The sequence below is a fragment of the Aphelocoma coerulescens genome, chromosome 18 (assembly GCF_041296385.1).
Source record: "Aphelocoma coerulescens isolate FSJ_1873_10779 chromosome 18, UR_Acoe_1.0, whole genome shotgun sequence".
In the NCBI taxonomy this organism is placed as follows: domain Eukaryota; kingdom Metazoa; phylum Chordata; class Aves; order Passeriformes; family Corvidae; genus Aphelocoma; species Aphelocoma coerulescens.
This window is the reverse complement of record NC_091031.1, coordinates 1,035,319-1,138,088: the sequence shown is the minus strand read 5'-3', so window position 1 is coordinate 1,138,088 and position 102,770 is coordinate 1,035,319. Positions and strand designations below refer to the sequence as shown.

The window sequence follows — 102,770 nt, the reverse complement described above, 5'->3', positions numbered from 1 at the left end:
GATGCTCCATATTCCCAACTGGAGCAGGGGCACGCAGTGCTCCGTGTTCCCAGCGGGAACTGGGGGACGCTGCTCCCCAGGGCCGTGCCGCCTGCACTCCATCACCGCGACGGGCCGGGGTGCTCCGCATTCCGGCCCGGCCCCTGTGTCCGGGCTGGTGTCCGCGGTCTGTTTGCAATCAGCCCCGGAGCCGCGTGCGGCCGGGCCCGGTGCCAGCCCCAGCCGGGAAAAGGGGGAGCGGGAGCCGCGGGAGCCAGAGCCGGGGAGCGCAGCCCGGGGAGCGGCCGCGGGAGAGGGAGCGGGGAGGCGGCTCGGTGCTGGGGGACGCGACAGCCCCGGGGGCGCGGGGACACGGCCCCGCCATGGCCCGGCTGCTCCCGCTCCTGCTCCTCGCCGCTCTGGGCTGCGCGGCCAAGCCGGGCCGGCGGCCGGCGGCGGGGGCCGATGGAGCAGACGGTAATTCCCGCTCTCGGGACCCCCTTCCCACCGGGGTGCGGGCACGGGCAAGGGCCTGACCGGGCAGCTGCCCTGGGTGTGGGGCCGGAGGGAGCCCCGGGGTTGGGGGGGAGGGTCCTGTCCGGGGCTGGAGGGCTCCCAGGTGAGGGGCTGGGCGAGGGTCTTGCCCTGGGTGAGGGTCCTGCTCCTGCGGACTGCTCGCCGTCCCACCGCGGCCCCTCCAGCCCAGAGAGCCTCGGCGAGGGGCTGCGCCAACCTGACGCTGGTCCTGGACAACTGGAAGTTCGCCATCACGTCCCAGCTGCGGAACCTGCTGCTGTCGGACCACCAGACCGTGCTGCCCGACTACGGCAGGTGAGGGGCCGGGGGTCCCTCGGGGGAATGTGGGGGTCCCTGGGGGGGTGGGGGGTGGATTTGGGGGTCCCTGCCCTCACGCCGCTGCGCCCGCAGGATCCCGGCGCTGTCGGGAGCCCTGGACGAGCTGTACCGGGATTTCCGCGCCCTGAAGGAGCAGCTGGGCCGGCTCTCGGATCGCTTCGCTCACCTCGAAGCCTCCGTGGAGCAGCTGAGCCGGGCCCGGAGTGCTGCAGCCCCGCCGCGCCGGGGAGGGGTCCTCCAGAGCCCCCGCAGGGTCCCCGGGACCCCGCAGTGAGCGATCCTCGCCCGGCACCGGGGCGGGGGCGGCGGCCGGGGCTCGGCCAGGCTGGGGGGGAGGGACAGGGGCAGCGCTTGGGGGGCTCAGACTGGGGGCGGCGGAGGCATCAGCTGGGGAGGTGTCAGAAAAACCGGGGGGAGACCACCTGGGGGGGCTCAGACAGTCTGGGGGGCGTAGGGATGTCATTTGGGGGGGGTCTCAAGCTGGAGGGGCTCAGGGCCATCACTTGGGGGACTTTTGGGGGGGGGTCTCTGCCCCCCTGGGGGTCCCACCCGGCCTCTCTCTCTCTCTCTCTCTCAATAAAGCCGCTGCCGCCAGCCCCGCCTCGCTCCTTTCTCCCCGCGTGCCGGGATGGGGAGGGGAGGGGTCACTTACGGGGCGGGGGTTCCTCCCCTCCCGGTACCGACCCCCGGGAGCCACCCCCCCGCCCATCGCCGCTTTACGGCCTGTCGTAAACTCCCCCCCGCCCATTGCGGCGGCCGCCGCGCAGCCGTAAAGCGGAGCCGCCCGCGCCCCCCGCCCGGTACCCGCGGCCCCTCCGGGAGGGATTTGGGGGGGCGGGATGGGGGGGCGAGGGACGGGGGTTTGGGCCGGGAGCTGTGGGCTGGGCAGGGCGGGCGACTGGGGTGGTGGGCTGCCAGTGGAGCTGGGTTTGGGGGGGTGTGGGGGTCTCAGCCAGGCGTGTGGGGGGCTGTGGGGCAGGGCCTTGGGGGCCTGGGGTACAAAGCCTGTGATGTGGGGGGCTCTGGGATAGGTCTGGAGAGTCTGGGGTACAAGGACTGTGATGTGGGGGAGTCTGGGGGCTGTGGAGGTGGGAATGGGGGGGCTGAGGTTGGTGCTTGGGAAGGGGCTGTTTGTGGGGCTGGGCCTGAGTGTCCCACTCGGAGGGGAAGGGGCTGTGGGGCTCAGGGCCGGGAGGACTGGGGGTCCGGACACGTGCTGTGGGGGGCTGGGGGGCTCCGACAGGGGCGCGGGGGTCTGCAGGGCTGTGTCACCACACACTGTCACAGCTCGGGGGTCCCGGCCCAGCCCCCTCACACCCTCGGTGTCCCCCCCGCCCCCTCCCCACGTGCCCAGGCCGGCACCATGGCACAGGTGGGGCACAGGGTGGATTACCTGGCCGGATTCTGCTGCCCGGTGGGGGGGCTGGTGGCAGGCAAGCCGCGGGTGCTGTGCCACGAGAACGAGATCTACCTCTCCAATGGCACCGAGTTCGTCTACGTGTACGACCAGGAGGGGAAAGTGCTCAAGGTGAGGGGCTTGGCGGGGTGGGGGTTCACCCTGTGTCCCCCATCCCATGGGGGCAGTGTCCCGTGACACAGTGGGGACACGCCCCAGTCATGTCCCCACTCCCTGTGGCTGGATTTCCTCCATCAGGATCCAACAGACAAACCCTACAAGCAGCACCCCTTGCTTTGGGGTTTCGGGGTGCTGCCAGCTGGCCCCTCTCCCAATCCTGTGGGACACACATTGGACCAGACTCCACGGGCTCGTTCCCCCCAGCACAAGGGCTTCTCTCCCCCCAGGCCTGGTCGCTGTCCCCGCTGTCACAGCACCCTGACTGACACGCTGCTGCCTTTGTTAATTTGTTCTGATTATCATTTCTAAGAAATCCACCGCTGTAAGAGCGGGATCTGCCTCCCACACTGCGCTCCCGCTCGGCAAAGTAGAGCACGTACCCTGCTCCCTGTTTTCCTTCCCCTCAGGGAGCGGGAATGACAGGCTGCCACAGCCCCTCTCCCAACCCCCACCCGGGAACACCCAGCTGGGTGCTGCCCAGGGATCCATTTATCCCTGGAAATCGCTTTGGATCCCCCTCTGCAGGGAGCCACCTTGTCCCTGCCGCCCCTCCGGGTGCCGTGGGAGGTGACATTTGGTTCTGTCCCCACTCCCAGGCCGTGTTCCGCTGCCCCGACCAGGTGTGGCACGTGGAGCTGCTGCCCCAGCCCCGGCAGCTCTACATCCTGTGCGCCCACAGCGGGATCTACTGCGTGTCCCTGGAGCAGCAGAGCAGGTGAGCCAGGGGTGACCCCCTGTCCCTGAGCTCCCAGGGCTGCCCTTCCTGCCATGGGAAGCGTGAGGCTCTGGATCCATGTCTCCCGGTGCTAAAAGCTCTCCTGCAGGAGTTCATTTCCCAGGGCCAGGCAAAGAGGCGGCCAAGGGACACGCTGGCTTCTCCCCACGGCTTGGCTCACAGCTCTTCCCTGTTTTCCCAAAGGTTAATGGAGCAGACGGACGGCGACGGCCAAGAAAGCAACGGCCCTTCCGGCGTCTTCCCGGTGGAAGCGGACGCCTGCATCTTCCCCGACGCCAGCCTGAGCATGTTCACCCTGCTCAGCACCTTCGTCATCACGCTGGCCCAGGACGAGGGCAAGTGGTGGATGCGGCTGCACGAGCTGCCACGCCCGGAGCAGGACGGGCCCCCGTACCGGCAGGTCAGCCAGGTGGAGTTCTGCCCCGGCACCGCGCCAGGGGACGCGGGGGATGCGCCGCCCTCCTGCTTCCTGCCCGTGCTGTGCTGCGCGGCCGCGCCCGGCGCCCAGGGGCTGTGGTGCTCTGGGGGCTTCGTGCTGGAGGAGCCCCTGTTCAGCCTCCTCTTCGGCATCGACGTGGCCATGCTGGAGTCGCCCATGATCCTGTGCGGCTTCCCGGACGGGCAGCTCTGCTCCGTGCCCCTCAAAGCCCTCAGCTCCTCGCCCGCCGCCGACGGCTGCCGCGACGTGTCCAACCCGGCCCCGCCCGTGAAGATCCTGCACCACCTGGAGGAGCCCATCGTGTTCATCGGGGCGCTGCGCACGGAGCGGCGCGCGGCCGACGACGCCGAGGACGAGCCGCCCGCGGGCGAGCCCGGCTGTGACTGCGTGGTGGCCGTGGGCCACTACGGGAAGATGGTGGCCGTGAAGGCGGATCAGCGGGAGGAGGCCACGGTGCCGGAGCTCAGGGAATATTACCTGCGGGGGCCCATCCTGTGCGCGGCCTGCGGCAGCGGCTCCCGCATGTACTACAGCACCCACTCGGACATCTCCGCCATCGACCTGGACTGGGCGGGCGACTCCTCGGACCCCGAGGACACAGAGAATGGCACCGGCGTGCTGCCCCCCGTGCTGTCCCCAGCCAGCCTGAGTATCTGTAGTGTCGTGGCTCTTTCCTTGTCCTCTCGGGCCTCGGAAGGTACTGGGGGCAGCGGGGTGGGATCCCGCCTCTCCTCCCTCTGCAGCTCCATGTGGGCTGGGTGGGGCTCCATCTTTCATCCTTGTTGGCTCCTCTTGGTTCTATAAGTCATTCCTGTCCATTGTGGTTCCTGCTCTTCCCTGCCCATTCCCAGTCCCTCAGCTCAGCATCGCAGGAAGGGGCTGGCCCTCACAGCCGGGGGCTCCCTGCACGGGACAGCCTGGGACAGTTCAATGTGCCTCTGGACTGGCTGCCCACAGCGCTGCGTGTGTCACCAGCAGGACCCCTGTGTGGCAGCTGGGTGCTGCTGGCTGTGGCTGGGCAGGCACAGGGTGGGGTCCCTTCTTGGGGGTCTGCGTGTGAATGGGGGGTGCTGTGGTGATCCATGTCTGTCTCCATCATATCCCACTGCCTTGGGGAGGCAGTGCCATCCTGCTTCCTGTCCCACCCACCTCAGCCATCCAGGAAGCCCCTGCTCCCTTCCTGGCCCCTTACCTGCCCCATCTGTGCCCGCAGGGGAGTCGGAGCTGTTGGCCCTGTCGGCCAAGGGCCGCCTCGTGTCCTGTGGCCTGTGCAGCCCCGAGGAGCCGGACGTGGAGCTGACCCCTGCTGAGATCGGCCGGAGGATCAAGGAGCTGCTCTCGGGGATAGGGGACACCTCGGAGAGGTAAAGGTGGCACCGAGCTGGGGTTTGTGCAGGTCCTTGCCAGTACTGAATTATGGAATCCCAGAATGGTTTGGGTAAGAGCGACCTTAAAGCTCATCCCATTCCACCCACACCTTCCACTATCCCAGGTTGATCCAAGCCCTGTCCAACCTGGCCTTGGACACTTCCAGGGATGGGGCAGCCACAGCTTCTCTGGGCACCCTGTGCCAAGGCCTCACCACCCTCACAGGGAAGAATTCCTTCCCAATATCCTATCTAGCCCTGCTCTCTGTCAGTGGGAAGCCATTCCTCTTTATACTTCACTCCAGGCCCTTCTCCAAAGTACCTCTCCGGCTCCCTTGGAGCCCCTTTAGGCACTGGAAGGGGCCCTAATGTCTCCCTGGAGCCTTCTTTTCTCCAGGCCGAACACCCCCATCTCTCCTCAAGCTTTTCTCTTGGAAAACTGCTCCAGCATTTACCTTTTGTGGTTGGGAAGCCCCCCCACCCTCGATAATATAAAACCAGTATTTGAGGGCAGCCCCCTCCCATGGCACAGCCACCCCCAGCGCTGTGGGCGGGCTGGCAGCGGCAGCCATGGCAGCAGAAGGTGGCACAGGCAGGGTGCCAGGCGCCTGCCACGCGTGCCAAGCCAGCAGTAACAGGCAGGGCAGGCACATGCCTCCATCCTCCATGGCTGGCTGTGTGTGGGGAGGGGCTGTGGCCGAGCCCCACCTCCATCCACAGGGGGATTCCTGAGGTCTGGCTGTCCAGAGCCGCTCCACAGGGTCAGCTCTGATGGGGATGTGGATCTGTGGCTGCCATGGCAGAGAAGCTGGGGGTTTCCTGTGGTGGAATCATGCCAGGAGCGGCTCAGCTGGGCAGCACAGCGCCATCCCGGCATCCCTCCCGCTGTTTCATCCCTGTCACATTGTCCTTGCAGAGTGTCCTTCCTGAAGAAGGCCGTGGACCAGAGGAACCGAGCCCTGGCCAGCCTGAACCAGGTGATGAACGTGAGCGCGGCGCTGCTCTCCAGCCACGAGGGCCACAAGCCCATCGCCTGCACCGTCACTGCCAACTGGAGCTGCCTCCTGCTCCAGGACACCGTCACCATCTCCTGCTTGCTGGAAAACTGCAGCGAGTACAGCCTGGAGGAGGGCTGGACCCTCTGTGTCCAGCTCCTGGCCAGCCCCTGTGCCTTAGAGGAGGAATCTGTGGATTCGGCCACCACCTTCACGTTCCCCATTGACCAGCTGCTCCCTGGGAACAAGCGGGAGCTGACGCTGCCCCTCGGCCCCACTGCGGACACCAAGCTGGACCTGCCTCTGACCATCTCCTGTGCCCTCTACTACAGTTTACGGGATATTTTGGGCAGCGGCTCCGACTCCTCCGAGGACCTGGATGACTTCCTGCCCGACGACTCGCCCCTGCTGTCCCCGGACAGAGAGGGGATCTGCCTGCCCCTCAGCCAATGCACCATTGACATGCTCCAGTGCCTCCGTTTCGGGAGCAGCCCCCCCGGGCCCGATGCCCCCCCTGCCCCCTCAGACCCTGTGGAGACCTTCCTCAAAGTGTCCCGGGAACAGACTGAACCCGAGGAGGGGAAAACCCCAGGAGAGGAGAACCTGCCTCCCTCGGCAGCGTCCATCCGGGTGTCCTCAGAGCTGCTGAAAAATGCTCTCAAAACCTCGGAAACAGGTGGGTCCCTGGAGAGGAGCATCCCAGGAGCACCAGGGAGTCTCCTGGGGCAGGGGCGCTGGCAGAGTGGCACTGTCACAGCCCCTCCCTTGGGCGAGGAGGGCTGTGTGACCCCACTGCCCCCACCACAACATTGGCACAACGTCTGGCAGTGGCAGTGGCGTGACTGAGCTCAGCGTGTCCCAACGGGGAGGGGTCCAGCCCATGCCACCCCTCAGGGGCTGCCTCGGGCACACGCTGTCAGCAGTGCCACATCTCTGCTTTGTCCTTTGGTCCCCAGATGTCCCACTTTGCTGTGCCACCCTGCGCTGGCTGCTGGCTGAGAACCCCGGGGCTGAGGCACTGAGCGGCACGGAGGTGGCATCGGCACGTGGCATGGCGCCCGATGGTGGCCACGTCCAGCTGCTCGTCCGAGAGGCAAGGAATGGGTTAGCCCTGAGCCGAGGAATGGGTCAGCCTGCAGGGAAGCTCTGTGTCCCACAAATCGAGCTCCTTCCTGGAGCCAGGGAGACGAGTGGCTGCATGGCCGTGCCGTTCTGACCCCCTCCTGTGGGGCTGGGGTTCAAGTGCTTGGCTGGACAGGCGGCATTCCCGGTCCATTCTCCCAGCCCTGGGCTTCCCAAAGGCTGTGGTCATTTCCCTCCCTCTCCAGATATTCCCGTTTCTCTGGCTCTAAAAAACGAGGGGAAAACATACTTGGATTTGGGTTGTAAATCCACCCCATGCAAAATTCCCCTCTAAAGGCACAGGGAAAACAGGGATTTCTGCCCAGCTCTCCTGCCTGACCCCACCTGAGGGGTCCCCAGATACCTGATGCAGGTGGATTTGCACCTGAGAGCTCGGATGTCCGTGGGATGATGAGTGACAGTGTTAATTCTGCCGGATTCAATCCTGCCAGGGCTCACCTGGTGGCACCGGGCTGGGGGCAACTGCTCCTGGGAGGGGCAGGAGGGTTTGGGGGTGTGTGGAGCCTTCTGGGGAGCCCGGTGCCTGTGGGGAGGGGTTCTGGCCCCCTGCTGCCCAGTGAGGGTGGCAGTGACACTGCTCTCGCTGTCCAGGTGACCATGAATGACCTGAGCCCAGCGGGTCCCATCCAGGCTGTGGAGATCCTGATGGAGAGCCCGTCCCTGGCCCACATGAGCAGGACACACCACGCCGTCATCCGGCGCATACAGGTACCCCCCCCGGGGGCAGGGGGGACCCCAAAGTGACCCCAAACCCCCTGGAATGGAGCCTGGGGTGCAGTGGGGGGCATTTCTGTGGCACCATGGTGTGACAGACCAGCACCACTGGAGCTGGCAGTCCCCAGATCTGGGGGCCCCCGGTTTGGGGCTTGGGTTGCCCTGAGATTGGGGCTCCCCAGGGCTCAGGGGGTTCCCCATGGCTGGGACTCGCCAGGGCTCAGACTCCCTGAGATTGGGGATTCCCAAGGTCGGGGCTCCCAGGATTTGGGGGCTGCTGGGGCTGGGTGCTGCCAGCTCCCCCAGCACCCTCCCTCCCTCCCTCCCCCAGGCACTGGTGCTGGAGCAGGCGGCACAGGGCTCAGGACCCCCCGACCTCCGCATGCAGTACCTGCGTCAGATCCAGGCCAACCACGAGGTGAGCCCCCCGACCCCTCGCCGTGGGGAGCACGCCATGGGACCCCCGCCACCACCCCCTGCCTCACCCCCCGGCCCCCTCCCGCAGATGCTGCTGAAGGAGGCGCAGACCCTCCGGGACCAGCCGCCCCTGGGCGAGGAGGGGGCTGAGGGCTCTGCCACGGCCGAGAAGCTCCTGGACATTTACCGGCAGCTGCGGAACCCCAGCCTGGTCCTGCTGTGAGCGGGGGGCGGCCAGCCCGCCCCAAACCCCGCCGGCCGGGGCGGGGCCCGCGGGAGAGCCCCCCACCCCACCCCCCGGGAGCAGGCGTGGGGCCGGCGGCGGTCTGGGCGGGGGGTGTGTCTGTGCGTGTTTCGTGGTCGTGTTGTCGGCAGCACCGGGGGGTCTCGGGGCTCCGGTGGCGGAGCGGGGGCTCCTGGGCTGGCCCAGCCCTGCCCCGCCGCCCCCCAGCCCGGCCAGGCCGGGGCAGCCCCCCGGGGCCGCGCTGTCTTGTGGATCCGTGGTAGTGTAGTGGCCGTGCCGAGCCGGGCCGGCCGCGGGCTGAGCCCCCCGAGCCGCCTTCAGGATCAGGACAAACAGGGTGCTGTGCCCGGGGGAGCCCCGTTTTCTGCTGGGCAGGGGAGGGGGTCTCCGCTCCCCCGTTGTTTCTATAAATGATCTCGTATCTCCGTGCTGGTGCGGCGTGGTCTGGCCCCGGCCCCTCCCGCACCTCTCCACTGTCTGTAACTCTGTCGTCTGCCATGAAAACGATCCTGTTGCTCACCCTGTGCCTGGCTCTGTTCCTTTCCATCCTCCCGGAGGGTCCTGGCAGCTCCCGGCGTGGGGGGGTTCCACTGTCACTCCCCTGCTCCCCCAGCGTGGCAGAGGGGCCACCGGCTCCCCAACCCCCTCGGGGTCCTGCCTGCAGTGGCTTTACTTTGCTGACCACCCCCATCCCATGTGGCACCCCTGGGGGTCCCTGCATCCCACTGTCCCCGGATCAGCCCTTTCCGTGGGGTCTGGCGCTCCTGGGAGGGAAACAGGGCTGGATCTCGATGAGAAGGAGGATGCAGCGCTGCCCCGGTGTGATCCAGGTGACTTTAATGCCATGAGTCGCGGGGGCACAGCTGCCACGAGCGGTGTCACCGCTGCCACCACCCCCCTTTGCCAGGGACAGGCTGGTGCCCGTGGGCGGGAGTGGCCGTGGTGGGGGCTCTGGGGGTCAGTACTCCCACAGCGTGGCCCGCAGCACGGACTCGCTGTCGGCGCGCAGTGTCCCCGCGGGGTCCCCACGCAGGTACCGCCCGTTCTTCCCTTTGATGGCCACACGGCCCCGCTCCCGGAACTCGAAGAAGAAATCCTCGGAGAGGTCCCCGTCGCTGCACACCGACCCGCTGCTCGCCACGTACCAGTACTTGCCCCCCTGGCCTGCGGGGAGCCCCGGGGGGGGTGGTCAGTGCAGGCTGGACAGACCCCCAGGGCCACCCCCCCCATAGCCCCCCACCCACCTTGGATCTGGTAGGCGCCGTCGCTGAAGGTGATGTGGAAGACGTCGTAGACGGAGCGGTTGGAGTCGAGCAGGTTGGAGCCCCGGTGGTAGCAGACGAAGCCGTGCTCCCCTCGCAGCACCAGCATCGGGCGGTTGATCAGCTTCAGAGTGAACTCCTCGTCCTCCCCTGCGTAGCACGCGGCCCTCAGCACCCCAGGGACCCCCCGGCCCCCCCGGCCCCCCAGCACTTACCCACGGCGTCGCTGACGGCCGCCAGCTGCCCGTTCCTCTTGGTGCAGACGTAGCGGCCGTTGCTGGCGCGCAGGGCCACGCGCCGCCCGCGCCACTCGATGTCGAACATGGTGTTGGCAGCGCTGGTGACAGAGGGACAGCGTGAGTTGGAGGTGTGTGTGTGTCCCCAGACCGTCTCTCCAGCCCACACTGCACCCCACACTCACATTTCGGTGGCCACAGCCTGGATGCCCCCATGGGCCACCAGGGTCCAGTAGCTGCCAGTGTTGGTGTGGAGGCTGCACTTGTTGGTGTCGCGGTCGATCTGCATCTGGAAGGTCTCGTGGTTCAGCTCCTCGTCCTGGTTTGCTGAGACATTCACACCTGGGGGGAGAGTGGATGTTGGTGCTGGTCCTGCTCCGGCCACTGGTTCCTCTCTGACTGCCCGCACTGGTCCTGTCCTGGCCCTGGGCACCACTCTCAGTCTGGCCATGGTCACCGATCCCACTTTAGCACTAGTTGGCACTAGTCCCACTCCAGTCATCATCAGTGACCCCGCTCTGGCCACTGTCAGCAATCCCAATCCAGCCACAGGCACTGATCACACTCCAGCTGCTGTCACCAGTCCCACTCAGGCCATCAGGACCAATGCCAGTCCAGCCATTGTCACTGTCCCATTCCAGCCATTGGCACCCATCCTATTGCAGCCATGGGTATCGGTTCCACTCTGTTGGCTATTGTCACCAATCCCACTCCGTCCATGGTCACTGATCCTGCTCTGGCCATTGGCAGCGATCCTGCTCTGGCCATCAGGGCCAATCCCATTCCAGCCATTGTCCCACCCCAACCATCACCACTGCTGCCCCACGGCCACCCTCCCCCTCCCCCCCAAATCCTCCTGCGAACAATTGTGCTAATTGGGCTGGTTAATCAGCTTGTCACCACCGTGTCCATCTGGTCACAAACTCCCTATTTATAGCTGGTCCCCCCCGTCACCCGGCACTAAGCTGCTTGGCACGGGGGTGGCACCGTCCCCGGGGGGCACCTGGGGGCGAGCAGGGTCCCTTGGGACTCAAAGAACTCATGGAGGTCCCGAGGGGCTCTGCTCACCTGTGGTCATGTCCAGTGGCTCTACACACATGTGTGCACAGGGCATCGTGTGCGGTGTGCACAGGCAAACGTGTGAAGCTGCGGACGCTGCACGAAGCATTGCACACCTGTGCATGTGTGTGTGTACACACCTGTGCGCACCCACAGCCTGCCTGTGCACACACGTGTTCACACACAGCCCTGCACGTGCACACACGTGTGTACGCACACACCCACGCATTCCCCCGCAACACTTCCCACCCCACAGCTGCTCCCACTCCATCCTCACTGACCCCAGCCCCCCCCCCAGGCAGACAGGACCCTCCCATGTCCCCCTCCAGCAGCCAGGCTGGGGTCCCCCACATCCCCAGGACGTGGCTGTAGGGTTCCCCCGAGGCAGGCACAGTGCTGTGGGGCTGTTACTGTGGGGTCTCCCCCGGTGTGGGGGTCCCTGGGTGGGCAGGGAGCAGATAGGGGGGTGTGGGGAGCTCTTACCCTGCCGGATGGAGACGTATCTGCCATTGGCCGCCGTGAACACCACCTGCGGGTGACTCTCCTCCAGGTCAAAGAGTTCATCTTTGCCCGGCTTGGAGCTGCGGCCGGATTTGAGGGTGCCGGTGGGTCCGGTGGGCGCCAGGTATTTCCCGTCGCAGTCCTTGAACGCCAACTTGCCGGCCTTGAACTCGAGGGTGTAGCCGGTGCCGGCGCCGGGCTCGGGCACCAAGGTGCCATCGCAGCGCAGGTAGCGCTCGTCGGCCGTGCGCAGGCTGTACTTCTTGTCCTGGAAGCAGAGGGTGATGAGCGCGTCCACCCCCCAGGGCAGGTTGCTGTCGGTGGCGATCTCGTCCTCGTGGGCGCTCAGGTGGGCGTAGCGGCGGCGGCTGACGCTCAGCAGGTTGGCCTGGGGGTGCATGGCCAGGTGCACGGTCCAGAGCTCGCCCTCCGTCACGCTGGGGGCGAAGCAGGACAGCCGGTCCTCGCGGCCCCCGAAGAAGCGCCGGTGCGGGGCCGACTGCAGCGCCCAGCGCCCGTCCGACTGAGTGATGATGCTGAAGCCTTCGTCCCGGCCCGGCTGCTCCGCCTCGCAGCGCACCTTCCCGTCCTTGTCGGCGCCCAGGTACCGGCCCAGGTGGCTCTTGAGGAAGACGATGGAGCTGTCGGCTTCATCCTGCTCCAGCGTCCAGATCTGCTTGCGCTTGAGGCTGGGCGCCGAGGCGTTCACCTTGTAGCCGAAGCTCTCCGCCGTCAGGTACCGGCTCTCGCAGTTGATCAACCCGAACTGGATCTTCAGCACCTGGTGGATCCCATTCGTTGGCATCTTCCGCCGAGGCGGGGCGGCCCCCGGGGGCCGGCGGGGGCTCCCCGGCGCTGCCGAGCCCGGGCGTCGCGGCGGGGCCGGACGGAGCGCCCGCGGCGGGGGCGGCTGCGCTGCCCCGGACCCACGGAGCGGGACGGAGGCCCGGGGGGCTGCGACCCGTTCGATTACCCGCAGGTGGGATTAGAGACCGGCCGGGTTGCGATGGGCACCGGGGGCGCCCGGGCGAGGGGGCACCGCGGCAGCCCCCGGCCACGCCACCGTCCCTCGCCGCGGCCCCGTCCGGCTGTGGCGGAGCCGCGGGTGGAAAACTTGGGTGGGAACTCGATCCGGGCCGGCGTATCCGTTCCGATCCCGGCGGGTTAAGGTTACCGGCCCCTCTGATTCAGCAGCGGGTCACCTCCAGCCGCGCCGCCTCCCGGCCAGCCCCTAAGCGCCTTTTCCAATTAGCCAGGCATTTTGATTAGTGTAAACCTTTTATCCTGCTTTGGGGCCCTTGGCCTCCATCTGTCCTGTGGCCCCAAATCCCTCCTGCAGCTGTGGATCGGGGTCACGGACACCCCCAACCCCCCCGGAGCCAACCCCCGGGGCGTGGGGTCCTTCGGGGCTGAGACCGCCTGGAACTCATGACAGAGATGAGGGCCCGGCCCCTCGGCGAGGACAGGACAAGGATGGGGGCGTGGGGGACGGGAGGGGACAGCGGTGTAGGGGACAGTCCCCACTCCAACCCTGTAGGCGCCGTCCCCCAGCCCTGCTGGGACCCCCCAGCCGGAGCAGGAGCAGCCACAGGGACCCCCGGCCTCGGCCACACTCCGCCGGGGGCACCTGGGGACGGGCGGGGACGGGCTCTGCCACCACCTGGGTCCCCCGAAAGTGCCCCGATCCCCCGTGCCGCCGTCTGGCCGCGCCGTGGCGGTGCCGCGCTGGCTCCCGCCGCCTTTCCCCGGCCCTGCGGCTCCGGTGTCAGCCCGGTGCCCGGTTATTGTTCCCGCAAACAGCCCCAGCTTTGGTTGCTCATGACTTTTTCATGCCGGGCTGGCTCTGCCCGCGCCGGGGGGTGCCGTGGCCCCCCAAGCCGCGACACCCGAGCCGCGGCCGCCCGGCCGCTGTAACTGACCCCCGAAACGGAGCCGGGTCGGCTTTCGGGCCACGGCGCGGGGCGAATAAGTGGGTCAGGGTCCTGGGGGGCCCGGGGGGGCCGTGGGTGGCAGGGTGGCCGCGTGGCTCTCGGTGGGTGCCCGCCGGCACCTGCCAGGCAGGGTAGCCGGGAGCGGCATTTATACATCCCGGCACCCCCCGGCCCCCCCGGCGGGATCAGGTTCCCCTCGGGGGGGCCCTGAGCGCTGTCCCACAGCCACAGCGCGTCCCCGAGTCCCCCCGGCCTGGTGACAGCGAGACCCCTCCCCACTGAGGGCTGCTGAGACCGGACAAGCTCGTGACAACCCCTCCGGCCGGGGCATCGCAGGGGGCTGGGGTGGGTGACCCCTCCGGGTGGGTCCCGATTTTCACCCAACACCCTTCCCAGGCGGAAAATGGGGGTTCTGGGCTCCCGGGGGGGTCCCCATTCCACAGCTCTGGTGGGGGGCTGGCAGAGGGGAAGAGGGGGGAGCTCAACTGTGCCACACACCCCCGGGGGGGTCAGGCAGTGTCTTGGGGTGGGGGTCGTGCTCGGGGTCAGAAGTGGTGTCGGGGTGCTGGGTGGTGGGAGCCGCTCCTGGTTTCCATCCAGGGAGGAATATTGGAGTCTTGGGCTAGCCGGGGGCCCCAATCCCTGGCAGGAGGCTGGCGGAGGGATGGGGGGGCCTTCAACCGTGCCCCAGCAGCCCGGGGGTGTCAGGACAGGGGCTCGGGGGGTCGCGGTGGGGATCAGGAGGGATATCGGAGACCTGCGAGGTGGGACCAGCCCCCATCACCACCCCATCACTCCTCCCCTGCGCGCGGGCAGCGGGGACGGACGGACGGACGGACGGACACCGGGCGGCGGGGCGGGGCGGGGGTGGTGCCTTCCTCCTCCTCTTCCTCCTCCTTTTCCTCCTCCTCCTTCTCGTCCTCCCGCCCCTGCCCCTCCCTGCCCGGCCCTGCCCGCCCTGAGTCACGGGTGGGGGCGGCCCAGGCGGGGCGGCCCCAGGGCCGTGTCCGGGCGGGGAGTGCGGCCGGGATGTCCCCCGGGGACCCGCGGGATGCGGGTGTCACCTGCGCAGCCCCCCGAGCCAGACCCCTCGGGGCCCTCCATGTCCCACCACGGCCCCGCGGGACACGGCGCTGGCGCGGGGACACGAGACCCCTCGAGCCGTGCCGGGACCCTCCGGGACCCCCGTCACCCCCCCGGGGCCATCCCGAATCGCCGCCGTCTCTGCACCCCGACAGCCCCCGTGTCACCCGTGCCGGTGGCGCCGGGAGCTGCTGGGAAGGGCTGGGCAGGGGTGGGAATCCCGTGGGACATGGGGACGGCGACGCCAGTGGCCACCACTGCCGTGGGCCTGAGTGGCACCGGGAGCTGGAATGGGTGGCTGGTGCGTGGGCCTCTGGCACGGCATGTGGCTACCTGGCACGGTACGTGGCTACCTGTCATGATAGGTGGATACTTGTCATGGTACATAGCTAATGTGACATGGGATGTGGCTACCTGGCACAGTATGTGGCTACCTGGCATGACGTATGGCTACTCGACATGGGGTGTGGCTACTTGACTTGGTACATGGTCCTTGGCTACCTGGTGGTACGTGGCTACCTGGTGTGGTGCCTGGGCCTCTGGCCCGGCGTGTGACTACCTGACAGTGTGTGCCTACCTGACAGTGTGTGCCTACCTGACATGGTACGTGGCTACCTGAGATGGTACAAGGCTACCTGACATGATATGTGGCACCTGACACAGTGCATGGCTACCTGACACGGGGCGTGGCTACCTGGTCCCACTGCAGGGCCACCCAAGGCCCCTGGCACACACCCGTCTGACACTGCACATGACCGTGACCCCCCCATGGCAGGGGGGGCACAGGGCCCGGGGCAGCCCCCGAGGGAGAGGGGCTGGGACACGAGGAGCCCCCAGGCTGGGGCAGTGCGGGGGTGCCGGAGCTGGGGTGCCAGTGGGGCTGGGGTGGCTCAAACTGGGGTGTCACTGGGGTCACTGGGATGGCAGCACTGGTGTGGGGTGCCTGTGGAGTGCGGGGGCAGCACAGCTGGGCCTGTGGGGCTGGGGGGAGCGCGGGGGGTCGGGGGGTGCCCGTAGCCCCCTGGAGCACCCGCCAGTGAGAGGTGTCACCTGTGGGACACACAGCGTCACCTGTGGGGTGCAGGGCAGGGTCTGGAGCGCAGCTGGGGGCGAGTCGGGGGGCACCAAGGGTCCCCAGCCCGGTGCTGGGGGGGGGGGGCACGGCTGGGGGGTCCCGGGTGCTGTGGGTGGGGGATGGGGCTCCTGGGTGAGGTGTGCATGACCCACGGGTGGGGGGCCCGGGGGCCCTGAGCTGGGGTGCAGGTGGGTAGGGGGGTCCCAGTGCCGTGGGTGGGGGGGTCCCGGTGCCCGGGGGGGGGTGCACGTGCTGCCCGGTGCTGCCCGGGGTGGGGGGCGCGGTCCCGACTTGGGGGTGCGGGGCCAGGCCCAGCCGGGCCCGCGGCGGCCCGGCACTCCCAGAGGCGCTTCCGGGAGGGGTCCCGGAGCCGCCCAGGGTGGGGGCACGGCCGGGGGGTCCCGCCGGGATCAGGGGGTCCCGCCGGAGCCGGGGGTCGCCCCCCCCGCACCCCCCCGCCCCATGCAGGTTCCGGGGTGCTGCGGGGCGGGGCCAGCGCGGCAGCCGCCCCACGTGGCCTGGGCCGCGCCAGCCAATGAGAGCGCCTGTTTCTGAAAGATCTCCATATATGGCGATGTTCTCGGCCGAGGGGGCGGGGCTCTCGGCCCCCGGGTATAAAAGCGCGGGGCTGGGAGCCGGGCGGTCTCACTCAGCCGGCGGCAGCGGATCAGGCGGCACCGTTACCGCAGCGCCCACAGAAGCGACCTCCGCGCAGCAGGTACCGCACGGCCCCGCACCGCGCCCCCTGCACCCCTTCCTCCCCATTCTCCGGGGGCGGGGTGGGCGGTTTTCACCGCGTTCGCTTCCACCCGCCACTGCCGCGGGCTGCGGCCGAGTAGCGCGTGTTTTCCCCCCCCCCTTTCCTTCCCCCCCCCCCCCCCGCGCCGCGTTGGGATGGTGTCGGCCGTGGGTACAGGCTGGTGGGGGTGTGAGGGGGGCTGCGTCGCGATTGGTGGAGGCGGCGGGTGACGTCAGTGCGCGGGAGATTCAAACGGGCTATTCAAACGGGAGGAACCACTGGGGCGCGGTGGCGGGGGGGGCCGGGCATGGCCCGGCGCCAGCGGCTCCTCCCGGGGCCGCGGCGGGCGCTGACCCGGCCTTTCCCGTGCTCCTTCCCGCCGCAGCCTCCGCCATGGAAGAGGAAATCGCCGCCCTCGTCATCGACAATGGCTCCGGCATGTGCAAGGCCGGGTTCGCCGGGGACGATGCTCCCCGCGCCGTGTTCCCCTCGATCGTCGGCCGCCCCCGGCACCAGGTGAGGCGGACGAGAGACGCGGGCCGGGCCCGGGGCTGGGGCCGGGGCGCGGCGCGGGCGGCGCTGACTCACCCGTTCGGTTCCGCAGGGCGTCATGGTGGGCATGGGGCAGAAGGACAGCTACGTGGGGGACGAGGCGCAGAGCAAGAGGGGCATCCTGACCCTGAAGTACCCGATCGAGCACGGCATTGTCACCAACTGGGATGACATGGAGAAGATCTGGCACCACACCTTCTACAACGAGCTGCGTGTGGCCCCCGAGGAGCACCCGGTGCTGCTCACAGAGGCCCCCCTGAACCCTAAGGCCAACAGAGAGAAGATGACGCAGGTACCGTGTTCCCCCTGCCCGCTTGCCCCCCTCACTCATCTCCTTCACAAATCTTCTTCGTTACATCTAAAACCTGAATTTTTTGTTCTTTTTTTTTTTTTGTTTTGTTTCTCCCGACATTTTCAGGGTTCTGTTCTCCTGGCATTTCTCCCCTGACGCCTCAGGTTCTTTCATTTGTGTTTCTGCCTGCATCCTTTGGCTTTCCCTTCACACACCGGGGTTGCTCTGCATGCAGCATGTGTGTTCTAACACGAGTGCGCACACCCAGCTCGGGGCTCGCTGCTCACTGGCTCTTCTCCTCCTTTGCAGATCATGTTTGAGACCTTCAACACCCCGGCCATGTACGTGGCCATCCAGGCCGTGCTGTCCCTCTACGCCTCCGGCCGTACCACAGGGATTGTAATGGACTCCGGGGACGGTGTCACCCACACCGTGCCCATCTACGAGGGTTACGCTCTGCCCCACGCCATCCTGCGTCTGGACCTGGCCGGCCGCGACCTCACCGACTACCTCATGAAGATCCTGACAGAGAGGGGCTACAGCTTCACCACCACGGCCGAGCGGGAGATCGTGCGGGACATCAAGGAGAAGCTGTGCTACGTGGCGCTGGACTTCGAGCAGGAGATGGCCACGGCCGCCTCCTCCTCCTCGCTGGAGAAGAGCTACGAGCTGCCCGACGGGCAGGTCATCACCATCGGCAACGAGCGGTTCCGGTGTCCAGAGGCGCTTTTCCAGCCTTCCTTCCTGGGTAGGTGTGGGGTGGGGTTTGCTCTGCGAGGGGTGGGGCTGGAGAGGAGGGGAGGGGGTCGTTAAGGGGTCCTGAGTGGCACTGAAAGGACGGTGGGTGGCAGTAAGGGGTCCTGGGTGCATGTTAATGAGGCTGATGAGGCACTGATGAGGCTGCCTCCCTCCTCCCCCAGGCATGGAATCCTGTGGCATCCACGAGACCACTTTCAACTCCATCATGAAGTGCGACGTGGACATCAGGAAGGACCTGTACGCCAACACGGTGCTGTCCGGGGGCACCACCATGTACCCCGGCATCGCCGACCGCATGCAGAAGGAGATCACGGCGCTGGCCCCCAGCACCATGAAGATCAAGGTGGGTAGGGCTCCGTGGGGAGGGCGGGGGTGGACAAAGGGGAGGCTGGAACGCTCTGACCCCGCTCTCTGGTCCCGCAGATCATCGCCCCGCCCGAGCGCAAGTACTCCGTGTGGATCGGCGGCTCCATCCTGGCGTCCCTCTCCACCTTCCAGCAGATGTGGATCAGCAAGCAGGAGTACGACGAGTCCGGCCCCTCCATCGTGCACCGTAAATGCTTCTAAACGGACTGCGGGCCCCGCCGCCGCGTCACGCCCGGGAGGTGTGCCCAGGCATCCATACACCTCATGCCAGCCTCCTGCAACTGGAATAAGCCTTCTTCCAAAAGAATCCTGCCCTTGGGAAGTCTGTACCTGATGTTAGACACGTGGATGGGTGCACTGTCACTTGATTTGACCTTGTTGTAGCTGAGTTTAGCCCGGGCCCTGAGCTCATACCCTGTACGGATCGGCTCCCCGGGGCTCCCCAATCCCGGGATTCCCGCATCCCAGGGGCCCCCCACACTGACAGCGGCCCCGGGACCGCTCTGTACAGGGTATTTGGAGCCAGACTTTGCCGTACATCCCGTGTGGAATATTCCAGGTTTCCTGTAGAGGCTGGTAGGAGTCCATCGAGAATTTTTTTCACCGTTTCTAGCAAGGTTGGGAAAAAAAAACAAAAACATATCGCATCCGAGCCTTACACCCCTCATCCTCCTCCTCCCCCTGATCCCACCACGGGGCTCGAGTTCCTCAACTCCGAGTTGCTGAAACTCTGCATTTACACCTGTAAATTTCTGCATTGTTTTAATTTATGTCAGATTTTTTTTTCTTTTGTTTTTCTTTTTTTTTTTTTTTTTGTACGTTGCCTTAATGTTCTCACGTGACGGTAGGAAAACAAACAAAAGAACCAAAATTTGTTTAAAAATCATCCGAAAAGTTGAGAAATTGTAACGCCCAACAACACTTCATTGTGTAAGGAAAATAAAATGGTAAAAAGCTGCAGTAACTCCAGCTGGCTTTGTGTGTGGTGAGCGAGGGGAGGGGGATCGGGTGGGAGCTTCCCCAGGAAGCTGGGGTGGGGTTTTTAGGCTTAAAATGGGCGTTTTTGGGGGCAAAGAGCAACGTTCCATGGGCTGGATGTTCTCCAGGGGCCTGTTCTAGGGAGCGCCGGGGTGCTGCCCACCAGCCCAGCCCCTGCCTGGGGGTCTCCAGCTCTTCCTCTCCCCACCCCTCCTGCAGTGCTTGGATACCAAAGAGCCCCCTGCCCATGGTTTGGGTGTTGGGAGGGGTGGGATTCGCTCCAGGGGCCCCCAGGGTGAGTGGGATTTCCCTTAGGGCCACCTCAAGTCCCTGGGAGCGCTGTCCCTGTGCCAGTGGGTGCCAGGGGCCCGTGGGAACGAGGGGGGGGCTGCAGGGGCTGTGGCGCCTCAGCAGGGGCAAGGGGTCCCTCGGTGGCGTGGTCCCCTCTGTGCCAGGGCCAGCCCTGGGCTGCAGGGTCCCCCCGGGCACGGCGGGGCTGTGGCCTGGGCCAGGGTCAGGCCCAGTGTGGGTGGGGGGTCCCTGGGGGTCCCCAGCCCTGGGGGTGCCCCCAGCTGTGCTGGGTGGGTGTGGGGTGTCCTGCAGCACCTACACTCAGCCGCAGCTGCCCCTCTGTCCGTCCCTGTGCGCCCACCTGTCCATCCCACCCCGCACCTGTCCGTCTGTCCAGCCATCCCCCCGTCCTTCTGTCTGTGCCCCCTGACTGTTCTGCTCCTGCCATCCCTGCATCCGTCTGTCCAGCCGCCTTCCATCCATCTGTCCATCCAGCTGTCCATTCCTTGCTGCATCCATCTGTCCATCTGTCTGTCCACTCAGCTCTGCACTTGCCTGGCTCACCATCCATCCCTCCCTGCATCCGTCTGTCCATCCAGCTGTCCATCCCTCCCTGCATCCATCTGTCCATCGCCCCCTGTGCCCGTCTGCCTGTCCATCTGTCCCTTTCTCTGTCCATCCATCTGTCCGGCCACCCTTCCATCCCTTTGCCAACTTGTCCAGTCTCTCTCCAGCCCCGTCCCTGTCCGTCTGTCCGTCCTTCCCAGCACGCAGCTCTGTCCCTCCACTTGCCCATCCGTCCTTCCGTTTTGCTGGGCCCGTGTCCGTCTGTCCATGCCCTTCCCTGTCCCCCCCGTACTCCACCATCCCGTGTCCCTCCGCCCCCGCCGTGTCCCTCTGTCCCCCCTCCCGTGCCCGTCTGTCCCCCCCGTGTCCCTCTGCTCCCCCGTGTCCCTCTGTCCCCCCCGTGACTCTCTATCCCGTGTCCCGTGTCCCTCTGTCCCCCTGTGTCCCCGTCCCCCCGTGTCCCTCTGTCCCGTGTCCCTCTGTCCCCCCGTGCCCCTCTGCTCCCCCGTGTCCCCCTGTGTCCCCTGTCCCGTGTCCCCCCGTGTCCCCCTGTCCCTCTGTCCCCCCGTGTCCCTCTGTCCCCCCGTGTCCCCCGTGTCCCTCTGTCCCCCCGTGTCCCTCTGTCCCCCGTGTCCCTCTGTCCCCCTGTCCCCCGTGTCCCTCTGTCCCCCCGTGTCCCCCGTGTCCCTCTGTCCCCCCGTGTCCCTCTGTCCCCCCGTGTCCCCCGTGTCCCTCTGTCCCCCCGTGTCCCTCTGTCCCCCGTGTCCCTCTGTCCCCCTGTCCCCCGTGTCCCTCTGTCCCCCCGTGTCCCCCGTGTCCCTCTGTCCCCCGTGTCCCTCTGTCCCCCTGTCCCCCGTGTCCCTCTGTCCCCCCGTGTCCCTCTGCCCCCCCGTCCCCCCGTGTCCTCCCTCTGTCCCCCGTGTCCCCCGTGTCCCTCTGTCCCCCCGTGCCCCTCTGCTCCCCCGTGTCCCCCTGTCCCCCCGTGTCCCTCTGTCCCCCGTGTCCCGTGTCCCTCTGTCCCCCGTGTCCCCCCTGTCCCTCTGTCCCCCCCCGGTGTCTGTCGCTCTGTCGCGACGCGGCCGCCAGGGGGCAGCACGGTCCCGCGCGCGGGCTCGGCCCCGCCCGCAGCGCCCCCTGGCGGACTGAGGAGGTTTGGGGCGCGCGCCGGTGCCGAGAACAAAAGCGCGCCCCGACAGCCAATGGGAGCCCGGCTCCCGGCCCGGCCCCCGCTGATTGGTGGAGGCTCGACCAATGGCGAGGGAGCGCTGCCCGTCCGTCTGAGCCCACGTGGGGAGGGGGGAGCGCGGGGCCTGCGGGATCCATCCCTGATCCATCCCTGATCCATCCCTGATCCATCCCTGCATCCCTGATCCATCCCTGATCCAGCCCTGCATCCCTGCTCCATCCCTGATCCATCCCTGATCCATCCCTGCATCCCTGATCCATCCCTGATCCATCCCTGATCCATCCCTACACCCTTGTTCCATCCCTGATCCATCCCTTATCCAGCCTTGTTCCACCCCTGACCCAGCCCTGCTCCATCCCTGCATCCCTGATCCATCCCTACCCCATCCCTGCATCCCTGATCCATCCCTGCCCCATCCCTGCCCCATCCCTGCATCCCTGATCCATCCTTGATCCAGCCTTGTTCCATCCCTGACCCATCCCTACACCCCTGTTCCATCCCTGATCCATCCCTGCTCCCTCCCTGCATCCCTGATCCATCCCTGATCCATCCCTGATCCAGCCCTGATCCATCCCTGATCCAGCCTTGTTCCAACCCTGACCCATTCCTGCTCCATCCCTGCTCCATCCCTGATCCATAACTGGGGGTTCCAGGGGTGATCACAGCACGAGGGAAACTGAGGCAGAGCCGAGGGCGGAGCCGGCGCCAGCAACGGTTCATATATTTATTCATAAGCCAAGTTATCCATAAAAAAGTTCCATAGTAAAAGGCCTTTACAGGAGTGGCGGCTCATAAAACCTTTGTTTAACCCTTTGCTCCTTTTTTTTTTTGTTTTTTTTTTTTGTCCGTTTGGGTTATTTTTTTTTTTTTAATCCTGTTTTGTGGGATTTTTTTTTTTTGCTTTTTTTGGTTTTTTTTTGTTTTTTTTTTTTTTTAGTGTTTACACTGGAAAAGCCCCTGTACATATTTTCCAGGCAGCGGCGGCGGGACGGGCCAGCGTCCGCCGGCCCCGCGGGGTCCCCGTGGTCCCCCCGGGGTGTCCCCCCCGCGGTCACCCCGCTATTGCACTGGGGACGGCGGCGCTGGGCCCCCCGCCCGGGGCCGAGCCCCCCGCCCTGGCCCCCTCTGTACAGCGCTCCCCGCTGTCCCCGTCCCCCCGGGCTGGGGGACACAGTGCACTGAAACGACCCCACCCCCACCCCCTTCCCCGAGGATTATTATTATTTTTTTGTGATTTTTTTTTTCCATCATTTTTTGTCTTTTTTTTTTTGTTTGTTTGTTTGTTTGTTTTTTCCTTTCTCGCTTTTCCATAAAACTTCCCGGAAGAAATACAATATTTACAGGCAAAATAAATAGAACAACACACCTGATTTCTGCTTCACCTGCTGGCAAACAGTCAGAGGTACTAGGGAAAGTTATGGCTTGTAGGGGAGCCCCCCCCCGCGCCCCCCGATGTGCCCCCCGTGTCCCCACGCCACCCTTTGCATAAGAGCCGGGCGGGGTCAGCACAGGGCGGGCACCCCGGGGGTCAGCAGGGGCCGGGCACCCCGGGGGTCAGCACAGGATGGGCACCCCGTCGGCGGTCACCAGGCGGCCCGTGGTGGGGTCGTAGGTGCCCGCCAGGTAATAGAGGTCCTGGCGGTCCTGGCAGCGGCGGCCGCGCGTCAGCTGCTCGTAGTGCTCCCGGCCCACCACCTGGCACTTGTGCGAGATGGTCTGCACGTCGTTCTCGTCCTCGTGGCACGACTGGTACAGCGCGTTCTGCGGGGACAAGGCGCCGTCACTGCCGCTGCCTGGGCTGCCACGTGGCTACCTGCTGTGGGACATGGCTACCTGGTGTGGGACATGGCTACCTGCTGTGGGACATGGCTACCTGCTATGGGATATGGCTACCTGGTGTGGGACATGGCTACCTGCTATGGGATATGGCTACCTGGTGTGGGACATGGCTACCTGGTGTGGGATATGGCTACCTGCTATGGGATATGGCTACCTGCTGTGGGATATGGCTACCTGCTATGGGATATGGCTACCTGGTGTGGGACATGGCTACCTGGTGTGGGATATGGCTACCTGCTATGGGATATGGCTACCTGCTGTGGGACATGGCTACCTGGTGTGGGACATGGCTACCTGCTATGGGATATGGCTACCTGGTGTGGGACATGGCCACCTGCTGTGGGACATGGCTACCTGCTGTGGGACATGGCTACCTGCTATGGGATATGGCTACCTGCTATGGGATATGGCTACCTGGTGTGGGACATGGCTACCTGCTGTGGGACGTGGCTACCTGCTGTGGGATATGGCTACCTGGTGTGGGACATGGCTGCCTGTTGTGGGATATGGCTGCCTGGTGTGGGATATGGCTACCTGGTGTGGGATATGGCTACCTGCTATGGGATATGGCTACCTGGTGTGGGACATGGCTACCTGCTGTGGGATATGGCTACCTGCTGTGGGACATGGCCACCTGGCATGGTGCACAATGCCACCTACATGGCTATCTGAGGTAGGTAATGTGGCTACTTGACACTGTATGTGGCTACCTGATGTGGTGCATGGCCACATGTGGCTACATGACATGGGATGTGGCTACCTGGCACGGTATGTGGCTACCTGACATGACACGTGTGTACCAGACATGGTACATGGCTACTTGCCCTGGTACGTGGCTACCCCATGTGGTGCATGGCTCCTTGGCATGACACATGGCTTGACATGATGTGTGGCTACCTGAGATGATGTGTGGCCACATGACATGGCACATGGCTACCTGACCTGGCACGTGGCTACCTGACCTGGCACGTGGCTACCTGTCCCCGGAGCCCTGCCCTCACCTTGCCGTCACTCTGGCGCTTGCCCAGCTTGGTCTCCTCGGGGTGGTAGAACCACTTGACCTTGACCACCATGTTGCTGGCCCAGGACTCCCACATGCTCTCGATGCGGCCGATGTAGGGCAGGTTGGGCCGCCCGGCCGACAGGAACACGGCGCAGTCGCCCACGCGCAGCGTCTCCTTGCCGCGCACGATGGCCTTGTAGAACAGCTTCCGCGCCTTGCCCTTCATGCCGCGCCGCTGGGGAGGGGACGCGGGCTCAGGGCTGGCACGGGGACTCCCCGGGCTGGCACGGGGACAGCCCAGGGCGACGCGGAGAGCAGCGCCAGGGCGGGGCTCCGAGAGCCGAGCAGCGCCCTGGCCGCGGGGGACACAGCGGTGCCGCAGCACCCCGAGCGTCCAAGGCTCTGCCGTGAGCACGTGGCACCCGCGTGTCCCTGCGCACCTGCACCAAGCTGGGCTTGCTCCTTCCCTCCCAAACCGTGCCGAGGTGGGTGCCCACGGTGGGCACTGCCCGCGCCAAGAGCCGGGTGCCGGCTGTGCCATGGCAGCTGCCCGTGGGGTTCCTTACCTGCGTGGGGTTCCCCGACCACCTCCAGAGCTGGCGTGCGGGCAGGAAGGCGGAGATCTTTGGCCGGTTTTCCACCGAGGGCAGGCGCTGCCGCCGGGAGAACTCTTTGGCTTTGGCGAAGCTGAGGGGGTCCTTGCGCTTGAGCTTGGCCTTGGGGCCGGCGGCGGCCGCCTTGGACAGGAAGCAGCGCTGGGGCGCGGTGCCCTTGGGCCGCAGCGCGTCCGGCTGTGCCAGCAGCGCCGGCACCGGGTGCGACAGGCAGGTCTGGAGCAGCAGCGCCGAGTCCTCGTCCTCCGAGCTGTAGGAGGAATCCTCATTGTCCGAGGAGCAGAGGCTGGAGGTGGAGATGGAGCCGGAGCTGGACGAGGTGGAGGAACCCGAGGAAGAGGAGGACACGGAGAGGCGCGTCATGAAGCGCGAGGGGACGTCGGCGCCGAGCCCACCCGCGTCCTCGTCCTCGTCCATGTCCGAGTAGGAGCTGTGGCAGTCGCTGTCGCAGTTCAGGGCGAAGTCCCCGTGCCCCGAGTACTTGCGCAGCGCCAGCCCCACGGGCAGCGGGTGTGCGGCCGCGCGGCCCCTGCGCTCCCGGCCGCCCAGGCCGGCGTGTCCGTAGCCGTGGCTGCCCAGCGGCCGCTCCAGCCTGGCCCCAAAGTCCTTCTCGGCCAACAGCAGCGCCTTGCACGTCTTGTTCTTGGGGGACGTCACCCCTTCGTGGTCCAGCTTGACCAGGAACTCGCTGCCCGCCGCCTTCCTGCGCCCGCTCCTGCCCACCTCGGCCTCCAGCCGCTCGGCTTTCTTGGAGCGCAGGAGCTTCTGGGCCGCCGGCAGCACCAGCCCGGTGCCGGCGCCGAAGGAGCCATAGGAGCTGGCGATGCGGCCGAAGGAGTCGGCGCCAAAGGCGTTGCCGAAGACAGGGGCAGCGAGGTGGTGGTGGTGGTGGTGCAGAGGGAACAGGGTCTCCTTGGCCCGCAGCTTCTTGGCGCTGCCGTTGACCTGGAAGAGGTTCTGGAGCACGGCCGAGCCCTTGTTCGCCGCCTTCCGCTTGGTCTGTGCCACGGTGGCCCAGCTGAGCAGGGACCCTCCGCGCCGCCCGGCCGCGGCATCGCCCAGCGCCGGCCCCCGGCCCCCCGACAGCCCCTCCACGGCTTTGCCTGCAGAACACGGGGGTCAGGCGTCCGGAGGCCACAGGAGGAGGGAGGGAGGGATGATCTGGGGCTGATCTCCATCCCCCATCGTGCCACCCCTTCCTCCAACCCCAGCTCCTCACCCTTCTCTGCACCCAATATTCCCAGCCCCCTTAACCCCATCTCTGCATCCCAGCACCCCTCCATACATCCCTGCCTTCTTCCATGAATCTGCTCCCCTGCCTACATGCCAGCACCTTTCCCCCCATCCCAACAGCCTTCCCCACAACCCAGCACTGTTCCCTGCATCCCAGCATCCTTCTCCCATCCCAAAAACTCCTTCTCGCATCCCAGCGCCTTTCCTCATCCCAACACCATTTCCCTCATCCCAGCCCAGCAGGGTATCCTGTTCCTTTCCCCCCATACCACTTTTCTCCTTGCCGGCCGCCTTCCTGCCGGAATTCCGGGGGGGCTGGGGGCCGTGGTCGGGGCAGAGCGTGGGGGGCAGCGCCCCAGGGGTGCCCACGTCGCCGCACGCCCGCTTCGCCCGCCGGCAGGAGCTGGACACCAGCAGGGCCGGGGAGGGCTCGGTGCCTGCGGGGAGCAGGGGGGTCAGGGTGGCCCCGTGCTCCCCACACAGCGCCCCAAATCCCGTGATCCCACCCCGGCCCCTCACATTGGATCTTGAAGTCGGGGGGCAGCAGGCGGATGTTGGACACAGCGATGTGTCCCGTGTCCCCATCATCGAACTCCACCAGCACGGCCTCGGCGTCCTCCTCCTCCTCGTCGCTGGAGGAGCCTGCGGCACAGGGGGGCTGTTGGGATGGGCACGGGATCCCCGGCACCGCCCACCCCACCGGCTGACCCCCCCGCCTCACCTCGCACCACATTCCCCGGATAGAGGCACCGGGATTTCTGGCTCCAGTAGGCGCAGACGCGGGTGCCGGGCGGGAGGCTCCGGCGCGACTGCGGCCGGACATCGAGGACCTGCAGGAAGCACCGTGTCAGGGTCTGTGGGGTGCGGGACCCTCGCGCTGACCCCTCACCCTGGTCCCCAGCCCGACCTCCCTCCGCTCACCGCCTCCTGCAGCAGCTGCTCCTGCGAGTAGATGCGCTGCCGGTTCCCCCGCTCACCCTCGATGATGATGCTGTAGCTGGGGAGGGGGCACAGAAGGGGCTCAGCACCCACCGCAGTGCCCCCCCCAAATGGCTGCGACCCCCCCCAAATGTCTGGGAGCCCTGGAGCCCCCACTCACATGTCGGGGGGCTGGATGGTGCGCACGCTGCCGGCGTAGAGCAGGCTGTCCTCCTTGGGGATCAGGATGTGCAGCCCATCCCGCAGATCCTCCTTCTGGATGGCGCAGGCGTGGGGCACCCCCCCGCGCGCCCCCCCCGCCAGGCAGCCCCCCAGCTCCTCCTCCTCCTCCGAGAAGCTGCTGTTGTCGTCGAAGTCGAAGTCGTCCTCCACAGTGAAGCTCTCCAGGAGTTTGCTGACGGCCCGGCCCTTGCACTGCGGGAGGGGCTCGGGGTGGGTGGGGGGCAAAGGGGGCCGTGCCGGGGTGTGGGGCAGTCCCCCCGGGTCTCACCTGTTTGGTGGCCACTTTGCTCTTGACCTTGGCCAGCTTCTTGCCCTTGCTCAGGATGGTCTTGGCGCTCCGGGGGGAGAGGGCCAGCGAGAGCGCCCCGTTCTTGCGCTGCAGGGGGAGGTCAGGGCCGGCCAATGACCCCTCTGTGTGACCCCAGCCCCCCCAGGGCTCACCAGTGCCTCCCACCACCCCAGTCCCTGCACTGGTGCTCCCTCAGCTCCACCAGAACCCACAGCCTGTGCAAAAACGTGCCCCCATCCCTCTGCACCCCACAGTTCCATCAGTGCCCCACAACCGCTCCCAAAAACCTGCACCCCCATCTCACCGGGACCCCCCAACACCCCCAGCCCCTGCATGCCCTGGTCCCACCGGTGCCCCCAGCACATCCACACCCCACACCTCCCTGCCCCCCAGCCCAGGGGTGCCCCCACCCCAGCCCCTGCTCACCCTGAGGGCCGCCTGCAGCCCTTTGCTCTTGCGGGTGCCCTTCTTGCCCCTCTCTCCCAGCCGAGCCCCCTCGTCCCGCGGCCCCAACAGCCGGGGGTCGGTGCCCCCAAAGAGGCTGCCGGGGGCTCCCGGGGGGCTGGGGCCGCCGGGGGCTGGGGGCCGCAGGCTCTCCTTGGCCTTGGCTTTCAGCTTCTTCTTGCTGCCCTCGGGGCAGCCCCCTGCCTTCCGCCGGCCCGGCACCTTCTCCAGCTTCCCAGCTCCCCCCGGCTTCACTGGCCGCCGCTTGATCTTCACCTCCCCCTCGGGGCTGCCCAGGCGGCAGGGACCTGGGGGGAGCAAGGGTCAGGGCACCCCACGGGGTGACAGGGCTCGGGGGACCCCAGGGAGGTCCAGGCTCAGAGCACCTCACGGTTGCCCACCCAGTCCCAGCACGTGCCCCCAGGGGTCCTCGCCCCTGTGCCCGCCGACATTCCCGGGGGGAATCCCGTTACCTAGCAGCCCCTGCCTCTCTTTCTTCTTCTTGGCCTTCTCGTTGGCCTCCATCTTCACCACGGAGGATGGGGAGGGCCCCAGCACAGCCACCGGCCCTGCGGGCAATGACAGCCCCGGCTCCTCGTCCCCCTCCTCACTGTCCGTGTCCCCCTCGGGCTCGTCTGTGAGGGGAGGGGACATTGGTGAGGGACCCTGCACCCAGGGGTAGTCCCTGCCCCCCCAGTGAAGGATGGGGTGAGCTGGGGCCATGTGTGACCCCCTGGCATGAGCCAACCCCCCCACACCTGTCCTGGACACCCAGCATCCGCTCCACAGCCCCACGCTGGACTCAGCCCCCATCCCTGTGCTGAATCCTGCCCCCCCAGACCCATGGCTGGACCCTGCACCCCCAGCTTCGACCCTGAATCCCCAGTCCCACACCAGACCCCAGAACCCCAACCCTGACCTCACATCGCTGTCCCCATGCCAGATCCCACATCCCCGTCCTCAGCCCCACACCGCCTCCCAACCACATCCCCATCCTGACCCTGTATCCCATCCTGGATCTCACCCCATCACTCCCACCCCAGACCCCTCACCCCCACCCCAATCCCGCACCCCATCCCTGTTCCCGCCTTGCCTCTGAAGTGGGGGGGCTGCCGGGGACCGGGGTCCTGCCCCTGGTACTTGGAGCCCTTGGAGCCCTTGGGCCGGTTCAGCTTCTTCTGGATGCGGGCGCCAGGGTTGGGGTCCCTCCGGCGGAAGGGGCTGAGCCCGGGGGGCAGCCCCTTGCCCTTCACCTTCTGCTTCAGCTGTGACACCCCATGAGTCACCACACAGGGCAGAGGACCCCACACTGGGGGGACTCAGGGGGCTTTGGGGACAGAACAGACCCCCCCCAGACCCTGCGGGACTCACCGGGGAGCCCTGGAGGCTGCCGAAGGTCCCCCCCGCCAGTTTGCTCCTCTTCTTCTGGGGCTCGGGGTCCCCCCGCAGCTCAGCACACAGCAGGGACAGGCTGGTCTTCACCGCCCTGGGGGGACACGGTGTGGGCACGGTGCCCGTGGGGCTGCTGGGGGGACCCTGCACCCCTCAGCCTCATCCTGCATCCCCCAGAAGGATCCTGCACCGCATCCCAGATGGATCCAGACCCCACCCTGGCTGGCTCCTGCACGCCCCAGCTGCCGTCTCCCCCTCCCCCCTCCCTCCCCTCTCTCACTAACGTCTTGTGACATAAAACCTGAAGATTAATTTTTTCCCCTGGGCCAAGGGGGGACACGCGGCACCGGTCACTCACTTGACCTTGCGGCTCTCGGCCCTGCCCAGGGCACTGGAGTGTTTCCGCTTCCTCGGCCGCCCCGGCCCGCGCCGCGCCGGGCTCCGGGAGCTCTCGTCACGCCTGGAAAACGGGGGCGCGGTCAGCAGAGCCCCCGCCGCCACCCAAGGACAGGCCCAACTCATTGCACAGATGGCTGTCAGCGCTGCCCCTGTTCCCCAGGCTCAGGATGAGGACGGGGATGGGACGTACTCGTGGTCGTGGCGCCGCTGCAGCCTCACCAGCTCCCGCTGCTTCTCCTTGTAGCGGCGCTGGAGCTCGGCCAGGCGCATCCGCACCTCCACCTCCTGCGTGTTCAGCTGCTCCATGGCCGCCTTCAGCGGGCACACCTGGGGGGCCGGGGGGGTTTGGGCACAGCTGGCAGCGCCAGCAGCCTCAACACCAGGGCTGAGACCTGCACAGCTCATCCCCGCTCCCGCCCCCTCCGGGAGAGACACTCACGGCCTTGGTTTTGGGGGTCCACGTGTACTTGCGCCGGGGGACGCGGGCGCGGGGCGGGGGGGACACGGGCAGGGGGCTGAGTGCGGGGGGGCTGCCCTCCCGCCCCGCCGCCTCCACCAGCGACCAGGCAGCCGCCACCGTGGCCAGGTTCTGCAGGTTGAAGGCCAGCAGCTCCTCATCCTCACCTGTGGGGACGGCACGGGGTCAGCAAGGATGGACATCCCGGACCCCTGCGCTGGCTCTTGGGGGGCTGGGGGGGCACAGGAGCAGACCCCCAGCTGCGAGGGCCATGGTGATGTGCCCCATCGAGCCACGGCCGACCCCGTGCCCATCCCACCACCCCAAGCATGGGAAGTGGGACCCCACAGCCACCCCGTCAGCCCACAGTGTCCCCACTGAACCCAGCACAGGGTCCCCCCTCCACGCTCCCTCCCTCCCACCCGCGAGGCTGGGGATGTGCCAGGCTGTGCGGCCATCCCCGCTGGGGCCTCCGGGATTCCCTGGGGAAGCCGAGCTGGGAGGGAATCCCGGCGCCTGCCTGGAGCCAGCGCTGGAGCCGAGCACTGGCTTCGAGCGGGGCACAGCACGGCACGGCATGGCACGGCATGCAGCCCCCCAGCCCCACAGGACAAGGGGTACTGGAGGGTCCTGGAAGCACCAATGGTGCTGGGAGTCACCAGGGCATGCTGGGGACAACTGGGGCACCGGGCGTCACCCACCTTCCCTGGCCAGGTCACAGCGGCGCCGGCGCAGCTCCAGGTCGGCGAGTTCGCTGAGCAGGGCGATGCCGGGGATCCCTGAGGGGTGGGGGGCGGGCGAAGGGGGGGCCGGGGGGGGCTCCTCGGGTTCCTCCAGCGCCGGCAGCTCCCCCAGGTCGATGCCGGCGGCGATCAGCGCCTCCAGCCCGCCCGAGCAGCCCTGGCGCCCAGCGGGGACGTCACCATCCTCCTCCTCGTCGCAGCTGCCCTCTGGCTCCGAGCCATCGCTGTCGCCTTCTTCCTCCTCCTCGTCCTCATCCTCCTCCTCTTCCTCCTCCTCCGCAGTGGGGGGCAGCGGGGAGCCCCCCCCCTCGGGCACGGGGTGCTGCTGCTCCGGCTGCTCCGGCGCTCCCTGAGCCCCCTCCCGGTGCCCCCCGAAGGGCTCCTCGGTGCCGCCGCCGGCCGGCGCTGCGCCCCGCTCCCCGCAGAGCGGCCCCGGGGGGAGCAGCAGGTGGTGCCGGTGCAGCAGCGTCCCGGGACCCTCGGCCGGGGGGTCCCGCGGGGGGCCCGGCTCCCGCAGCGCCTCGGCCGTGGGGCTGAAGGTCCGGGACTGCTCGGGCTCGGCGGGCGGGGAGCCGGCGTGCACGGGGTCGGGGTCCGCCGGCTCGGCCGAGTGCGCCGCGGGGTAGCCCATGGCGGCGGCGGGGTAGCCATACCCGGGGGGCAGGTCTGCGGGGAGCGGGCGGTGATCAGCGGGGACGCCCCGGTTTCCCCCGCCCGCCCTCCTCCCGTGCCCCGTCCCCGCGGTCCTACCTGGCTCCAGGGGTTTGGGATAGCGGCGGGGGGGCTGCCCCTCGCCCCGCGCGTCCTCGCCGTCGCCGCCCTTGCTGGGGGCGGGCAGGGGGCTGGCGGCCGGCGAGCGGGGGGCCACGGCGGGGCTGGCGGCGGGGCAGGCGGGTAAAGTGCAGGGGGCCGTGGGCAGGGTCACGGGGCACTTGGCCGGGTGCCGCAGGGCCGGCGAGTGGCAGCACGGGGACAGCTTGGGGGGCGCGGGGGCCGCCGAGGTCAGGCCCTTGGCCGGGGGGTTTAAGGCAACTGCTTTGTGGGAGGGTTTGAGGGGCTTCTCGGGACCCCCCTCCTCCAGCTCCAGGGGCTGCTCCTCCGGCTTCCGCTGTGGGGTACAACGGGGTGACGCGTGTCAGTGCCTGCCCCACAGCCTGGTTCCTGCATCCCACATCTCAGCCCTGCACCCCACATCCCCATCCAGCCCCATGGTCCAGTCTGTGCCCCACCGCCTGTCCCCAGGCCCCCCAGTCCTTCCCTATATCCCATATACCCACCCCAGTCCCATAACCCACCCTCCACCCCAACCTCCATCCCACCTTGCATCCTCCAGCCAGCCCCACATCCCATCCCATCCCATCCCATCCCATCCCATCCCATCCCATCCCATCCCATCCCATCCCATCCCATCCCATCCCATCCCATCCCCCTGGCACCTGGCCGTGCACCTGGCGCTGGATCTCGAGGGCCTGGGCCGCCCGTTGCTGCTGCTGCTGCTGCTGCTGTTGCTGCTGCTGCTGCTGCTGCAGGGCATAGAGCTCCTGCTGCCGCAGGAACTGCGACCGTGGGTACACGGGGAGCTGCCCCGTGTGCTGCAGGTGGGCACCGGGACCCCGGCCCGGGTACATGGGGGGCCACAGCGACGCCTGGTCCATCACGTCGGCTGCCGGCAGCAGGGGGGTCAATCGGGCACCCTCTTCAGGGTCACCCCACAGACCTCAGCAGTGCCCAACCCCAGCCCTGCGACCCTGGCAGCACCCCCAGAGACATCCATCTCCCACCCCTGAACCCCAAAAGCACCTGCAAGGACCCCATCCCCCTCCCCTGCAGCCCCAAAAGTGCCCCAGAGACCCATCTCCCACTCCTGCATCCCCCAGCAGTACCCCCAGGGACCGAATCACCCATGAACCCCCAAAAGTGCCTCCAGTGACCCCTCATCTCCCAGCCTGCACCCCCAAGGACCCCCTCTCCTCTCTCTCAGCCCCCCAGCCTCCAGGACCCCCATCCCTAGCACAAGCCGGGTGTCTCAGGCTCACCCAGCGTGTGGGGGGTGCCATGGGTGGGGGGCTCCGTGGGGAGGATGACGAGCTGCGTAGGGGGGTCCTGGGCGAGGGGGAACACGGGCTGCATGGCGCTGGGCATGGAGGCGGGGAAGGCAGGGGGCAGGTTCTGGTGCAGGGCAGGGTGCCCGATGCCTGTGGGGATGGGGGGTCTGTCAGCACCCCATTGCTGGGGTTCAGCACCCACCCAACTTCCCCCAAAGCCGGCACTGACCATAGGAGTGTCCCCCCATCCAGATGGAGGGGCTGCGGGTGCGGGGCAGCCAGTGCGTGTGTGCAGGGTGGGCGTGGGCAGCGGGGTCCCCCCCGAGCTGCCCCGCCGGCAGCGATGAGCCCCCCGCCATCATCAGGTGGGGGGTCAGCTCCCCAGGACACCCCCCCGATGGGTGCATCCGGGCGAACTCCACCAGGTCCTTGTTGTCCCTGCAGGAACAGGGGATACACAGAGTGTGGGGGCAGCACTGGCACCACCCACCCCTGCACCCCCAGGGACCCCCATCTCCCACCCCTGCACCCCCAGCAGCACCCCAGGACCGCAGCATCCTTCCCTGCACCCCTAAAGAGGACCCATCTCCCATCCCTGCATAACCAACACCCACAGGGACCCCCATCTCCCAAATGCACCCCCATAGCCATCCATTGGGATCCCATCTCCCATCCCTGCACCCCAAAAAGTACATACAGCACATTTCTGCCCTTCACACCAGGGTCCCCCCTCTCCCCCAGCAGCACCCCATCACTCACTGGAGCAGGATGTCCCTCCCGGGCAGCCCCAGGCGCTCCTCGCACAGCCGGCCTCGCTCCTCCTCCGCCTCCAGCTCCATCAGGTGCACGGGGCGCGCGGTGCCCGCTGCCACAGGGACACCACGGTGGCATCAGCACGGCACCGGCAGCCCCCCACCACCCCGGCCCCCTCCCCAGCCCTTACCTTTCACTCCCGCAGCCGCCCGCTGCCGCCCGGTGCTGCCGGTGCCGCCGGTGCCGTAGGGCTCGTGGCGGCCCAGCGTGTCCTTCTGCCGCGCCACGGCCACCGCGATGCCCACGGGCGGCTGCCGCACCTCGCCCTCGGTGCCGCCGGGGCCCAACGCCTCGTGCTCCCGGCCGCGGGCGCAGTCCGGCCGCTCCAGCTCCGGCTGACCCTTTCCCGATGGGAATTTGGCATCCTGGTGGGCGCAGCTGCCCTTGGCGCTGCCCAGCCCCACGAAGGGGGGGCCCTTCTGCCCCCCCAGCAGTGCCCCGTTGCTGTACTTGAGCAGGTTCTTCATGGCCGACACCTCGTCAGGGGCGTTGGGCACCTCCTGCGCCCGCACCAGCCCCGCGCCGAAGGGGTCCAGGTAGGGCCCCCCCTTCCGCTCCTCCGCCACAGCCAGGGGGGGCCCCTGGCCCTGCACCCCCCAGGGGGGCAGGGGGTGCCCGCCGTACCCCAGGGCACCCAACTCCAGGGGCTTGCGCTTGCCCTCGGCCGCCTCCGCCTCGGGGTGCTGCTGGTGCCGGATCCGAGCCACCTTCTGGGCCGGGAGGTCCTTGGGGGGGCCCTTCTCTAAAGTGCAGCAGGAGGGGCCGACGCGGACGCCCAGGGGGTCGGGCCGGGGGGCGCGGGAGCAGTCAGGGGCCGGCGGCACCTCGAAGTAGCCCTTCTCCAGACCTGCCTTGGGCGCCGGGCACCGGCCGGAGAAGGGGGGTCCTTCGGCTGCGCCCCCCCCCAGGTACTCCAGCCCCTTCAGCCGGGTGCCCGGAGCCCCCCACTCCAGCCGCCGCTCCGCTGGCCCCTCGGCCTTCAGCGGGTGGTGGAAGGGGGCACCGTAGGGCTCAGTGCCCGCCTCGGAGTGCCGCTCCTTGCCGTCCCCGCGCTCCATCCCGCCGGACTCCGCCTGGAAGGAGCGGCTCTTGTCCGTCGGGGGCCCCACCGAGGGCACCAGCGTAGCCCCGCTGAGCTTCAGCTCGCGGGTGGGGGGCTCGGGCAGCGGGCACAGCACCTCGGGGCCGGCGTGGAGCGGGAGGCAGGGGAAGGAGCCGGCGGCGGGCACGGCGTAGGACACGGCGTGGTGCAGCATCTGCCGCCGCTCCACCGCCTCGCCGTAGGGCTGGGGGGCCTCGGGGACCCCCGGCTCCCGCTCCTTGGGGGCGCAGCGGGCGGCGCGGGGCAGGGCGCTCCCGGCACAGCTGGGCAGCGCGGCGCGGGCACCGTCCCCGTCCAGCCCCTTGGCCCCCAGCAGGCACGAGGCCAGGGGCTTGGGGCGCCCGTCGCCGGACCCCCGCGGCGGCACCCCCTCCTTGCAGTGCCCCTCGGGCGGCACCGGCAGCACCGCCTTGTGCCGCTCCTTCGGGTCCTCCTCGGGCAGCCGCTCCTTGGGGTCCCCCTTGCCCCCCTTCTCCTTGCCCGCCAGGAAGCGCTCGTAGTCCTTGGGGGTCTTGGGGAGGGGGCCGGCGTCCCGCTCCCGGCTGCAGGAGCCGGCGGGGGGCCCGGGGGCGGCGCGGGCGATGCCGGGGAAGCCGTGGCTGGCGGGGAGCAGGGGGGGCTGCGCCGGAAGGTTCCGCAGGTAGAAGTTATCTGGAGGAGAGGGCGATGGGTGAGACCCCCGCGCACCCCCCACCCAACCGGCGGCCGCACCAGTGAGGGGAGGAGCGGGATGAAGGGTCGGGCTCCTTGGGTCCGTGTCCCACCCAAACAACGGCCCCATTACCGCCTGCCACAACACAGTGAACAGCAGGAGCGGGGCTGGGACCGGCACCCACCACCCCACCCGCTGCTCTGGTACCACCTGCTCCGGCACCGAGCCCCCCACCCCTGCTCGGCTGGGGACACGCACCCCCATGGGGGTCCCTGGTGGCCCCGGTACCCCGGTACCTGCCTTTCTGGCTCTCGTAGAAACGGTGCTGGCCATAGAGCACGTTGCCATTGCCGTGGTGGTCCAGGTGGCCCATGGGCAGGAAGGTGGAGGCCAAGCTCCCGGAGAAGCGGGGGTACCCCGGGGCTGGGGACACCGAGTCAGCAGGGCTGGGGTGGCACCTGTCCCCAGCACCCCAACTTGCACCGCTCCAGCTGGGAACTCCCTGCAGAGCCTGCGATCCCCTCCAGGCTGAGACCCCTCCCACCCTCTGGGAGCCGGGGGGGGGGGAGGGACTGAGGACCCCCCCCCCCCCCAAACTCGTGTCAGCAGTGGCCGTACTTGGCTCGGCTCGGCACGGCTCGGGCGGGCTGTCCATCAGCCGCGTGCGCTGCCCGTCCCCGTCCCCCCGTGCCCCCCCGGAACGCCGGGAGCCAGCTGGCAGCCGGTCAAACTACCAGCCGGGCCGGCTGCCAGGGCCCCGCGCCAGCACCGCCGCCCCGCTCCCGCTCCTCCGGCGGGACGGAGACGCCAGCACATGGGGGGGCATAGGGACTCGGTTTAACCAGGGCTGCCCCGGGGGTCCCCACACTGTCACCTGCCCCAACACGGGCATCCCTGTCCAGGTTCATCATCACCAGTGACACGAGGTGGCCCAGACTCAGCCCGGCAGGAGCCTCTCCAGCCACCCTCAACCCCAACTGTGGGGTCTGAGCCTTGTCCCCGTGGATGCCCAAGGGTTTTGGGGCATGATGGTGGCTGTACCCACCCCCATCACCCAGCAGCCACTGACCCAGGGGGTCTGGATCCCATGCATGTGGGCACTGGTAGGACGTGACCACTGGCACTGGGCAGAGCCATGACTGCCTCCAGCCACCCTGGACCCACAGCCCATCCCCACCCCGCTGCCCACTCACCTTCGTGGGAGTGGGAGAACCAGATCTGGGAGGTGCCGGAGTGGGGCCCACAGAAGGCCGGTTCTGGGGGGGAGGCGGTGGGGCCGGCAGGGTGGCTGGGCCCCCCAGAGCCCAGGCTGCCACTCAGGAAGCCCCCCATGAAGGAGGAGGGGGGGGCACTCCCCATCAGGCTGCTGCCGGCTGCAGGGAGAGGGCACAGTCAGGGGTGCAGCCCCTGGGCGCACACAGCCCTCGTGCACACACAGCGCTCGTGCCACGTGTCCCTCGTGTGACTGTGTCCCTTGTGCACACACAGCCCCTGGGCACACACAGCCCTCGTGCTCACACCCCTCGCGTTACCACATCCCTCACGTCACCCTGACCCTCGTGCACATCCCCTGTGAGCACCCGCGTCCCCTGTGTGGTCACACCCCTCGTGCACGCACGTCCCTCACACCCCCAGCCCCACGGGGCTCAGATGTGCTCCAGAGTGTGCGAGGCACAGCAGAGCCGCGCAAGGGGCACCAGAGCCCTGCCCTGTGCGTGCCCTAAGCACGCACACGTGTGCCAGCACACGGGAGGCTTTGCACATGCGTGTGGCTCCCCATGCTGCTGCTCCCCCGAGGGGACACCGGCTGCTCCCAGTGCCAGGACAATCCCAAGATCCAGGGACGTGGGCTGTGCCGTGCCATGTTTGTGCGTGTGCGCACGTGTGTGTGAGTGCAAGGAGGGGGGACAGCCCTGACCCTGACCCTGCTGCCTCCTGCGCAGCCCGGGGGGGCCCCCAGCACCCTTGGGGAGGCCCATGGCCAGTGCTCCCCATCCCGCCCCCCATCCCGGCCAAGCTGTGAGATCATGGTGGAAACTTTGGAGCTGGTGGCCAGCGGCTGGGCGGGGGGAGCCGGAATGGGGGGAGCCGGATGGGGGGAGCCGGATGGGGGGAGCCAGCATGGGGGAGCAGCTGCCCCTCACCGTGTGGCCCCGCTCCCCATTTCCGTGTGTGCCGGAGCGGCCGTGGCACGGCTCAGCACGGCTCAGCACAGCTCGGCACGCGTGGCGTGGCGCGGAGCGCGGGCTGGCTGCCCGCCCGGCCGGGGCAGGAAGCGATGCTTTGCTCTCTAAGCCGGCCCACGCTCCCCGGCTAATCCCACCGGGATGCCTCTGGGATGAGTGTCGGGATGTGGTTTCAGGCAGCTTCACTCCTTCCTCCGTGGCGAGGCCGAGCCGGGCAGGGCCGCGTGGGCCGGGGGCACGGCCGCATCCCACCCGCAGCTCTGGGAACCGGACATGCACCGGGATGGGTGGGCACATCCCGCTGTGCCAACGCGTCCCGGGGGATCCCTGTTCAGCCCTGCCCGTGGCAAACCCACCCTGTGCACCACAGCCCCGGCCGTGCCGGGGGACCCCGCGCAGGCGTGGAGCCGGCAGCGTGCCGGGCGGCTGTGCCGGGCGGGAAGCCGAGGTTTCCAGAATGAGACTTTTCTGGAAGCTGTGAAACGGGCTGGAAAAAAATAACCCCTCACCCCGCCCCGATGGCGGCGGGGCCGGAGTGTCCCGGGGGGGCTGTGGGGCCGCCGCTCCCCACCGCCCACCCGCTGACTCACGGGTCCCCCGGTGCGCGCTGGGCCCGTGGCCGGCACCGCCGGTCCCCATTCCCACTCACCACGGCCCCCTGCATGCTCACGATCTGCCACGCGCAGCACTGAGCAGGGGCACGGAGCAGCCCCCTGGTTCTGCCCCTCCAGCCACGGTGATGGCGAGGACACGACAGGGACGGGTCACTGAGGACGTGCACAGCTCGTGTCACTGATAAGCCACCAGTGTTGGAGCAGCCCGTGCTGCCAGTCCCAGAGACCGGGCACAACTCGTGTCACCGATGAGCCGGCAGTGCCGGCGGAGCCCCGCGCCAGGACGGGCACAGCACCGTGGGGCCGGCTGCCAGCACGGGACAGATGGGCTGCGGGGTCCCAGCCCGGCCCCCCCCGCCGCCCCCCGGCAGCGTCACCCTGGGAATTCCCTGGCTGGGCTCCCCGAGGCCGGTGCCGTGACTCAGCCCCGCCGGCATCGCTCCCGGCTCCGGCGCGAAATTTCCCTTGGCCCCGAATCTGCAGAAGGTCACACGTGTGACAAGTGTGCCAGGTCTCAGCATAGCCACACTGACAGCGCCGGGGGGGGTGGGGGCACCGGGGGGACTCAGGAGGGGGCAACAAGAGGTGTTCCCTTCTCTCCAGCTGCTCCTCGCCCCCACTCCAAGTGCAGCACAGATGGGAATGTGTTGGGAAAGCAGAAAGTCTCAGGGCCAGCGTGTGGAGGGGGGGCCGTGGTCCTGGGAGGGTTCAGCCCACGGCTCCTCTGGGATCCCCAAGGCGGTGACAGACCCAGGGCTGTGCGGTGGCGGGGGGGACGTGCGCAGGGTTGGGTTTCTCCCTCGGCTATTTTGGGGCTGGAACATTCCTAATGGAGCTGGGGCCGCAGGCGGAGGGCTGGGAGCTGGCAGGGACCCTGGCAGGGGCAACCCAGGCCCCCCCAAATCGGGAAGGGGGTGGTGGGCAGCCCCCAAACCCCCCCCCCCCCCACGTGCTTCACAACCCACACGGCCCCTTTAAAAATTTGGCAAACAGGGAATAAATGGGCTCTGGCTCCCTCGGTGCTGTAACTCCAACTGAATCCATATTGTTACGGCACTACATGAACGCTGCAGTGGTGAAACACTGCTGGAATGTGCCCGACAGGGCCAGGAGGGCCATCCCAGTGTTATCCAACGGGTTATCCCCTCCGGAATGCCACCGGCAGCTGCACTGGCCACAGCCACTGCACACTCTGCTTGCACACTCACTGAGGCTCACGAGGGTGATGCACACGGCTGGAAAACACTGCTGGCACAGCTGGGAAAAGCTGCTGGCACGGCTGGCACGCGCGTGTGCTCAGTGGATGCTCCCTGCACGCGTGACTTTCACACCCAGAGCACGATTTGCACACCCAGAGCACAACCGGACACACACGTGCCTTGCAAGACCATTTCTGGAGCACAGGGAAGCCAGGGAGGGTCCGGTCCCGGCGGTCCTGATGTCCCACCCCAATCCTGATGTCACATGGATGCCATGCACAGGGACCCTTCCCAGGAACCCCCCAAAATGTGGGCCCATGGGCACCCTGTGCAGCTCCTGTGAATGTCACACACGTGGGTCCTGGTGAGGGGAGGACTCATCTACCCCCGCTTCCCCCAGGGCTGGGGGACCCCAGCACCCAGCAGGGTCAGACCCTGCCCTGGGGTGATGCTGTGGGGCAGTCAGGGCACAGGCAGGGCTGGGGGTCCCAAGGAGCCAGGGGTACGCAGAGTGGCCCCCAAATTCTCCGTGGAGCCCATCCACTCCCCATTGTTCCCCGGGCAGTGCCAGGGGCTGGTGGCAGCTGCCTGTCCCCCAGAGCCTGGCACGTGGCAACATCTCCGCCTAGATCCAGCTCATGACTAAGGAACAGTGGAACCACTCGGGGATGACTCTGCGAGAGCCGGGGTAATTCCAGAGGATCCAGGGTTCTGCACATCCCGCTGCTCCCACCGGCCACGCGCGGCCCCCGGCGCCTCGTGGCTACCAAGGAGCAGCCCAGTTAATCTCCAAATCGGGTTTAACTTTGACACTTACTTTTGGCAATGCGCCGCACGAGGGGTGGGGGGAGCAGGGACCCCCTGCACCGGAGCTGTGCTGGAGCCGTGCTGCGGCCTCCAGCCCCTCGTCAGATCCCGTCTCCAGGGAAGCAGCGATGCGGAGCGGCTGCAGCGCTGGCACCCGGCCCTGTGTCACCACCCAGCCAAGGGCACCGTCCCCACCTGCCTCCCACCATCACCACCCAAATCCCCCTTCAAAACCATGCCAGGACCTGCACAGCACCCAGCCTGCGGCGTAATCCGGGGAGGGGACAGGTGCGGGAGCACAACCAGCTGCCGACTCACTGCCACCGGGATACACCCTGGGATGCACCGGGATGTGCACCGGGACCTGCACTGTCATGGCCAGGCTGCGTGCCAGCACCAGGACGCACACCAGCATTGCCAAGGCCAGGCTGCAGGTCAGCACTGGGATGCACACTGGGATGCACACTGGGATTCACACTGGGATGCACACCCCCACGGGCAGGCTGCACACCCGCACTGGGATGCACATGCACACCCCCCTGGCCAAGCCACACACCGGCACGGCCACGCTGCTCCCGGCCGAGAGCTTGGCCACGGTGACAATCAGCCCGGCGCAGTCACAACTCTCCACTAGTCCACAAAAACATCCGAAGGGCAAAAATTGCGGCCAGGCCCCAGCGTGGCTCAGCCGGGCCTCTGCCAGAGCTTCCCACCTCCCGCTTGTGGCGGAGGCACTGGGACCCCCGGCCCTGCTCAGCACGGGGTGTGCTGTGGCAGTGGGACCCACTACAATTGGGGTGCAGAGGCTGCACCCCGCCTGGGTGGGCTCTGGTAGCTCCTGGGGTCTCCATCCTCCCCTCCCCGGGCACTGCCATCACCCATCCGGTGCCGGTGCCAAACCCGACGCCATCCGGAGCTTTCGGTTCCAACAACGCGCGGCCCTGAGTTACGGCTTTAATAAAATCAAGGAAAACAGTTTTATCTCCCATTCCCAGGGCGGCCGCCGGGCCCGGCAAAGGCTCCTGGGAGGTGTAGTCCGGCCCCACGCCGGGAGCCATTTGGGGGAGCGCGGCCGGAGCCCCCCCAGCCCCGCCGTGCCCCCCGGGTGCCGCGTGCCGCACCGGCATCGCCCCGCCACGGCCAACCGCGGGCTGGCTCCGTGCGCTGGGTGGGGTAATTATCAATCATCGGCGGTAATTACCGCGCCACGCTGCCACGGCTGCCGGCACCGCGGCTGGGCCGTGCCGGGGGGACACGGGGTGCTGGGGATGGGGACCCCCGTCCCACCGGCACCGTGCCGGCCACTCAATTCTCCGGTTTATCCGCCCCAGCAGCGTTCCGGCCGCGCGGAGCCTCGGAGCGCAGCTCGCTGGGAAGCGCTCCGGCTGCGCCGGCCCTGCCAAAGCCGGAATATTTTTAGCTCGTTCTGTTGTTGGGTTTGGCTTCTCTGTTTTTTTTTTTTTTTTTTTTCAATTTTTTTTTTCGGCGCGTTTCTGCCGGGGTATTTTTAGCCGGATCCATGTTATTTTAACAACCTCCGGTGCGTTCGGGCTCCCATGTGTCGCCCAGGCCCCGGCGGGTGTGAGGGTCCTGCACGGAGACGCCGCCGCGGCGGGAAGCCGGAGGGAAGCCAGCAGCACCCCGGCGTCCCTCCGGGATCCCCCGCGCGGTCACCGCGAGCCGGAGAGCGGCCGAGCCCCCCCACCCGTATCCCCCATCCCGGGGCCAGGCTCCAAGCCCCCGTCCGCACTCCTCACCCAACAAAGCTGGGGGAAGCCAGGGTGGCCCCCCGAGCCCGGCGGTGGTCCCGGCAGCGGGGGCCGCCGGCACAAAGCGAAACCGCCCCGGCCGCGGGCCCGATCCGGCGCCGCCTCCCCGGCACCCCCCGGTGCCCCCCGCTTTCCACCTCCTTCCAAGAGCCCCCACGGCTGCCACCCCCCCGCGCCGGCCCGGCCGTGCCCCCCGCCCTAATCCACGCACTAATTGTAATCCCATTAAAGCAGATATAATTTTATTAGTATTCACAGCTCATCAAGGCGGCGACAATAACCGGCGCTGCCGCCGTGCCGCGGCCAGACAACCGCCTGCGCCGGCGGGAAGCGAGGGGCCCCGGGGCTGCGCCGCGCCGAGCCGGCACACGGCTCCCGCTCCGGCCCTGCTCCCGCTCCGGCCCCACCGCGGAGCTCAGCAGCGGCAGGGTGCTCCCCGCCGGCTGCGCCCTCAAAGCCCCCGCGCAGCGAACCCCGGGTTAGGCGCTGTGCACCCCGGTTCAGCCGTGCCCGGCTGCAGCCGAGCACATGCCGCAGACAAAGCCGCGCGGGCAGCTCGCCGCGGACGCCGGATCCGGTGACCCCGCGCCGGTGCTGGTTGGCCGTGCCGAGCTCGGCCGTGTGCCGCGCTTTGTCCAGCTCCGGCAGCGGCCGCGGCGAACACGCGCCGCGAACCCCTTCGCACCCTGACACTTCGGCGCCGAACATCGAGCCCGGGCTCGGTGACCTTCCACCGCCGCCCCACGGCCCCGCGCATAACGGCCTCCTTGTTCACCCCGAACGCGCCTCCTTGTCCCGGCACCGGGATCTCGCCGGCGGAGCCCGGGGTCACGCTCCTCCCGCGCCGGCGGAGCGGCCGGGTGGGGGGATGTCCCCCGTGCGTGCGAGTCCTTACCCCAAAACCACCGGACGCGGTGACAGCGAGGTCAGCACAAAGGGAGGCCGAGCTCCCGGGGCCGTGCCGAGCTCCCGGGGCCGCGCCGAGCCTCCCAACCCCTCCCGGCCCCCCACACCGCGGCCGCCCCGACCCCTCTGACCTGTGTGCGTGGCCATGGAGATGGGCGCCGGGAAGTACTTGGTGGGCTGGAAGTGTCCGGGGGGCTGCACGGCCCCGTGTGCCGACCCCGCCACGCGCCCCGTGCCGTGCCGGTGGCCCAGGCTGCCCCGCTCCGACAGCAGCCGCGGCGGGGGCGCGAAGTCACGGCCGTCCATGCCGGGGGCACCCACCCGCGGGGGGCTCGGCGGGAACCCGACACGGCTCGTGGGCGATGCTCAGCGCCGCGCCGGGCCGGCTCGGCGGGCGTCGTGCCGCGCTCCGCGCCGGGGCTGTCGGCTCATCCTCCGCTCCTGGCACAGGGAGAGAAAGGAGAGAGTGAGAGCACAACCGGGGTGGGGGTACGGCCATTCCTGCACCCCAGAGCCCCCGCGCCCCAGCACGCCACTCCCCGCTTCCCCGGTACACAGCCCCCTTTCTCTGCGGTTCGCAGGGCCCCGGGTTCCCTGGTACCCGCGGCGCACGGTCCCTGTTCCCTGCCATCCCCGGAACACGGCCCCCCCTTCCCCCAGTTACTCCCAGTTCATGATCCCCAGTTTCCTCAGCGCACAGCCCCCTCCACTCCATGTTCCCGGTGCTCCCGAAGGGCAGCCCCCCCTTTATCCAGTACTCCCGGTTCTCAATCCCGGTTGCCCGGAGCCCGGGCACGGCTGTCCCCGCTCCCGGGGCCCGGTTCCCGCTGCTCCGACCCTTTCTGGCCGCTGCTCGGGTTCCGGTTTCCCGGCGCTCGCTTCTTTTATCTCTCCCGGTTCACCGACCGTATCTCCCTGGGGCTCGGCCCCGCTCGCCCTTGCTTTCCCCGCTTCCCGTTGTCTCTCCGGTGCTCGGCGCCTCCCTCGCCGCGGTTCCCCGGTTTCCTTCCTTCCCCAGCCCCGGTTCCTCGGTGTTTCCCCGTCTTCCCTCCAGCCTGGTTCCCCCAGCCCCGCTTCCGCGATATTTCCCGCTGTCCTGACCCTCCTCGCCCCGGTTCCCTGGTCCGTCCCCGGCGCCCTGCCCCGGTTTCCCGGTATTTGCCCGGTCTCCCGGCGGCGGTTCCCGGTCTCTGCCGGTGCCCGGCCGCGGCTCCCGCCCGCCGGGTCATTGTTCTGGCAGCGCCGGGGCCGGGGGGCCCAATCCGGCGGGGGGAGCCGGGCACGGGCCGGGCGGCGGCGAACAAAGGGGCGCGGGGCGGCGAGCGCGGCCGGGGGGCGCGAGGGGCCGGGCCGGGGCCGCGGGGACCGGGGGGAACGCCGGGGCGAGCCCCGGGGGGAGAAACACGGGCCGGGAACAAAACATGTGTATTTCCTTAAATAAAGCTGAGGCAAATATGTGAAAGAGGTTGGTTTGTTTTGGGATTTTTTTTTTTTAATTGAGATTAAAAAAAAAAAACAAGTGTAAAGCGAAAAAAATAATGGGAAAAAATGGAAAGGGAAAAATATTTAAAGCAAAAAATTTAAGGCAAAAAGGGCTCGATGCGAAAATGTTTGAAGGCGCAAACGGTTTAGTGAAGCAGCGTTTGATGAGCAAATGATTTAATGAACAAATGTTTTCACGCACAAAATTTTAATGAACAAAATTTTAAGGCGAAGCGTTTTAAAGCGACGGGTTTTCAGGGAAAAATGTTTTAATATAAAGAGATGAAAGGGAAAAAATGTTTTAATTGGAAAAGATGAAGGGGAAAATATTTTGGTGGGAAGAGATACAGGGGAAAAATATTTTGGGGGAAAAAAGATGAAGAGAAAAAATATTTTTGTAGGAAAAAGACGAACGTAGAAAATATTTTGATGCCGGAAAGATGCAAAGAAATATTAAGGGGCAAAAAAATAAAGCGAAAAAATAAATTATAAGGTAAAAATGCAAAAAAAAAAAAAGAAAAGAAAAGGAAATTTGCAAAAAATAAATTGAAAAAAATTTAAAAATGCTAAATAATGAACGCCCAAGAATTTAAAATGTAATAAATCCAAGTAGGCGAAGAAAAAAAAACCATAATGCCCAAAACACAAATAAAAATAATGCCCAAAACGCAATTAAAAAAAAAAAAATTAACGCCCAAAAAACCAAAATAAATAACGCCAAAAAAATTGTTAAGGCGTAAAAAAAAAACAAAAACAACAAAACCAAAAAGAAAAAAAACCAACAAACAATAACCCCGGAGCGCCCGAAATTAAAATAACCCCCAAACAACAACAACAACAACAACAAAAAAAACCCACCCGCGGATCGCAGTTACTTACCGGAGGGGCGTTCCGCGCGCGGGGCGAGTGCGGTCCCGTGGCGGGGGTGCGCAGCGTGCTCCTGCCGGTGCCCGTGCACTGCCCATGCACCGGCTGCTCCTGCAGCAAAGGGAACCGGGGGTGTGTGGTTGGGGGGGGTGGGGGGGGGGAGGGAAGGGGGGGGTGGGAAAAGGCGGGGGGGGGTGGGGGGACCCCGCCGCGCCTCCCGCTCACGCCGCGCGTTCTCCGCCGGGGCGGGCGCGCCCCGCATGCTAATGAGCGCGTGCCCCGCGCGCGCGCCCCCTCGCTGATTGGCCGCCGCGCGGCGCTCGCGCCCCGCCGGCCATTGATCCCCCCCCCGCGCCCTCCCCCCGGCTCCATTCTTCCTCCGGCGCGCGCGCCGCGCGTCAAGCGAGCGGCGCTCCCGATTGGCTGGCGGGCCGCCAGCGCTCCTGCCAATCAGCGCGCGGCGAGCGGCGCGGAACGGCGGCGCCTAATTCAAGCCCGGCGGATGAATGGGGAGGAGGGAGCGGCGCGCAGGCGCGGTGCGCGCGCGGGGCGGGGGGGGGGTGGGGGAATTGCATTGCCGCGCGCCCCCCGCCGCAGCGCGCGGGGCCCCCCCCGCGCTCTGATTGGCTGGCGCCGCGCCAGCGCGCTGTCAATCACGCAGTGTAAACAAGGCGCTGATTGGCCGGTGCCGCGGGCGGTTTCAAGGCGCCCCCCCCGGGGGGGGGGGGGGAACACGCGCGGCGGGGGCGGTTTCGAGGCCCCCCCGCGCACACCCCGGAGCGCCCCGGGCCGGAGCGAGCGGGATCAAAGAGCGGCGGGACGGGAACGGGCCGCGGGCAGCAGGTCCGGAACGGGCGGCGGCGGGGGGGCTGCCGGGAACCGCGGGGCCGCAGTGGCTGGGGACCCTGCCGGGGCGGTGAAGTGTTGGGGGGCTTGCGATGGACGGGGGGAGTGTGCAGTAAGGGGGTAATCGGGAGCTGTGCAGTATGGGGGGCTGTGCAGTATGGGGGGGCTGTGCGATGTTGGGGGAGCTGTGATGTGGGGGGACAGTATGGGGGGCTGTGCGATGTTAGGGGAGCTGTGATGTGGGGGGACAGTATGGAGGGGCTGTGCGATGTTGGGGGAGCTGTGATGTGGGGGGACAGTATGGGGGGGCTGTGCGATGTTGGAGGGACTGTGCAGTGTGAGGGGGGGCAGTATGGGGGGGCTGTGCGGTGTTGGGGGAGCTGTGATGTGGGGGGGCTGTGCAATGTGAGGGGATACAATATGGGGGGCCGTGCAGAGCAAGGGGGGGCTGTGCAAGGCTGGGGGGCTGTGCAGTGAGGGGTTACAATGTGGGGGGGCCATGCAGAGCAGGGTGGGGGGTGTGCAGTGTTGGGGGGCTGCAGTGGGGGCGTTGGAATGGTTGGGGGCCCTGCGAGGAGGGTGTAAGTGTTGGGGGATGTGCAGTGAAGTGTTGGGGGCCTGTGCATGGTTGGGGGGCTGTACAATGTGGGGGGGCCGTGCAGAGAAACGTGTGGGGTACTGGGGACCAAGCACACAGTGGGAACGGGAGCAGGAGCAGCACTGGGAGGTACCGGGAGCAGAGGCCTGGCAACGGCTGCCATCAGGGTCTCTGTCGGGGCGCCGCGGGGTTTTGGGTTTTACTCCTTTTTTGCAATAAGAGGCTGTAATTGATTGACAACGCTGAAATAAATCCCAATCACTCGTAACCACGATTAGATTACGGCGGGCGATTCATTACGCGGGACGGCAATCGAGTTAGGAGGGAGCGGCCGGGGGCCGCGGGGACCCTCTGGCGCCGCGTGGACAGAGCTGCGCGTGCCGGGACGCACGGACACGGCACGGGGACAGACAGACAAGGACAGCCGGGAACAGGCGGCCGCACCGCGGGGCACAGCCCGGCACAGGCGCTGGTGCAGCGGGACGTGCGGCCGCGGCACAGAGCCACGCTCGGGGACACGCCGAGGGACACACGGACACAGAAGGACACGGGATGGCACCAGCAGCACGGAGGCACCGCACACCCAGCCTCCGCATTCACCTCCGTGGCTGCCGTTCGACGGCCCGTTGGATCCCTCTCCACATGGGAAGGGGCAGGAAAAGGCCATTGTGGATTATCCCAGCTCATGGATTCGGTGCCGAACGGGAGCGCGGTGCAGATCCCGGTGTGGGGGGACACGATGTGCAGCCACCGGTGGTCTGGGAGCGCTGGGAAAGAGTTTTGTGACTGAAAAAGAAAACCAAAAAAACCTCAAAAAAAGTGTCTCTCAGGCTCTTCCTTCCCACAGTGACGCCGGTGGGAATGGGAAGGGGCCGGGGGATCCCCTGGTGCTGGGTGGGAAGGGGTTGAGTGCAGGGCTTGTGGAGCACCAGGGCTGTGTCCCCGGGCACAGTGAGCAGATCCCCAGTGGGTAAACATCAAACCTGGGCAAGCCTCTGCTGTGGGCAACCCCCTCCCTCGGCTGACTGCCCCTCGTGAGTTGGCATCCCCTGCGGACAGAAGCCCCACCTTACGCAGACCCCCTCCTCTGGGCAGCCCCCCCAGTGGGCAGACAGACCCCCACTGTGCGTGTCTAAACCCTGTGGGCAGCCCCCCTGCCCCGTGGGGATAACTCTGCTTTGTGAGGTTGATCAATGAAGTGAGGCCAAATAAGCACAATTAAAGTCAATTTAATGAGGATCCCCCCACATCCACCCCCCAGCCCCGCAGCTGCCATTGTCCACTGCTGCTCTCACAGTGCCTGCCCCCCTCCCAGCGGGGGCTGCGCCACCACAGAGCCCCCTGAGCATGGTGTGCCCCTTGGGGGGGCAAGAGGGGACCTCGAGGACGGGGTGTGGTGGCAGAGGGCACGGCCTGTCCCTGCACAGGGGACATGTTTGGGGGTGCAGTGAAGGGGCTGTAACCTCTATGGTGTCCCCCCTCCTCAGCCGTTTTCCTGAGCTTTATCCTCCTGGGAGCTGCTGAACCCCCACAGAAGGGAAAGGAGGCAGGAGGGTCCCCTGACACCCTGACACTCCTGGGATGGGAGCTGGGAACAACCTCTGGCTCTCCCTGGACCTCCAGCAGCTCTGTGTTGGGACCCCCTGGCTCGTGTGTCCCCTCTGCTGTCCTTCATGGCTCGTCCTAGGGCTCCCCACGGCACAGAACGGCACGGAATGGCACAGCACAGCACGGCTCCGAGGACAGGCGGTTTTCCAGCTGGCCACGGCATTCCCGGTGCGTCTCAAGGCCGTCTGCGTCCAAGGGTCGTGTTTGCCAGCACGGAGGGACGAGGTGGCTCCGCACCACTGTCCCCTCTGCTCCCAGCTCAGGGACCGCGCTCCCCGCGGGTGGGGGCAGTGGGGGGCACGGAGCGGCAGCCGCTCGGGGGTCCGAGGAAAAAGGCAGGAACTTAACTCCCATTAACCATCCCATTGTACCGGCCGTGGGAATAATCGGGTTTGCTAATGCAATTGCTGCCGCGATGCGAAAATCCGACTGGAAAATGTATTAGAGCAATTATCCGCCTCCCTCCGCAGCCGGCGGAGCATTAATATTCAATTTTGATGTGGAAGCCCTATTATGTTAATGACTTTGGTGACAAAAGTCGTTAATGTAAGTCGGTTCCTTCATGGCGCGGCATTAGCCGGGGTGAGCGCGGCCGCGGCCACGGGGCGGAATGGAACGGGGGGCACGACGCGAGGATCCGGGATGGGGCTGCGTGGGGAGCCGGGATGAGCCCCCTCCCCATCCCCGCACAGCCCTCACGCCGCGGCCCGAGCGGCCGCTCCCCGCGCCCGGAGCCGCCGGTGCGCCGGGGGCTGTGCCGGGGCGGATTATCCGCGCTGCAGCGCATCCGGCAGCGCCGCTCCCTCCGCTGCAGCTGCCCTCCTTTGTTCTCTCCCCGGGCCCCGGGAGATGCACCGGTGCTTCCCCGCCTGCCGGAGAGCGCGGCGGGGCCGGCCCGGGCTGGCCGCTGTCCCGGCCATCAGGTGCCACCGGGGCTGTGCCCCTGCCCGGGTGCTCGGTGCTGCTGCCGTGGTTTGGGCAGCGTCGAAGGCAGGCCTGGCTGGATGGGGGGATGGAGCCGGAGCTGTGGGCTGGCGATGGGAGACGTGGGGAGGGGGATGAGGAGCAAACCTGCAGCGGAGTCAGCACCTCCTGGCCTGGCCATCAGCAGCCCCCACCACCACGGCTCCCAGTCGGGAATGTCGGTGCCACGGCCGGTGCGACACTCAGCTGTGATGGTGTCCTGGAGCACTGGAGGGATGGGAACAGACAGACATGGAGCCGGGAGCTGCCTGTGACGGAGAAAATGACCGTGACCTTCACCTTTCCAGCAAAGAGCTCGTCCTCCTGCCGCTGGGCTGGCAGTGCCCCGGCTTTGCCATGACTGTGGCCATGGCACGGGCGTGGGGCTGGCCTGGCGCTGGGGCCGGTTGGGAGCCAGGAAATTTCTCACAGCCAAGGAGGGGACAGCAGATCCCAGACAGAACCTGGGCACGGGATGGGATTTACGGGTGCTCCTTTCCAGGCCCCCCCGGGAGGAGGCTCCTGCCCAGCGCGGTCCCCTCCGTGTAGTCGGTGTTTGGCACAACCCCGTCCCAGCACACAGTTCCACACGTGTCCCTGTCCCAGCCCTGTGGGATTTGCTGCCCAGAGCCCCCTCCCCAGTCCTGGCTATAACGGGTGAGTGGGGCCACAAGCATCCAAGCACAAAATAACCCTGCTGCCACCTCTGGCCAGCCCTGACCCACAGCACACCCGGGAGAGCGTCCTAGGGATGCAGCAAGGGCTGGGGCCTCTCCACCGTGGCCCCCCGGGGTCTACCGGGACAGGAAGGTGCCGAGCCGTCGGAGGCACCGGGGTTCGGCATTGATAGGGCATGGCCAGGCACGTGCCCTTGGGCTTGCTGGGGACGGGGCAGCCGCTCGGGACACAGCCCGGTGACATGGGGCCCCGCACGGCCGCACCGGGGTCCCGCCGGTCCCGTCGCTCTTCCCGGTCCCCGCGGAGGCGGCTCCGCGCGCACGTGGCCAGACCGGGCCGTGCCGCGCGCCCCGCCCCGCGCCCCCCCCGCGCTCCCATTGGCCCAGCGGCCCCCGGCCCGCGCTCCCATTGGCCCAGCGCCCCCCGGCCCGCGCTCCCATTGGCCCCGGTGCCCTCCACAAACAAAGGCCGGAGCCCGGCGAGCGGCCCGGTGCGCCGCTCTGATTGGCGGGCCCGGGGGGCGGGGCGGGCCCGGCCAGGCCCCGCCCCCCGAGCCGCGCCGGGTGCCCTTATAGGGAGCGGGGCGGGGCGCGCCCATTCATGCGCGCGGGGAGGGGCGGGGCCAGCGCGGGGCTGCGCTTCCCGCCCGCGGCGCGCGCGGCTCGTTCCCACGGCGCGGGCGGGTGAATGAATGGGCGCGCGCGGGGGCACCGCGCCGGACCCGTGCGGCCCGGTAAGGTCCGGTAAGGCTCCGCACGGCCCGGTAAGGTCCGGTAAGGCGCCGTGTGGCTCGGAACGGCTCGGCACAGCTCGGTGCCTGCGCTAGGCGCGGGTAGGTGCAGGTGGGGAGCGTGTCCACGCGCGGGGGGGGGGGCGCGGTGCGTGTCCAGCGAGTGCGCGGCTCCGCGCGGATCCCCCGTGGCTGTGTCCGCGGTGCTGCGTCCACCCGCACGCCCCTCTGCGCCTTGCACACCCACGCGTGTTCTGTTCTGGGGGGCGAAGGGGGCTGCCCGCGGTCCCCCACGGCCTTGGCTCTGCATCGCTCCTGCACAGCTCTTGGGCAGCACCAGCGTCCCAAAGGCTTGGGGACCCCCATCCCAAAATCCGTCCCATGGTGAGCATCCACTGTCGAGCCCCACGGCTGACACTGGGGTGACACCGTGGCGGGGACACCACGGCCTCCCGCCCCCCCCCCAGCACAGGCTGTGCTGTTTGTCCCACGCTGCTTTAATCCCCCCACATGGGTTGGGCCCCTTGCCTCCATCCTCCTCCTCATGGCCATAAATTCATTCCCAATACCATTCCCAACCTGCCAGGCCCTCGCGGGACATGCGGCAGCTCCCAGCCCGTGCTGGAGATACGGACTGAACTTTGGTCCCTGAGCAATTAAGGTGCCTGAAACTGCACTTCATTAATGGTTGTTCCGCAATAAAACCCATCAAACTGCCCGTATTTGCAATATAAAACTGCAATTTGTTTTAATTTATGTTTTCCAATCCCTGCCGGGTGGTTCCTGGGATCTGCCAGGCATCTGTCACCGGAACCAGCCGTCAGGAGCAGGGTGGCCCTGGGTGCTGGGTGCCGGTCCCTGGGTGAAGGGGGGATGTGGGGTGGGGTGTGGGTGGGCTTGCCCCGGGTCTGGAGAGGTGGTTCCCATTCCTTCCCATTCCCGCTGGACCCTGCGCTGTGTCCCTCAAGAGGGAGGGCGGGGATGCTCCCAGGGAGCTCGTGGTTCCTGGGAAGAGCATCCCTGTGCCATGGGAGGTTCATGGGAGTCTCTTGGCATGGAGCTGCCGCTGAGGTGAATTCCTGAACAAGGGTGGGATGGGGTGGGAGCAGAGACGGGCTCAGCTGTTTTCCTGGGACAGCATCACCCGTGGGAGCTGGGAGTCTGGCTCAGCTCAGCACAGCGTGTGTGCCAGCACACGTGTGCACATGCCTGCGGAGCAGCATCGGACGCAGCAGCGGACCCCGGACCTCCCGAGCGATTTGTACTTCCACAAAGCAGTGCAGGGTCCCAGTGGGATCAGCCAGCCCTGAGCCCCCATTTCTAATTACAGTAATTGTGGCTCTGGCATCCTCCGGGGCTGGTTGCTCTCCGTGGCTCCAAATCCAGCGGGAGGAATCTGGGCCATGGGGCAGGACTGGGAAGGGCTCTGAGCCACCTGGGATTCCCAGTGGATCCTGTGGTGGGGCTGCTGCCGCTGGCTCCCAAACCCAGCAGGGCCCTTTGCTGGCTCGTGCCCGGCTGTTCAGAGTGTTTGGGGCTTTCCAGGGAATTCTCCCTTGCTCTCAGCAGGTCCATGATGGGAAACTGCCCTGGTGCTGCTGGGACAGAGCCCAGCTCCTGCTGGAGGCAGAATTTGGGATGTTCGGAGCTGCAGAGCAGCTGACGGTACCTGAGGAGCTGGAGAAAACCCCATTCCCCGGGGATGGGTACGGACAGGCCCCGGGCTTGTGGCACAGGAGGATGGCAGAGCGGGGGCTGCTCCCCTGCTATTCCCATCCCGTGTCACGGGGACTCCTGGCTGGCTCTGGACAGTTCCCAAGCCCTCGGCTCCCACTCGGACATGGAGAAGCCACCAGAGGCCTTTTCCTGACCATGGCTCGGCTCCCCCAAAGCAGCTGCGTGACATTCCCGAGGGGATCCCTCATCCCACCCCGAGGACGCGCACGGACCCAGCCACCGCTCCGGCACAGGAGCCAGGAAAACGCAGCCGGAGCTACCGATCCCACGCAGCACCTGGAGGGAATTAGGCCGCCTGTTCACCTCCCTGCAAACCTTTTGTAGAGCGAATTCCTGCGGTTTCCCATCGCAATTGCTGCAAATTATACGAGCGCCTCGTTTCGTTCCGACGGGAACGTGCCCTTGGCGTGTGCCACTCCGAGCTGCCGCCACTCCTGGCCTCGGGGGACCTTTCCAGAGCCCCCCCACATCTTTCCTTCTTTTTGCCGTGTCCTGTGGGATGTGGGGGGTACGTCCGCGGCAGAGCTGGGGATGGCTCTGGTTGGGATGGGGAGCAGATGTGTGTGCACAGCTGGACGCGTGCCCAGATGTGCAGGCGGGAGGCGATGCCGGGGGTGATGGGCTGCCCTCGAGGGGCCTTTCAGGGGCCCCCATCACGCCGGGAACCCCCGCCCAGGTGCCAGCGCTGCTGCAAGATGTGTGGTCATGCGTGTATACGCACACACACGCATGTAAAGGCAGGCACGCATCCATGTTCGTGCCTTTCCGCGCATGGATCTGAACGGATGTGTGTCCTTGTGCAATCCCGCACCTCCCTGGCCGTGCTCAGCTCTCCGGGGGTGCCCCCAACCACGAAGACCCCCCCGTTTACTCTCCCAGCACCAGCGAGTCCAGGCCTCCAAGGCGGCTGGAGCGTCCCCGCTCCGCCGCGCGGACCACGTGACTTCCTGCGGCGGCGGCGGAAGCCGGAAGTGCCGCTGTGGCCGGTGCCGGGTCGGGGCGGGCCCGGTGGGGCCATGGCGGGCACGGGCGGCTGAGGGGCACCGGGGGCACCGGACGCTCCGAGCCGGCCGTGGGGCGCGGGGAGCGGCCACAAACCGGGTCCCCCGCCGTGGGGACCTTCCGCCGCGAGCCATGGCGGCGGCGGCGGCGGCGGGTTCCAACTGGGGCCTGATCATGAACGTGGTGAACAGCATCGTGGGCGTGAGCGTGCTCACCGTGCCCTTCTGCTTCCGACAGGTGAGGGACCGCCCGGCCGGGCGCTGCGTCCGAGCGGGGAGCGGGGTCCTGCCGGTGTCCCCGGGCTGGGGCGGGGGTGTCGGTCCGGGCCCTTGGAAGCCTAAAGCCCCGGCGAGCTCCTCCAGGCCCGGGCACTCTGGGGGAAGGCGGGCAGAGGCCGCCTCTGCCCTTCTGGCCCGAGTTTGGGGGTGGTTCCCTGGCTGGAAAGGAAAGTCAGCAAAGGAAACGCTCAAGACCCAGATCGGGCACCTCGTGTGCCAAACGCTGCGTTTTCCGTAGTCGTGAATTCTCCAGCTCAAAACTTCTGCACCAAACTCTGGGTTTCCCCCTGTCCTGTTGTCTCCAACTGATCGTTTCTGCCTGTCTTGTAAGGAGAAGGGAAAAACAGAATCTAAGGATTTACCCCTGTGATAAACGTGAGCTGGCTTGGAGGCTTTTCCAATCCCCGGCTGTGCCCCCACACCCCTGCCCGGGATCTGCCCCCATGCCCACGGCCTCGCCGGGCTCAGACAGCAGGGAAAGGGCAGCTGGGATCGGGATCGGGGCCTGCTCCAAGTCACCTGCTTGGTGCCCCGTGGTCCCCACCTCTGCGAACAGAGAAGGCAGCGAGGCAGGAGCTGCGTGAGGAGTTTGTGTTGTTGGTAAATAAGTTTGCAGCAGAGGTGGCACCTCGGGGTCTGTCTGTGCTCCCTGAACCCTCTGGGAGCTGTGGAGGGCGCTGGGGGAAGAGCCAGGGTGGAAGTTCTACTCCACAGCCTGCTCCCAGTTCACTCCTCGGTGCTTGGACTGGTGCAGCTGGGAGCTGTGGGAAGCAGGCGTGTGTTCCACGTGTCCTTGTGCTGTGGAGAGAGTGATACGGAGCTGGTACCTCCCTCCCAGCTGGTAGGAAGGGGACAGAACTTCCTGAAAGAGGGAAAAATGGGGCTGAAATACATGGGGAAACCTGAGGGTGGGAAGGCCGTGGAGGGGGCCTGACCCCCCATCTCCTGCTGGTCTCTTCCGCCTCTGCTCCGTTGCAGTGTGGGATCATCCTGGGAGCTGTGCTGCTGATCTTCTGCTCGTGGATGACTCACCAGTCCTGCATGTTCCTGGTGAAGTCGGCCAACCTCAGCAAGCGCAGGACCTACCCCGGCCTCGGTGAGATCCCAGCTCCGGGGCTGCTTCCCAGCCCTGCTCCTCCTCTCTTAACTGCAGTGTGACCTTGGCCTCCGAATTTACGTTTCCTCGGTGGTGCTGTTGGAACAGCAGATGTTTTCTTGCTGCAGTTCCCAGCTTCCCTCGTTCTCCTGCCTCAGCCTCTCCCCTGGGGCAGCGCCGGGGTTGGATCCTGCTCCCGACCGCCCAGTTAATGGGTGCTGAGTTGTTTTGACTCCGCGGGGCAGGGGAGGAGGTGATCCAAACCCCAGCTCCCAGGAGCCATCTGGGATGAATTGTGGGTCTGGGATGAATTAATTATGGGTCTGGGCACGAGTTCCCCACCCAGCGCTGCCGGGACAGCGGGTCCTGCCAGCCTGGCACAGAGCTGGGCTGCCTGGATCCGAGCTGGGAGCTCCTTTATGGCTCAGCAGAAAGGAAACAGAGCGAGGTTCCAAAGGGCTGAGAAAATAAAAACATCTGGAAGATCCCTGGGTGGGTTTTGGCAGAGCCCGGCCACCCTCGGAGCTCAGCACTGGCGCCGGGATTGGCCTCTGCTCATGGCCTCTCTTGGGATTCTGACTGACTTGGGGAGCAGGAGGAGGTGTTTGTGTTCCAGTCCTTGCCGTTGGCGTATGAAGCAGCAGGAAAAGTTGCCTTTTCCTTGTTCTCCCTTTCTTTTCTGTGCAAGGAGGGAACTGGTTGGCGCTGCCCCGGCACACGGGCTCCCACCAGCTGCTGACAGATGGGTTTGCTCCTCCCTCAGAGTGCCCGAGGTGCTGCTCCCAGGAAGCACATCTCGGCTTCTGCCGACTTGTATCTGCTAGAAACGGAAAAGATGGAGAAGCTCCGTGGTCTGGGAGGTTGTTTTGGTGCCAGAGGGAAGGGGGAGCCCCCGGAGCACCCGGCCCAGCTGCCGGTGCCGCCGCTCCCTGCCCCTCACAAGACGCCTTTGTGTGCTGCTTCCCGGAGGACAGAGAGTCCCCTCCACCTTGGAGCGTGTCCCGGGAAGAAGGGATCCTCTGCACGCCCCAAAGCCAAGGGGCTGGAATACAGAGAGGGCCAGTAATGCTTCCCAGCTTCCTCCTGGCAGGCAGAGGCTGGCAGCAGCGCCTGTGCCCGCTCCCGGTGCCCTGGGAGAGCTGCCATGGGCCGGGAGCGCTCCCACGCCGCATCCCAATGCTCCGAGGTCGGGCAGCTCCACACAGACCCCCTTTGTCCCCGCAGGCTGGGCCCGGGGACATCTGCGGGCACTCCTGGGAGGCTTTGGCAGCGCTGAGGCGCGGAGGAAGGTTGTGCACATTCCCTGCAGGCAGGCAGTGCCTTCCGGAGGAGCACCGGCAGCGACCGCTCCGGCACAAAGGGGGTCCCAGGCTGGGCTGGCGGTGGCTCGTCACCACTGCGTGAAGGGGAAGGGCTGCAGGGAGATATGTGGGTGAGGAGGGAAGTGGGATGCAGTTCCCAGATGGATTTCTACCAGGAGATGAGTGAATCCCTCCCCTTCCAGCAGCACTCGGGATGTGCAGGAGCTGTGCTGGGCAGCTCCTGGGGGCGTAGCTCAGCCCCGCAGGGCAAGGGGCTGAAGCTCTGTCCCGGGAACCACACTGGGTTTAAAAGACTTCTCCAGGTACCAAGCAAGCTCTGCCCAGTTTGGGGGCTTTCCAAGATCCCATTCCAAGGATTTGACTGGACTGTTTATTTTACAGTCGTCACCTCCTGGAGAAGATAAAGGATCCCATTTTTCCATTGTCCCCGGATGGGGACGCCTGCCCACAGTGTTTGGAGGCTTGTTCTCATTGAACATCAAGGTGAACAGCCGGGGACACGGGCTGCTTCCAGCATCACCTGTGGCTGTGTCCGTATCCAGAGGCTGCAGTGTGCCCTGGAAGGATCAGCAGCACCATTCCTCCATTCCCCCCGAGCTCAGCCTGTTAATAACCCATTCCAGGAGGGATGTTTTCCTCTTGCTGGCTCCTTTTTCTCTTCCCAGACCCTTCATCTGTGGGCCTGACCCCCCCCCAGGGCTGTTGCCTTTTCCCTCATGGTTGTGAATTCCCAAAGGAGGCTGGAGAGGAGCGGCCACTCCTCATGCCCGGGCACGGCGCCTGGTGGTGGCTGTCCCACTGCCCTGTCACTGATCCAGCAGCTATTTTAGGTGCTCCCCCACATCCCTGCTCTGGGCTGTGGGTCCCTGCTGTGCCTTTTGCTCATTCTGTGGGAGAACATCTCGTTTCCTGAATTTTTAGCTCGAGTAGAGTCCAAGGAAATCAAGAGTTGAAGTTAATATTTAAAATAGCAGAAGAAGCTTCCAGAAAGGATTTGAGTTTGTTTTCTGGCGGGCGCTGGGAATGTTGGGCTGTGCCTTGAGGGAAGGCAGAGGGGACTCCAGGGTGGTGGGTTCATGCTGGACCTCACGGGCAGGTTTGGGCACTGTGGTCTGGGTTTGGCACTGGAGCTCCCCATTCCCGTTCTGCCCAGTAAGAGCTAAAAATAGAAGTAAAAGTTTTCTTGGCATTGTCTTTTTAAGAGAAAACCCAGTGATTTTAGTACTACTGAGCATTTTCTGCTCCAACCCAAGGATGGGAGGGGGGGGAGAGCAAAGCCTTGGCAGCAGCCCTTTGGTGTGGGTTGGGAGCACTGGGTATTCTGGGAATGGGATTGAACGTTCTGGGCACCAGCTCAGCTCTCCCAGCCAGCGATGCCGGGCGGCCCAGTTCGAGGGGGAAGATAAAAATAAAAAGGGGACTTGGACTGGAATTCTGCACCACTTTAACTTTCGCCACACACAATCTTGTACAGGAATATTTTCTCTCCCATTGCCTTTAATGGCTGCCATGTGTGGCTGCTGCTTCACACCACTTCTGGTTTTAAATAGAAAAAAAAGAACCTGCTTGCTGGCTTTCCCTCATCCCTGTTCCTGTCTTATGTGGTTTTCAGTTTCCAGAGGGAAAGGCTGAAAAAGAAAGTGGGAGGGTGAGGGAAAGAGCCCCAAAATACCAGTGGTGGGTTCCTGCTGCACTGCCCTGTGTCATTGTTGGAGTTTAATTGTGAACTGACATCTTGCCCTGTTCTGGACCTTTCTTTGACTAACTTCCACTCTTTTTTCCTTTTTATGCCAGCATTTCATGCCTATGGAAAAGCAGGAAAAATGTTGGTGGAAACAAGGTAAATCTGCTGCTTATTCAAAGTGTGAACAGTTTGGGTGTCTTTGGTGAAAACTTTTCTGAGCCTTGCTGTGCTCTCCTTCCTTCCCCTCCTGCCTTCTGGAATTCCACAGGAGCCTGAGTGAGATCCCCTGAGCACGGCTCACAGGTGTCACCTCCATCCCACCCGTTCCAGAGCTCCCGGAGACGGGAGCGCTTCCCAGGCACTGGGAGCACAGAAGGTGGGGATGAGCTCGTCTCCTGCTCTGCTGTGAAATCACAGGCGTGTCACTCATGGCAGCTTTCCAGGGGTGACATCCCTGCTGCTGAGTTAGTGGGAGGGAGTGTTTGCTTCCTTGGATCCCGGGATCTGCTCTGGTCCTGCCCTCTGTGCTCCCTTCCCTGCAAGATGCCTTGAGGGGGAATCCTGCCCCCATCTCAGGGCAGACTCTGCTGCCTCCCATGACCCCAGTGCAGAACTCAGGTGATGGCACAATCCTCACTGCCCTGCTTTTTCCAGCAGGGATTCTTTTCCAGGCATGTTGAGCCCAGGGCAGGCAGTGGTGCCGGCTCCTTCACTCTCCCCAGCTGCAAACTTCTGCACAGCACTAAAAATACACAGAATATTCCTCAGATGTTACTTGTCCATGCAAGCAGAGGCTGTAATTGCCACAGGGATGTTCTATAATTGGAACTGGGAAGGAAAGTGGTCCAGGAGTGGGAGGAGAAGCAGTTCATGGACAATCTTTTCATTAAAGTGTGGTCCATTGTGTGGAGAGACGTTGGAGAGCCCATTGGATACTGAGACTCTCATGGCAGGGCCCTGCTGTGGGTGTGGGGCTCTGAGAGCCTCGTGCTGCTTCTTCTGAATTTTTCCAGGAGTTGAAGGAGTTCTTGTCATCTCCAAGATTAGTTTTCCTTGGTTTTTAACCCGTGCACGGGTTGTGGGCAGAGAGCTGCGTCTCCCACAAGCGTTTGGTGTGGATGGAGGGTCTCTGGTGGGATGGAGTGCAGAAGGGGTGTCCTGCTCTTCCCAAGGTTGAGGGTGGAAGCGTGGCCCTCCTAACCCGTCCCCATTTGTGTTTGCAGCATGATTGGGCTGATGTTGGGCACTTGCATCGCTTTCTACGTCGTCATCGGCGATTTGGGCTCCAACTTCTTTGCCCAGATGCTCGGATTCCAGGTGAACAAATCACTCCCGTGGTGCTCCCAGACCTTGCACTGAGCCCTGTGTTCCCTGGATACAGCAGAGCTCCTGCCTCGGAGTGTGCTCAGCACCCTGTGGGGTCCCAAGGGGGCTTTGTGGGGTCCCCTCACGGAGAGGTGCTCGTGCACGGAGCCTTCAGCTCTGGGAAGTCTGGGAAGCTCAGACATATGGCAAACAATCAGCTGTGTAAAACTCCAATAAGGCATTTCCATCAAAGGAATTCTTTTTAACTTGGTCCCTTATTAATTCTGGAGCAGATTCCTGGGGGAGATAATGCTTCCTGCCTTAATTCCTGCCCCAGTGGGTAGTGACAGGCAGTTCCTCTGCCTGAGCTCTCCTCGCTGTAGTTCAGGAGGGATTTTTGTCCTGTCCCTGGCTGTTTTTGTGGCCAAAGTCTCTGTGTTCCTGCCTCCTCAGCCGTGTGATGAGCCCGCTGCTGGCTCAGGGTGCTCGGAGGCAAGAGGTGCTCCTCAGAGCCGGCACGAGGGCCGTACAGGGAAGCAAAAGGATTTTTGGTTGAGTGTTATCTGTGCTGCCTGATGCTCCTAAGCTCAGATTAAGGGACTGTGAAGTTAAAAAAGATGCGTTGAGGCTGCAGCCAAATTAGGTATTAAATATTTCCAAGCATTCCAGAGTGTTCTGCCATAATAAATACCAGTGCGAGGCTTTGATTAATTTTCTGGATCGGAGTTTTCAACACTTTCAATCTCTCGTCTCCCCAAGTAAATTTAGGTTTTATTTAATTGCATGAAAGTACCTAAACAGCTTGTGCTGGATTAGCATTTAACCCCCCCCAAGCCACCCCCCAAATTCTTCCAGCTTGGACCTGTCACACAGTGCAGAGCAACAGTGGCACCCAGTGACTGTCTGAGCTCAGCACAGACGGAGCCCACAGAGCGCCGAGCTTGCAGCATCTTCAAACACCCCCAGACACAGAATGTCACTGCTTAAAGTTGCTTTTCACTCTGGAAAGATGAACCACGCCAGGGTTTGCTCATTGGGTGGATGTGTTGAGTATCCTCCCTGCTCCGGGTGTTGATGCAGGTCCCTTTTCCAGGTGTCGGGCAGTTTCCGGATTGTCCTGCTCTTCGCTGTCTCCCTGTGCATTGTCCTTCCCCTGAGCCTCCAGAGGAACATGATGGCCTCCATCCAGTCCTTCAGTGCCATGGCTCTCATCTTCTATACAGTGTTCATGTTCGTGGTGGGTACGGACACTGGGAATCCTGTTTTAATGACCAGTTTCACCTCCCGGGTGATCCTGTGGTTCCCTCGTGGAGCCCCAGCCCTGTCTCCCCCAGATTTCAGGACTGGAAGGAGAGGAAGGTGTGGGAATTCTTCCCATGTAACTTTTCTAGTAGGCTGTGCAGGGTCCCACCTCAGAGCTGCCTCCTTAGGGAGGTGTGGAGCCTCCCAGGGGCTGTGCCTTTAAGAAACCACAACATTCATAAGAGTTGGCTGCACTGAAACATCTCTGGGGATTAGAAACCCCATCCAAGGATATTATAAACAGACATTCAGACATATTTACCTTCTGCTTCCTGTGCAACCCAACTCCTGCCAGTTCCCGTGTCCATGGCAGGGGAGCTCCCTGGCCTCGGCTCCTCCCCCTTTCCATAAAGTTTTTCCTTCTCTTTGGTGAGCTGGTGTCGTTAAATGGCCCTGGAGCAGCAGGTGGGATCCTGTTTTAGGACCCTTTGTCTCTCTCTGCTTAACAGGATTCTCTAAGGCCAACGGTGCTTCCTGTTTGGATTTAAAACCACATTTTAAAAAGCACGTTTAAAAAAGTGCAAAAGAGGTTGCTTTGAGCAATAATTCTCGCAGTTCATGTGTCCGTGGAAATCACCCCACCCTGGTGTGTGCTGTGATGTCTGATGGCATCAAACAAGCGGGGAGTGTCATAGATCCCTTAAAGTTCTCCCTGGGATCCTTGGTGGCCCTGGCAGCTGTGCGGGTGGGATGGGGAGCTGGCGGATTGGGATGGGGCTCCCGGCAGAGCTGTCACACGCTGCCTCTTATCCCAGCCTGGCATTGCTGCTGCCATGGAGCTGTGTGGGGCTGGATCCTCACCCCTGCTCTCTGTCCTGGCTGCAGGTTGTGGTGTCCTCCTTCAATCATGGGCTCTTCAGCGGGCAGTGGCTGCAGCGAGTGAGTTACGTACGCTGGGAGGGCATTTTCCGCTGCATCCCCATCTTTGGAATGTCTTTTGCCTGTCAGTCGTAAGTACCTGCCATTCCTAGCCCTGGCAGTTGTTCCTGCAGTGAGTTTGTGTGAGGGCAGAGGGTCAGGAGGATCTGCAAGGGATAGATACCATCTGCTTTGGTGGTTTATTTTCATCAGGGTATTTTACAGCTCGCTGAAGTTCAACCTCTCATTCAGTCGTGACCCTTTTGTTACCCAGACCCTCTTGTTACTCCATTTCACCTGGGAATTCTTGTAGCGGAGCAACACGAGACCACTGGAGCCAAACAGCTCCTCGGGAGCTTCTGCTGCAGCTGCACGAGGGATGAAATTCCTCTGGTTCTTGAAGGGAATGCTGGAGCACCAGGGAAGGCACCGGGGCTGTGTCACCCCGCTGTGTGACCCCCACAGGGCCTCCCCCGAGTAGTGAATGCTGGGGACTGCTCTGCTTCCCCAAATTTCTTGGAGAACGCTCCAAAGATCGCACAGTTGTTGGCTTTGGAGGGTTGTTCCCGCATTTCCAGTTCCCTGGGTTTAGTGGCACATGGAAAGAGGTGAGAGCACACCAGGCTATTTCCACCTTTCCCGTTCCCTGTTTTTAATGAGGGTTTCCGCTGACATGTGGAAGGAGGTGAGAGCACACCAGGCTATTTCCACGTTTCCAGTTCCCTGTTTTTAGTGGCACATGGAAGGAGGTGAGAGCAGACCAGGCTATTTCCACCTTTCCCGTTCCCTGTTTTTGTGAGGGTTTCTGCTGACAAGTGGAAGAAGGTGAGGGCAGACCAGGCTGTTCCAGGTTTCCAGCAGCATTTCCTGCAGCACCAGAGCAGCACGTGAGCACTACATGCCTGGCCAGAACCGTGACAGCTCTAACCAGTGTAAATCCAGCCCTGGACACGGGAAGGACTGGCCTCCTCTGGAAGGACCATCCTCCTCTGGAAGTCTGGCAGAGCCGGGCTTCCCCCCTGTAGTTCCAGCAAACGGGTCTCGTGCCAACAGTAAATGAATGTGACAGATAAAATTTGCTCAGACTGCTGTGTTTACACCCACTCCAAGATCCAAATCATCATTTCCCACTTACTGGCTCTCTTGGCAGCTCAGATCCTACCCCGGCACGCTCCAGGCTTGCTGTTTAATGTCTCCATTACAACTGGCGAAGGGAATTGTGTTCTCTTGCAGCTTTACCTTGTTAACAGATCCCTTTTAGGGTTTTTTTTCCTTATGGAAGCCACACAATACCCAGCACAATTTTCCTGGGAGTTGGAAGTGCAGGGAAATGGTTTGGTCTGGACCTGTGTGTATGGACCTAAATATGGGCTCCATGGCAGCGCTTCTGTGGCAAAGCCAATCTAAAGCTGTGTGTTTTTTCCAAACGTCAGGAAAATACACTGTCCCCAGCCCAGGCAATGTTTATATACATTTTTTATTTCTTTCCATCTATGTATTCTCTCTCTCTCTCTCTCTTCCCTCTCTATCTATTCTATTTCTCTCTTTATATGTTTTTTGTCTATATAGTCTCAGCTGGGTAGGTTTAATTTTGCTAACCTCTGAATCACCTTTTTAATCATCCCACACACTGCAGAGCCTCCCTCTTTCCCTCTTTTTTCCTTCCCAAGCCTGGATGTTTGGCTGGACCCTTCTCTTGGAGGCTGAAGGCTGGAATGTGGCTGGTTAATCTAATGGAGGTGGCTGTGGAGAGGGCAGGGAGGAATCCCAAATGAAGAGATTCCCAGGGAAGCCAGTCTCCTCACTCCCAGGGAGGAATCCCAAATGAAGAGATTCCCAGGGAAGCCAGTCTCCTCACTCCCAGGGAGGAATCCCAAATGGAGAGGCTCCCAGGGAAGCCAGCCTTGCTCCCTGCTGGTACCTCCAGCCCCGGCGCGTGTCCCGGAGCCGACGTGCTCGGCCTCCTTTGACGTTCAGGGATTAAGGGTTAAGGATCTTCCTGCTCAGCCTCAGCCTGACACACTTCCTGGGAATGGCTTTGTGCCCACTGGAGCTGGGGATACCCCTTCCCATCTCTCTGCACGCTCCCCCCCTTCTCCTCAGAGTTTCTCCCGTAACACGATCCTGGGATGGAGCCGCTAGAATTAAAGTAACAAGAGGTTAATGAATTGCTAAAATATGCACCTGATGTCAAAAAGGACATTCCCCACGCTTTCCAAGGCTGTAAATACCCCAAATCCTGGGGAGTTGGCGCTCCCGGCTTTCTATGAAGCGAACTGAAGTGGGACAGGCGCTGCGCTCCGATTTGTTTGTTTAACTTTCCCTTCAGACAGTGGGATGCTCCAACCTTCTTCCCGCTTTTCCTCTGTAAACACTGTGTTGCTTTAATTATCAGCACGGAGAGCTCCAAGAACAATAATCTCCGGCACTGGGGCTGGCCCGGAGCCACCCGCAGCCCCGGGAACAAACGGTCATTCATTTTGCAACCCTTTCTGAACCCGAATGTTTACATCACACGTTTTGCTCCACGTGGTGGGGTGGGGAGAGCAGGAATATTTTTGCAACACTTAAAAGTTATGAGTGTTCTGAAATCTCTTGGCATTAGCAGTATAAATTGTGGAATAGCAGCGGGTGTTTATGCTCCAGAGGGGGAAGGTGTCAGGGATTCGTTGCTGCTGGGCTGAGGCAGAGAACGGGCTGGGATTGGGGGTTTTCTCCCTTTTTCTGCAGGTTTCCTTAAATATTTTACCTTTTTTACAGTCAGGTCTTGCCTACTTACGACAGCTTGGATGAGCCGTCTGTCAAAATCATGAGCTCCATATTTGCTTCTTCCCTAAACGTGGTCACCACCTTTTACATCATGGTAGGAACTTCCCCTTCTCTTCCCTTGCCAGAAATCTGGAGGGGCCACAGGGATGAGGATTTATCTACAGCTGGGGCTGCTTTCTGCTTATCTGTATTTATTCTGACAGATAAGCCGTCGTGCTGAAAGCAGAGTTAGGTGGGAGGTGATGAACCCAAGAGCACAGGGGGCATTGGGAGAGTCCAGATTTTCAGAGCAGCACATTTCCTTGGATGGAGGCAGAGTGGAGGCCCAGCCTGGAGCTGGGGCTGCTGCCCAGAGTTTGGGAGAGCTTTTTCTAGCCTGTTGTGAAGGAAGTTATGCCTCGTAAGGCAGCAGTTAATAAAACTGGGTTAATAATTCCTGGGGAGAGCCGTGGCCCATGAGCCAGGCTGCTGCAGGGAATTGTGACAGCTCCTCTGTTGGAGAGGGACAATCCATGGTCCTGGCAAAGTGTGTCCCTCCAGGAAAAGCCCTGGATTTGGTGAGAAGCTTGCCTTTAGGCAGCTCCCACTCTTGATTAACAACCTGTCCCAGGTCTCGGGGTGCTGGGGCTGCTGGCAGGTTGCCTGTGGAAGTGACCTCACGCTCCCACTTGGCTGCTCCAGCGGGAGGGCACCGTGCTGCCCCTCTGTGAGGAGCAGCTGGGAGGTGCTTTGGAGTCCAACCCCGCTCCCCTCCCCAGGTGGGCTTCTTTGGCTACGTGAGTTACACCGAAGCCATTGCTGGGAACGTCCTAATGAACTTCCCTTCCAACGTGGTGACGGAGATGATCCGAGTGGGATTCATGATGTCGGTGGCGGTGGGGTTCCCCATGATGATCCTGCCGTGCAGACAGGCACTGAACACCCTGCTCTTTGAGCAGCAGGTAAGATCCCAGGGCTGCCTTGGTGTGAAACTTGATTTTTGAAGGGTTTTTGTGACTCTTTGGTCTCTGACTGGGCCCCAAACCTGCCTTGGCTCCGTGAGACTCTGGTGATAATGGCACGTGGCAGGTACTTGCTATCCAGAGGGACAAAGCCTCAACTCTCATAAAATCCTCAGTGCCAGGATGTGGTGACAGTGCAGCAGGGGCCTGTGGCCATCTCTAAATCCTGCTCTGCACAGTGGTTAATCCCTGGCATTTGGAGGTTCGTGTCCTCTCTGTGGAGGAGTTCCATGGGCCGAAGGGCTGGAGTTCCCAGTGTAAAGCCTGTGTCCTGTGGCTGCTACTCCCTGCTCTGCTGGGGATTCCAGCTCTGGCACAGACACGTTACACAGCTCGGAGCCAAGGTGGTTCTTCCCCTCAGAAAGAGGGAGAAATGTGCTTTTGGAAGCAGCGGAGCCTCCTCATTTCCTGCTGCTCCAGCTGCCGTCCTTTTGCTGGCCAACTCATTGAGCTCAAGCTCCTGTTCCCGGCCTCGGAGCCCAGCTCAGCCCCGTTTCTTTTTGCTTCCTTGAGTGCCTGCTCATTCCTGCTCCATTATTCTCACCCAGCACCTTTGTCAGCAGCCCTGGAACAGCCCTTTCCCCTCTGGGTTCAGATGTCCCCTTCCTCCAGCCCCTCCCAGGCTGCAGTGCCGGCCCGGTGCAGAGGCGGGCGGTGGGATATGGGATACAGCCCTCTCCCACACGTTCCACCTTTCCCAGGGCCAGCTCCTCAGCCAGCCTTTGTGACTGAAGCTGGTCTGTCTGCTGGAGACTGTGAGTCCCTTGTGGCAGTGGCGTGTTCTCCTCTGTGCATTGTGCGCACGGAGCGCGCCGATGGGATTCAGCAAATAACAGTAAGAGATTGTGGGAATGTTCTGAGGCCTTTGTGTATCCGCATAAATAGAAACCTCCTAGGCAGGAAATAAAACTTGAGCAATTTATAGCTCTAAATCCTGCCACTTCTGCCTGTGAGAAGCCCCTGGCTCTTTTCTCACGTTGGGAGGGCCTGAGGATGGGGGCAGACAGTCGGTGAGAGCCAGCGGGTGCAGAGGAGGAAGCGCTGGAAACACTTGGGAACACTTTGGATCTCGCCTGGGCTCAGCTCGTGGCTGGCTGGGCTCTGAAGGTGTCGCTTTGCCTTCCTCTCCCATCTGTGCAGCAGCAGAGCTGGGACCCGCCGGGTCTGCAGGGCACACTGGGGCCTCTGCCTTCCACACCTCCGACTCGAGGGGTGGGATGGGGTGGGGTGGGAAGCAGAGGGCGTCTGGAATTCCTCCAGCAGCTGCCCAGCAGCACCCATCCTCCCCTGCCATCTCCCTGGGGTGTCCCCCCAGTCGGAGGAGCAGCTCCTGTGGCCTAGCTCCACAAAGATGGCCCTGCTCCCAGAGCTGCTGGGGAGCACCTCCCTAGCAAAGCCAGAGCTCTTCGCCTGTGACTGCTCCCTCCTGCTGCACCCCTGTGCTCCTTCCTCCTGCCCTTGGCCTTGGGCTGCTCTCTGAGTCCCTGCACAGGGAGTGGGGCGCAGCTGAGGGGATCACGTTCGGGATGGGCTGGAGCTGCAGGGAGCATTGCTGAGGCAATTGCTGGGGGGCTGAGGGAATTGCTGAGGGGCTGGGGACTGTGATACAGGAGCTAAACTCTCCTCCTCCACCCTTCCCCTCCCAGCAGAAGGACGGCACCTTCGCTGCCGGGGGCTACATGCCCCCACTGCGGTTCAAAGCCCTGACTTTGGCTGTTGTGTTTGGAACCATGGTCGGAGGCATCATGATCCCGAATGGTGAGTGAGGAGCTGGGAACAAGGGCTGGCTGCTTTCTCTGGTCTCTGTTACTTGTTTTCCTGGCTGGGGTGACCAGACTCACACCCCATCCTGCCCAGGGGCTCTGGCAGCCGTCCCGTGCTGCTGCTCTGGCACTCCTGGAAAAGACCTTTGCTGACTTTTCCTCTTCTTCCCCAGTGGAAACAGTCCTGGGCCTGACAGGTGCGACCATGGGAAGCCTCATTTGTTTCATCTGCCCAGCTCTTATTTACAAGAAGATCCACAAGAATGCGCTTTGTTCACAGGTCAGTGCTGATGCTGCTTGACATCCCCCTAAGCCCTCTGCAGAGCCTGGGAACGTGCTCCATTTGGCTGCAGCAGAGAAACTGCTCAGCACCTCCTCCAGCCTCCCCCTCCAGTCTGCCCAGTACAGGTGGGAGCTGTTCTGGGTGGGTGTTCATCTTAGGGATGCACAGACAGTGGCAGAGGTGCTGGCCCAAGTTGGAACACCAGCTCTTTCCGTCTCTCCAGCAGCAAGTGAAACAGTCATTTTGTGCATAAAATGCTGCTTCCAGTCCTCCTCCTGGTGGGATTCAGGTTTTGGATCCTCAGAACAGGAAATCCAGGCAGCCTGTAAAACCTTAAAGCCTCACATCCCGACCTGCCCGGGCTGGGTAAAACAAACAGGGCTCCACGATGTGGTTTGTGCTGCCGACCCTCAGCCTTCTGCTTTCAACCAAAATAATAGTAAAAAGGAACACACACATAGAGGTGTTGCTTCAGGAGTTGATTTTCTGAGGGACTGGGGTCGTTCAGAGGCTGTTAGAAGTTTAACTTTTCCTTTTGCTCCAGTTTGAATTGGCCTCCTCGGGGACTGAAACAAAGTGGCTCTTTGCTGGGCTTGATCTCTCTGCTCCTGCAAATACCGTGGGCTGAAATTAACAGGTTTGGGGTTTTTTTTCTAACAATAATTTAATCCACTGCCTTTTTCACAGGCCTCTGTCCCAGTCAGGACAGTGCTGGGCTGGGAATAAGGTTTTGGGCACAGTGCGGAGTCAGCAGGGGAGAGCAGCACGTTTTTGTGGGGCCCACAGAACTGGTGGCTTGTTCTGTGCTTAATGACTTGTGGCTTTGCAAACCTACGTGAATTTTTTAAGCAGGGTGTGGTTTTTTTTCTTCCCTGTGCTTTCCCTGACGCAAGGAAATAGTCCAACTTTCCAGCTTTCACTCTGAATTCTGACACTTAGCTCCGAACTTCTTTGAGTGAAACCCCGAGCAGGAGTCTGAATGCCAGCCTGGGTTTTTCAGGGAAACAAAGAGCACTTTCAAGAATTGCTTTCTATTCCGGCTGAGCCGGAGTGTTTCCCTGCAGTGCCTCGAGGCTGCACTCAGGACAGGCTGAGCTCTCAGCCCGGCTGCTCGGGGTGGGACACTGGGGCCCTCACAATGCCTGACCCCAAACCCGGTCACGAGGCTGAGGGAGATGTTTGTCCTGCAGAAATCCCCACAAAGGAGGAAGGGCTTATCTAAAGCATCAGCCCCTCGAGGGGCTGGCAGCAAGCTGTCCAGCCTTCCCTGAGTGATCCATTGCCTGTCAGGTTTGCATTCCTGCTCGGAGCGAGGACACACCTGCCTTCCCGAGCCGGGCTGCTCAGCACCTCCCCACCTCCACAGCCCAACTCAGAGCCCACCCTCTCCTCCTCCCTCCAGGTCTTTGCAAAGGCTCATTTATTCTTTCCCTGGAGCACTGTCTTTGGTCTCCTCCTTCATTCCTGCTCTCCTTTGATCAGGTGCTCCACTCCATCAAAGTCAGCTCCTGAGGAAGGTGGCAGGCGGGGGGAGAGGAGACAGCCCTGGGCTCAGCTGTCCTTCCCTTCCTGTCCCTGTCCAAACAGCGTACATGGACGTTCTCCCTCCTTCCCTCCTTCAACTTTAGCCTCCTTCAGAGCAGCAAACCTCAGCGCCAGCTTTTACACTTCTCTGGGTTATCTTGGCTCTTGTGCTGCTGAGAACTGGCTGCTTTTATCGGGCCACTTCTGGCACCCAGCAGCATCCAGTGTCGGGCAGGTGGTGACATGGAAGGTCAGGTTTTTACAGGAGATGGTGCAAACAGAGCCTACGAATCAGGGATTTTGCACTAGAAGTAGTGAAGAGGATTTCAGGGCAGGGAGGGAAGTAGGCCAGCAAAGGGCTTCTGCTGGGGAACTGGGAATGATTGGAGCTGCTGCTCAGCCAGGCTGGGCTGGGAGTGCCCTGGTTGGAAGGGTTGGGTTGGAAAGGCAGGTCCCAGAGCAGTTCAAAAGGCTGGAGTCAGGCACACAGTGCTGTGAGTGAAGCAGGGAGAGTGTTCCCTTTCTTGTGGTTAAGCATCTGTTCCTGTAAAGGTCCGCGTCCCGCTGCTCCCGGCAGCCCCGGGTTTGGCAGAGCTGCCGAAGGGCGTGTGGGGGTCTGTGAACAGAGTGTGTAACTGCCAACAGGAAGGTGTTGCCTTCCCAGTGTTGACACAAGCTTGTCCGAGAGGCCCCTCCTAGGGAGGCCGGAGTTGCTGTTGTCCCAGTTGGGGAAGAGGAGCTGCCGGAGGTCAGGAAGTGACCCCTTGGCTCGCTCCTATGCGGGTGGAAAAGAGGTTCCCTCTGCCCTTCCCTGGCAGCGCAGGGGCCAGCACACCTTCCCCAGCAGCACGTCCAGGGGTACAGCTCCCCAAACACAGCATCTCCGAGGAGGGACCCGGCGGTGACCGGGGCTCTGCATTCCTTCGCCATGACTCCGTCCCTCGGAACGCTCCGTGTCCAGGAGGACGGCGATGGCGTCACGCCACACAAATGCAGCGTGTTTGCTTCCCGTGGCTGCAGGAGAAGGGCTGAGCTAATGGCTCTGCTGTGCAGAGTTGGAGTCATCTTCTGGGAGGAAGGAGGGCCGAGGGAGCGCGGCCGGCCGAGGAAACGGCCGCGTAAACTTCCTCTCCTGAATTCCCGTCCGCGCTCGGAGCGTGGCTCCCAGGAGACAGGCCCTGGCCGTGCTGACCTGCCCCAGGGCTTTCCACAGCCTCTCACCATGTCCGTGCTGAGAGGGGCTTCTGCGGAAGGGTCTCGGCTCTCGGTGGGATTGCTGGCTCTGGGGGAGATCGTTCCCATGGCACCAGACCTTGGCTCAGAAGTGCCCTGCAGTGCTGAGCCTCCCCTCGCTCCAGGATCTCTGGATGCTGTGGGGATTGGTGGCTCCTCTGCCTGGATGGGTTCCTTGAGCCCCCGAGTCCTTGCAGCCCTCACTCCCATCCCTTCAATTGCCTTGGTGGTCCCCTGAGCACAGTCCGCCTGCTTTTCCATGTCATAAGCATCTCCATGGAATTAAGCCAAATCATGGACCTCTTTATTCTGGTCTTCAGCTGGGGAGGGGGTAGGTGAGGAGGGGCGTGCCGGGGGGAGCTGGGTGAGGGCGGCTCAGGGCCAGCCCGGCCTGTGTGCGCCTGCCACGTGTGCCCGTACCCGCTGCTCCGGGAGCTCGCAGCTGAACTCCAAATGTGCAACAATCAAAGGGGTTTCAATCTGAGGCATTTGAGCCCCTGGTTCCCCACTAAGATAAGAAACAACAAAAATCCTTTTAAAGCATTTAATGTTTTCAGCCGTTTCCTACAGTTCCCTCCTCTCCCACGTTGCTCCTGGTTCCTGTGGCACCAGAATAGATCCTCTTTGTGGAAACGCTCTTCCTCTCCGCTGTTGTTTCTGGAAGGTGCCAGAACAGCCTCCCAGGCACAAAATGCATTTGTGCCGGGGCCGTGGATTGTGGGAGGGGAGGAAGTGGAGCAGCTCGAGCCCAGGGCAGCAGTGCAGGACCTGCTGACTCGGCGTTTGCCCGGGGGGGTGGATGGCAGGATATCTGCTCTTTGTGCACCCCGGGCAAGGCAGGCAGCACATTCTGCTCCTGTTTCCTCTGCAGCAGCTCTAAGGTCTGGCCTCTGCTCCCTGGCCACGCTGCCCTTGATCCAGAGCTGCTCCATGTCCCGCTAGCCTTTTCCTTCCGGAGGCGTCGGGCTGTCTGCGGGGTGTGCTGGGAATGGACCCTCCGGGGTCTCCTGGGCCCAGCTCTGACCATGCTGCTCCATGTTTCTGGGCAACCTCCCTCAGCACAAGGCGGGTGAGGAAAGCATCAGCCCCTCCTCCCCCTCTGGAAGAGCCAGTGTTTTAATTCCTCCTTCCAATTTCACCTCTCCCCTTGATTTGCAGTTTTCTGGCAGCTTCCAGTGGTAGAAGTGCTCCCTGTGGCCATTCCTGGTTTTACCCACGCTGAGAAGCATCTTTTTGTTGTGCTTTTTGTGGAATGGGATGTAAATCTGCACAGTGAGGATTGGGGGAAGCAGATGAGTCATGGAATCATGGAATGGTTTGGGCTGGGAGGGACCTTAAAGCTCGTCCAGTTCCACCTCCTGCCATGGGCAGGGACACCTTCCACTAGCCCAGGTTGTCCAAGTGCCATCCAGCAGTTCCCATGACTCATGTGGAATTCGATCCTTTTAGATCCGTTTGTCATCACATAACAAGCTGTAAAAATTCTTTTGCTGCTCATCACTTTCTCCTTTTTGAGGTAGAGAAATTCCAAGAGCCCTTCCCTCTATGGGATCCAGATTCCATCCTTCTATTTTTATCCTGTTTGATCCTAGCTTTCTAGAAATCAGGGAGTCACTTCTCAGTAGCTTGTTGAGCCCTGGGACCAGGTCTGGTGTGTGGACATGCTACCCTTGCTTTCAAAACCAAGGATTTTTGAGCAGCTCCTTGGAATCGCTGGGGGCTGTAACCAGGCCAGGCTCCTCTGTGCTCAGCCAGACCCGGTTTCATGGAGTTCTCATGCTGGGAATACCAGGGAATGAGTCTTTGCAGCAGGACTTGTGTCTGCCATATGCATTTTCCTATCCCTGTGTCCTGTCCACTCACTTTTGAGCCCTTCCAATGCAGGAGCCGCCTTTCCAACAGCTTCCAGCCTCTGACATTCCCATTCCCATGGCTCTGCACCCAAACAGGAACCTCAGCCAGGAGCAACTGCTTTTCCTGTTCTCCTCTCCTCTCCTCTCCTCTCCTCTCCTCTCCTCTCCTCTCCTCTCCTCTCCTCTCCTCTCCTCTCCTCTCCTCTCCTCTCCTCTCCTCTCCTCTCCTCTCCTCTCCTCTCCTCTCCTCTCCTCTCCTCTCCTCTCCTCTCCTCTCCTCTCCTCTCCTCTCCTCTCCTCTCCTCTCCTCTCCTCTCCTCTCCTCTCCTCTCCTCTCCTCTCCTCTCCTCTCCTCTCCTCTCCTCTCCTCTCCTCTCCTCTCCCTGACGCATGTCACTGCGCTGAGGTCGGAATTGTGTGGAGGCACTGTGGGAATGCCATGGGGAGCAGTCCCCTTGGTTTTCCTGTGCTAACTGTCCTCTGGCACTCTGTGCAGATTATCCTGTGGATTGGGCTGGGAATGCTGGTGATCAGCACGTACACCACTCTGTCTGCCACTGAGGACACCCCTGTGAGGATGGAAGCAGTGGGCTTGGAGCACCTGGACAGAGAGGAGAACAGAATTGACCAGGATTCGGTCAAACTTCCAGGTATGTGCTTGCTGGAGTTGGGTTTCCCAGCCCTGTTCCCAGCTTCACCTCTTGAAAAGAAGGAGAAGGGTTTTGGTTTTTTTTAAGTGTGGCGGAAGCAGGGTAATTTCCAGGCAGCTCCGTACATCTTCCCAGATTCCTGGGGCCTTTTCCAAAGAAAAGCTGCACTTTTGTCTGCTGGAAAAGCCCGCTGTGGCCTCCAGTGGTACCTTGTGACAGTGGTTCTTTTGGGAAGGGAAAGGTGGGGTGCAGGCCTGGGATCCCCTGGAGGGACAGAGCAGGGATCCCCATTTGGGATGAACACAGTGCCTGCCTGGCCCAGCGGGACTGTTCTCCCCCTGTGCCACCCCAAGGACCAGCCATCCATCACCCTCAAAGGTACAGGAATTTATGGGAACTGCCTCTTTTTTTGGTGCTGAGGATATAAATTTGGACTCGGCTTTCGCTCTGACAAAGCCTGTGATTATGCCTCAGCTTTGTTTACTGGTTCCTGTTATTTATTATTTGTTTGCTGGGGCTGCTGATGGAATTACGGCCGCTCCTCCCTTTCCCAGCTGCTCCAGAGCGAGGCCGGGGCGCGCAGGTGCCGCCTGACCCCGCGCTGCCCCTCGGCCCTGCCGCGTCCTGTTCCTTCGGTTCAGTTTTGTTTCCTTCTGCTCCTGTGGGGTTTTTTTTGTTCTTTGGAGGCCTTGAAATATCCTCGCGGAGATTGAGAGCGGAAGGGAGAAAGGGGCTGGCTCTTCTGGAGATTATCCTCCCTCCTCGTTCTTGGCCGGGTTCCTGCCCGGCAGCTTGGAGCGTCTCCCACACCGGTGCTGCTGCCGATAACATTCACTCTGGGGTTGCTCCGTGGTGGAGTTTACTTGTGGTTTACTGGTGGCTTACTCAAGGCTGTGTGTGCCTTCCCGGGCATGTGCATGCCGGTGAACTCCGAGCAAAAGATGCTCCCAATCCCTTAATGGAGCCCTCAGCAGGGCCGGGAGGAGGGATGCGATTGAATTCTTCCGTCTTGGTTAATTTTGGAGCAGTAATGGCCAAAGAACAGCTGCTCCTTTCAGGAGGAATCGCTAATGACACGTGTTCTGACTGGGAAAATAAAAAATCCCATAAAACACGGTGTCCGCTGGAGTTTGCTGAATCTTCTCCCCTTCTCGGTGTGAGCCGGGCCGGCGGAGCGGGATGCCAGGCTCTGATCATCCGAGCGATCCCGGAGCCCGCCAGCAGCAGCTCTGAGTGCTGCTGGATTGAATAATCCCACCCGGGAGGAAGGCGGGTTTAGTGCTCCCGGGTCATAAACTTCCCAGGGAGGAGCCGTGCGGCTCCGAGGGAAAGCTCAGCTGTCCCCCGAGGTCCCTTTGGCAGTGGGGGCTCCATCCCCGGGGAGGAGGAAGACGGGGAAGATGGAGCCGGGCAGAGAAGGGGGACAGGGACCTGCAGGGTGGACGTGGGGCTGCCCCGGCAGAGCCGCCGCTGTGATTCCTTGGATCTGTGCCTCCCTGTGCCTCTGCAGGATGACGGCTTGACTAGCAATGAGAGGCGTTAAATGGTGCCCTTCATCCCCCGCCGTGGCTCCCCCTCGTCCTCACCCGCCTTGTTTTGCAGAGCAGGAGCTGCCGCCTGGAACGCGCCGCAGCAGCTGCATCCTGTCCTTCCAGGGGCGCAGGATGCGGGCTGGGCCGCCCCCGGCACCTGGGTGCCCTCCGGATGGGCCGTATTCTGCACTCGGGGCTGCAGCAGCATCTCACGGCTTCTCCCTGGGCTGGTGGGTGCTCAGCCCCTTCCCCAGGGCACGGGCTGCCTTGTGCCCCTTCCCTGGCTGCAGGGTGGTGCTGCACGCTCCTTTCCTGGCTGGAGGGTGCTGCTCCCAGCCCTTTTCTTGGCTGGAGGGTTCTTCCAGACCCCTTCTCCCAGGTTCAAGGTGCCTCCGTGCCTCTGGGACAGGGTGCTCAGCCCGTTCCCTGGGCACAGGGGTTGCTCCGTGCCCTTTCCTGGGCTGCCCCATCCAAGGCAAACCGCAGGGCCTTTCCCCAGCGCTGCCTTCCCCGCCTGCCTCCCGCCTGTCAGCGTGTGAGAGGAGTTTTATTGGCCTCTTTGATGTTGTGGAGCCCAGAACTGGAGAGACTTTCATTAAAGCCCTGCCCCGTGGGCCCGGGGATTATGAATATTAGAACATTGGCCTTTTATGTGAACACGTATTGACCAGCAGCCTCGGAATCGTGTTTTTCCTAACGACACCCAAGTGCCCATTACAGCCCCAGCCTGTGGTGCTGGAGGTTTTACTGTCAGCAGCTCTTCGGGAAAGGGATAAAACCCCTTCCAGCCCCGTCCTGCCGCTCTGCGCCGCGGCTGCGCCTCTCTTAAAAGGTTGCTAAGCTGCCTCTGAAAGCTCAGGAAGGCAATTATCCATTTAAAAAAAAAAAAAAAAAAAAGCTAATTAGGCAATTTCTCTCCGTATTTAAAGCACCCTCGAGGGTCTCGGGGGGGATTAAGATTTTGTAATATTTTTCAGCTCCTTACTTGATCGTTGCTGCTTCATCTTCTCCCTGGCGTTGTGCAATGTTGGGTAACAAAGCCCTGATTCAGGCTCCTTGTGCAAGAGCCCTTTTCCCGGTGTGCCGGGCACCGTGCTCCGGCCATCCCGGTGTCCTGTGGGATGGGATGGGCTGTGTTACATGGATCGGGGCAAAATTGGGGGTTGCATTTGGCACGCGGCATCCCTGCATCCTCCATCCCCACATCCGTGTGCTTGCCCCCCAAAAGCGACCTGCCCGAGCCAGGCTGGGTTCCTGCCGGCACTCCCGGCCGGAGCAGTCCTGGAGATGTGTGGAACGTGGCTCCTGCATCCTGCTTAGCTGCAGGAACAGCTTGGCTCCGCGGCGGCTCTCCCTGGTGCTTTGTGCGAGCGAGCTTTTAATAGTGCCTGTGACACAGAAAAGGAACCAGCAGCCTCTGGTAATTTGGGTTGGTTTTTACTGCTGGTGCGTCAGGAGACAACTGTGAACTAATTTCAGGGATGCCATTCCATAACCTTGTGAAATCTGGACCCGTTTCGGGGGGAGCGAGGGCTCCTGGAGGCGCAGCTGGGCCGGGGGCTCCCTGGGGAGGGCCTGTCCCTGCCCTGCTCCGGGTGCTCGGCACGTCCGAGGGCAGCGTTTGCCCCCGGCCCTCTGCCCCGCTTGTTCGGCTCCGTTTTCCTTGGCACGAGCTCCAGGATCTTGCTCCATATCATGCGATGAAGGAATTTGAGCAGATCTGGAGCTGCACTGGCACGAGCAGGTCCTGGACCCCGCGTCCCTGGTCAGCCCTGGGGTGACTTTCTGGAGTGGGTGGTGTGTCCCAGAGCTCCCTGTGCTGTCCCTAAGGTTCCCCTGGATTGGGGGTGAGCCCAGCAGGGCCCATCCTGCTACCTCTGCCCAGGGCAGGGGCTGTGGAGGCACATTTTGGCTCCGAGAGGCTGGAAAAGCGTGTGAGGAGGGATTTAGTGCCTGCCTGGGACCATTGCAACGATCCGAACCAGGAGTGGGGGGAGAAGGGAAGCTTTTAGGTTGCTAATCATGAAATTTTATGGCAGCCTAGAGAGGCTGTTGGCAAACCACAACACACCCAGGCACGCACACACACAAATCAGCTGCAGGACGCCCCGGCTTCCCCTCATGTGAGCGGAGCTGCCGGAGAGCCGGGGGGTCAGAGCGAACCCTCCTGGTGCTGCCTCACACCCCGGCCTCTCCTTGGGAGCCAAAAAGCTTTTACAGCCTCTCAGGCCTTGCCTGTAAAGTCCAAGGCCGCTCATAAAACATGACGAGGCGCAGCGTTGCTGGAAGATGCTCCAAAGGGACCTGGAGGGCAACAAGACAGGCAGAGCCTGAGCAAAACTGTTCCCTGCAAAGCACCCGGAGCCCTGGATGGATTTCCAGGCAGCCCAAGAGGTTGTTAATTCACGCCCTGATGATGAACTTAATTTTGTCTCCCGCTGAGCAAATGACGGCTTAGAGGCAGCTTGGCCTTATTGCGGTGTGGAGACTTTTGGGTTTGTGTTTTGTTTGTGTTTTGGGCTTTTCCTGCATTGTTTGCAGAGTGGGGAACGTGCCTCTGCCTGATTTATGATGGAAGCTGCCAGGGACACTCCCGGAGCAGAGCGGGGCCTCCCCCGGCCCCTCGGGCTGCCCTGGGCCCGCAGGGGGTTCACCTGCTGCTCTGGGCAGGGGAACTGCTGGGTTTAACTCCTCCTGTTCCTGCTTGCAAGGAAACCTTCCCCCCTTCTTCCTTCTTATTTCCTCCCCTCTTCCTTTTTATTTCCCCCTCTTTCCTTTTTCTTTCCCCTTGAACATCATCTCGCTGCCTCGGCTCGTCGTTCCCATCTGCTGTGGGAACAGCCCTGTCTGTGTTGGGGTTCTCTGGATCTCCGATCCTCTCTGACCAGAGCCGTCTCCCGCCTCCATGAACCAATTAATGACAAACTTTCCTCCAATAGAGTAAATAATTTCTTGCATTGGGGCCAGGATTGAGCTGGGAACATCCGCAGCCGTGCCGAGCGTTCCCCTCCCCGGCCTCGGCCTCCCGCTTCCCAGGGCCCCCGGCCAGGGCTGGGCACTGGTTCCTGCAGCCCAGTTTTTCCTGAAAAGGAGGAGTGTCCTGCCCTGACTTGCTGAACCCTGGGAAGTCCCTCAATGGAGAGGGGGACCCTTGGGTACTAGACTTGAATTTCTCAGAAAATCCAAGTCCTTTTCACCTCCCACCATCATTCCTGAAGCAAAGGAACGTGGAAAGCCGGCCAGCCCCACACACATCCCTCCTCTGGGCGTGGAGCTCCGGGCTGGAGTCTGGGTTTCTGGAGAGGCTCAAGGTCCTGCTGGCACAGATCCCTCTGGGCCAGGAGTTAGTACTTAATTTTTTGTGAATTTTTGTTGTTCTCCCCCCGCCCCCAGCTCGGGCAAGGCCCACGCAGCTGAAGTTGTGGCAATCCCTTCTTTCCCATGAGTTCATCTCGTAATAAATCGCACCAGCCCTGCGGAGGGGGAGGAGAAAATGGAAAGATGTTTATAGAATTAATTCCCCAAAGGAAATCACACGGGGGAGGGCGAAGGGGGAAGAGTTGGGAATTTTTTTTTCAGAGGATAGAATTTTTTTTTTTTTTTTTAAGTTTGTTGGATGGAAAAAAATCTGCAGAACAACTTCACTGCTGGGAAACAATTCGATTTCCTTCTCTGCTGCTCTCCACAGGAAGAGTTCACTCCCTGTGTGGGTTTTCTGCCACACTGTGGGTGGAAGGGACCCTTCCCATCCCATGGAATGTGCAAAAGATTCCATGTGGAATACGCTGGTCATACCAGTGCTGAACACAGTGACTGGTTTGACTGGGATGTGTCTTCCAAAACATTCTATCTCTTTGAGGGCAAGGTGGGGGGAAACTCCCCCATCTCCCTCAGGAGTTTCTCCTAATTAATGCCTGTTTAATCCCCCTCTTCAAAACTTCTGCGGGAAAAGGAAACCTCCCCACCCCTCCTCCGAGAGGCGTCTGAAGGGCTGTGGGAACTCTCGGGCACTAAAAGGGGGGAAAAATCAAAATAAGAGAGGTTTTAAGATGTTTCACAGCATACAGCAGCGGGGGAGCGGGGACTGGGCTGGACCCCAGCTCGGGTTCTGGTGTTGGGGGGTTCGGGGCTGGATCCCAGCTCTGTCTCTTCCAATGCCGGAGGATCCGGGTCTGGATTCCGGCTCGGTCTCTCCTGGAGCCGGGGGTCCGGGGCAGGGAGCCGGGGGGATGCTACCATCTGGTGGCACTGGCTCGCAGCAGCAGCCGGCTCTATCCCGGCTCCATCCCAGCCACGCTTCCCTGCCGGCAGCTCCATGAAAACCCACTACATGGAAAACACCAGCTGACCCTGGAACAAAAGCTCCCCCAGCCCCACCGTGCTAAGGCTGGAGGGAAACCAGGGGCTGGGACAGACACGGAGACTCCCAGATCCCAGACCTCATCCCTGTCCCCATCCTGTGTTTGCAGAGCAGAACCCGGTGGTGGAGGAGCCCGAGGATGACCGTGATAAACCCAAAGTGCCCGAGGAGAAGGAGGAGATGGAGCAGCCACAGATCAAGGTGCCCGTGCAGGTCGCCAAGAGGGAGGAGGAGAGAGGAAAGGTGGAAGAGAAAGTGCAGCTGGACCGTCCTGATCAAGGTAAAGGTAATCCTGGGAAAGGGGGCTGGGTTGGGAGCTGGGGGTGTGAGCTGTGGGACTGTTTCAGATACAGATCCTGAACTCTGCTCCTTACCCTCCTCCCCTCAGTCCACTTTCGTGGTGGTATTGGTGGATTGAAGGTGATTTAGTGTCTGATGCTCTGGAGGCTTGTTGGGAATGTGGCCTCCAGATGAGGGAGAGAAGGCAGGGCTGGACAAGGGCAGCATGGAGCTGGGTGTACTGGGTGTACTGGGTGTACTGGGTGTACTGGGTGTACTGGGAACCTGCTGCCTCTGACCCTGCCTGTCCACCCAGGGATTGCCCTGCCTGTGGGGGAAGCTCATCGCCACGAACCCCCAGTCCCACATGATGAGGTGGTCGTGGACATGGGGCGGGAGCGGGAGGAATCCAATGAGAACAAGGTGGCTCCCGGAGGAGCCAAGGACCGTCTGCTGGAGGAGCCAGCCAGGCTGAAGCCCCAGAAGGAGGCACCGGGCCCAAAACAAGGGAAGGAAGTGGTTGCCGAGAACCAGCAGTGGGGAGGGACTGCCGTGCCCGTCCCAAATCTGGAGAAGGTCCCGGAGGCAGCGGTGCAGCAGGGTGGAAGGCCGCCCTACAAGGATCTGGAGCCAGGGAAAGCCAAGCTGGAAGGCAAGGCACAGGTGGCCGTGCCAGACGGTGACACTGCCAAGGCTGCTGACCTGGACAAGTCACAGCTCCAGCTCCCCAGGAAAGCAGAGGAGGCTGAAAAGTCCATGGAGAAGGAGGCGGACCCTGGTAAGCTCCTTCCACGTCAGCTCATCTGAGCAAGCTCTTCTGGGCCTGTAATCCCCCTGGAGACAGGACAATTTGGTCATTCCCATCTCCATCCCGGTGCTTCCTTTTAACTCCACGAGTGGAGCACGTGAGTGTGCACAGCCCCTCTGGCAGCTGCTCGGGAAAGGAGGAATCTGGTGGCTTTGACAGCTACTGCAAGAGCTGTCAAACAGTTGTTCGCTACCCGCCAAAATGTCAGGTGCCGTGCTGTTCCTGCATGGCTCCCAAATCACCGGGGACACGGAGCCGGGGGATCTTGACAGGGAACACATTGCCAAGTGCCCATCTAAAAGCCAGTTAGAGCTGTTCTTGCATGTTAATTGGCCGAGGTAGTTAGTGCTGGCTCGCTGCCACCAGGCATGGGATTGTTAAATATTGGGTTTATTACTTCCCTCGCAGCCGTCGGGTTGGATACAAATGGTGCCGGGACGACGCGGAGGCGTTTTAGGGAACATCTGCACTGACAGCAAAGCTCTGTCGTCCTTTGCAGGTGAAAAGCAGGAGCTGCCCCTCCCAGAGAGAGCAGAACCGCTGGAGAACCGGAACACTGAGGAGAAACAGGAGAAGGCGGAGACCAAGCTGGGGGGTGAGCGTGTGTCCCAGAGCCTGCGGGGATGGGGGCACCTGGATCCCCCTGGATCCCTCTCTGTGGCTGGACGGTGTCTTGAGGCCACAGTCCCTGCTACAGTGGCAGCAGGTGGTGCCTGTCCCATCTCTGGCACACCTGGCAGGGCCACTCGGGGACCTGAATCATGCTGGCACCTGGGCCCGGCTGCTCCCTGGTGTCAGAGCCCTGGGAAGAGGGAGACAGGAGTGAAACTGCTCCGGCAGCACGGTGGGAAGGGCGTGGGCAGGGGCACATGGGGATACCTGAGCACATCACAGGGAAAAGCCCAGTCTGCTCCTTCCCCTCAAGGCTCTGGCTGCTCTGTCCCTGGGGCGTCAGAGCTGGAGCTGCAAAGCCCTTCCTCAGGCTGAGCTCCTCCCTCCAACCTCTGCCTGGCAAGAGGGGGTTGGAGCCTGAGCTTGGACCTGTATGCAAGTCCCTTGCTCTCATGCCATCCTCTTCCAGCTTCCTTCTCTGTCTCCTGGCAGGGTTTGTGGAGTCAGATCTTCCTGCCAAGGAGAGCCCCTGCAGCCCATCCAGAGCTGACATGATTTCTGAGGGCTTTGGGTCACAGAGGTTTTATTTCCTCTCTCTTTTTCCCCTTTTCCAGAAGCAGGGCCAGCAAAACTGCTGGACCACAACATGCTGCTGCAGGTGATCAAGGAGCAGCAGGTGCAGCACAAGCAGCTCCTGGACCAGCAGGCAAAGCTGCTGGCGGTGATCGAGGAGCAGCACAAGGAGATCCACCAGCAGCGGCAGGAGGAGGGGGCAGAGGAGAAGCCAAAGCCAGGTAAGGACATGGCTGGGGAGCAGGACCCCTCTGTGGGATGCTCAGGGCTCAGAGTGGCTCTAAAATCAGGCTGGGAGAGATCTGTGTTCCTTTGGCACACGGCAAAGTCCACTGCACAGCCATTTCTGGCTTTGGAGGTGGGGATGCAGCCCCGAGCATAGGGATAACGCCCCACAGCTCTGCTCGTCCTCCCGTGTGGCCTCATCTCGTGTTGCACAGAATGTGGTGGCAGGAGAAGGGAATGTCCTGAGCAAACCCTTCTCCATGTTGGTTTTGTCCCGCAGCGGAAGCGCAGCCGGAGCCTGCCGTGCCCCTGTCCCGGAGCAGGGAGGACGAGGGGCTCGGAGCCAAGGGAGACACGGCCGGGAAGCCGCTGAGCAAGGAGCAGCCAGAGCAGCACCCGGGCCAGCAGCCCCCCGATTCCACCAAGCAGCAGAGGGACATCGTGGGGAGGCTGGAAGAGGCTGGGCACAGGCGTGACATTCCCGTGGTGCCTCCCAAGGAGTGGAAGGTGCCGCTGCAGGAGAATGACAGAGCCGTTAAGAATCCTGCGGAGAACCGGGATCCCCTCCACGGGGATGCCCAGCGTGTTCCAGCAGCCAGAAACCACCTGGAGAAAAAGCCCTTGGCAGAGGATTTGGGAGGAGAACATGAAGCCAAAGCTGGAAAAGATGTCCACGAGAAGAAGAATTTCCTGAAAGCCGTGGATGCAGCTACAGCTCCCATCCAAAGAGAACAGCCGGGGGCTGCCAAAGTTCAGGGAGTAGCAGGAAAGAGTTTGGAAAGAGACTCAGGAATAGACCTTAAAGCCAAAGCTCTGAGTCAGGTGGAGCCCAAGGACCTGGCAGTGGTGCCGGACTCTTCCAGTAACAGGAATGTGGCAGTGAGGGAGCAGCACCCCCGGGAGCGGGAGCGGCGGAGAGGGGCGGAGGCCGAGGGAGCGGGCGGGCTGCAGCGGGGCCCGCCTGGCCACGGGCACAGGCAGGAGGAGGATCCCCGGGAGGAGCTGCGGGGCCGGCAGGGCCGTGGGGATGGGGGTCCCTCCAACGGCGCCGACAGGAAACCCGGCCCTCAGGATGCTCCAGCGCCGAAATCTGAGAACAGAGCGGCCGCCCCCGGGGATCCGCAGCAGCCGGAGCGCGACGTCAAACCCAACCGGGACCTGAAGCTGCAGGGGGGCCTGGACCTGCGCCGCAGGAGACGGGACCTGCTGCCTCCCGACCAGGAGGAGGAGGAGGAGGCGGCGGCGGCTGCACCGGGAGCCGGGGGGGTCCTGATCGGCCTGAACCCCCTCCCCGATGTGAAGGTGAACGACCTGCGGAGCGCGCTGGAGACGCGGCTGAGCCGGGTGGCCGAGGGCGCGCAGCACCTGGTGCGCAGCCGCCACATCCAGCAGGTGACACAGGACAGGAGCCCGTGACGTGGCTGTGGCCGTGCTCCACAGGGAAGGCTCAGGCTCACCAGTGGATTTTGGGCTGTTGCTCAGGCATGGAGAGATCTAAGCCAGCAGCACTTTGCTGGACGCAGCGCTCGGATCCACAGGATCTCCTTGGATCCCTGAGCACCATCCTGGGGGCTTCCACAGCGGCACCCCCAGCGTGTGCCTGCAGGCGGCCGAGGGGATGGCGACACTGGAAGCGACATTCCTGCTGTCCCCTGCCTTCCAGAGCTGCCATCCATCTCGGCTCCCTGCCAGGCCGCTGCTCCAAGGACCTTTTCCAGCATCTCCTTCATTCTGGTTGCCTTCTCCAACCATCTCCCAACTCCTCTCAGAACCGGGAAGGGGCTCCATCGCCCCGGCTGTGCCGAGGGGACCTGGGATCCACACCTCGGGAAGGACTTTACCCCAGAGAGCCGTGAGCTGAGGACCAGCGGAGCCAATGCTCCAGTGTTGCATCGGGAGCAGAGCCTCAACGTGTCTGGGACACAGTGGTGGTTCAGGAACCTCATTTAGTAGAAACGCTGCCTTAACCGGGCACAACTCCTGCTGTTGTGCTGCCTCTCTCCCAGGGATGGGATTTCTTGGCCACGCACTGGAATCACACGGAGCTCTGCTCCCACTGCCCTCCCCGGGTGCTCCTCTCCGTGCTCTCCAGCTCCACTTCCCCTCTCCAAAGTGCTTTAAGAAGCTCAACTTCCCTCCGACCCTTCCCAACCCAGCTTGATTCTTCTGCTGGAGGTGAGTAGTTTGGGAACAAACGTGGCAGAGCCAGGTGGATCCAGGGGCTCGGCTCATGCACACCTACCTCTTCCTGTGTTCCGTGTGCTCTTCCCAGCCTCCCCCCACCCTGTTCTGCATCCAGACAAGTCCCTGCTCCACCTCTGGAAATTTGTTTGGTGAGTGAGGAAGGGAAGAGCTTCCCCAAGAGCTTTGTGTTGTTTCAGGCTCCCAGCGATTCATCCCGTGGGTTTTCTTGGGTTTTGTGTTTTTACATCCTGACCTGCGAATGTACGGAATCCAATCCCAAAGCTCTCCCTAGACGGGCTGAGAATTTCCAGCCTGGAGCCCTCAGACCTCATCACTGTGGTGGGTTTTATATCCCGACCTCCAAATGTCTTTGGCGACCTCGAGTCTGTGTCCAGTGGGACCCTGCAGAGCTGGGACGGGGTGGGACTGTCCCTGCCGGGTGCTCCCAGGATGTCACAACCCAGAGCCACAGGGAAGCAGCCTCGGGAGTCCTTTGGGAAGAACCCTCGGAACACTGTGGCCTTAAACCCCCTGAACATCCCAACGAGCTTCTCCATTAACGCTGTCGTCAAGCACAAGCACCACGGCCGAGAGCCCCGGAGCCGCTCCGAGAGGCAGGGATGGGCTCTGGAGCTCGGCTCCAGGTCTGCCCTGGGGAGATGGATCCGGGCTGTGGCACCAAGCAGCCTTCCTGAAGTGAGAGGGAGCCAGAGCCCGATCGGCTCCTTCATCCCCTTTGCCGCCGGCTCCTGCCCCGCGGGGTCAGACCCGCCTGTTTGTTGTTCTCCATGTGAACATAAGGGACCAAAGATGCTCCTGACATTCCTGCTCCTGGGAATGGCGTGGGCACCCCGAGCTGGGCTGGAAGCTGGCGGGAGCTGCCTTGTCCCGCCGGGAACGGCTCCCCCGGGGCGGGTGGGACGCTGGGAGGGAAAGCCCGGAGCGCGGGCTGAGCCCATCAATAAAATAAGCTGAAGCATCCTGATCTGAATTCCTCTTTATTAATAAATAAAAATCGATCTGTGACCCTCACCCAGCCCGGGGCTGGGGCCGGGGAGCGGGTGGCAGCCGGGGAGGCCGCGGGGGCTCCGTCATTTCAGGACAAACCGGTGGGTTTGAGGGTTTTATTACCCCCGAACGTCTCCAGGCGGGGGCGGCTCCGGGGTCACTTCGGTGTCGCCTTTGCCTGCAAAGAGCCGCGGTCAGGACGGGCCGAGGCCGCCCCCCTCCGCCGGCAGCGGGATCGGATCTGGGACTGGGACAGAGACGTACCGCCCGGGCGAAGCATTCCCGCAGCGCCTGGAACTCCTCCAGGCACGCGTCCCGCCGCAGCTCCGCCGGCCCGGCCGCCGCCGCCGCCACGCACCGCCCGTAGGCCGCGGCCTGCGGGAATCACACGGGACGGGAGCGGGGGCCGCCGGGGGCCGCCGACCCCGCAGCCGACCCCAGAGCCGACCCCAGAGCCGACCCCTGCAGCCGCCCTGCGCCCCCCGGCCCCACCTGGTCCCCGCAGGCCGCCAGCGCCGCCGGGAAGCGCCGCAGCCGCGCCCGCGCCCGCAGCCACACACCGCGCCCCGACATCGCCTACCGCACGGGCGCCGCCATGCCCGGGCGGCCGCGATTGGCTGCCCGCCCCGCTCGTCACACGCCGCGCTCTTCTATTGGGCGGTAGCTCCTCGAGCCGAGCCGCTTCTGATTGGCCGCTCGGCACGGGCGGCTCTGATTGGCGGAAATGCCGGTTGTTTACTTCCCGCCTCCTTCGGGCGTCAACCCCGTGGGGCCCTTCCGGCTGGATCCCCGCCCCCTCTCGCCGATGATTGGTTAAACGGCAGAACTTCGCCTTCTCATTGGTGCAAAACAACTTCCGGGGGGCGGTTCCCTGACGCCCTGAGGGGCCGGGCAGGGCCGGTGCCGGCAGTGTCATGGCGGCGCCGCTGCGGGACCGGCTGAGTTTCCTGAGCCGGGTACGGACGGGGGGTCTTGGGGGGTGGGAGGGGGCCGCAGGGGGCGTGACGTCACTGCCCACCCGCGACGTCATCGCTGCACCCCCCCACGGGCTCCTACAGCGGCCTCACACAGCCCTGACGGGGCCGGGCCTGCCTCTGGGCCTCGGTCCAGTCCCCGCCACCGGGGTCCGGGTCGGGTCCGCCCCCTCTCACGCCGCCCCCTCCTCCTCCAGCTGCCGGTGTTGCTGAGGGGCACAGCCGACGACGACACCCCCTGCCCGGGGTACCTGTTCGAGGAGATTGCCAGTATCCTTCGGGGAGCCGGGAGGGCTTTCCCCGGGCAGGGAGGGGGTCTCGGGGCAGGGGGAGTTCCCCGGGGCTGCTCCAGGCCGTGGTGGGCGTTGGTGGTCTGCGGGGCTGGTTGTGGGCAGCCGTGGTACTATGGGCCCTGGCTGGGACCCTGTGGAGGGGCTGAATTCCTGGCACTCGGGGTGCTGCTGGTGCCCTCCAGTCCCGGCTGGATCCCTAACCCGTCCCTAGAGATCTCCCACGAGTCCCCCGGGAGCAGCCAGTGCCTGCTGGAGCATCTCCTCACACGGCTGCAGAGCAGCTCCTGCCACGTCAAGTTGAAGGTGGGTGCGTGCTGGGAGCACTGGGCGGGTGATGGGATGGAACCCCCCCCGCTCCAGGGAGGGCAGCTGTGACTTGTCCTTGTCCCCCGAGCCAGGTGCTGAAGATCCTGCTGCACACCTGCTCCCAGGGCTCCCCCCAGTTCGTCCTACAGCTGAAGAGGAACGCCAACTTCATCCGGGAGGCCGCGGGTAACGGGCTGGGGGGACTTGGGAGAGCAGGAACAGCCCCATGGAGGGCTGGAGACCTCAGAAGGGCTCCTGCTGAGGGGGCTGTGCCAGGAGCAGGGTCCTACCCCACCTGGGAGCATCCCCCATGCTCCCCTCTGTGTGTCTGCAGTGTTCTCCGGGCCCCCAGACCCCCTCCACGGCAACAGCTTGAACCAGAAGGTGCGGGCTGCCGCACAGGTGGGTGCTGGAGGGACAGGGCAGCCCCCAGCCCCCTCCTCTGGGGACTCCGGGGTTCCCAGCGCTGCCCACGCTCCTCTCTCTCTCAATCCCGCAGGATTTGGCCACCATTCTGTTCTCGGATGCGCCGCTGCCGCAGCCCCTGGCGCTGCCCACCCGGCCCCCGGCCCCTGCCGGTGAGCGCAGCCCCCCTCGGTCAGGGGGGCAGGGAAACAGCAGGAAAGGGGAACCCTGAGTGCCTGTGCTCCCTCTGACATTCCCTGTTTCTCCCCCAGGGATGGGCTCCAGCCCCAGCCCCTGTGGCTCCCTGCAGGGATTCGGCTTCAGCAGTGACAAAAGCGGCTCCGGTGAGTCCTGGCCGGGCCCTCACTGAGTCCTTCCCCACTGGGAGCTGGGGCAGGGCCATGGGCGTCACTCTGTGCCTCGTCCTCTGAGCTCCCAGAGTTCCCTCACCCCCCTTTCCCAGCCCGGAGCCCAGTGTTGGGGTGATCCCCGCGGGGCTGGGCTCCCGGGGTTCTCCCAACATCCCAGCCCCTCGCAGCTTCCACAGGGGAGGCCCTGCTGAGCAGCCTCCAGCGAGCGGCCGAGGCCGTGGCCCAGGCCGTGCTCCCGGCGCCAGGGGGGCCCCAGCGGCTCCGTGGGGACCTCCCCGAGGACACCTACGAGCCCGTCCGAGCCCCATCCCCGGCCAGCAGCCCGGCCATGCCACCCCCGGCTCCTCCCACGCCACGCGGATCCCGAGGTGGGTACTGCCGGAGCAGCCAGGGCAATCTGGAGGGGTCCCCACCCGTCCTGGGGGGTTTCAGCTCAGCACCACTGTCCCTGCAGTGAGCCACCAGCCAGGGCTGGCCGGGGGTGGCTGGGAGGAGGCGGACAGCGGGCACAGCTCCCGGGAATCCTCGCAGGGCAACGAGCGGAGCCGCACCTCGGACTCCGGCAGCAAATCCGGCAGCGACAGCCGCTCTGGGGCCAGCCGGGAGCTGAGCCACGGGGCTGACAGGTGAGAGGGGCTCGGGGGGCTCCCCTGCCCTGGGACTGTCCCAGGTGCATCCCCAGGAGCGCTGCCCTCGTTTCCACACCGCTAATCCAGAGTGTGTGCCTCCCGGGATGTTCGTCCTGCCAGGCATGGGCGGGCAGAGCTGCTCCGGGTGGGGGTCCCTGTCTGTCGGGGGCTGTGCAGGGCCCCCAGGAGGAGTAAGCAAGTGGCCCCTGCCCCCACGAGGTGTGTCCCCAGCAGGGTGGACGCTGACAGCCCGGGTGACTGCCGGCGGGAGCTGAGCCTGGTGTCGGGACTGATGCGCGGGGCCAGGGTCTTCCTCACCAGGGAGGAAGCTCAGCACTTCCTCAAGGAGTAAGTGACGGAGGCAGGTGCTCTTTGGGGCTGTGGGGGCTTCTGTGGGCAGCCTGAGTCCTTCCCTGGCTACCTGGGCCTGCACCCCCAGGATGGGAAGGGGCTGCAGTGACCCCCATCCCTGTGCAGGTGTGGGCTCCTGAACTGTGAGGTGGTGCTGGAGCTGCTGGGCCGGGCGCTGGAGGATCCCAGTGACAGCGTCCGCATGGTGAGCGCAGGGGGCTCCCCTGGGAGGGCTGGGGGAGGTTTGGGGGCCTGCCCGGCTCAGCCACGCTCCCTGTTCCCACAGAGGTCCATGTGTGCCATCTCTGCCCTCGGCTGTTCCGACCTGCTCTCCCCAGAGCAGATCTTCACCGTGACCCGGCAGCGCCTGCAGCACCTCAGCCAAGGCAGCCCTGGGCCTGTGGCCAACCGAGCAACAAAGGTGACTCTGGGGACAGCCCTGTGCCCAGTCCCCAGGGTGGGGGCTCCTGGGATGGGTTTGACAGCCCTTGGGGGACACACGGCCCTTGGGAATGGCTGCGTGTATGTCCCAGAGGGGTGGGATCTTTCGCAGGAGTGGGGAGCCTGGGTGGGGCGATACTCCCTCTGAGCCCTGGGAGGGGACACTGGGGACAGTCCCTCTGCCTGGGAAAAGGTGCCAGGGCCAAGCCCCTTTCCCAAGCTGCCCTCACTCCGCCCATCCCCTGTCCCAGATGCTGCGGCAGTTCGAGGCCCTGTGCCGGGCCCAGCCCTCCCCGAGGGCCCCACGCCCACCCTCAGCCCCCTCGGTGGGCTCGGCCGAGGACCTGCTCGTGGACATCCCGGCCCTGGCACACGAGAGCTTCCTGACCCCCCTGAGCCCAGCCCCGACCCCTGCGGCCCCCACGGCCCCCGCTGAGGAGCCGGGGGTGGGATCGGAGCCCCCCGGGCAGCCCGGGGCCGCGGTGCCGGCCTGTCCCTGCGAGCAGGACGGGGGGAGCAGGCTGGCAGGGCACACGGCGGCCCCCAGCCTGTCCCTGTTCGCCGGCATGGAGCTGGTGGCCCGTCCCGGTGCCGTGCTCCGGCCACACTCGCCGCCCGTGGAGCCACAGACGCCGTCCCAGCCCCAAGATGGGGGGACGGACATGGAGGGCGCCCGGCAGCCATCGGCCTTCGCCTTCCTCAACATGTAGCTGCTGTCGGGCCCCGGGGGCTGGGGGGCTGTGCCCCCCTCCCTGCGGGGCCTGCGCTGTCCTGGTGCCTCAGGGGGACACGGGCTGTGAAATGGCCGCAAGGGCCAGGGCTTCCATCAGGGGACAGTGCCCCTCTTGCTGTCTGTGGTGTTCCAGGGCAGGCAGAGGGGTACGACCTCTTGCTCCTCTGAGCCGGACGGGGGTGTGGGACCCGCTGGGACTGAGCTGGGGGTGCTTTGGGGACCCCAGCACGGCCATGAGTGCTCTTGGGTGGCCCCCAGCTCCAGCCTGGGCTCTGTGGGGGTGGGGTGGGAGAAGGCACCGTCCCCATGGGGCCGGGACCCACCAATAAACCCCCACTCGGGTCTGGGAACGTGTGACTTCTTCCTGCGCCGCTGATGGAGCCTGGCCCATGGCTCCTCCTGGCCCGCAGCCCCACATTTTCCTATAGCCCCATGGCCACCCAACAGCCCCACAGCTTTCCCCCTGCCCCACTGTTTTCCCCCACCCCACGGCCCCTCTAGTAGCCCCATGGGTCCCCCTCTTCCTCCCAGCTCTCCCCTTACCTCAGAACCCCCTAACAGCTCCACTTTTTCCCATGGCCCCCCAATACTCCCATGACCCCCCCTGCCCCATAGTTTCCCCTCTCCAACCCACCTCCCTCAACAGCCCTATGACTCCCCCATCTTCCACGGCTCCCCCCTCCCCATAGCTCCCCACTAGCCCCAGTCCCCCTCTCAGCTCCCCAGTATTTCCATTTTCCCCATTTTCCCCCCAAAAACCCCATGACGCCCCCCGCCCACGTGGGCCAAGCCCCGCCCATTCCCCGCCTTCCAAAGCCACGCCCCTCTCCTTCCTCTCACCCCATTGGCTCACTCCCGCTAAGCCCCGCCCCCACAGCAAACCGCGCCTCCATCCCTCCTTGTTCCCGCCCCCTTTTTCCGCCTCAGCCAATCGCGTCTCTTCCCCCGCCCTTTCCTCCCTTCCCATTGGTCGCTCGCCGCCGGCCCCGCCCAGTGGCTGTGGCCGGAGCGCGGCCGTAGGTGAGGGGCTGGGGGCGTTTAATGGCGGCCGAGCGGGGGCCGGGGGAGCGCAGGGAGCTCCAGGGGAAGCCGAGACAGGGCCAGGGCCTCGCTCTCGGCATCGCCCCCGGAGCGAGGGGGGTCTCACCCGCGTGTGGGTGCGTGGGGCCCAGTACCGTGGTCGTGAGGGGTTGGGATCTGGGGATTTGGGGTTTGGGAGGGCTTGGAGGGTTTGGGGTGTGGGCTGGGGGTCTGCGGGGATTGAGAGTTGGGGGGTTTTGAAAGAATCTGGGTCATGAGGGGCTTGGGGCCTGGGGATATGGGCTGGGGTCATGGGGTGCTTGGGCCTGGGTGTTCTGGGGGTCCTGGGGAGGGGTCTGGGGCTTGGGGGGCTTGGGGGGCTTGGGGCCTGGGGATGGGTGTCCTAGGAGGTCCTGGGGGTATCTATGCACTGGGAGCTTGGGCTTGCACATGTCGCTGGGCTTCTGGACCTTGTCAGTGGGGGAATTTTTGGGGTCTGGGTTTTGGGAGCTTAGAGGAATAGGTGTGCGACCTGGGTGATCCTGAGGGGCTCAGGGATTTGGGAGCTTAGGGGCCAGGGCTTGCCTCTGGGTCATAGGGGGGCTTGGGGCCGTGGGGGCCTGGGGCTTCAGAGCTAGGGAGTCTGAGCTTCAGGGATTTGAGGGGCTCGGGGTGCTGTGCTGGGCCTGGGCTCCTGAGCCCTGCTTTCCTGCCGTGAGCCCAGTGGTTTCCATGAGAGCCTTTTGTTTCCCCAGGCTGTGGAGCCAGAGGCATTGCCAAGGGCTTTGGTGGAGCCCTGAGAGGGGAAGCCAGGGCTGCCAGGGGAGCGGGTTTAGGGGCAGTGTGGGTAATAAATGTAAAGAAAAAAGTGATGTGGTCTTTTCCTGGCTCAGCAATGGGGCTGGGGGAATGCAGAGGGGAAAAGGTGGGAATGTGCTGCCCCGAGCTGGGAGGGGGCCCAGCCCTCCCTGTGCCCCCTGAGAGGGCAGGGACACTTCCAAACAAACCCTCGGCAGGGATTGGGAGCTGGGTGGGCGGAGGATCCCCTGGGAGCTGCCCAGGTGGTTCTTCAGCATCCCAGCCTGATGTGGGGTGAGCTGAACCTCCAGCCTGCACAGATAAGGCCGTTCCGGGGCCGTGTGATCCTCTGGCAGCCATGGGCTGTGTGGAGTGAAGGAGCCCGGGATGGGGAGCGGGGCTTTTCCCTGCCTTTAGTCCTCTGCTGGAATCCCGGCCCATAAATGGGACAGCAGCTCATGGGCAGCCAGAGTGTTGGGTGAAAGCAGTGAGGAGTTCACCCGGAGCCTCTCCCGGGCTGTGCTTGGGGTTATTTGCCATGTGGCAATTTGGAGGAAGGCGTTTCGTCCTGTTGGAACAGTTCCAGCACCGTGTGCCGGTGTTTGCAGGAGCCAGAGCGCCTGGTTCCGAGGCTGGATGCTCCATGCCTTCCCCTCTCTCTGCGCTGTGCTTCCAGGGCTCCTTCCTTCTGCTCCAGCATGAAGAGCACCCGGAGCTGCTGCTCCGTCCAGAGCTCCGATGTCGCTGACCTGATCCTGACGGGGCTCCCGGCGCCGGTGTCGCGCCGCCCCGGCAGCGCCTCTCCTGCCAAGCTCATGGCGCGCTCCGTGTCCGTGGCTGCCGACAGCAAAGCCAAGAGGAACGCCCCGGTGAGCCCGTGTCCTTCCCCCCGCCTGTGCCGGGGGCAGGGAGTGCGTGCCTGGGATTTGGGATGGCTCCGTGCATGCCGTGGTTCCCCCAGCACCAGCCCGGCTTTGTTCTGGCACCGCCCTCGGCGATCACTGCTCGTGGTTCTCTGCTCGAAGCAGAACAGCAAGTAGGGAGTGTCAGGATTCCCTCTTTTCCCTTCCTTGCCCTTCAGCTCCCTGCACCAGTTTCCGTCTGGAAACTGCCGATTTCCTGGTGTCTCCTGCTGGGATGTCAGGCCCAGCCTGCCCCTCATCGAGCACCCCCTGTTCCTGCCACACCGGGGGCTCCTGAGTGGGGGTTCCCCAGAGAATGAGCCCCAGGTGCTTTCTGGGCTCCGTCAGGATCCAGCAGCAGACAGTCTGTGCTCCATGCTGAGTAATCCCTTGGCAGCATTCCCGTGCCCTTGTTCCCGGGAGCTTGTGCTGAGGAACGTGTTCCTGCTGGCTCAGCAGCGCCCGAGCGAGGTGTCATTGCCCGCTGCCTCAAGGAGAGCTTGGCAGCCCTGGGGCAGCGAGAACTCCGTGTCCCACTGGGTGAGGGGGTGGGGGAGCCTGCCTGTGCTCCTCCTGAACGTGGCTGCTGGATTTATCCCTGCTCTCCGCAGGAGGATGCGGGATCCCGGGCCATGAACAATCTGCGCCGGTCCAACAGCACCACGCAGGTGAACCAGCGGGTGAACAGCTCACACAGGTACAGCTCCAGCCACGGACGTGTGTCCATCCACCCTGGGGGTGCCACTGGGGGACACCCCACCCATGTGTCCAACCTCCCTGGTCCTGTGGGGGAACAGGAGCCGTTCCAAAATGTACCCTGAGCTCTGTTGTGCACATCAGGAGTTAAAAAAACCAAGGTCTGGGGCTTTGGTTATTTTTTTGAAGAGGAGGTCCCTTGTTTAGGGTTTCATAGGATCACAGAATGGCCTGGGTTGGAAGGGACCTTAAAGTCCCATGCAGGGACACCTTCCACTAGACCACATTGCTCCAAGCCCTGTCCAATCTGGCCTGGGACACTTCTCTGCCAGAGAAGTGCCCAGCTTCTGTGGGCAACCTGTGCCAGGGCCTCAGTGCCATCACAGGGAAGAATTTCTATTCAGGGAAATGGAGTGTATTTCTGTGGCTGTCACAAAAACCATTCCATTTAATTCCAACAGCCCTCATGGACCCACCAGGCCGTAACTGGGCTGTGTGAGGAGACAAAAGCTCTCTGTTCCCAATGCCTTCTGAGTTGGGATTTTCTGTTCTCCTGTTGGTCTGTGCCCATCCCTATCACCACACACCACCCTCGAACCCAAAGCTCTGTGTAAAAAGGAGTCATTTGTGGATTTTGTGGCCGTGTAACAATTCTCCAGCCCCTTTGTCTCCTGTGTCACACTGGAGTATCCAAGTGCCCTGCATGGCCAGAGCGTGTCCTGTGGCTGTGAGTTATCCCAGAACCCCTGTTCTCTCCTCTCTGCCTTCCCTGGGTCTGGCTAAAGCTCGGAGCAGACAGGAGACTTCCTGGCCTTCTTTGAGAGCGATCCAGGAGGAAGGAAGAAACTGGCAACTCTGAGCAAGACTTCCCCAGAAAAGAAAACCACGTGGAACATCCTGGTGAGGACAGCAGGCTCTGCGAGTGGGTGGGCCAGGCCGGCTCTGTGCTCCTGGTGGTGTTTGAGGAGGTGGGTTTGGTGCCCTTATCCCTGCTGACTCTGTGGCAGGATGACCAGCCCCGGGCATTCCCGGGCCCCTCCAGCTCCCACGGCCTCGAGCCGCCCGCGGGCATGAGGAGGAAGGAAGCCACCGTGCTCCTGGCTGCCAACTTCACCGCCAACAACAGGTAGGACAGGGGGTCCTGAGGGGGGGGTGGGCGGAACTGCGTGGAGAAAACACCCGGAGAGGGGAAGGTGCTGCTCCTGACGCTCCTGTTCTCGCCACACAAGGAGCAACAAGGGCGCGATGGGCAACTGCGTCACCACCATGGTGCACAACAACTACTCCATGGCTGAGAAGGGCCCTGCTCCCAAGAGCTCCAACCAGGCTCCCAGTTCCCTCAAGTGAGTGTGGGGGCTCTGCAGCTGGGCTGGCCACGGGGTCGTCTGTGGCACAGGACAGGGCTGAGTGGCTTCACCTTCTGTCCCAGCAATGTCGTCAAAGCGACCTCGAACGAGGACGGGGAAGGCAGCAGCAGCTTCGTCAAGTCTCAGAAGAATTTCTCCAGCAACAACATCATGACTCGTAACAACAACAGCAGCAGCAGCAGCAGCAGCAGCAGCAGCATTCCCCGGAGGAGGGAGGTGACCGAGGAGGAGGCCGAGAGGTGAGGGAAGGGGCAGGAGGACGGCGCCAGGAGGAGTGAGGAGCTCCAGGGGAGCTTGTTCTTGTCCTCTGGGATTTCACACTGGGGAAGGACCACTCTTAGTGCATCTGCAGGTCCCGGTGCTGTGGGGAAGCCGCCTGTGCTCTGCTGCCCCCGGGGCCGTGCTGACCCTCCCTCCCTGTCCCCACAGGTTCATCCAGCAGGTGAACCTGGCTGCTGTCACCATCCAGCGCTGGTACCGGCGGCACTCGCAGCGGCACAGGACGGCGGCTGCGGCTCTGGGGCGCCTCATGGCTGCCAAAAGGGAGGTTGGTCCTGTGCCCTGCTCGGTAGCCCAGACCCTCTGACACGCCTGTCCCGCTGGCCACGCTGGGGACGCAGTTCGGTCCCTTTAGTCACCAGACCTGGGCTGTGAGAGTCGAGGGGGTTCTGGCTTTGCATCCAACCAGCCCCTCCATGGTCCAGAGAGCCGGGGAGGGTCCTGTTCCCTCCGAGCACTGCTGGCTGTGTCCTGGGATTAGCCTGGGCTGGGTTCCAGCTGGAGCTGAGGTCCAAGGGCTCAGCACCACACGGCTCCAGTTCCCCCAGCCCCCTGCCTGAGAGCAGGCAGACACTGGCAGTAGCAGCACAAGCCTCCTGTAATTGCCATTGTCTGGGCCACACTGGTGGCCAGAGAAGGGATGCCCCATCTCGGCTCATCCTAATGAATCCCTAATGAGGTGGCTTGTTAGAGTGAGGACGTTTCACAGCTATTTGTGTTTCTTTGTGTTCAATTATTTATCCCAGTAATGAAAAGCTCCGTTGCTCTTGCATGTGAGTCTATTTTTAAGCCTTGTCTCCTTGGTGGTTGCAGACCCAGATGATGACATAGTAATAATAATAATAATAATAATAATAATAATAATAATAATAATAATAATAATTGCATTGAGGATCTAAAGAAAATGAGCTGCTCCAAAGTGGAGCTGTGCCAAGGGCTCCTCACCTGCACAGAGGGGAGGATGGAAAGCCTGGATATGGGGTGACCCAGGTGTGGGTGCCCCTCACACTTCTCAGTGGTGGGTGCTGGAGAACTCTCAGTAACACTTGTGATCCTCCTCTCTGGAAGGAAAGGCAGCAGCGGATGGAGGAGGGGAACATCCTGAATTTGCAGGAGAGGAAGGACGAGGAACGTCGGAAGATCCGAGAGGAGAAGGCGCGCCTGGCCCGGCACGCTGCCATCCAGGTAGGGCCTGGGCCAGGCTGTCGTGGCCTGTGTGACACCATTTGTTGGCATCATCTGGCGAGGCAGCAAGAGGCCTCTCTGCATCTCCAAGGGCTTGGCATGGGGCAGGATCAGAGCCAGCCTTGGAAATGGAGCGCTCCCTCTGGAGATGGAGGTGCCACAGAGCGGTTTCCTGCTGTGCTCCTGCCAAGCCTTGGCAGCTCATTCTGAGCTTGTGAAGACAGTGCTGGTTTCCGTGTAGTGCTCAGGAAAATGGTGCTGTTGAGGCAGGGAGACTCCAGGCTCCTTGGAATGGCCGAGGATGTGCGTGCCCTGGGAATGGGACCCTCCTCAGGAGCAGGGTTCCTCCAGAGAGGGCTGAGTACCGCTCCGTGTCCCTTGGCAGGAAGCAACACGTCATTGTCACCCTGCTCTTGCAGCTGGTGGTGCAGATGGGCTTGGCACAGGCTGCAGGAGTTGGCAGTAAAGCTGGAGATGTTTTAAACCCCAAATTTTCTTTGCTCTAATTGGAATCATGTTCCATCGGGGGGGGATTGGGGGAGACACAGCAGTGAGCAGCTGGAGGATGCAAAAACGCTGCCACAGCCTTGCAAACACAGGCTTGTGCCTTCCCAAAACTTCAGGGCATCGATGGCTCCTCTGTCCCTGCAGGAGCTGCACCAGAAAAGAGCCCAAAAGGCCTCGGAGATGCAGCACTCAGCAGAAGAGCTGGTGCTGGTGAAGGAGAGCAGGAGGGTGCCCAAGAAGAAGCCTGGTGCCAAACCTGCCTCAGCCAGGAATGTCAGCCCGGCCGGCAGCCTCACCAAAGCCAACAACACTGGTGAGTCCCTCTGGCGTGCCCCAGAGTTCTGGGAGTGAGGGGAAGGAGGGGACAAGGAGCTGTTTGCTCTGAGGAGCTGCTTCCCAGGGGCTGGCTGGGGCGAGTGCCTGACAGCAGTCTGGTTCCTGTAGAGGCCAATTCCCCCTCGGCAGCCGCGGAGCCGGAAGGAAGCGGCCTGGCAGCTCTTGGCTCCGTGCCCTCACAGGACCCTGGGGCAGAGGACAAACTGCAGGTGGGTCTGGCTGTGCCTCCTGGGGGTCCTGGCAGCAGCTGCTCTGCCAGCGTGACAGCAGAGCCTTCGCTGGTTTCTGGGGAGACCCAGAAAACTCTCTCATCTTTCCCTTAGGATGTGAGCTCCAGGGAGGCGGCTAACGAGGACCTGGAGACAGCAGTGACTGCTGGCAGCAGGGCTCCATCCAAGGTCACGCTCAATGAGCTGCTGGACACACTCCGGCTGCTGGAGGAGGAGCCGGAGCTGCTGCCCCCACCCAAGCTCCTCAAGAAGGACAGATATGCCTGGATGGACAGGGTGAGCCGAGGGATGGGACTGCTGTGTCCATCCTTGGACAGTGATGGCTGCCGGGTGAGAAACGGCTGGGCACTGCCGGGGAAGGTGGTGGAGGAGCTTGGAGTGGGTGATGGAGGAATTTGGAGGTGGAGATGGAGGAGTTAGGAGGTGATAGAGGAATTTTTTGGTGCGTCAAGGGCTTGGACATCTGCAAGGAACAGCAAATCCGTGCAAGGGCTGGTGGTGGGACAGGGTTTAGCCCAGAGGATGAGGCTGGTTACTGGGCTGCAGTGGGAGGACTGGGCTCCAGTGATGGAGAGAAGCCAGCACCTCTTCTCCCGAGCTTTCCTCTGGGTGCTCATTCACCACGGTGAATTCCCAGCAGGAGTCCAGCTCCAATTCCCTGACTGCTGATAACTTGGAGAAGTTTGGGAAGCTGAACCACTCGCCGGGGGTCCCCGAGGACGGGGCTCTGCTCTCAGAGGCCAAGCTCCAAAGCATCATCAGTTTCCTGGATGAGATGGAGAAGTCGGAGCAGGAGAGGCCCAGGTCGGCTGCCTCGGCCACGCAGCGGGAGGTGAGTCCATCTGTGCTGTGGGGCCCTGGTGGGAATCATCCCCCATCTCCCTGTTCTCACTCCAGGTGGTTCCACCACCTTTTCATCATGCTTTTTCTGCTGTGGCAGGGCTTCCTTTTGGAAGAGGAGCTGGCTCACGTGGAGCAGGTGTCGGCTGTTGCTACGGAGGTGACAAGCTCCATGATGAGGCTGAAGCTGGAAGTGGAGGAGAAGAAGAGAGCCATCAGCCTGCTGCAGACTGCTCTGGTGTGTCAGCCTCGCATGTGGTTCTCAGGGATATGAAGCACGTGATCAGGGTTATCCCTTGATTTTACAGAATCATGGAATTGTTTGGGTTGGAAGGGACCTTAAAGATCATCTAGTTGGGACCCCCTTCTCCTGGGGCTGAACTCCCTTCTCCTCTCCAGGGGGGCTGGATGTTCCTGCTGACAGGGGTGGGAAATGTGGGCACCAGGGCTTTGCTTTAGCTCTGTCCCTCATTTTCCTGGCCTGATGGTGATTTCCATGTTGTGGCTGTTTGATCCCTGCTCCCCACAGACTCAGCAGCGGGAACTGACCGACCGCCACGTCAAACAGACCGAGAAGGAGCTCAGCCACCAGCTCAGGCTGCAGAGGGAGCAGTATGAGGCAGCTATCCAGAGGCACCTGGCCTTCATCGACCAGGTAATCCCTCATCCCAACTCCTGAAGGCAGAGGCTGAGGTGGCTGCACCTGCCTGATGCCGGCCCCTTCCCCTGCCCAGCTCCTCGATGACAAGAAGGTGCTGAGTGAGAAGTGTGAGGCTGTGGTGGCAGAGCTGAAACAAGTGGACCACAAGTATGGCCAGAAGATCACCCAGATGCAGGAGCAGCACGAGCTGGTGAGGGGACAGGGAAGGTGGGGGGACATGTGTGTCCTGATTTTGCTCAAGTGGGGCCTCTGCCTGGAGCAGTACAGTCTCTGTCACCTCAGTGGGATCTTGACACTCCAAGGAGCTCTTCCCTATGCACAGGAGGTCCCTGTCACCATGGAGCTTTGTCCTGGCTCTCCAAAAGGCTCCTGTCCTCTGCTGCCCAGAGCCAGGAGCGTGGCATTGACCAAGGGACAGTGTAAGCTCCCAGGCTCTGCTCAGAGAGATCCTTCCCACACATCTGGCACAGGGTACCCAGAGCAGCTGTGGCTGCCCCATCCCTGAAAGTGTCCAAGGCCAGGTTGGACAGGGCTTGGAGCACCCTGGGCTAGTGGTAGGTGTCCCTGCCCATGGCAGGGGATGGAACTGGAGAAGCTTTAAGGTCCCTTCCAACCCAAACCATTCTGTGATTCCATGATCCCATGTAAGCAGAGCTCTCCCAGGCTGGGGGTGACCGGGGTGTGATGCTGGCACAAACCCAATGCCATGGAGGAATTTTGCTTCCCCTGCGGATGGAGACAGCTCAGCTTGCCCCATGCCAGGCCTGGTAGGAAGGCAGCACCGCTGGGCTTATCACAGCTCTGCCATCCCAGTGCCTGCTTGTCCTTGACCTTGGAGCTGAGCTCGTGCCTGGCCAGACCGTGGGGGTCCCTTGGTCTCTGGAGCAGGCTCCGACCCTGTGGCACGCTCCTGGCCAGTCCCTTGGCATGTCCCTGTCCCTGCCCCTTGAGCTGTGTCTCTTCTCACCACCACGGACTCCTGCCCAGCTCTGTCCTGCCCGTGGCTCCCACAGACACGGCTGTGTGGATTTGCCTCTCCCCCACATTCCCCTTCTCTCTCCATCCCCTCCTTTCTTTCTCCCCAGGTCTGGCGCACTTTGGGCCCCTTTTGTGAGGTAAATGTGGTCTTTGCTCTCTTTTGTGCCTTGCCCTCTGTTCTCATGCCCTGACCTGCTCTGGCCCTGCTCCAGCCCCTGCCAGAGTGCTTTCCGTGGCAGGGAGAGGGAAGGCTGGAGAGGAAAGCACCATCACACAGGGGCGGATGGGCTGCCCCGCATGCAGGGACCCTTGGCAGCCCCCAGTTCCCCTTCCCTCTCCGTCGGTGCTCTCATATCTTGGCAGTGAGCATTTTCCCAAGGGGATAGAGGAGAAGGCACTGGGAGAGTGTGTGGCCACTTCTCTGGGCTGGAAGAACACACCTGGCCAGGGCTGTGCCTGTATCCATGCGCAGCTCCACAGCTTCCTTCCCAACAGCCTGGCTCCCAGGGCTTTTCTCTCCCAGCTTCTCTGAGGTTTTCCCATTTGCTCCCAAACAGGAGATTAAGAAACTGAAGGAACTCATGAGTGCAACTGAGAAAGTCCGACGGGAGAAGTGGATTGAGGAAAAAACCAAAAAGATCAAAGAAATCACTGTGAAAGGTACGGGCAGGCTCCCTCAGCAGCAGCTGGAGCTGGGACAGCACCAGGGTGGTCCAGGAGAGATTGGGAAGAGCTCCTTGGCGTGGGCAGTGTCTGCTCCCTGTTTTTGGTGGAGCAGATGCCAGAGGGCAGGAAAACCCCTCTGTGCTCATCCCCCCTTCTTACCAGCCCCTTTGAGCCAGCCAAGGGCACTGGGGTGGGATCCGGGCCGAGCCGTGACCGCCCTTCCCGCTGAGCAGGGCTGGAGCCGGAGATCCAGAAGCTCATGGCCAAGCACCGCGAGGACATCCGGCAGCTGAAGCTGCTGCACGAGGCCGAGCTGCTGCAGTCGGACGAGCGGGCAGCCCAGCACTACGGGCGGCAGGCGCAGGAGCTGCGGGGGCTGCTGGAGCGGGAGAAGGAGGAGCAGAGGGAGCGGGAGCGGGAGCGGGCCCGGCAGAGGTGCGTCATTCCGGGCTCAGTGCTGCCTTGGGGCACCCAGCTCTGGGGGGCTGTCCAGCATCAATCTGCTGCTGGGATCCCAAAATCTGGAGCTCCGTGGGGAGCAGCCCCTTTCTCTTCACCGGCCTCAGGTGGACGGTGCCCCTGAGCCAGGAGCATCCTCTGGCATCATGAAGGGCAGGGTGGAGAAGAGGCCGAGTGCTCGAAGGCACATCCGTGGAGTGTCTGTGCCCTGCAGGTGTGAGCAGCAGCTGGAGCAGGAGGAGCAGGCACTGGAGCTGCAGCGGCGCCGGCTCTATGCCGAGGTGGCTGAGGAGAAGGAGCGGCTGAGCCAGCAAGCAGCCAGGTGAGTGGGCTGGGGGCCTGGGGCTGGGAGCAGCCCTGGAGCCCTGGGGCCGGGCTCCCGTATTAATTTTGGGAAGAGGTGCTGGTGTGGATGCTGGGAGCTGTGTCTGTGCAGGCAGCGAGCGGAGGCGGAGGAGCTGCGGCGGCAGCTGGAGGCCAACAGCTCGGCCCTCACCCGGGCACTGCGGGACGAGTACGCCAAGGAGAAGGAGGAGCAGGAGAGGCGGCACCAGGTCTGGTTCCCCCTCACCTCCAGCCCTTTGGGCACTGGCACCACCAGGCCTCTGACCCCCCCGGGGCAGCGCCAGCAGCTGCTCCCAGCCGGCACAGAATGCTCCCAGGGCTGAGCTGTTGTTTTCCCTTCTCCTCACAGGCAGAACTGAAGGTGCTGAAGGACCAGCTGGAGCTGGAGAAGCAGGCCTGGGAGGCCAACTACGTGAAGAAGGAGGTAATGGCAAGAGCTGTCCTCCAGAGGTGCCACCCATGGACTCTGAGAGGGATTTGAGGCCACGTTTGCTGTCTCTGTTCCCAGGAAGCCTGGCTGCTCTCTCGGGAGCGGGAGCTGCGGGAGGAGATGAGGAAGGAGAGGGACAAGGAGATCGAGCTGGTGATCCAGCGCCTGGAGGCCGACACGTCCTTGGCCAAGGAGGAGTGTGAGAGGGCAGCGGAGAACAGGTGAGGGGGAAAGGGAGGAGGGAGGTTCCAGGTCCTCCAGGGGCTGGTCCCTTTTCCCTGTCCCCTGGGCATCTCTCCAGTGAGCTCTGGAGCAGTGTTAGTGCAGGAAGGAGCAGCTCACAGGGACAAAGTTTACCTCTCACCTGAGGAAGCAGCCCTGGATCTCCCGTGGGGCAGCTGTGCCCTTGCTGCTCTGCCCTGGTCCCTCCTGCAACAGGAAGGGGGCTGGGATGATCCCTGCAGCAGCGGGATGAGCCAGGCTGCCTGTCCTTCCTGCCGGTAGGATCAAGAGGATCCGAGACAAGTACGAGGTGGAGCTGCAGGAGCTGGAGCGGTCGGAGCGGAAGCTGCAGGAGCGCTGCAACGAGCTCAAGGGGCGTCTGGCCGAGCTGGAAGGGGAGAGCATCCGGCTGCAGGGCCTGCTGAAGCACAAGGAGCAGGAGGTGGAGGAGATCCGGAAGGTGAGCAAGGAGCAGAGCCAGGGCCCTGCCTGGCCCGTGGCTGGGTGTGCGGGACCAGCTGTCCCAGGGGCACAGAGGCCTGACTGAGGTGATCCGGCAGGAGTTTGCGGACAGGCTGGTGGGGACGGAGGAGGAGAGTTCACGGCTGAAGGCGGAGATGGCAGAGCTGAGGGCCCGGCAGCAGCTGGAGCTGGACAGGCTGGTGCGGGAGAAGGACCGGGAGCTGGAGGAGGTTCACAGGAGGTGAGGGAGCCCGGGTGTGGTGCAGGAGCTCTGTGCTGCATCCTCAGGAATGGCTTCCAGCCCTGTCCAGGCAAACCGGGCCAAGGAGTCTTGCCCGAGCTGGCTGCTGCTCAGACACCCTGAATCCTCTGTTCCTTGTCGCTGCTGGCCTGCTCTGTGCCATCCTGGCCCCAGGGCTATTCCTGTGCCTGCCTGCAGAACATGAGTGCCAGGAGAGGCCAGTGGAGCACAGCTCTGTCTGCGTTCCTCCCTGGCAGGAGCCCGGGCCAGGATCGGTGTCACCTCCTGGGGGCTCTCCGAGGCTCACACACGATACCTGTGATGGCAGCCACAGTGATCTTCTCCAGAGGGGCAGGGCCCAGGGTCAGGGCACAGCCACAGAGGCTGAGGGCAGCTGGGACATCCCTAAAACACTATGATAATTAAGCCTTAGGAAGCTAGTGTGCCTTTCTTCCTGTAGACCAGTCACTCCACACTACCCAGCACCCAGCAATGCAATAAAGGTGCTGCCAGGGGTGATGGCAGCTGGAGCCCAGCTTTGGCTGGGGGAGAGGGGCTGAGCTCCCGGGGCTGAAACGCCCCCGGGGGCAGGGCCCAGCCCGGTGTTTGGCACTGGGGAGCTCAGCCCCCCATGTCCGTGTCAGGGTGAAGGCGGCGGTGCTGAGGAAGGAGGAGAGCATGAGCAGCCTGCGGAAGCAGTACGAGGTGAGTGAGGGCTGCCCGGCCCTGCCCGGCTGCGGCTCTGCCGGGCACCGCGAGCTCTCCCCTGTGCTCCATTGCAGGCGGCCGTGCAGAGAGCCAACCTCCTGGAATCCCTGCTGGAGCAGCAGCGGCAGCTGGCCACGGAGTGACCGTCCTGCCGGGCAGGGAGCGGGGCTGGGGTCGGGGTCAGGCTCTCCCCTCCCTCTTCCCTCGTTCTCCACAGCCTGGTCCCAGTGCGGTGGCCGTGCTGGGACACTTGGTGGCCTTTAGATGTTTGGGAGTTTTGTTCTGATAATAAATCTCTGCTGGTTTCTACAGCTGTTTCTGTACCTGTGCACGTCAGTGCCAGGGCACGAGTGGCTCCTGCTCGAGGTCTGTGCCCACTCCCACCTTCCCGACCCCATTCCTGCATCCCAAGATCCTCCTTTGCTCCAAGGGTGCCCAGCACCCCTCTCTAGGCCTTGCTTCCCGTTCTAAACTGAAATATCCAGTAGGACGCAGGGAGGCAGAGCCAGGGCAGGATGTGATCCCACAGCTTCTGCTACCTGCAGCTTCCTCAACACCCCCTGACAGGGCCGGGAAATGCCTGGGCTGGGCCGGTGGCATCTGTTTCCTCTCGGCCGGGAGCGTGCAGCCGCTCTGGTCCCTCCCCCGGGCCGGGGCTCGGAGCGGGGGCCGGCAGATGTTTTCTCAGCAGAGTCCCGCGTGTTTCCCATCCGTCCTGCTGGTCCCTGCGCTCGGCTGGAGCTTCACCCTGCCCCGTGGCAGCACTGCCAGAGCCCCCACGGTGACATGGAGCCGCAGAGGAGCCCTTTGTCACCCCAAAGGGTGACAGAGCTGCACAGGGGCTCGGACACTTCCCGACGCTGGCGTTTGTCCCGGCGCGGGCTCCTGGCTGCAGCTCCCGGGGCCGGTGTGA

General features: G+C 63.6%; 8 protein-coding genes across 10 annotated transcripts; 5 read left to right on the top strand and 3 right to left on the bottom strand.

Annotated features, from left to right (window-relative positions):
- Window positions 1-1,561: 1,561 nt before the first annotated feature.
- FAAP100 (FA core complex associated protein 100) lies at window positions 1,562-8,984 on the top strand. Its single transcript, XM_069032712.1, has 10 exons — window positions 1,562-1,634; window positions 2,189-2,362; window positions 3,007-3,125; window positions 3,330-4,282; window positions 4,799-4,949; window positions 5,869-6,623; window positions 6,904-7,040; window positions 7,682-7,798; window positions 8,136-8,222; window positions 8,310-8,984. The coding sequence occupies exons 2-10, from the start codon at window positions 2,198-2,200 to the stop codon at window positions 8,442-8,444; spliced, it is 2,619 nt and encodes an 872-aa protein (XP_068888813.1). The 5' UTR covers window positions 1,562-1,634; window positions 2,189-2,197; the 3' UTR covers window positions 8,445-8,984.
- A 285-nt stretch (window positions 8,985-9,269) lies between these two features.
- On the bottom strand, window positions 9,270-12,328 carry FSCN2 (fascin actin-bundling protein 2, retinal). The gene is made up of 5 exons (XM_069032713.1): window positions 11,506-12,328; window positions 10,149-10,305; window positions 9,943-10,064; window positions 9,710-9,877; window positions 9,270-9,629 (listed from the first exon to the last, which is right to left on the bottom strand). The coding sequence occupies exons 1-5, from the start codon at window positions 12,326-12,328 to the stop codon at window positions 9,424-9,426; spliced, it is 1,476 nt and encodes a 491-aa protein (XP_068888814.1). The 3' UTR covers window positions 9,270-9,423.
- A 3,902-nt stretch (window positions 12,329-16,230) lies between these two features.
- ACTG1 (actin gamma 1) lies at window positions 16,231-19,289 on the top strand. Its single transcript, XM_069032332.1, has 6 exons — window positions 16,231-16,330; window positions 16,737-16,867; window positions 16,956-17,195; window positions 17,505-17,943; window positions 18,116-18,297; window positions 18,378-19,289. The coding sequence occupies exons 2-6, from the start codon at window positions 16,745-16,747 to the stop codon at window positions 18,519-18,521; spliced, it is 1,128 nt and encodes a 375-aa protein (XP_068888433.1). The 5' UTR covers window positions 16,231-16,330; window positions 16,737-16,744; the 3' UTR covers window positions 18,522-19,289.
- A 3,538-nt stretch (window positions 19,290-22,827) lies between these two features.
- On the bottom strand, window positions 22,828-45,458 carry BAHCC1 (BAH domain and coiled-coil containing 1). The gene is made up of 27 exons (XM_069032734.1): window positions 45,371-45,458; window positions 43,141-43,450; window positions 36,722-36,901; window positions 35,829-35,951; window positions 33,905-35,527; window positions 33,721-33,826; window positions 33,191-33,399; window positions 32,953-33,111; window positions 32,353-32,579; window positions 31,667-32,024; window positions 30,875-31,582; window positions 30,156-30,340; window positions 29,907-30,043; window positions 29,676-29,777; window positions 29,297-29,411; window positions 29,019-29,190; window positions 28,399-28,560; window positions 27,908-28,233; window positions 27,461-27,568; window positions 27,131-27,384; window positions 26,953-27,028; window positions 26,753-26,861; window positions 26,551-26,673; window positions 26,301-26,468; window positions 24,751-25,901; window positions 24,183-24,419; window positions 22,828-23,103 (listed from the first exon to the last, which is right to left on the bottom strand). The coding sequence occupies exons 2-27, from the start codon at window positions 43,313-43,315 to the stop codon at window positions 22,897-22,899; spliced, it is 7,500 nt and encodes a 2,499-aa protein (XP_068888835.1). The 5' UTR covers window positions 43,316-43,450; window positions 45,371-45,458; the 3' UTR covers window positions 22,828-22,896.
- An 8,117-nt stretch (window positions 45,459-53,575) lies between these two features.
- On the top strand, window positions 53,576-83,993 carry SLC38A10 (solute carrier family 38 member 10). The gene is made up of 16 exons (XM_069032310.1): window positions 53,576-53,757; window positions 54,777-54,894; window positions 58,011-58,056; window positions 59,124-59,217; window positions 60,299-60,442; window positions 61,333-61,457; window positions 64,126-64,228; window positions 64,893-65,075; window positions 66,785-66,893; window positions 67,072-67,178; window positions 72,288-72,441; window positions 78,443-78,613; window positions 78,929-79,390; window positions 79,920-80,015; window positions 80,647-80,826; window positions 81,111-83,993. The coding sequence occupies exons 1-16, from the start codon at window positions 53,653-53,655 to the stop codon at window positions 82,244-82,246; spliced, it is 3,333 nt and encodes a 1,110-aa protein (XP_068888411.1). The 5' UTR covers window positions 53,576-53,652; the 3' UTR covers window positions 82,247-83,993.
- Window positions 83,994-83,996: 3 nt separating this feature from the next.
- On the bottom strand, window positions 83,997-84,640 carry NDUFAF8 (NADH:ubiquinone oxidoreductase complex assembly factor 8). The gene is made up of 3 exons (XM_069032311.1): window positions 84,515-84,640; window positions 84,287-84,397; window positions 83,997-84,200 (listed from the first exon to the last, which is right to left on the bottom strand). Exons 1-3 carry the CDS (start codon window positions 84,593-84,595, stop codon window positions 84,180-84,182), a joined length of 213 nt encoding a protein of 70 aa, XP_068888412.1. The 5' UTR covers window positions 84,596-84,640; the 3' UTR covers window positions 83,997-84,179.
- A 273-nt stretch (window positions 84,641-84,913) lies between these two features.
- On the top strand, window positions 84,914-88,861 carry TEPSIN (TEPSIN adaptor related protein complex 4 accessory protein). Of its 2 annotated transcripts, none has more exons than XM_069032384.1 (13): window positions 84,914-84,978; window positions 85,194-85,266; window positions 85,501-85,592; window positions 85,688-85,781; window positions 85,930-85,997; window positions 86,095-86,173; window positions 86,273-86,344; window positions 86,539-86,739; window positions 86,826-86,997; window positions 87,235-87,348; window positions 87,478-87,556; window positions 87,638-87,772; window positions 88,044-88,861. In XM_069032384.1, the coding sequence occupies exons 1-13, from the start codon at window positions 84,937-84,939 to the stop codon at window positions 88,500-88,502; spliced, it is 1,680 nt and encodes a 559-aa protein (XP_068888485.1). In that variant the 5' UTR covers window positions 84,914-84,936; the 3' UTR covers window positions 88,503-88,861. The 2 variants fall into 2 exon arrangements, with proteins under 2 accessions (XP_068888485.1, XP_068888484.1); XM_069032383.1 differs by having other exon boundaries at window positions 87,232-87,348.
- A 747-nt stretch (window positions 88,862-89,608) lies between these two features.
- On the top strand, window positions 89,609-102,168 carry CEP131 (centrosomal protein 131). 2 transcript variants are annotated; one of them, XM_069032774.1, is made up of 26 exons: window positions 89,609-89,682; window positions 91,020-91,212; window positions 91,857-91,942; window positions 92,727-92,841; window positions 92,949-93,067; window positions 93,171-93,284; window positions 93,371-93,547; window positions 93,738-93,855; window positions 94,656-94,772; window positions 95,424-95,592; window positions 95,724-95,824; window positions 95,939-96,121; window positions 96,483-96,677; window positions 96,786-96,923; window positions 97,215-97,340; window positions 97,420-97,536; window positions 98,882-98,984; window positions 99,224-99,425; window positions 99,664-99,771; window positions 99,886-100,003; window positions 100,144-100,218; window positions 100,303-100,445; window positions 100,729-100,906; window positions 101,007-101,149; window positions 101,794-101,854; window positions 101,944-102,168. In XM_069032774.1, the coding sequence occupies exons 2-26, from the start codon at window positions 91,042-91,044 to the stop codon at window positions 101,998-102,000; spliced, it is 3,234 nt and encodes a 1,077-aa protein (XP_068888875.1). In that variant the 5' UTR covers window positions 89,609-89,682; window positions 91,020-91,041; the 3' UTR covers window positions 102,001-102,168. The 2 variants fall into 2 exon arrangements, with proteins under 2 accessions (XP_068888875.1, XP_068888874.1); XM_069032773.1 differs by having other exon boundaries at window positions 101,932-102,168.
- Window positions 102,169-102,770: the final 602 nt, after the last annotated feature.

What these genes read in the sequence shown, in the direction of transcription:
- FAAP100 (XM_069032712.1), top strand. Translation starts at nt 2,198, where the DNA reads ATGGCACAGGTGGGGCACAGGGTGGATTACCTGGCCGGATTCTGCTGC. An exon ending in GTCCTCTCGGGCCTCGGAAG is followed by an intron (nt 4,283 to 4,798) that starts GTACTGGGGGCA and finishes CTGTGCCCGCAG; the next exon opens with GGGAGTCGGAGCTGTTGGCC. An exon ending in AGATCCAGGCCAACCACGAG is followed by an intron (nt 8,223 to 8,309) that starts GTGAGCCCCCCG and finishes CCCCTCCCGCAG; the next exon opens with ATGCTGCTGAAGGAGGCGCA.
- FSCN2 (XM_069032713.1), bottom strand. Translation starts at nt 12,328, where the DNA reads ATGCCAACGAATGGGATCCACCAGGTGCTGAAGATCCAGTTCGGGTTG. An exon ending in GGCCGTCAGCGACGCCGTGG is followed by an intron (nt 9,878 to 9,942) that starts GTAAGTGCTGGG and finishes CGTGCTACGCAG; the next exon opens with GGGAGGACGAGGAGTTCACT. An exon ending in CGGCGCCTACCAGATCCAAG is followed by an intron (nt 9,630 to 9,709) that starts GTGGGTGGGGGG and finishes GGCTCCCCGCAG; the next exon opens with GCCAGGGGGGCAAGTACTGG.
- ACTG1 (XM_069032332.1), top strand. Translation starts at nt 16,745, where the DNA reads ATGGAAGAGGAAATCGCCGCCCTCGTCATCGACAATGGCTCCGGCATG. An exon ending in TTTCCAGCCTTCCTTCCTGG is followed by an intron (nt 17,944 to 18,115) that starts GTAGGTGTGGGG and finishes CTCCTCCCCCAG; the next exon opens with GCATGGAATCCTGTGGCATC. An exon ending in CCAGCACCATGAAGATCAAG is followed by an intron (nt 18,298 to 18,377) that starts GTGGGTAGGGCT and finishes CTGGTCCCGCAG; the next exon opens with ATCATCGCCCCGCCCGAGCG.
- BAHCC1 (XM_069032734.1), bottom strand. Translation starts at nt 43,315, where the DNA reads ATGGACGGCCGTGACTTCGCGCCCCCGCCGCGGCTGCTGTCGGAGCGG. An exon ending in GATGGGGGGACACTCCTATG is followed by an intron (nt 33,112 to 33,190) that starts GTCAGTGCCGGC and finishes CCATCCCCACAG; the next exon opens with GCATCGGGCACCCTGCCCTG. An exon ending in GGCTGCAGGCGGCCCTCAGG is followed by an intron (nt 27,569 to 27,907) that starts GTGAGCAGGGGC and finishes CTCCCCCTGCAG; the next exon opens with CGCAAGAACGGGGCGCTCTC.
- SLC38A10 (XM_069032310.1), top strand. Translation starts at nt 53,653, where the DNA reads ATGGCGGCGGCGGCGGCGGCGGGTTCCAACTGGGGCCTGATCATGAAC. An exon ending in CCCAGATGCTCGGATTCCAG is followed by an intron (nt 59,218 to 60,298) that starts GTGAACAAATCA and finishes TCCCTTTTCCAG; the next exon opens with GTGTCGGGCAGTTTCCGGAT. An exon ending in AGGCATCATGATCCCGAATG is followed by an intron (nt 66,894 to 67,071) that starts GTGAGTGAGGAG and finishes CTTCTTCCCCAG; the next exon opens with TGGAAACAGTCCTGGGCCTG.
- NDUFAF8 (XM_069032311.1), bottom strand. Translation starts at nt 84,595, where the DNA reads ATGTCGGGGCGCGGTGTGTGGCTGCGGGCGCGGGCGCGGCTGCGGCGC. An exon ending in TGGCGGCCTGCGGGGACCAG is followed by an intron (nt 84,398 to 84,514) that starts GTGGGGCCGGGG and finishes TGATTCCCGCAG; the next exon opens with GCCGCGGCCTACGGGCGGTG. An exon ending in GGGAATGCTTCGCCCGGGCG is followed by an intron (nt 84,201 to 84,286) that starts GTACGTCTCTGT and finishes GGCTCTTTGCAG; the next exon opens with GCAAAGGCGACACCGAAGTG.
- TEPSIN (XM_069032383.1), top strand. Translation starts at nt 84,937, where the DNA reads ATGGCGGCGCCGCTGCGGGACCGGCTGAGTTTCCTGAGCCGG. An exon ending in CTTCATCCGGGAGGCCGCGG is followed by an intron (nt 85,782 to 85,929) that starts GTAACGGGCTGG and finishes GTGTGTCTGCAG; the next exon opens with TGTTCTCCGGGCCCCCAGAC. An exon ending in CTGAGCCACGGGGCTGACAG is followed by an intron (nt 86,998 to 87,231) that starts GTGAGAGGGGCT and finishes GTGTGTCCCCAG; the next exon opens with CAGGGTGGACGCTGACAGCC.
- CEP131 (XM_069032773.1), top strand. Translation starts at nt 91,042, where the DNA reads ATGAAGAGCACCCGGAGCTGCTGCTCCGTCCAGAGCTCCGATGTCGCT. An exon ending in GATATGCCTGGATGGACAGG is followed by an intron (nt 96,122 to 96,482) that starts GTGAGCCGAGGG and finishes GTGAATTCCCAG; the next exon opens with CAGGAGTCCAGCTCCAATTC. An exon ending in GCCTGCTGCAGACTGCTCTG is followed by an intron (nt 96,924 to 97,214) that starts GTGTGTCAGCCT and finishes TGCTCCCCACAG; the next exon opens with ACTCAGCAGCGGGAACTGAC.